This window comes from Mixophyes fleayi, chromosome 1 (assembly GCF_038048845.1).
Source record: "Mixophyes fleayi isolate aMixFle1 chromosome 1, aMixFle1.hap1, whole genome shotgun sequence".
Classification (NCBI taxonomy): domain Eukaryota; kingdom Metazoa; phylum Chordata; class Amphibia; order Anura; family Limnodynastidae; genus Mixophyes; species Mixophyes fleayi.
The window spans coordinates 30,059,954-30,204,132 of record NC_134402.1 but is presented as its reverse complement, the minus strand read 5'-3'; the positions used below and the strand labels follow the sequence as shown (position 1 = coordinate 30,204,132).

The window sequence follows — 144,179 nt, the reverse complement described above, 5'->3', positions numbered from 1 at the left end:
ATTTATCAGCTAGTAAGCTCAGAAACTTACTTTTATATGTTTGGATATGTGTGCTAATAGATGAAATACGGTATTAAAATAAAGTATTTATCTTGCAGAATTACATGTATTTCACGTTGCTGGCTGAGAAATGTTTTGGGATATTTTTCAAAAAGCGCATTTGCAGCAATACCGCGGCCACCAAAAAGGTGCTGTTATTTCGTTGCTGTATTATGCTGGACACACACGAGCCCATCATACTGCTCGGCTTCAGCGCCAAGTGACTGAATAACATAGGTCATGTAGGTGGCCAAATTATTATTATTATTACCATTTATTTATATAGCGCCACTTATTCTGCAGCGCTGTACAGAGAACTCACTCACATCAGTCCCTGTCTCATTGGGGCTTACAGCCTAAATTCCCGAACATACACACACACACTTGGGTCAATTTGTTAACAGCCAATTAACCTACTAGTATGTTTGTGGAGTGTGGGAGGAAATCGGAGCACCCAGAGGAAACCCAAGCAAACACAGGGAGAACATACAAACTCCACACAGATAAGGGCATGGTCGGGAATTGAACTCATGACCCCAGAGCTGTAAGGCAGAAGTGTTAACCACTTAACCACCGTGTTGCCCAGATCCTGTCAAGATCCTGCCGTTCTACGCAAAGAGTGAGCTCCTGGATCACGTCTGGTAGACAGAGGGGCCTGTTGGTGTGGTCGAAAGCTGACTGTAGGATTAGATGCCAATGCCATATTTTGCCAAAATGCCCGCTAATGATTCAATTATTTTCATCCATCGGGCTCTGTATTGTATGGGATACAGTTTGTTTTGCATTGGCCAAGTGTTTATAAGTTATTTTTACAGATTTAGATTATTACTGTCTGCTCAGGAACTTTAACAGGCCTATTTTTCCATAAGAACAAGACTCTGGATCTCAGAGAACTGTGAGTTGCAGAGTATTAAATATTAAATCAAAATACTATAATTGCTTGCATTCCTAAGGTGTATACAACAGAGAAATACTTTCCATTTAAGCTGAAATAATATTTGTGTAGGGATTTTATACAGAAAGTATGGAGCAATTGTACAACCTAATTACACATAAGATAACAATGTTATAAAACCCTATAAAAAGGGTAAGGAATTCTAAAGAAAAAATCCAGGAAGTGGAATCTCTTGCTCATGATTTCACAATAACATTAGACGTAGACACTTAAGGGAAATTGGAACAGATAATTCAAATTTATAATGGAAGGTTTAGAATTCCGGGAATAGGACTTGTTGTCATACAGCTCTGTAACATAATCACACATCTCTTTCACTGTGCCGCTTGGTTTTCTTAATCTGTTTGTGACGTCATGTATCTTGATGTCTGCACACCTGCTTGGTGTAAGCCAGTGGTTAGCATTTCTGACTCACAGCGCTAGAGTCATGGGTTCGAGTCCTGACCAGGACCTTATCTGTGTGGAGTTTGTATGTTCTGCCCATGTTTGCGTGGGTTTCCTCCCACAGTTCAAAAAAACCTTCCCCTCCCTGCAAACATCCTCTGCAATAAATTAATAGTATTTACATTTCTTAAATATACCTATTTCCCAAAACCATGACAGCCATTAAATAATTCATAGTCACATTTAATAAAGAGAGCTCATTCTCCCTAAACTCACCCCCACATTCAATAGTCCCCAAACCATTCCATCTTAAATTAATAGTCCCCACTATTAAATTGTCCCACCATTGCTCCACAAATAAAATAGCACCCATTAACTTACCTCACACTACAACATACTTGCCAACATTTAATAATTTTCTTTCAGGAGCTGCAAGGGAGAGGTGGGTGTGTAGGGGGCGGAGCTTCAGAAATCACGTCATTTTTCCCTGTGAATCGCGGCGTTTCAACCGAATTCCTAGTGAAGTGGGCAGATCAGGGCGATTGCCAGACTCTCCAGGGAGTCCGGGAGACTCTCGCGAAATGTGGGAGTCTCCCGGACATTCCGGGAGAGTTGGCAAGTATGCACTACAAGCCCCCTGTGCCATCACTCACACATTACTGTGCCCCTTCAACATCACCATGCTGTGCCCCCTTGTGATCACACTGCGCCCTCAATGCTGCTTTTCCCCCCTTCACCTGCCCCTCCCTTCATCACACTGTGCCATGCTGCCCCCCCCTTTTTTTCAAAAACACTGTGCCTTCCCCCCTTTTCAATCAAACTGTGCCTCTCCCCCCCTTTATAAATCACACTGTGCCTCTCCCCCCCCTTTATAAATCACACTGTGCCTCCCCCCTTTTTCCTTACACTGTACTTTTCTGCTCCCTTTCCTCCCCTTGCCTCCGTTCCTTTACTTACCTTTCTATTGTCTTCTTTCATCTCTCTACTTCTCTTCTGACTTGCTTGCAGGCTCCTCTCTGTGCCGCTCCTCAATGACGTGACCTCAGTGATGACGTCACGCCCCACATTCAGTGTGAACGAAGCAGAGAGGAAGGAGGAGGGACGCCGGCGACGCGATCACGTGAGTATGGTTTTTCGTTTTTTTATTCTTTAAGCCACCCTGCTCCCCCCACCAATGAATGGGATGGAACCCCCCCTGCGATTATAATAGTGGAGTGAAGGTGAGTTTGTGATTTAGTGTTAGATGAAAGGTAGCCACTGAATTGCCATTGGAGTGCGATGGTAATAATTGGGGATACATCATACTTACCAACTTTGGCAAGTTGCCCTCTGGGAGATCAGGGGGGGCATGTGGGGGCGGGGCTTGGCAAATTGCATCATTTGGTCATGCCCCCTAATGGTCACCACAATTTCTAGCCTATTACAGCAGGGGCGGAGGCCACGATGATGCGTGCATCACTTCCTAAGCCTCGCCCCCACCACTTAACTAATGAAGTGGCCAGGAACTGGGAGGTTGCCCTGCTCTTCCGGGAATCCGGGAGTGTCCCGGACATTCTGTGAGAGTAGGCAACTATGGGATACGTCCCATCTGACAGATCTGGCCAATGTATTGCGTATTGTGTATTTGGCTATTGACTAGTTGTCTACTGAGAACAAAACAATACAGAAGTATGTGTTGCGGGCCTGTGATTGTTGGTTGTACTGGTCCTTGGTAAGTGGGTCTGGAAATGTATTGGTTGCATTATTTAGTGCTAAATTGAAATATAATCAGTGCGCCTTTCTTTCGTTAGTTGGGACTAGCATGAAGAGTTTGCATAGATATTTATTTTGCACTGAGCTTGAGGCATAAAGATTTACTAATGTAACTGGTTTATCTTCTAAATCCCCTGACAGTTATCTACCATTACTGTTAGATATTTCTTTTTATTTCTTTTTCTTTTATTTCTTTTTATTTAATGTGAAAGTGGTTTTAGCTGCAAATAAAATGGCCTCCAAAATGCTTACTTGGACTGTTAGTGAAGTAACCCTGTGGGTAATATTTGCCAGAGAAGCAGGGTAGGTTTGGATTAGGCAAACGAGTCTCCTACAATCCAGTAATGTCTGTTCTTTGGTTCCAGCAGCTTTTGAGAGCTAGTTTCCTTATATTCGGAGAGTTGAGGCCTTTAGCGTTAATTTTACATATATTATAAGACCTAGTTATAATTCAAGGATTTGTGAAGATTTTGGCCCATTGCATGAATAAAGAAGTACTTGTACCGATTACAAAAGTATTGGAGAAATACGCCACATAAGGGAGTGGATGAGGACAGAATTAAATGGAAACACCATTGAAAAATAGATAACAAAGACAGGACCTAAATTCAGGTTCATGAAGGTCATTGTGAGGAACATTGTTGATATATAAGGGTATTGCAGTGCAAAGACTGAGTGGTGTACATCATATCTCGGCCCTAGCTCTGGGGGCACCCTAGGCAATGCCCCACCCCCCCTAAGAAATGGCAGATCTGTCCTCAGGCACTGCACCCCCACTCCAAACTGCGGCATTGCACAGCGGGGGTGGAGCCTGCCACAGCTCCACCCCCGCTGTGCAATGCCGCAGTTTGCATCATGACTGCCCCCACCCCTTCCATGTCACCAGGGAGGCCGGCAGGATTCAGGAGAGTGGCCGTCTCTCCTGGAAGAAAGCAACCACAATGGGACTGCTCCATATTTACTATGCAACCACTGCCTGTAGCAATCGCTGTCACAGAATGTGCTGCGAACCTTTCCATACACTTTCCATAAATATACAACTCATGTGGGGAAACTTTAACAGCAGCTGCACTGTGTCTTTCATGTCCTGTCATTATTTCCTGAGCCTGAAGCAGCATTATTGTATTACTCAACCCAACAACCACTAAACAAAAGAAAAGATTGAAAAAAAGATAAATGACAAAAAAACATAAAGCAAAAAAAAAAACTAGACTTTCTCCTTAACGTGCTATGATTTTTGTAAGTCTTACTCTTGTTTCAGCTCACGCTTTTCTTTAAAAGCAGATGGTCATTTCGAGAAGGGAAGCAGATGAGGGTGGTGCTCTTGTAATCAGATCTCTATAATGTTCCCCTCAGCCCTCCACGGGCTGGTCAGTCATCGGCTTTGCTTTGCACAATTACTGGTTCATCAACAAGCCAAATCCTGGAGTCTTGCCAGAATAATTATCTTCCCGACTCCCTGTTAAGGGACAGAGGTGACATGAGAAGAGGGGGATATCAGCTATGTCCAACTCTGACACATGATGTCACTGACTATATTTAATTTAGCCCGAGCCCCGAGTAAACAAATGAAGGATTAAGGGGGATGCAGCCAGATTCAGCCGTACAGCACAGTCAACTTTAACATATTTCCCATTACGCAGATTTAACAGGTTGAGCTCCATTCAACATTAATTCCTTATTACACATCTCAGTACAATGCTTTATTTTATCCTCTACAAAGGAAGCCCAGCTGTAGTTTTCAGCCTCTCCGCAATGGCCGTCTCTGCTTTGAGGGCTCAAGTTACTTTTCTCTAAGGATTAGGCTACTTATTTTGCTTGGTTTTTAACCACTCTCTTTATTCATAGGACGCTAGCATACTTCACACTAATCTGGAGGGAGGCAGAGATTAGAAGAGCACGCAATAATGAGACATTTAGGAAAACGGGTGCACATGTAACTGTATAAAAATGCACCAGGAAAATGACAATTACAATCGCAACCTGCTTGGTTGCTGTGGGTTACAAGACCTTTTCATAGCTCTCTGTCCGCTCGTTATCATAAATTTCCCCAAATATATTTTCGTGTGGGCTGCCTAGAGATCAGTGGAAAAATATAAAATACTTAGGCCCCTATTTATCAATTTTGGGCGGCATTGAAGGTCTTCTATCGCTGCTTAGCGCAATTTAACTAAAACAGGTCAATGGCCGGAGAAAGCTGTCACTGGCAGGGAGGGGTTCTAAAATATGGAGATATAGAGATAAATATAGAGCTTTTCTCTATTTGATAAATAGGCCTATTCATAGTATATGCAGTGTATTTGGGATAATGTAAATTATAAGGATGTTAAGTCACGGAGGAGCCGTATTGGTGCTACAGAAAACTGTTCTGAATGCCGAATTCCTCCCATTGAGAGCTTCCAATGGGCCGGGCTACTCAGCTTCACAACATAGGGAGCACTTTCTGCAGATATGTCCATTTTGGGCATTAGTGCGCCCCGATGACTACATATGTCAAACTCTCGACTCTCTTGTATACCAGAGCTATAGTGCAACACATTTTTATCAAAATATAACACTACGGCACAGATATGCCTGTAATGCCCCCCTGCGGCGTGAGTGAATGTCACCACCCTTGTGATGTTTTAGGAGTGCGCCGACTTCGGGGTCATAGCTCAGAACGTTTGTGGGACCCAAGTGTTTAATACATCCTGCTCTGACTGTACACTTGAGGGTAGATTTACTAAAGATTCTAAAAAGGGAACGTGGAGGTGTTGCCTGGAGCAACCAATCAGATTCTAGCTATCATTTAGCTAGTACATTCTAGAGAATGATAGCTAAAATCTGATTGGTTGCTATAGGCGACAGAGGTCAGAGCAGTATGCTGCTGACCTGTCCTACGACTGAGTCTACAGGTGTGAGTGTGGGTACTGACTCTGAGAGGCACTAGGGAAGATGGAGACTGCACTTGCTAGTTCCCCAAGTCTAGCCATGAACGCAGCGAAATGCGCTGGTAGCAGGAGGACTATGAGTGCTTCAATGTGCAGTATACAGACAGAGGACTGAGAGCAATAGAGTTCCATTACTCAAGAGTATCACTTCTTAGGACCCGGGATACTATTATGATTGTACTAAGTGAACTTTGTTCACTTACTACAACCAGTTTGATGGCCTGCTGCCTGTTCATTTCATCACTGGCAATCGTACACCACTATACCTGCTCTATCTGCACCTTAGACACGTTGTTATATTGCACCTGCATGTGCGGGGACCCCTGCTTGCTGTTCACCCCCAGGATCCGGAGGTCATACAGACTGAGCTCCAGCTACTGACTTTTTTTTTAATACACATAAAAGGCTGTTTTTAGACAAACCTCATATACAGGAATGGATCTTACATCCCACTGAACATGTCACCCCATCCAGACTGCTGTGCTAAATGCAGCTGAATTTACTTCTGCATCCAGGAAAAGCTGACATCATCTGCAGGCGGGAGAGCTTATTGGTCTTAAAACACCCAGATCAGCTCTCCCACGGTGCCTCTAATGTGAGAGCACGTGTTCGCGTGCTCTCACATAAGTCTACATTGCACCATATTTTTCATCCAAAACCACTTCCTCCTCCACTATTCAAATCTACTACATGTCACACTTCTACCACTAACCCATTTCCCCTTCCATTGGTCCACACCTACTTCCATGTGCCTTGTGCAGTCTCTGCCTAGTTCTAAATGTTCATCTGTCTTAGGATCATACTATTAACTAATAAAGCCTTGGATCTTGGGGGTCTGTTATCATTATAGATGAGTCCGTCTTTCTCCCAGGTAGTTACAGCTACAGGTGATGTGCGTATAGCCCTGCATATTGCCATGAAAGAGTTGGATGATATAGATCAGCGATGGTCAATGTAGACTAGCTGGAGGCAGGGGCGGATCTAGAAAACTACTGTACCCGGGGCGATTTAGGGGGGGGGGGCGATTTAGGCCCCGTCCCTTTCTAATTGACCTTAGTCTCTCGGTCTGTGTGTGTGTGTGTGTGTGTGTGTGTGTGTTGGGGAACATAGACTGTAAGCTCCAATGGGGCAGGGACTGATGTGAGTAAGTTCTCTGTACAGCGCTGCGGAACTAGTAGCGCTATATAAATAGATGATGATGATGAAGGTGCAGGTAAAAAGTAAGTATTGCCTGCACAGCATACAATAGACAGCTAGGAACCAGTACAGATTTAGAGATTGAGATAGAGATCCCGACAGTGATAAGACAGAGTATGAGGTCAGCGCAGGATGCCACTAGACGGGGTAATGTCCATACTGCATTTACCTGTACCAGTTGAGAACAAGTGAGAGTCAGGAACAATGACTGTGTTAGCACGCTTATGTCAAGGCTGCAGTAAAGAAGAATCAAGAAAGAGAGTGACTATCCAACAAAGAGTCAGCTCTTAAGTCCAAAAAAACATACTGGTAGGTTAATTGGCTGCTAACAAATTGACCCTAGTCTGTGTGTGTGTGTGTGTGTGTGTGTGTGTGTGTATGTTAGGGAATTTAGACTGTAAGCTCCAATGGGGCAGGGACTGATGTGAGTAAGTTCTCTGTACAGCGCTGCGGAATTAGTGGCGCTATATAAATAAATGATGATGATGAAGTCAAGTGATTGATTACTACTGCAATGTCTGGAAGAGACATGAAGAGACAACATGCATTGAGGTATAAAGTGATTCTAACTGCAAAATAAATTACTGCAATTAAATTATTTGTTCTAGAAAAGAGAAAAAGAAGAGACTATAAATAAATACATCTTTATAATTTATCTAGCCAATCGTAATATGACCTGGCGCCCACCTCTTATTACCTATCCATTTCGTTGCAGGAACACCACACTGCTGTAATTTGACTTGTATTTAGAGTCCAAAACAATGGTGTGACCCACAATTTTGGCTGTACTAGGCATTGAGCTAGCACCACGCATGATCATGCATGAACTTAGTGCGACAGTATTAGTAATGAAGTTCAATTTGACTACACTAAATGGCTTTTTAATAATAACTGTGTTATTTGGACATTGAAGACAGATGCAATGGATCTAACTGTGAGCCAAAACATTTATGTGCAACGTAGAGGAGATGTTGTGGATCCGATATACTCCAAGGATCAAACTCTCTTTGACAATATCTCATTCGTATGTCCTGGGTGGTCTGAAAGTTATCATGTTGAGTCTCATCAGTCAGTTCTACCACTGCTCCACCATGCTGGATCTCGTTAATAAGCCATCTCTTCTGTTCCACCATGCTGGATCTCGTTAATGAGCCATCTCTTCTGCTCCACCATGCTGGATCTCGTTAATAAGCCATCTCTTCTGCTTCAACATCCTGGATCTCGTTAATAAGCCATCTCTTCTACTCCACCATGCCGGATCTCGTTAATAAGCCATCTCTTCTGCTCCACCATGCTGGATCTTGTTAATAAGCCATCTCTTCTACTCCACCATGCCGGATCTCGATAGTAAGCCGTCTTTTCTGCTCCACCATGCTGGATCTCGTTAATAAGCCATCTCTTCTGCTTCAACATCCTGGATCTCGTTAATAAGCCATCTCTTCTACTCCACCATGCCGGATCTCGTTAATAAGCCATCTCTTCTGCTCCACCATGCTGGATCTTGTTAATAAGCCATCTCTTCTACTCCACCATGCCGGATCTCGATAGTAAGCCGTCTTTTCTGCTCCACCATGCTGAATCTCGTTAATAAGCCATCTCTTCTACTCCACCATGCTGGATCTCGATAGTAAGCCGTCTTTTCTGCTCCACCATGCTGGATCTCGTTAATAAGCTATCTCTTCTGCTCCACTATGCTGGATCTCATTAATAAGCCATCTCTTCTACTCCACCATGCTGGATCTCGATAGTAAGCCATCTCTTCTGCTCCACCATGCTGGATCTCGTTAATAAGACATCTCTTCTGCTCCACCATGCTGGATCTCGTTAATAAGACATCTCTTCTGCTCCACCATGCTGGATCTCGTTAATAAGCCATCTCTACTGCTCCACCATGCTGGATTTCGTTAGTAAGTCACTGATTTGTCTATACAGGTACCAGTCAGTCAATTTTAATAATTTAATTATATGTGCTTATTGTGATTCCTCCAAAAAAACAGGCATTTGTTAATGGTCTTTTCAGGAGATTTGAGAATGGGTGCTGGTCATCCTTACAGGACCCCCCACTGAAACACTCTACTGCTGTAATATGACTGGTGTGAATTTTGGCTGTACTAGGCATAGAGCTCTGAATAAAGGGAGACACAACGACAATAAACATCAATGGTGCAATTTATTTATGGCATCATTTGTCTCAATATGGTACAAAAGAAGAGATTACTAAAGAGCGGTCACTTTTTAGTAGAGATGCTCAGGCTTGGTTTCCACGAGAACCGAACACACCAAAACTTAGCATATCTCGGAATTGAAAACGAGGCAAAACATCATCGTACGTCGTCGGATCTCGAATCTCGCGAGTTTTGGATTCTATAAGTACTGCCCTCCACGGCGATCCAGAGACATTTCAAAGAGGGACACAGAAGGGGTAGCACAGTTCTTGGCAGTCTGTAGAGCAGTTGGGCAGCATCATAGGTAGAATAGAAAGAGGAGGGGTAACAGTGTTCCTCAAAGTCTACAGTGAAATTCAGGAGAGCTCCATTGCTCCATTGCTAATTGTCATTGCTGAAATAGAAAGAAATAATAGGTCTTGCAGGCTTGGTCTTCTAAGTCTGCAGTCCCATAATGTACAGTGTTATATAGGTAACACACAAAGAGGAGAGCTCCATTGCTCCATTGCTAATTGTCAATGCTGAAATACAAATTCTTGGGCTGGCAGGCTTGGTCTTCTGAATTTGCAGTCAAATTGAACGGTGTTATATAGGTTACACACAAAGAGGAGAGCTCTATTGCTCCATTGCTAATTGTCATTGCTGAAGTACAAATAATAGGGCTGGCAGGCTTTGTCTAAATCTGCAGCTACATTTTACTGCACCATAGCTCACTCAGAAACAGGAGAGGTGGCAGGATTCAGTGCTGAAACAGAAATTGTCAGTGTTCTTAAAAGTCTCCAGCGACATTCTACTGTGCTCATACAGAAACAGGAGGGCTGACATTGTTCTTGTCACTCTCCAGTCTCAGTCATGATGATACTAATCTCTATACCTTATGTGCTAAAGCCTGTGTTCAAGTGCAGAGTGGTTTTAAGCCAGGGAAACAAAAATGTAAATAAAAGCTTGTACCTTTGTAAAGAAAAAAACCTCTCTCCAATAAAGGTGAAAGTTTACTGTAGAAAAACATAAAATTACCAAGATGCCATTCTACCCAAAATATTACCAAGCATACCCAGGGCCGGGTTTAAAGTTTTCTCTTTTATTTTTTGAATCAAGTGTATTTTATTGAAAGATTTTTATAACACAAACAAAAAAACAAAACAAAAAAAACAACTAACGTATGTTATGCTAATAAGCATTTGCTAATCTAATCAATGAATTGACATATTAGTTATCCAGGATCAAAATATAGTAACAAGTTAGGTAAATGGTTAATTATAGGAAAACAATTATTAATAAAAGGGCTGACATAATAGCAGTTGTTCCAATACAGATATTTTAAACATATATAGATGTGTTAGTGGATAACAAAGCATATAAAACAGAATTTCTGTATATTTAATACCACAGCTGAGGATAACACATAAATAGGTCATACTTGCCCCCTTTTAAAACCTATCTACCAGGAGATCAGGGGGGAGAGGTCATGTGACAGCGGGTTTCGTCACTGTAGCCCCTCCCCTGCTAGGAAATGACAAAAGTCACTGCATTTCATAGAAGGGGCAGTGGCTTAATGACGGGAAATCACCTTATTAAGGACCAAGCAAGACCTTGTCATTTGGACTCCAAAAGAGGTGTCCAAATATTTTTACGTGTAAAAGCCGAGCTGGAAGAAAACAGTAAGGCATTAGAGGAAAATGTATGTTCTGATTTAGAAATGACACAAATCCCTGGATTGGTCTTGGTCTGATAAATGCACGCATCTCGGGGGGGTCAGCGCTCGTTGCCATATATTAGCTGTAGGAGCGATCAAATTAACCATAACTGATTTCATGATCCAAGGACAATTCCATCTTGCACCACTTTTCTGCCACTGCTGTGTGGCAATGTTTCCTAGATGTGCTAGGAACTGGCGTGTGTTTGAGTCATTGCTCTGTCGCTTACCATCCAGCCAGGTCGCTGCAGTATTTGTCCGAAAGTGTATGAAAATAATATTGTGACCTGTGAGGTGGTCAAAATTGACTGCAAATGACTTGGAATTAGTGTTATTGAGGTTAATAATAATGTAGGACCAAAAAAAGAGCAAAATTATGTGATTTTAGGATATTTTATGAATTTTTCTAAAAAATACAGATTCAAAACCAAAACACATGAGGGCGGTTTTGCCAAAACCAAAACACGTTGCTAATCTGGATCCAAAACCAAAACCAGTTCACGGGGGTCAGTGAGCATCTCTAATAATAACTATGATATAAATGAGTCATTAAGGAGAGCAAAGCATAAAAAAGGAGTAACATTGCAACTGGTCAAAACCATGTTGCATTGAAGGGGGGAGGTAAATATAAAATGTGGGGACAGATTTATAGTTGGGGCAGGGCATGTCCTAGATCAACTTTAAATTTCAGTGCAAAAATAAAGCTATCAAGTATTTGTGTGTTACATGAAAAAACTGCCAGTATTTAACTTATGTGCAAAATATTAAACTACTTTGCACCCCTTGCATTGTAACATGGGTTGTCCCGGAGAACATTTACTCCTTTTTTTGTTTTACTTTCGTTAATGACTCAGGCCCATGTTTAAATGAAGTACAAAGGAGTTCCCTAACTTTCATACTGGGACAACAAAGGAATGTTGTCTCCACCAGCTCCAAGGGCGGGCTGGGCTGGGGGGCAGGGGTGCATCGTCCCCCCGGGCCGCTCAGTCTAACCGATGTTTGGGCCGGCCGCAATCCCCCCCCCGCCCCCCCGTGGATGCAATATTACCTGATTACTACCAGCGGCGCACAGGCGGCCGCATCACATGACACGTCAGGTCTTCAATGACACGGCAGCATCGCGTGTCATGTGATGCGGCCCCCTGTGCGCCCCCCCGGGCGGAAGTTTGCCAGCCCGCGCCTGACCTGCTCTGAGGTACCGTTAACAAATGCCCAAAATGCACAAAAAGGATTTGTCTGGAAATTCTGTTCTTAAAACAGTTAATAATTATAGTCAATATTCCAAACACAGCAGTGCCAACAATGTTTTGTGTATTTAGATCTAGTGTATCATTCACATTAAAAGCCTGCAGACTGGTCTATAAGGTAAATCTGTTCTTAACAATAATCACTCCCTTATTTAAGATAAGTTAGTAATTTTGATGGGTGTGTATAAATATATATATATATATATATATATATATATATATATATATATATACATTTTTTTCTGTACACTAGTTAAAAATAGAAAAAAAAACTAACATAGTCTCATATATAGTTGAATGAGTATTATACAAACCTCAGGCACACTTCATTTTATATGTATTTATATGTATATGGAAGTATACATTGTAAATCAAGATCTAATATTTTTGCCTCCAAAGATCCAAATATATAGAAATATTTCCGAGTATGTAAGGATCATTTTACCGCAGGCTGCTATATTTTCCAATGTTTGTTGCTGTAGTTTAGGTTGTGTTGCTGTGGCGAACTGTGACTTTTTTTTTTTTATGCTGTCTAAATACTATTTAACATATTTTCAATCTCCCCTTTGTTTACATCACCATAAAATCACGGTGCCTTGCAAAGGGTTGGAGGTCCCATGTACACTAGCACCTCACTTGTCTCTTTTTCTCCTGACCTTGGGCCTTTGAAGTCTCACAGAGACCTGAGTGTTTCCTCAATTTCACTTCACAGCACCTCTATGAATGAAGCCTGTGAGAGAGGCCGTGTTTCCACGACACATTCCTCTGAGCCCATTAATTTCCTTGCTGGAGCGCATGCTGAGGATTCGGCAGTGTTCCTGAGAGTCAGAAGCTCCCTCCGAGAAAGCTGCAAGAATTCGGTTTATGGTCAATGCTATAATGGCTACATCCAGACAGAGTTTTTGTGGAACGTATTTGTAGCTCTTTACTGGTTCCAATATGCTCTTGTTTTAATACGCTCTTAAAGTGTCTCATCGTTCACTTGGGATTCTAAAAAGAATGCTCATTAACGCCTGTCATGAAAATGCCTCGTTTATCACGCTCTGAGGTAAAAAACAATGAAAAAAAAGTCTGTCTGGACGTAATTAAAAATTTATGTTTTTTTGCTTATGTAGAAGGAAAACATACCTTCTTTATTAGTAGAACATATTTTAAACTGTATTTGTTGACTAAATAAAGTGGAGACAGCTATTTTGTCGTCCTTATCACTACACAGCCTATTGATTCACTAGTCACAGGCATATCTCCCAACTGTCCGAATTAGGCGGGACAGCTCCTATTGGTGGGCTCTGTCCCCGATCAGGAGAGTTTTGTCAAGTTTGGACCAAGATGTTGGGAGGTAAATCCATTCACTCTCACCCTGCAAAGCAGAGCGACATTGGATGGGCGTGCAATTAAAGGGTATTTTGTGGATAGGAGAGGAGGTTAAAAGGGCGGTCTAGTGCTATCAGAGTGCTAGGCACTATCCTGGGGTGTAGCCACGCCCCTATTGTGACACAATAACGCCCCCTTTCGTTGACCGTCTCGCTTTGAAGTCCTCCAGACGTATGGACCAGTTGTCCTTTATGTTGTTGACTTTATTGAGATGTGAGGCACCTTGTGTGAGCAGTCAGTCAATTCATTAAGAACTGGTGACATTACTTTGTGCCTCATCGATTTGAAAATATAAGGAAAACAATAGACAATATAACATTCCGTGATTGGCAATAAACAGCAATATAAGTCTTAAAGAACTTTTATTCAACATGCTTTCATGGCAACTTGGCCACTATGTTATTTAGCTTGACGTTGCAAGGAATTGTGCAGCTTCAGCTCATTTATAAATACAGATATTTCTGAGCAATGAGTTGTTTGTGAAGAAAATCTTATGCTCATGTGTTTAATTGTACATTTTGTGGTACCTAAGATAGTTCTGTGGATTACTTTGACCAGTGATGTGCTTGAGTGTGGAGAACGGGAAGATATTTTAATTAAGTGCCTTACCTATTTCAAGGGGACCCATCAAGAAGTAAGTTGTCACTCATTGCACCAGCTCAACCTGCATTATGGTCACTGTTCTCACCTGTCTCCCTCTATCTGCATTCTGTTGCTGGTCTGAACTGAGCAGGCAAACCCCTGGGGGTAAATGTATGAAGCTCCGGGTTCTTCAACACCCGCGAGTTCGGCTGCCTTGTAAAGGGAAACTTCCCTTTACAAGGCAGCGCCGCTTTAAATTTAAGCGCTGAAGACGCCGAACTCGCGGGTGTTGAAGAACCCGGAGCTTCATACATTTGCCCCCTGGTCTACTCAATACTTCCTGCATCCTCTTGATTGGCTAATCGCCTGTCAGCTCTGTCTATTTAAAGCACCTGCTTCTCCACCAAGTTGCCAGATCTTCAGATCTACTCTCCTGTTCAGATGTCCTGTTCCCTGGCTTCTGTTTGCTACCTGTTCTCTGAAGTCTCCAGCACATCTATCCGCAGATCATCACAGCCTCTGTGCCTACTCCACTATCCTGTGGTAACGCTCTGCAGATTATTGCTATCTGTTCTCTGAAGTCTCCAGCACATCTATCCGCAGATCATCACAGCCTCTGTGCCTACTCCACTCTCCTGTGCTAACGCTCTGCAGATTATTGCTATCTGATCTCTGAGTCTCAGGCACATCTATCCACAGATCATCACAGCCTCTGTGTCTTCTCCACTATCCTGTGCTAAAGCTCTGCAGATTATTGCTATCTGTGTGGAGTTTGTATGTTCTCCCCGTGATTGCGTGGGTTTCCTCCGGGTGCTCCGGTTTCCTCCTACACTCCAAAAACATACTAGTAGGTTAATTGGCTGCTATCGAAATTGACCCTAGTCTCTCTCTGTCTGTCTGTCTGTCTGTGTGTATGTTAGGGGATTTAGACTGTTAGCTCCAATGGGGCAGGGAATGATGAATGTGAGTGAGTTCTCTGTACAGCGCTGCGGAATCAGTGGCGTTATATAATTAAATGGTGATGATGATGATGATTCACTGTACTAGTAGCAACGAGCAAGCAAACAATTTTGATGATGCATGTGTTGAATGAACACTCACGCACCCAGATGTCGCGTCAGCTTTGAATCGGTGGAGGTAATTATAGAGGTAGAGTTAGATTATTTTATTAAAAGATTAGGTAACATTTTTAAATAGAAATTACATTGAAGAGCAGAACAGAGTTGAGGGAAAAAAAGAATTTTTCACTGAATGGGGCAAAACATTATATGCTGGGCTCCATCAACAAGGTAAATTATACCCATACATTCAGTTATCTATAGAGTAGATCAAATCTCTTGCAGTTTACTTTATGGAATGATTTACGATATGGGAATCTTTTTCTACTGATTCAAACAAACAGATGTTCAAAAAGCCATAATAAGGGTATGAAATTTTGTTTATTATGTACATGTTCGATTTGTTGGTATTTCTGACCTTTTTTCAGCATTTATTGTTAAACAATTTTGCTAAAAAAAATAATTGGTTTTGTAAAGAAATTTTTAGTAACCTTTTGTTACTTGAAAGTTTGCTTTGTGCAGTCAGAGTGCAACAGTGCAGTTCCAGAGGATCGTCTTGTGGGTCCAAGCCTCCATGTTTACTCCTTCATAATGAGTGTGTAGGCACTGCTGGGCATAATGAGTGTGTGGGCACTGCTGGGCATAATGAGCGTGTAGGCACTGGTGGGCATAATGAGCGTGTGGGCACTGCTGAGCATAATGAGCATGTAGGCACTACTGGGCATAATGAGTGTGTAGGCACTGGTGGGCATAATGAGTGTGTAGGCACTGGTGGGCATAATGAGCGTGTGGGCACTGCTGGGCATAATGAGCGTGTGGGCACTACTGGGCATAATGAGCGTGTGGGCACTGCTGGGCATAATGAGCGTGTAGGCACTGGTGGGCATAATGAGTGTGTAGGCACTGCTGGGCATAATGAGTGTGTGGGCACTGGTAGGCATAATGAGCATGTGGGCACTGCTGGGCATAATGAGTGTGTGGGCACTGCTGGGCATAATGAGCGTGTAAGCACTACTGGGCATAATGAGTGTGTGGGCACTGCTGGGCATAATGAGAGTGTGGGCACTACGGGGCATAATGAGCATGTAGGCACTGGTGGGCATAATGAGTGTGTGGGCACTGCTGGGCATAATGAGTGTGTAGGCATTACTGGGCATAATGAGCGTGTGGGCACTGCTGGGCATAATGAGCGTGTAGGCACTACTGGGCATAATGAGCTTGTAGGCACTGCTGGGCATAATGAGTGTGTAGGCACTGCTGGGCTTAGTGAGTGTTTGAGTACTGCTGGGCATAGTGAGTGTTTGGGCACTGCTGGGGATAGTGATGTGTGGTCACTGCTGGGCATAGTGACGTGTGGTCACTGCTGGGCATAGTGAGTGTGTGGGCACTGCTGGGCATAGTGAGTGTTTGGGCACTGCTGGGTATAGTGAGTGTGTGGGCACTGCTGGGCATAGTGAGTTTGTGGGCACTGCTGGGGATAGGGAGCATGTGGTCACTGCTGGGCATAATGAGCGTGTGGGTAATGCTGGACATAATGAGTGTGTGGGTAGTGCTGGGCACAATGTGTGTAGGAATTGCATGAGCATAATATGTATGAGAACACTATATGCAAGGACACAGCCCGCATGCACACCAGTAAAAGTTGATGCTTTAGGGTGCAATATAAAAATTACATTGCATACACTGTGCAGAACACTGTACACAAAGGTGGGCCCAGTCTGACGCTGCATAGTTGTAAGATTTATGTACATTTTAATTAATCCGAAAGAAATTCTGCATAGAGTACTATAAATATATATATATATATTATATATATATATATATATATTGTAACAAAAGGAGGCATTTAGCTGGCAATATGCAGATAAAGCATGGAAGTAAAACATTTGTTCAGTAATGCACCTAGATTGAATGTAAAGACTTATGTATGAAAAGCAATAGTTTAAGTTTGGTTAACTTACATGATTTCCTCTCAGCAAACAGACAGGGTGTGTCTGTTAGTGCAAACAGAGCCAGTGATGGGCGTTGCCTCTTTAAGAGAAGGTGGGTGTGTCACCTGTCCATCAAGCTAAGGCTGGGGGAGGAGTATCAGGTATAAAAGCTTGTTTGTATCATTTGTTCAGAGAGACCAACGCTGGGGAAGCTGGCTGGTCTTGAGAGAGCTGGTTTATGTCTAGCTTGCGTTTAGGGTCTCCAAGAACCGCTGTGAAATCTGTACGGTGTCAAAACATTTACCATCCTGGCAATAAAACTACATAAAAAGGAAGAAGTTGTTCGCATGTGCTTCAGCAGTAGTGGGCTCTTGCCACAATATATATAATTTATAGAGAGGAAACAGATGTGTAGATATGTATATAAAAATAAGATAAAAAGAGCAACGCCATAAATTGAACCCTGATCCCTTGGTTCTCCAGGAAATTGCTTCTGTCCGTGGTGAACTAAATCTCTTACTATCTCACCAGGTCGCTAATAAACTGAAGTGGCTCAATCAGCGCTATTATGAAAAGGGCGACAAGGCCGATAGATTGCTGGCCACCAAACTTAGAGCTAAGATAGCGGCTTGGAACCACCGGGCTATCAGGGACTCAGATGGAGTTTTACACTATGACCCTCAGCAGATATGTGCTGCCTTCAAATCTACACTAACCTTAATAACTTTCCCCACCCGTCTGATCCTTTAGTCTCCCAACAACACTCGCAGTTGATTGAATCTTTTCTTTCTTCTGCTAAGCTTCCGAAACTCTCTCCACAAGCTAGTACTCTACTGGGGGATGAGATTACTAGAGATGAAATTGAACAGACCATAAGGTCTCAGAAATCAGGAAAGGCTCCGGGGCCGGATGGCTTTACTGCTATATATTATAAGAGGTTTGCTGGGCTTTTGGTTCCCCGTTTGCACACCCTATTCAACTCAATCCTGACTGGGGGTTCTTGGTCTAGGGATTCTTTGGAGGCTCAGATCTCCATCATTCATAAAGAGGGTAAAGATGTTCATGACTGCGCTAGATATCGCCCTATCTCCCTGCTTAATACAGATGTCAAATTATATGCTAAAATTTTGGCTAATTGATTAAATTCGGTCCTTCCCTCCTTTATACATTACGATCAGGTTGGCTTTATACCGGGACTTCAGGCCAGAGACAATACCAGGAGAATCGTTGATCTGATTCATTTCATTAATACAAGGAAGGCCCCGGCCATTATTCTCTCCCTTGACGCCGAGAAGGCTTTTGATAGGATCTCCTGGAGCTTTATGTCCCGAGCCTTGTCGGCATTTGGGATTTTGGGTAACCTCCTCACGGGTATTCTAGCCTTATACTCTCGACCCTCCGCAAGAGTCACGATCAACTGTTCTCCCTCTGACCTTATCACCATATCCAATGGTACCCACCAGGGGTGCCCTCTGTCTCCTCTCATCTTTGCCCTCGTCATAGAGCCTCTTGCTGCCTCTATCCGGGCCTGTCCAGACATACAGGATGTGCGAACGGGGAATCCTAAGCTTCTCTATTATTTTCAGACCCTTCCTGTTCGAGTCCCCCTTTCGGATCTATCTGTCATCTATCCAAAAATGTCTTTCTAGATTTATCTGGAACGGCCGGTCTCCCAGGATTAAGCTGGCTCTCCTAAAGAGACCCACCAGAGGTGGGGGTAGGGGTTTCCCGGATTTGAAAGTTTACTATTGGGTGGCTCATCTGAGCCAGATTGTAGCCTCCTTTGCCCCCCCCTGCGGCACTGTCGTGGGTGGACATCGAATCCGCCTATCTTAGATTTCCAATTCTGTCCTGTATATGGGGTCTCTCAAAACAAGCTAGATCTCCCCTCACCTCCTAATGTCCTACCTTACTATTCTCAGCTGCGATATGGGAGACCTGCCGGCCCCATCTCAATATACCGGTGTCCTCTCTTACTGTTTTACGTCTTTGGGGTAACCCTGCCTTTCCTCCTGGGCTCTCCTCTGCCTTCTATAGTCCCTGGGTCACTGCGGGAGTTCGATTTGTTGGTGACATATTATTTCAGGGGGGCTTTATCTCCTGGGATGATCTACGCTCTAAATATCCAAGTCTCCATCCTAAATTCTACGAGTATTTCCAGTTACAACACTTTGTGGGCTCTCTCCTCGGGGGGAGGGAGGGGGGGCTCCTCTCCCCTCTCTTAATTTTCCATTTGAATCCCTATGTCTCTCCTCATCTTTGGGTAGGGGCACGATCTCCTTTATCTACAGCTTAATTCTTAATGCACTTTTACCTCCAGGTGGCAGGCATGAGAGGGAATGGGAGAGAGATCTGGGCCACCCCCCAGAGGAGGATTATTGGGAAATCACAAGGGATCAAGTCGCCACCAGCTCTATTTCCACCTTGGTGAAGGAGAAAGCATATAAAGTATACTATAGGTGGTACTACACCCCTGACAAACTCACTTAAATGTTCCCCTCTAGTTCTCCATTATGTTGGCGGGGTTGTGGCCAAATGGGATCTTTCATACATATTTGGTGGTCCTGCCCTAAAATATCCTCCTTTTGGGATCGAGTTAAGACCCTCCTCTGCTTCCATGCCCTGTCCGGAAAGACCCATGGTCTTTTCTTCTCTGTTATCCTCTGATTGATGATGATAGACAGTCTGCAAAATTGGCTTCCCATGTCCTTGCTGCTGTGCGATGTCTAGTAGCTAAGTTTTGGAAACAAGTTGAACCCCCCACTATGGCGGCCCTGCGATCCTATATTTGGTTTATTGCCCGGATGGAACAGATTACATACCACTTACATGACAAGGATGATAAATTTCACCAGATTTGGGCTCCTTGGCTTTACTTATAACCCCATACCTCTTGTACCAACTCCTTCCTCATAAGAAGAACTCCCTATGCTCATACGTGGCCTGACTCTTGATGCTGTCTGCCTTCCCAGAGTATCTAGGTAGTAATCTCCTTCAAAACTTTTATTGCCCTTTTGTTACTTATTTGTTTCTCTTCTTAAAATGGGAAAGGGAAGGATAAGGGTACGGAAATGTTAGGATAAAGGGAGGTGTGTTCTATTTTTCTTTCTTTCTTGGTGACGACTAGTGCCCCCCCCCCCCCCCACACACCATATTGTTATAAAATTTTATAGTATCTTGACTATCTGGATAACAATTATATACTTAACTGTCTGTTTAATGACAACCTGTTGTTGTCTCTGATATGTGTTACTCAAATATTTTCAGCTCCGTTAACATATACCCATGATATGTATTGTTCTCTGTTTTTGTTTTTATTCCTCCAAATGTACTAATTGTTGATTCTTATCTGTACATCATTGTTATTTTTCAAATTAAATAGTTTAAAAAAAAATAAGATAAAAATAGTATTTATAGAGGTAATAATAATTATTAACCCAATAAATACAATTTGTATCTTATTTTGTACTGTGCTTGTGTAGTAAATGTTTCATATAATGAAATGACAGTGACCCTATGTGATATGACTTAATTAGAAACGAATAACCTTAGCCAATTAGAGATAAATATAGTGTTAATATTCTCTAAATATACTTATTTACGTCATGATGCACTTTGCCGTTCTGATGTCTTGCACACAAAGAAGGCAGGTCTGCCTCTCCGATTTGGCTGTCATATCTATCTCAAGTTAGCAAATGACTCTGGTAACTCTGCTATTTATGACTATACTTCCCCTTTTTACCGGTACGTCAACCTGTTGAGAATTTAGAGGGGCCATAAAACTGGTAGCCAAAAATGTATATATGTAATGAAAATATATTGACAACACCTGGCCTTAGAAATGAGCAAAATGAAAAGAAAACTGTTCAGCAGAATGTTCACCTCCTTTTGCTGGGAATCCGTTCGTTTCTCTTGTGGAATTTGGCCTTAATTGTTCCGCATGGAAATCCCCACTACCATTATTCTGTCCACCCGGAATTGAGATCACATCACAGACCAAAATAATATGACACTCATCGTCTCAGCTTAATCTACAGACGATAAATTCTGCAACACGCGGAATTTGCACCCACGCTTTTAAGGGTCATTCAGCAGGATGGCAAAAGAAGATTGCAAGGGTCGCTACAAAATTATATTTGTGCGAAACGCTGCTGCAACTTGCATAGGCAAACCGAGGGGGGGGGGGGGGGGTCCTAGTGCCTGGAAACCCCCCTCCAAGCCTGGGCCACTGTATAATTGAGGTGGCTGGACCCTGCCCCCACTTCACATGGCTCTGCTTGAAAAGGGAGAGCTGTGTGCACCTAACAGTTGTGCACGCAGCATTGCCCATGTATATTATATGGATAGGAAGAATTGGAGAGCAGCTGTCTAATATTATAGCCACACCCCCATGCATGCTGGCCACGCCCACTGGTGGCGTGGTGTGGAAACCCCCTTCTACAAATCCTGCATTTGCCCCTGACTTGTCTTAATCTGGTAGGGGTTACCACAGACCAGGTACAGCTCCAGGGTAGATAAAAAAAAATACTGCTTTCTTTTTGATGCTGTGTCAGTTGGATCTTTATATGGAGAGCCTGGATAATACAATGGCAGTGACAGGATCATAGCGTCTGGCTCCATTTCATTAAACCAAAAATAATTAGAGTGGTTAGAGCGGAATGTCTCGCCCACAACACATGTATTCAGGCAACACCATCTTCCAATGCTACACCATGCACATCTCTGTAAAAACAGGTGTAGTGCTAAAATACATGCACAGTGCCACAAAACAGGAAGTGACTACTTTACAGCTGTTCCTGTGACTTTTTTCTGTTCCCTCAGTGTAAAATAAGTTTTGTGCATAAATTTCACTGAATACTGATAGGCAAGATTAAACGGGTGTAAGCCCAGCTTGTAAAATTTTCTAATACACTTACCGGAAATTTTTGCATTTTCTGTCACAAAGTATGACACTGGTCACCAATGGGTTAATCCCAGCTGCCACACGTATGGACAGACCCAAACTGTCCCGAGCCACGCAGAAGAACAAACACCGATTTGGTGACCACTCCGATAGTTTGTGACATGAAAAGGAAATTCCTGGTAAGTATAATATTACATTTTCAATTTTCATGGTCAGAGATTCTTTCGGCTAATGTGATTGCCAAAAATAAGGTCATTTTTAGTCAGAACTGAATACATTGAGTCAAATGACTCCTTCAGAAAGGCAGGAATGTCCTAGGTTGAAATAGAGGGTCTGAGTGGTAGCACAGCCCTCATGAACCATTCTACAAAAGGATCTACTGAGCATCTGTCATCAGTGAGTGTCAACAGAGCTTACTTTAATTGTGTTTAGAATCAGGCTCTTATCCAAACTCTTGCAGATTTACTTTGATCTCCATAAAGTTTTTCTAGGAAACTTATTTCTATTTTAATTTATTATAGTAAGAATGAGCTGCAGAAGGACTAATTCAGTTTAAAGGCGGTTAGCTTGTTCTGAGAGTGCCTCCAATTTAATGTTCACAGTGGTATGATGCCCAGCCAATGGAGATTGTAGTCATGAAGGTTAGAAAGTCAGTGATTAAGGTCATACAATCCAAGGGATTAACACTCTGTGGGAATCATATCCCGTCACTCCTCCACCTCTAAGGCTGGGTACACACTTACGAAAATTTCTCCAGATGCGATATCGCTAACAATTTTACCAACGACTGAAAGTCCCGATCAGCAGACGATTCATGTGTACACACTATACACGTTTTACACAATTTACCTTCAGATCTGTGCTCTTCATCTGTCATAACCATTTGCTGAAAAGATCGTGACTCTGTTAACTCTATGGAGATCGGCCCACACTGACGGTCCTGAGTGCGTACCCACTGCGGAATTGGAATGACATCATTCCATTGTTGAATGATATTTTTCGTCCGGTTATAAACCCAAATCGAAGGATATAAGGTGCTTTGGAAAGATAATCGTTCATCATTGGCGTGTACACACTAATGCGACATCGGGCCGAATGGTCATTTATCGTGTGATTGGCCTGATAATCAGATGTAAAACCTGTAGTGTGTGTACCCAGTCTTAGAGTCTGTGGGTCCATTGGATGATATTTTGGATCTGTCTGATGGTGAGCTTGAATAACAGAATCAACCTGTTGTACAATCTTCAACTTCATTTGACCTTGATTCAATAGAACTTTTGAAGGACATACTTGACATTGATAAATTTCAACCTTGTCAGGAGGAATGTGATTAAATATTTCATGAAGTTCCGTATTCATCTACTTCCTTTCCAGTTCATTATAATATGTGAGAGAAATTAATAATGAATGGACACATACAAAAATAGACATGGCCGTCACCTGATTCCTGAGGAGGACCTCCTGGCTGGTGGATGATGACCCTATCAATAGAAGGCATGCCGGAGAGGGCACATATAATGATTGGTACAGCATGCCATCTGGAAGTGGTGACTAGATCAATGGTCAGAGCACTTGGCAGGGCTTCCTGGCTGCAGGCTTTAGAGACTTTGTACAATGGAACCTCCTAGTGCCTCATTACTGATGGTTGTGTAAAACTTGTCAGTAATTTGATAACTTAAGCAGCAATGGAGGCTCTTAGACTGGTGTCCACATCCATTGTAGGAAGGAGGTCTGACTTGCTAGAACAATGGCAAGTGAACTCCATGTCTAAGATCAGATCATCTTTTTCTTTGCAGCGAAATTGGATTTCCTCCTATGGAAGGCCCCTGCAGGTAGGAGCTACTTCTTTCCCCAAGAGAAAAGAGTAAGGCAGCTTAAGAATTCTAACAATTCAAACCTTCAAGAGGCAAGGCTGTACAGACCTGGTGGAGCAGATTACCTTCATGAAGCTAGGCTTCATGGAAGGCAGGACAAATTTATTATTTTTGGGCCTCAAAAAGGGACACTAAATGAGGTAGCAAAAAAAGACTAATGAGATCCTACAGCTCCCATTTGGGGGAACATTAAGAGACTTTGTGGCTTTATGGGTTCATCAAAACAAGTGGGTTATATTAACACTTTCCAGAAGATACAAAATACAATTTCTGATGAGAGCTCTGCAAACATATCGCCAGTGGGCCCAGAATGTTTGGAAGCCGAAGAATCTCTATTAATCATTATTCAACAGCTCACATCAAAGCAAATAATTCAAGAGGGGTTGTCTAAGATAAGTTTCTCCTTTGTATACTCCCTGTCCTTTCTCATCACTTTGGGGAAATTGAGGTGGCAATTTTAGATTTGAGAAACACAACCACATTCCAGCGTGTCAAGTTACTAAGGGCTAGATTTACTAAACTGTGGGTTTTGAAAAGTGGAGATGTTGCCTATGTCAACCAATCAGATCCTAGCTTTCATTTATTTAGTGCATTCTACAAAATGACAGCTAGAATCTGATTGCTTGCTATAGGCAACATGACCACTTTTCAAACCCGAGTTTAGTAAATATACCCCTTAGAGTGGAATTAGTAGATGGTTGTGTAGCTTTGAATGGTGAATGTCAATTTATTATCTCTATGTGTCCATCATCCCGAGTCACTAGGTATTTTACATTCTAGGCCAGCATGTTTAGTACAAAGCCCTACCATTTGATCAGGAAACATCCTCCAGAGAAGACACCCCTGATGGCACAGTGGTTACCATGGCTGCCTCACAGTGCTGGGGACATGTGTTTGAATCTCCCCAGGGCACTTTCTGTGCAGGGTTAGTATGTTTTCCCCACGTTTAGTTTTTAAAGACATAGGAGACAGCAAGGTTGAGGCAGTTCTATGGAAACTGGTCTCCACTCCAGTTCCCTTTTGACCTCTCCAATCCTTTATGGGTCTGGTGAAGATACACTGAACCAGCCCTTATCATCAAAACACTCCTAAAGGGAATGGTTAATACATCATCATGCTGGGAGTATTGATCGGGAGAGAGTCTGAGTCTCTAATCAGTACTGATGGGGGAGTCTGGCTGGATGCAATACCTGTAAGAGTAATAGAATGAGGCATAATGGGGAGGGAAATCTCTTTCTAACTTCAATACAGTTGGCAGTCTATACACACGGGACCTCACTTAGATCTGGACATACCGTAAGTCCATTAGTGGGGTAGCTAAGTGGTTAGCACTTCTGCCTCACAGCACTGGAGTCATGAGTTCAATTCCCGACCATGGCCTTATCTGTGTGGAGTTTGTATGTTCTCCCTGTGTTTGTGTGGGTTTCCTCAGGGTGCTCCAGATTCCACCCACATTCCAAGAACATACTAGTAGGTTAATTGGCTGCTATTAAAATTGACCCTAGTCTGTCTGAGAGAATTTAGATTGTAAGCTCCAATTGGGCAGGGACTGATGTGAGTGAGTTCTCTGTACAGCGTTAAGGAATTAGTGGCGCTATATAAATAGCTGATGATGACCCTTCATAAATAATGCTTTCCTGCTGTTTGAGCAATCTTATCTCTCACAACCACCTCTTTTGATTTGGCTGTTTTGCAGTTTCTCAAACCGCAGCTTAGTAAATCTGATGATTTGTATTCCTATCATGTTACGCTATGTAAAGTGGCGCTTTGTAAAACTTTGGTTTTCAGGCTGTTTACTGGCGGTTTGGCCTTTAGTAAATCCGGTTTTAAAACTGCCCTCAAAAAATGATTAACTAGTAGATGACCACTGACATGTATGGGACAGGGCATAGGGTTGTGAATGAAACAGACAGAAAAGACATATCCTTGTATATGGGATGAAAGTTTGAACACAAGGATCTATAACACTCACCATTATGATAGATTTGCTAAAACTGCAATTGATATTCCCCCATTCTAAAACACGGCATGTTTTCCTTTACTTTGATCTTCAGGAATGTCCTGGAAAAGTTACTCAATCATGGGAGCATTTTACTCACTGTAACACAATCCATCTCCCCTCTAATGATGTCTGTTAGACGCGCATCGGTCCAAGTTTGCCATGTGCCGTAAATGAGTTTGTGTGCATATATAAACCTCACGGCCCAGAGCAACTTAGAGTTTGCTTGACTTATTGACTTGATTCAAGTGTAAGTATTGAGCATCTACTTCTTCTAATCCTTACATTCATTTACATATACCATCTGCTCCTGCAATAGAAAAAAACATTCTTTTCTTCAGTGTAGTGAATAGATCTTTTCATGCGGAACTCAACTAAAAAAATAAATAAAATAAAATGCATATTGAAGCAGTGGTTCTCAAACTGCTGAAACAGATGCCACATATTATTTTATGGGGGGACGGACGGACGGGACAACAATGCTAAAATATTGTAGAAAACGAAAAAAAAATCAATATCTTTGGTAACTAACGGGATTTTCAGCTAATTTGCTTAATATCCATTAAAATTGACTGTGTTTCATGGACCATAAGATGCAATTTTGTCTAAAATAGGGCGAAACAGCACCTTGTGCCTGTTATCCAAATGTGATCTGAAATGCTATGTAAGAAGTGAAGAGACAATCTGCAGAATGCTACATTGGCCGTACATGGGGTAGTTGCTGGTAGGGCAGCTGGGAAGTGGGAGGGATTTAGCAGTACATGTGATAACTTCTGGATGACACCTCCCATGTTAAACTGGAGCTGCAGCTATGAATTTATTCTTTTTGTCCTTAAGGGATTTGGTTTGTCCTCTGCATCCCTATGCCATGTTTTCCAAAAAAATACAATATTGCACACAGAATCCTGCACTACTTCAACATACTCAAAAGAGTAACATAGACACGCCTTGACACACCGATTGGGAATTTCTAAATAAACGGGTAACTAAAAAAGTGTGCCTGATGACTATCTTCTTAGCAATCGGACGTAGGCGAAGCTTGGAGAGGTGGGGGCATTCCGTATCATGGAATAAGGCATATCACTTGCTAGCGGAGGCTTAATGGACTACAGCTGTGGTTGGCCAATGATACGCCGCATTCCATAACTCCATGTAAGACATATCTATTCATGCATGTAAAATAGATTGGCATTTTATACTGATTTCATTTCAGCTTCTGCAGACTGCTAGTTGCCATTATCTTCTCTAGGTATATTATTTTTTTTTATATTATGGCCTCTTTTAGAGTTAAGAGCAAAACAAAATAAAAGTGTTGTTTTCAATATTTGTCGCTTTGTCGGATTGTCACTATGTAGTCTAATTGGTTACTTTTTAGATACTAAATAACTATGTAAGATTTGGCAGCGTTACCTTGAGAGGTGTGGAAGATATTCACCAACAAACAAACAAACTTCTTTTACATATATATTTTTTTTGCATGCAGGAAAAATACTGGACAACTTTATAATTACACTGCAATTTAGAGTTGAGCTAGGACAGAGAGACAATGAGAATATGATTTTTAAATTCCTTCTCTAGAATAGGACTTTGGTGATAATCCCTCCCACATCTCCACCAATTGTATTTAGTACGGCTTCAACACCAAAATATTCCTGAGACCTCTGGAGCACACTTTCGAAAAATCATCATCATAATCACCATTTATTTATATAGCGCCACTAATTCCGCAGCGCTGTACAGAGAACTCACAACTCAGTCCCTGCCCCATTGGAGCTTACAGTCTAAATTCCCTAACATACACACACACACACACACACACACACACACACACACACACACACACACACACACACACAGACAGACTAGGGTCAATTTTATCAGCAGCCAATCAACCTAACAGCATGGTTTGTTTTTTTTTGGAGTGTGGGAGGAAACCGGAGCACTCGGAGGAAACCCACTCAAACACGGGGAGAACATACAAACTTCACACAGATAAGGCCATGGTCGGGAATTGAAGTCATGACCCCAGTGCTGTAAGGCAGAAGTGCTAACCACCAAGCCACCATGCTGCCCAAATCTTGGATATCCCCAGAGCAGAAGAGATACAACACAATGGCTGTAAATGAAATCCGGCTGCTGATTGGAGGAGTCACCACTCTTTAATACATTTGGTTTTTTATTCATTCTTTGATGTCAGAAGAGCTCCGCGTACCTTAAAGAAATCATTCAAAATGTTCTCACTGAACTAAACTGCCATATTGCTGTGAAAGTCTGCTACACATACCTTAACAATGAATTCAATACATATTAAATGTTGCATTACCAAAAATGTACAGTATGTATGCAAATTTTTTCACCTCTTTCTCCTATTTATATTAAACTGCAAAAAAATACAGCATTTTGATTAACATACCATCTGCCTGGGGATAATAGTGAAAAAAGTGAACTGATAGAACATAATGTAACCCATAGAAAACTGTGCAAAAATTAACACTTAGGGGTAAAGTTACTAAACTGCGGGTTTGAAAAAGTGGAGAGGTTGCCTATAGCAACCAATCAGATTTTAGTTATCATTTTGTACAATGTACCAAATAAGTGTATTAAATAGCTAGAATCTCATTGGTTGCTATAGGCAACATCTCCACTTTTTCAAACCCGCAGCTTGGTAAATTTACCCCTTAAAATCTGATTTGTTCTTATGGGTTACAGTGCCTCTTCCTTGTGCATCTGTTTTCATAAGTCTCCCCAATATATATTTTTATTTAATTTGTAAAATGTGGCCTTGATCTTCTGGTTTTGGTATATATCAGTCTGTCTCCTTACACATTCCCGAGTCTGTACATTGTTATTCTAATAAATGAGATATATACAATTGAATAAAACATGATGGGCAATTTTATTATTATTATTATTATTATTATCATAGATTTGTAAGGCGCCACAGTGCTCTGCAGCACCGTACAGTAGGGAAAACAGGACATACATAAAACAGACACATACAAGGCAGACAAAATAAATGCAGACTTGAAAACAAAGGGTATGGAGGACCCAGCTCATTAGAGAGATTACATTCTAAGTAGAGGAGGGCACAGCTGAAACAAGAGGAGCGAGTGTGGCTTAGAGTGGAGATTGGGACAGTTGTGAGGGTGTATTAGTGTGAATAGTATTATCGGGTATAAGGTAAGCTTTAAAAAAGAGATGGGTTTTTAGAGAATGGTTAAAGGGTTGAAGGCTGTGGGAAAGTCTGATTGGGTGTGGTAGGGAATTCCATAAGTGGGGAGCAGCACGGGAGAAGTCTTGTAGGCGGGTGTGAGAGGTGGTTATCAGAGACAAGACAATGCGCAGGTCAGAGGTAAATCTAAGAGGGTGGAAGGGAGAGTATATTGATATGAGATGTATGAAGGGGTGCTGTTGTTGTGGGTTTATTAGGTAAGGGTGAGTAATTTGAATTGGATTCTGGAGGACACAGGGACCCAGTGTAGGGATCTGCAAAGCGGTGTGAGCAGACGTGGAGTGAGAGAGGAAGTTCAGTCTTGCAGCAGCATTTAGGATGGATTGAAGTGTGGATATATGGGTGTCGGGAATGCCAGATAGCAAGAGGTTGTAGTAGTCAAGACAGGAGATGATGAGAGAATAGATAAGAGTTTTAAGGTAGCATGTCGAGTAAGGAAATGGGCATATTCTGGTAATGTTTTTAAGGTGGAGTTGACAGGACTGGGAGAGAGTCTGGATGTGAGGAATAAAGCAGAAGATGGAGTCAAGTGTGACACCACAGCAGCGGGCTTCGGAGACTGAGGAAACTGTGGTGTTATTGACAGTGATGGGAGATTTGAGGGCAGGTGGTGACTCTGGCAGGAGATAATAAGCTCTGTTTTGGACATGTTGAGCTTTAGGTAGCGTTGGGACATCCATGTGGAGATACCTGAAAGACGGTTGGTTACACAAGATAGTACAGAAGGGGAGCTGTCAGGGGAAGAGATATAGATTTGCATGTCATCAGTGTAGAGGTGGTACTGGAGGGTGAATAAATGAATTAGTGCCCAAGAGAAGAGGTGTACAATGAAAAAAAGTAAAGGGCCAACAACAGAGCCTTGTGGGACTCAAACAGATAGTGGAAGTGGAGGATGTACCAGAGATGGAAAAACTAAAGGAGCAGTTCAATAGGTTGGAAGTGAACCAGGAACGAACTGTGTCACAAATGCCAATGGAGTGAAGGGTGTGTAGGAGAAAAGGAGAATCAAAAGCAGCAGAGAGGTCCAGGAGATTGAGTATGGAGAAGTGACCCTTAGACTTTGCAGTAAGTAGATCATCAATCCCTTTTGTGAGAGCAGTTTCAGTAAAATGTTAGGGGCGGATACCTGATTGCAGAGAGATGGGAATGGAGTGAGAAGAGAGAAAGTGAGACAGAAGTTTGTACACTAATCGCTCAAATAGTTTGGAGACAAAGGAGAGGAGAGAAATAGTGCGGTAGGTGAAGAGAGAGGCTGGATCGTGAGATGGTTTCTTTAGAATTGGTGAGATGAGTGCATGTTGAAAGAAGGATGGAAATGTGCCAGTGGAGAGAGACAGGTTGAAGAGGTGAGTTAGAAGTGGGCATGCAGTGGAGGAGAGGGAGCGGAGAAGCTGGGAGAGAATATGGTCGAGGGGATAGGTAGCAGGATGAGATGATAAGATGAGAGCAGAGACTTCGTCTTCACTTACAAGAGAGAATGAATTAAGGGTGGATTGGGGAGTGTAGGTAAAGGTGGGTAGAATGGGTGGAGTGTGGGGAATTTGGCATGAGGAAATATGTTGTTGAATGGTGGTCATTTTTTCTTTGACGTAGATGGCAAAATCATGAGCTGTGAGGGAGGAAGAGGGAGGAGGTGCAGGTGAGCAGAGAATTGAGTTGAAGGTGGCAAAGAGGTGAGTTAGAAGACTGGGTGAATATTAGAGATTTGAAGAATGTTTGTTTGGCAAGTGAAAGGGCAGTGCTGTAAGATGAAAGGATGAATTTATAGTGGATGAAATGGGGATAGGAACGCGATTTTCCTCCAGTGGCGCTCTGCAGTGCAGGAGCAATTTTGCAGATAGCGGGTCTGTTTGGTGTGCCATGGGTGGGGTTTGGATGATCGGAGACTGTATGTGGTAGCTGGAGCTGCAGACATAGGAGAAATAGTTGTTTTAGTGAAGATTAGAAGTGGATTGGGTTAAGGGTACTTAGGTGGTGTTGTGTACATGTGGATTTAGGTGCATGAGGTAAGGTGAGGCTGAAGGAAAGGAGGTTGTAGTTGGAGATTGGGAATGCTGGTGAAGTTGGTGAAACTAGAGATGGACCAGAAGCAGGAGAAGACAAGGTCATGGCAGTGTCCATCACAGTGAGTGGGAGATGAGGTCCACTGGGAGAAACCAAAGGAGGAAGCAAGTGAAAGAAATTTAGTGGCAGAAGAGACAGTGGGATTATCAATGGGAATGTTGAAATCGCCTAGAATGACAGCAGGACAAAGTATAGGAAATAAGTGAGCCAGGCTGCAAAGTTGTTCTGACATCTTCTTACCAAGTCATTCCCTCCAAAAATATCCTGTTGTTGTCATTTATCAACCTAAACTGGTTGATAAACTGTACAGGTTAGTAAGCTGCTTTCATCTAGTCTTCAATACAAACACACAATTGTAAAATCCATGATGATGGGGATGAGAATGACCCCAGTGTGACCTTGGTGTCTACCTCACCAACCCCAGGTTTCAGCAGCTGTATTAGTACAACGTTCCTCAGTGCTTAGTGTGTGTGTGGCAGAGTTGTTCCTGTGTTTCTCAGCTGCAAAGATAAAACAAAGGTAAAGGAGGGGAGCGGAGGCCTCGGAGGGAGTAGTGGTGTGACACAATACTACCTGGCCCTCTTCTCCTCTAGGTCCCATAGCAGCTGCACCCCTGAGGTAGCTCCATCACCGATTCTAACCCAGGCTATATAGGGGAATTATGATGTTAAGGGGGTAGATTTATCAAACATTCTAAAAAGGAAAGCACATAGCAACCAATCAAATTCTAGCTATCATGTTCTAGATAAATGGTAGCTACAATCTGATTGGTTGCTACGGGCAACACCTACACTTTCCTTAAGTACAGCAATATGATGTCTTTATTTTTGGGAGTATTATAATGCTGTGTGGTGACATTACACCACAGTGGGCCACCGAGCCTACGCCTCAGGGCCCCCAGCTGGCTGTTTCTGTTCTTATCAGCCAACTTTTGCATCATGTGACCTCTTCTGCACAGTGCCGGGTAGGTCACACGGTATACTTGGAGGAGGAGGGAGTGCACCGCGCTCTCCCGCCTTCCCCTGTATGGCCCCTTTGAAGGCTGGAGGGGCGCGAATGCAGCCCTCCAGCTATTGTACGTTGCACCTCACTGCATTACACAAATATTGCACCAGGTTGAGAGGCCTGACAATAGGAGAAAATCTAACTTGAAATATTTAAAGGGACACGGCCCCAGCTATTCTCACGTTCTCTCGAAGGGAAGTCAGCACTTGTATGTCACCTTTAATAAAGTACAGTACTTGGCAAAAGCATTAATGCATTCTATGAGGGAGAGATCTTCCCTTGAAAGATGACTTGACAATCCGGTAACTCAATGTGACAGTAAGCTTCAGTGAGAAGGGATTAACCTTTAACTTTTCTTTTTATTTCCAGTGCTGGGTTTTAAGATTAAAGATCTACAGAATCACCTGTGACATTTTTCCCCACTTTTATCTTGTGTTATTCAGACTTGTTTATCTTGAAGTAAAGTCAATTTTGCCACCTTACTTATATGTGTATTATGTGATCATCAGCACATTTCTTCACTAGTTAAATAAAAGATCTAAATAAATGAATTTAAAAAATAAAATTATGTGGTCTCATTAAAAAAAAATAAAAAAAAATGGAGAACCCCGATAGAACGATGAGGACTAGTGATGGAAATTAATAAACTTAATTGGCTTTCAGGGATCAATACGTGAATAGCCAATCAGAGCAGTTTTCCCATCTTACGGTCAATCAGACGCACACTGCTCTGAATGGCTGTTTGTGTGTTAGGAACCCCAACAGCCAGGACCACAAAAACCCGGAGTCTGCTTTGAAGTCTGGTGTTCACTGGAGCCCCTAGTGGTGGGGACAGACTTGGCCGCAGACAACAGAGGGTCGTGAGTTGTGCACTGACTGGGGAGAACCCAGGGATGCGAAGTGAGGTCCAGGCAGGGCCATCTTAACAACATTATGGGCCCCCGGGCAAAGCAGTGCACCGGGGCCCCTAGATATAGATATAGATATATAGATGTATACAGATACAGATATAGATATATAGAGATAGAGATAGAGATAGATAGATGTACTTGCTCAGTGACCATTGTAGGTTTTTTTTGCAGGTTTTTTTCTTTTGCAGGATTATTTATTCTCATTAAGAGCCGTGCCTATGGGGCCCCCTTACCCGTGGGGCCCCCGGGCAGCTGCCCATCGTGCCCAATGGAAAAGATAGCCCTGGGTCCAGGCAAGGGTCGAGCAGATCACAGGCAAGACAGCAGCGTCAAAATCCAGGCAAAAGATCAAGGGTCACTAGCAAACAATCGTGGTCAATATCCAGGCAAGGGGTCAAGGGTCACAGGCAATAAATCGTAGTCAGAAATTCAGGCAATACGTCGGCAACAGTGATCAGGATCCAGAAGGTATACAAAGGACAGGACAAGCAGGGTAGTGTGCTGGGAAGTAGGGACTATAACCGGCAGGGAGGGCTTGCCCCTTCCTGCCTTATATACCAGTGTGGCCCAATAGAAACACTGCCCTAGGGCAGGGGGAGTGAAAGAAGCTCAGCTGGGCAATTACTAATTACTTTGCGCACGCGCCCGGCTGCTCTAGGTGTCGGGGCGCGGCTCTAGCAACCACAGAACGTCCCGACCAGAAGTGACGTGCCTGAAGCTGCCGCGGCTCGTTTATTGACTCCTTTACTTCATTTGCGCTGTGGCTCCGCTAGTATGAACTCCACGTTTCTCAGAGTGTTTGTTTTATTTTTATTTTCCATTTGGATTACTTCAGGACAGAAAAAAAGGATTCCTTATGGATCTAGGAGAATAATAAAGTGGTAAACAAGAGATTTGGGTATACAGTTCAAATAAACTAATACAACATACAGTGTGTGTGCTTCCTTTTACTACTAGACAGGTTTGCGCAATGCAGTGACGAAAAACCATTATTTTGCCACAGGGCTTGGGTCAAAGTGATGCATTTCACCGCGAGTCACACCATTACTTCACTAGGAAATGGGCAGGATGTGGGAATATAACCTGCTCTCCCGGGAAACCTACCCGGAATTCTGGAGTCTCCCGGACATTCCAGGAGATTCGGCAAATATGCTCTGAATCAGAGCCCTGACGGTGGTTCAAAGAAAGGGTTTGGTTTAATGTCACTTTATAAAAGACAATAGTTACCCTCCAATGTTGCAGTGTGTGGTGTTTCGCTGACTAATGGAGCCCGAACCATTGCATCTATCCAATTTGACCACCAACGTGTGCAGTTGTATACAGATTTGGTAGTTCCGCGATCGGGATCTTAATGTGTATTTACCTAGATACAAGCCATGTGTGTGGTGGCACAGTTACACTAATCCCCTCTCTGATATACAAAGCCATCTCCCTTACCTGAGTCTGGTAGTACAGTCTATTTAAGGTATTTACTTCAGACCACATCAAACCAACAAAAGTCACTAGTCAGGGGTATTACACCACGACACTATAACACAGAGTTGCTGACACCTAATCAGCCAACACCATTGCTGTATTCCACAAACTATACATTAAATGGCCCCTAAACAGGGGCAAACGCAGGATTTGAAGAGGGGGGGTTTCCACACCATGCCACCAGTGGGCGTGACCAGCATGGGGTGTGTGGCTATAATATTAGACAGTGTTGGCTGCTCTCCAACTCTTCCTATCCCCATAAAATACATGGGCAATGCTGCGTGCACTACTGTTAGGTGCAAACAGCTCTCCCTTTTCAAGCAGAGCCGTGTGAAGCGGGGGCTTGGAGGGGGGTTTCCAGGCACTAGTACCCCCCCCCCCCCTCGGTTTGCCTATGCTAAATATAATACAAATTAACACGGAATGTAAAAAGTAAGAAATCCAATACTATGACAGGAGCTCAGATATTTGACACTGTGTGTATACAGGCCTGATCCATCTAGCAACGCAGGTCCATTTGCATATTGTATCTTGTGTAAACTTGCTCTGCGAATACGTCAGACTGCATGCAGACACTGCCAACTGCCTACGATTTAAAGGGTGGAACTAGGGTGGGAAGGGGCAGACTAACATTGGCAATGTACTGTAAGGCTGTACCAACGGAGAGTACACGTACATTTGTCAAGTCCTGGCAGGGGCAAAAGCAGGATTTTTAAGGCCGGGTTTCCCCCCCCCCCAAAAAAAAAATATATAGAGAGAGAGAGAACTGCTGCGCGCATGCGGCCGCGCATGCGCAGCAGCTCCATTTTGGCAATGCTGTACTGTACAGCAGCCGCGGTGCTGTCAAAGAAGCGTCCGCGGCGGTGCTGTATTGTAGTACAATACAGCACCGCCGCGGACGCTTCTGTACAGTACAATGCTTCTGTGTAGGGGCAATCTTTATTGCCCATTCGTTCGCGGAGGGGAGGGGTTTCTGGAGAACCAGAAACCTCCCCTGCGTGCGCCCCTGCCTGGGTATCTCTTGGGTATGTGTTTTTTTAGCTGTATCACTTGTACCAGCTACAGGTGTAAGTGCCGACTGATAGTGATGACTGACATATATGGATGCCAGAACATGTGTTGGTCAGTAAGACAAATTGTAAAAATGTATTTTATGTACAGTACCCATTAAAAACGTACTGATTTATGTATTACATGTAAAAAAATGTTAGTTTTCAATTTCTATTGTAATTTTTTTTTGCCTGCGTTCTGATGTGACTTTATATTGCACATATGCATGTGTGTATCTGACATTGTGTTCTGTACGTCTGCATACAGCAAATAACACATAGCCAGAGTGTACTTATACCCAGATTCAAATGGAATTGTGTCTTCAGATTCGCATGTACTTGATAAGGGACTGACGTGCGTGCAAGTTATGTGCGATTCTATTCAAACGCAAGTTGCGTTCATATTGCATTGCTAGATGAATCAGGCCCATAGTGCATAACCCAAGGTGAGACTGGCCTTGTTATATATGAAGCACTGAGATAAACAGAAAAAGTCTAAATTGCTGTTGCTAAAGAAAGGCTGCAACTGTAACAGGGCCAAAGCCAGTGGCTACATACAGCATTTGCTACACGGTCTGCTGGCCTACGGGAGCATAGAATATAATGCCACTTTTCAAGATGGGCAGCACAGTGGCTTAGTGGTTCGCGCTTCTGCCTCACAGCGCTGGGGTCATGAGCTCGATTCCAGACCATGGCCTTATCTGTGTGGAGTTTGTACGTTCTCCCCGTGTTTGCGTGGGTTTCCTCCGGGTGCTCCGGTTTCCTCCCACACTCCAAAAACAGCCTAGTAGGTTAATTGGCTGCTATCAAATTGACCCTAGTCTCTCTCTGTCTGTGTGTGTGTGTGTTAGGGAATTTAGACTGTAAGCTCCAATGGGGCAGGGACTGATGTGAATGAGTTCTCTGTACAGCGTTGCGGAATTAGTGGTGCTATATAAATAAATGATGATGATGATGAAGATGGCGCCTATGTGCTACAGGATACTCATCCCAACCCTGCACCTGAGCTCCAATCATTCTCCAGGCTCATAGCTAATAAAAACTGGAAGCTCCAAGAGTAAAGTAAAGTTTATCTAAGGGGTAGCTTTAGTTACTATCTCATGAAAGGAAACTGTTTCTTTCTTTCCCAACGATTCACTATATCCGGGGCATTGTCCTCTCCACGCACGGTTCTACACCCACATGTGATCATATGTTTTTATACCTGCACTGTTCCTATTGTTGTATACTTTGGATGATGCCAGACAGTTCATGCAGAAGGAGAAGGCATGTTTAATTAACATTTAAATGGCTTCTTTAAACAAATCCAACTGTACCTACAGCAAACACCTGGTTTCTTTGTTCCTCTGAAACAAAACATAAACCTACTTTATAATGAAACTGACAATTAAACGTCTTCACGTTAGCTTATATCGCCACCAACCTATAAATCCTTAAATAATTGCTGCAGCGGGCTACATGAAAAAACAGTCAGTATTTAACTTATGTGCAAAACAGAGTACTAATTTGCACCCCTTGCATTGTAACATGGTTTTGTCCAGGAGACTGAAATAAGAAGTTTCTCAAGTTAAGATCCTTAATGAATCAGTCCCCTGGGGTTATCACAATTGAAAAATATATTTTTATTATAAATTATTCAAACATGCTACCAAAATGCTCCATAAGAAAACAACCTTTATGGACAGATTAAAGAATAATAATAATAATAAAAAATGATATCCATTTAGACTAGTGCATCCCAGACCTTGGGAATGTAACTGGTCCTGCAGAGGAGGAAAACCTACTGGCACTGGGGAGCACTGGGGGGCACTGGGGACTGAGGACTGGGCACCACTGGGGGGCACTGGGCACTGGGCACTGGGCACTGGGGAGCACTGGGGACTGGCACCAGTCAGCCAACGTCTCCCCGGTTCCCACGAGGTTCTTTGTTTATAATCTGTAAACCGGAGCGTACCATCCCGTGACCACATGCAGGGGGTGGTTCGCCCTCACAATTTTACTTGCCTGCGTAAGCTCAAAGGCAATTGAAACGATTACTTACAGCGGTACCGTTGTCTGGTGCGATGTACTCTCATCAACCTCTATGAAGAAAACGCGTTTGCGTGGTTTAGTCGTTTTCACCTCAACATGTGGTTTCCCGGCACCCCTATCAGTCGTTGGGTTATGGTATCGCCTGAAGCTTTAAAAGTTGATGTGCAGCGGCGCCGCAGCTCAGACGCTCTTAGTCTATAGACCGGGCGGAGTCCTGCACAGAGTGGGCGGGGACATTAAACAACTTTTCTGCCTTCTGATTTTTCTTCCTAAAGTTAACGGAGTTCCCCCCCCTATTACTTTACCCATATTGGATACAGGTAACTTGTGCTAGTCTGGCTGCTGTGACAGAGCTGGGGGGACCTCATGTAAGGGCTGGTTCTGCTGACTTCTGGATCTGTACATCTGAGTGCAGTCAGTGAGTGCACATTGTAAGCAGACATCTCTCCATGACGGCACCTAACTAATGTCCACTGAAAATAGTGCTGGTTTTGATTCTTTTTTCAGTTTGTAAAAGTTTATGGATTGTTTGAAGTTTGTCTATAAAATGTTCCAGTTTTACCTCAATACTACAGAACACTATTGATGTCCCATATACAGTTTAATAGACCCTCTATATGTAAATCTGTCTACTTGTATATATTTATAACTTAAATATGTATTTGTGTGTATGTATATAAATGTGATATATATGTGTGTGTGTATGTGTGTATATATATATATATATATATATATATATATATATATATATATATATATATAGCAGCTTGTATGCACTCATGAGCTGTGTTTATAGGTGAAGAATTAAGCTGCTAGCTGTATATATCAAAATATAACATGCACGTACATAGATTGGTCATATACTTGGTCATATACTAGAAGCATTTTTGTCTTTTAACTGCATTTATACTATGTAAACTTTTACTTGCTTTCCAGATCTCCGTACAAAAATCTGCTCAATCTGTTTTGTACTTTAATGCTTGTTTTTATTTCATTTATTTTAAAGAGTACCTGTGTACAAGTCCAAACAAACTTGCGGAAATATCTGCTTGTGATATAGATATATATATATATATTTACATATGTAGACATGTGTATATATATATATGTGTATATATATATATATATATATATATATATATATATATAGTGTTTACATTTATGTAACTTTTGAAAAGTCAGCACCTTTTGCTCTCTTGGTGTCCCATTCATACTACAGTCTTCTCTCTCCAGCAGTCAGTGGATGGGGAGGGTGGAACAAAGTTGCTTCCTGGGAATTAAGCACCCAGGGCTTGAATTTCCCTGTCTGTAATCCAACTCCTCAGCAGCTGCTTCCATAAAGTGTTCTCCTAGACCCATAGCAGTAATGTTTGGGTCCCCACACCTATCATTAACCAACAAGATGCTATGATGAGAAGGGCTTACAGGGGACTTTTCTTTCACCCACTTATTTTGAGGTTTAGTTTATTTCTATATGGCTTTGTACAGCGCTTTCTGAATAAATTATATGGCCAGAGCTGTAGACATGCAGGCAGGACAATGAACACACGTATGCTGCATGGCTGTTGCAATCTCGCCAAATATGTTCATTACTATCTTTTTTTTGTTCTTTTCTCAGTAGTTTTATTTCATGAGGGATGTTTGCAGGTTAGAGGTGAACATTTAAATACTTGAAAAAAGCTGGTGTATCAGCTAGTAATACATGAATTGTTATAAGGACTTCTGGTCTCTTTCACAGAAGGGGGATTAAAAATGTATTCCGGAGACACCCCCCCCCCCCCCTGATCTGCAGATTTTCTAATTAATGATTTGGTATGACAAAGTTTTGTGATATAATGTTTACAGTAGTTGGTGTGTGTGTGTATATATATATATATATATATATATATATATATATATTATACGTTCTATATATATATATATATATATATATATATATATCTCATTATATATACGTATATATATATATGTATACATTTTATATATGTTATATGATAGAGATAGATATATATATATATATATATATATATATATATATATATATATTCGTTGATATATGGTTAAAAGTGGCAATTGCATTTATGACTCATCTTCCCAGGAGATTATGTACAAATATAGTTGATGTATATACAATGCCTTTAATAGACAAAGTCTTGAATACTGAATGATAAGAATCGGGCTTTAGGTATCAAAAAAACAAGGTTTCTAAAAACATCTTTGGTCCCACACAGTCACCTCTTTTGCTTGGTTTCCTAAAAATCCTGTTTGTTTTATAGGCTTTGTGTAACTTTGGTGCAGTACTCACATGGCCTTATGAGAGAGCCTGGTAGAGTGCTACCCTCTCATCTTTCCACCGTGTGGCGCTTTAATACCATTATGATATATTTATAGACAGACATGCTATTTTCTTTATCCTCTCTCCAGGGGATATTTCCAACTGAGGCCGTGAGAAAGTTTAGTTAAACTCTCAAGTGTGGTGCTTGCAGAGAGGCCATGCAGACTGTAATTGTGCATTTTTGGGATACAGGGAGGACCGCTTGTTTATTTTTTTGGAAAGTAGATGGGGGGGGGGGGGTCCTTAATATGGTTCAATGTCACACTTTTATAATCAGATTTCACAATTCAGCTGTATCCTGTTGCAATCTAGTGGATGCAGATGTCTCTAGTTTGTGCCATTAGGGGGCTATAGCTCTTGATCTGTGCTTTGATCTATTAAAACAGGAAAAATGAAATGCCTGTGGATGTCTTAACATGAAGCAGTGTTTAATGGAAGCAAGTTAGTCTCCATTTTAAGGGTGCATAGTGTGCTTCCGTGACTTGGAGTAATATCATTTATATTAATGTTTATGTGCAGTAGTTAGACCAGGAGCTCTTCAGCTGTTATAGAACTATATTTCCTGCATGCTGGGTGTGGAAATGTACTATATATCATGGTATGTATTTAGGTGTATATATCAGTGATACATGCATTGTATTCCAACTGCTCGGGTCTGCCAGTCGCTCAAGTTTTTCACATGACCAAAATTGGGACATGAATGGGTTTGTGGTAAAGACGATATATAAATATATTTATTCATAATGGAGTGAGACTTTGGACGCAAAGGAGCTGACGAGGAACAATTTGGCTCTATGAGACAGTAATATAATTACGGTGACTACTTGATTATAACAAATGGCCCATACTTATTTGTGACCACTGTATGAGTGTTCACCAAGGGTATGGAGTACCTGAAAGACAAAGTTTGGTCCTAGTTTTATATTTAAATTCTTATACTTATAAACTTATTGGATAAATGTGTTCTATTCCAGTTCTCTCTGTTGTGAAATATGCGCGTTAATGTCTATCAATGCATTTTTTTGTTGTTTTACTATTCAGTATGTTTAAATGAGCTTCTTATTGTCTCTAGTAACGTATGCAACATTTTATAGTAGTCTAAGATATTTTATGCTTGGTAAACTTTAAGCGTGAGGTAAAATTTGGTTGCGCATTATGCTAAATTTATAGTGATGGTCAGGAAGCGATTGGCTTAAAAACAGAAGATAAGTGGTAGGGTCATCTCATGAAATAAGGGGAATAGCTAGAGTGATATTCAGGGCTCCTTCACAGCTATCCCCTCTTTGTACTTTTTCCATGTTAATAAATGCACTAACAATGGCTCAAGTGAGTCAAAAATTTGAATGACCTTTTTAAAAGATTAAGAACGACCAATTTGTCCCTCCTCAATGTGTTACCTGTACAGCAGTTGTTGTTGGTAAAACTGCAAATTATGGAAAATGTGCAAAACTAAAAACGCTTCTAGGGGCGCAGAAGTATTACATTCATTTTTACCCGTTTTCCCAGAGCATAAGTGTTTGAACGAGCACTAAAAGTTGCAACGGTTTGCAAAATTTGCATGCTCTAGACAAAAATGTCGAAGAATAAGAAAGTGGGTATTTGGCAGAGTAGTTTAAACCAGCACAGAAATGACCAGTATCTGTTCACATGATGAACATATTAAGGGCTGCAAACGGTTAACAAGCAATGCCATGAACAGGCAGCCAACCCTTCCTCCCTACTGCATCTCTTCAGAATAAATGGAACAGTTTTCCCTGGTTAGCTAAAAATTCTTAAGACAAACATAGTTCTGGAATCACTGCTGTAATGCAATCCTGAGTAATCTGCATGTCCCCTAAACGGCAGCTGTGCAGGAGGTGGTATTTATTTTACTGTATTGGTAATAAAGTAGTAATATGGGAGGGGGAAAAAAAAAAATTGCAGGAGTGGTGTTAGCCAATCAGATCAGAGTGGGCGGGGGAGTGGGCGTGTGAAAGTGAATATTTTTTTTTTTTTTATACATTTGTTTGGTGTTGAGCGGTTGTGTGGTCATATTGCATGGGAGCAGCCAAGGGAAGGCAGCAAGCAAAAGGAAACAGCGTGCTGCACAGGTACACATGTATTGCCAGGGAACAGGCTGCTTCTGACAGCCTATGCTACCTCTCCTACTGCCTGCTTGCAGCAGTCCATGCTAGTAGCAACCCCTGCTAGCAACCCTTAGGATTGTCTTTTTTTTTTTATTGCAATTTTCTCTTTATTCAACTTGGATATCTTTTACTGTCACATCAACTTGCAATGTTCACAAATAAGAGCTTAATTTATTTCCCCCCCCCATTATCTACAGTCCAATTTGGTAATAAAATGTTTCGCTTAGCCTCGCTGCGTTTTGGTTTTGATAAAAAAAGCAAAAGTCCCTGGATTTGTAGTTACAGCTGCGGTTTGACGTTAAAATGTACAAAAAAAGAAATAGAAATTGCCTCACGTACTTAAAACGGGTTAACTGTTCACATACTCTCCCTGCCTGTCCCACATGTGTGCAGCTGACGTATGGATCTCTTAATTCCAGCTGGATTGGTAGCAGATCATGTTTGGACAGGGAAGAATTGTATTTTCATGCTGCATTGTGTGAAGTAATGCTGAAGGCTGGCTGTAGAGGGAAACACAGCTAAAATGGAAAAATAAAATGTATTGGGAGACTGTTAAGTAGTTTATTGCCATAGACACAATTAAGTCAGTTTGCAAGAATTTTGTTTTATTGCATACAATTTAAAAACACAACAGACCTGTCTTAAGGTGTCATTTGCATATCCTGTGTTAACCCCTCAGAGTCTGACTGTTTACGATGCAGTTGGCAGTGCACTAGAGAGGGGCCTTTAGATAGTCTTGTCCCCAGGCCACCCTCCGTCACCAGGAGGGGAGATTTCCGTCAAGGCAAAGCGGGCCGCTGGCTTTTTTTTTTTTTTTTTTCTAGAAGGGTTACGCTGGGTGAGACGTGACATCATAAAAGTGACAGAACGCTGCCATGCTGTTTATTAATAGCAACGTCTTCCTGGAGCAGCGTGGGGTGGCGACCGTGGAAATCCTTTTCAGATGAGATTTAAAGGTACAGCGAGGGTTACTGAGGCGCTCGTAAGGGCCTCTAGGCCTCAGGATGGGAAGAAAGGCATAAGCTGGCTTGATCTGCTCGATGCAGAGATCTGATTACTGGGGCTGACACAAAGCACCCACTACAAACTCTGCTTTTCCTCCAGATGTTTTTTTTTATGAGTGTTTGGGATTGTTTTTTGCATATTGCAAATTTTCTTTTTTGTTACTGGTCCAATCAACGTCTGCTCGGATTCCAATAAGGAACATTTATTTTATATATAGATATATGACTCTTTAAATAGTAAATTAAACTGCTAGTGGCAGGTTTGGGGGGAGCTTTAACACAAACCAGATCCTAAGAGCTGACATTAAGGGGATGGAAACTGTTTACACTGGGAACAAACTAGACAGTCTGCACTAAAGTGCTTTAATTTAATTCATGCTCAGCTCCCATATCACATTTTGGGGTTGTTAGGTTTGAACATGTGTTCACGTTTATGGGAGGGGGGGGGGACTGGTAGATTGTTAAGCTTTAAGCTGGCTTTCCTCTAAACATTTAAATAACATTGAATAGGACGTCATTAATTTGTGCTAAAACAAAAAAAAGTTCTCAGTCCAAGAAGGATTGTAAAATAAATATTCTGAAGGGTAATTATTTTAGAAATGGTGTAACTGTGATTTTTTTTTTGGGGCACCCCTGTGCAGTGCAAAAAATAAAAAATGTGCATGTGGTTAAAACATCCCCTGGTTTGCATAGAAGTTAAAATCTCCCCTTTTAGAATGCTGTTTCTGTTTTAATGACATTTTATGAGTATGGCAGCTAGCCCCATGTCTCACCTTGTTAAAGAAGTGGGGCTAAATGGTTTGGGTGTTTGCCTCAAAGCACCTTCAAAAACCCCTTTCTACTAGAGGGCTTGCCATACAGTGTAAATCAGTCATTTAACTGTGCAATACGACAAACTACAAGCAAAAAGCCCATTTGGTTTGCATTTATACTGTTTTTTTTAATACCACTGGTCTTTTTTTAATTATTAGCGGTGCTGAAGTTTTAATTAACCTCATTTTGTTTTGAAACTAATACTGTTAGATTTGCTGCTGAGTTAATCTAGTGGAGTTTGTTCAATATGAAATGTTTAAAGCAGGTATGATATCTTGACATCCCAGTGGGCAAATAAGTGCATTGTTAACACAAGCATTTTAAAGGGTTAAATTAAGCTGGTTTAGTTTGTCTGATATTGCACATTGGTATTTTTTTATTCATTCTGCTATGCTACTTAAATAGTATTCGGTTTATATTGTTGTTTGTTGTGCTAGTGGTAAAGGGCCTAGATTTTGTCATCTTTCTCCAGTTGTGGTTTTTGTTTGCTTCCTGTAATCCTGTGTAATGGTGTTTTATATTCTGAGTTTATGGTTCCTCAAAAATTATTTTGAATCTAATTGAATATTACACCCACAATCTAATGACCCCCCCCCCCCACACCAAAGGGGTATAAATATGAGGTGGATGCTGTGAGAATATATTTTATTCTTTATAGAGGTGTTCCTGTCACCTACACACAGGTGGGACAGTGTTCATGAGTATAGCCTATAAATATACTACGTGCCAGTGACACACAAAATGGTGGCTGCCAGCATAGGAGACAGAAGCAAGTTTTCCCAGAATTCTACTCAATCATGCAATATGTGATAACTTTATAGGGGCTTACAGCAAACAATGTACAACTACTCAACTACCAGAATGTATTGCATACCTGACAATAGGGCATAAATAAACAGATTCAGGCATCCCACCTGGGGTCCATACCCCCCCCATATATATATATATATATATATATATATATATATATATATATATATATATATATAAAGCTTAAACTACACCCTTCATCATATAGTGTCCATTTGTGCAAGCAGAATGCATGTGTGCACCGATCCATGTGGAAACATAGCTATTAAAATGAGTCATCTGTGTACCAGGGATTTCAGAGATTGTGAATATATTTACAGAGGGCTCAGATCCAACATGTCCCCTGCTGTTAATTACACTTAAGTGTTGCAGAGGATTATTATTCGGGAGCTTTCAGTGTTTCAGGGGTTCTCCAGCAGCTGGGATAAATGTGAAGTATGCTTTGTAGAAGGTTTTGTGGCACGTATCCTAGAGCCATATGTTTGTAACCTATGGCATGAGATATATATATATATATTTTAGTATTTTATTTTTCAAAGTGCTTGCTCTCCCCCTCACCCATCTACTGGCCTTTACCCGAATGTCAGGGAAACATTGGAAATCCCCCAGTGTATCTATAGACCACTGTGTTTTCCCTAGACACATTCCTTTGTGTGAGTCGTGCTGAGGAAAACCTTGGCCAACCCCGGCTGCTTGACGTACTGCTGATATGTTTGTTGGAAAACTTCTCAGCCACGTGATTTATAATGAATGGGCCTAGGCAACCGTGAATCCATTCTATCTGCGCTAGAACTACAACTCCCAGCATGCTTTGCCTGCAGGCTGCGACCATTTCCTGTCCTGGCACTCAGTAATGTTTAATGGTCAAGCCTCTGCCTGTGTCATTTGTGGTAGTTTTGCCAAGTTAATAGGGATGACTTTATTTTCCTGGCGTTGCCCTTTTTAAGATGATTTTATTGGGAGTTGTATGAATTTGTATTGTGTTTCTAGAAGTCCCAAGCTTGTACATTACACTTTCAGTTTCACTTGTTTCCTGTGTTTTAGACAATAGTTTCACATCCCTATGAGATCAAATCCCTACAATATCAATACCACAGTGTTTTTGGTTGCAAAGTTTTAGCTTTGTCCATATTTCTGCTAAGGTTGAACCCATACTTGCCAACTCTCCCGGAATGTCCGGGAGACTCGCGCATTTTGCAAGAGTCTCACGGACTCCCGGGAGAGTGTGGCAATCTCCCGGATCTGCCCACTTCACTAGGAAGTGCCCCACTTCCTAGTGAAGTGGGCAGAATTTGGTCCCAAACGCAGCGATTCTCGGTGAATCGCGGCGTTTGGCCTGCCACATGTTGCAAATGACGCGTTTGAGTCATTACGCCACGGGGGCGGGTCCAAAATGACGCACATTTTGGAGTCCCGCCCCCCATCGCGCCCACCTCCCCCGTCAGGCTCCCGGAAACCAACTGTCTAAAGTTGGTAAGTATGGTTAAACCTTTACTGTGCAGTGCATCATTTAGGCTACATACGTACACCTGGGATGGTACAGACCTTACAATAGGGATTAATGAACCCTTTTTTTTATAGTTAACACTATCTGGGCTTTGACCACAGAAAACATGAAGCAAGTAGCTGTCATGTTCCCTCTAGTCCTTCTTTTTGTACTTATTCACTGGGATCAGCGATCCCTACATCAGATATTCATCAGTCTACTGCCTTCTCCATGTGACTTTGTGGGGAAAATATTACAAATGCCTCCTGTACACCCAGCCTTATAGTGGAACTTAACCTCAGTCAATGAAAGATCTTGTATTAAAACTGCACGTAGGTGATATGTTTTCTCCTATATGAGAAAGTGATAAGTGGGTGTGTTGTACTTCTGCAACCTTAGCCTTGAGCAAATAAATGCTGACATTAATATCTGAGTGGGATGATGTTTTGTATATGTCAAAGGCAAAGCTGTTGTATAATGTACAGGTTTGATTTTTTTTTTCCCCAGTTATAATCTATGTATGGTGTAATTGGTGAACTGACAATGTCAGCCACAGATTACTGCCAAATTACTTTATTGATTCAAGTCACTGACTAACTATGTGGGACAGAGGTCCTCCATATGACTATTTACAGTCACTAAGTTGGTTAAGCAGATTTGTTCTAATGGAAGTAAGGCATAAATGGGTGGGTTCACATGTAAATCATAAACCTTTTTTATTTATGTACCTTTATCTGCTTCGTGCTTTCATGCAAATATCTGTATTCAATTGGACTTTTTTTTTATTACATTCTGTCAAATTTAAATGCAAAATACTGTTATGATTATTGAAATGTGTTAGATTTTGGAACAGTAGGCTTTTTGCCCAATGCTCTTGTACACAGCTTTGCATGAATACCACATTTTGCATAGCTTGCTTGCTTTGCATTACTTGCGTAGTTAAAGAACAGATGTCTCGATTGATGTGGCAAGTGAAAAAGGGTAAAACTGTTTCTTTATCACCAATCCTGTTGAGATCATCTCAACTTTTGCAGTTCATTGGATTTTTTTTTTCTGATAACCGAGTGATCACGTACGTTTTTATTTTTATATGAATCATTTTGTTTTCCCAGGCTTATTTTTAGAATTCTTCCTGCTCTCAGGTCTCAGGCTTGAATGATGTACTAAAGACGTTTAAAGAAGAATTCAGGCCTCTAGCAAACTGAGAATTCTTTTCTCTGTAGTATGCAGACTATGATATATGCACGAAAACAGCCCTCATAGTTATGTTAGCTTCTATGTGGTTGTGACTTGCAAAGCTGGGAGCAACATGTCAGCTCGTTTCTGAAATATTCCATTGAATAGTAGACATGGCAGGTTATGAATCTCCAAAATACGTTCCAATAACATGACAAAGGTTAAACTTCTAGTCTGCTCCAAAACTGGAGAGAAATTGAAATTTGTAACTCAGGGCAGGAAGCCGAAAGGAAAAACAAACCATGTTCCTGGCCAGATCCGCTCCCAGTTTTTTCCACCTTTAAAGAAAAACTTGGCGACCTTTTGGAGAGGCAAGGATGTGACATTTTGGTATGATTGCACTCACTGATCCTCCTTGTTGTCAGGCTGTGTATGCTGTCTTGATTTGGAAGTCTTTAAGAAGAGATTTCATGTCAAAACCTGCCATACTTAACAAGGCAATTTGAAAGGTTTCCATATATTGAACTGCATTGGACGCAGTGACGCCATTATTGTGTAGAGACCGATTTTATGTCTACCTGCTGAATCCTCATCAGTGGGCCCGCCTCCTTCATACAAGCGAAGAAGCCACACTTCAGCCATATTGGGGTATACCAATATTCATGACAATACAGCCTATGTATTCACTAGGAACCATGTCATGTGACACAAATGCCTAAGTTTCCAGTCTAGTGATTGGCTTGAAATTAGCTCCGCTCACAAAATGGCCGCCTTCACGTCGTGTCTATGTCGGTCCCCTTTAAAGGGTCATTGGAGTTGGCACAAGAAATCAAATTAGAAAAATGAACTTAAGACAAGTTCACCTATAATGTCATTTTTAGTTTTCTGGTGGAGGTGACCGATCAGTGCCTCATTTAATGCTGTGTGCTCAAGATATTTTATATTAGACGTAGAGAACATTTTATGAATACTGTTGCACAGGTACTGAGGAAATTATTGTGTAACCTATTACAACCAGTTATTGGCTTTCACTTCTCTTTTTATTAGGTATAAGGAAAGAAATGACAGGACAAAGGTAATGTATGCAAAAGGAAATTCGAAAAAACATTGGTGCATTATAATGGGATTGCAGAATTGTAAGTAAATGGAAGAGGGTAAATGAGACAGGAGTGTGTGAAGAATGTTCTGTTCGTGTCAACATCACTTCTAGTCTGTAGGGTCAGGTCTGCTCAACAATGACAGGAAGGCCAGAGAGGCATAGCAAGGGTATGACATTGTCTGCAGACTGTTTGAAGTGGGACTTGCTTAAACCTAGTTCACTTACCGGTTGTGGACTGGGTTAGGGTCTCGTTCTTATTGCTTATACGTAGGAGGTATCTAAACACTCATCCGAGGAGATACAGTAAGGCTGGGTACACACTACAGTGTTTTCAGCCGATTATTGGATCAAACTAACAATAAACAACCATTCAGCTTGATACTGCATTAGTGTGTACACTTAGACGATGAGCGATAGTCGTTCCAAAGCACAGACCATGGTTTGATTTGATTGTTCAGCAGAGCTATAAATCTCGTTCAGCTATGGAACAACGTCCTTCCAATCCTGCAGTGTGTATGCACTGACGATCAGGGTCTGCATAGAGTTTAGAGTCCTGAGCTTTTCAGCAGACAGTTATGATAGATGAAGAGCACAGATCTGAGGGTAAATCTTTTAAAACTTGTACAGTGTGTACACATAAATCGGCATGCTGATCAGGACTCTCTTATTTGGCAGCTGTTGGTACAATTGTCGTAGAAAACACATTGGTCGGAAAATTCTGTAGTGTGTACACAGCCGAATAAAGTGTTAGAAAAGTGTCTTCGAATATAATGAATTATATCTTCCATCAGTACCACATTATCCTCTTCCTGTACCTGGTCGTGAACACTGGTGACGTAAATGTTTCTCCATTGTCTGGGAATACGGCTAATTGAACAATTCTGTAAGTGTCTGATGTTCGATGACTTGTATTTCATCATCATCATTTATTTATATAGCACCACTGATTCTGCAGCGCTGTACAGAGAACTCACTCACATTAGTCCCTGCCCCATTGGGGCTTAGTCTAAACTCCCTAACATACACACACACACTAGGGTCAATTTTGATAGCAGCCAATTAACCTACCAGTATGTTTTTGAAGTATGGGAGGAAACCGGAGCACCCGGAGGAAGTCACGCAAACACGGGGAGAACATACAAACTCCCCACAGATAAGGCCATGGTCGGGAATTGAACTTATGACCCCAGTGCTGTGAGGCAGAAGTGCAAACCACTACACCACCGTACTCAATGTAATATACTTTAAATTCAGAAGCATTGGGATGACACGTAGTTGGACCAGTAGTAGGGTGGGAATAATTTTATATCTTAGCATTTTTAGAGGAGAGGAGTGGAGTTTAGACAGGATCTTTCCCCTCGACACCCTTCCACTTGATGCAGTTGGACTCCCTGAGAACCCTTTAATTTCATGGTCAGCCAGGGTCAGTTTCAGTTCTTGGTTAAACATATGTATTCTCAGTAATGGGTGTACCCTGAAAGCTGCTTTCTTTTCTGCTCAACTCCCCTGGGTGTTGACTCCGTCCTACCATCCATGGTAGCCTACATTGTGTGCGCTACTGCCTGCGATTCTTCAGCCAGGACCACCTGTCTCTGCAGTTATTAAAGCCCTTAGTATAAACATACACAAGGCATGAAACAGACGCTGTGCTTCTTCTAAAATAATTTGATTGAACGGTCACTTAACTTAGTGTTTATTATTCTGTCAGTAGTTTTAGGTTCCGAGAACTAAATAAGGTTGTCAGGAGCATGAGAGTACCCACAGTTTGCTGCGCTCTGTTTTGGCTTTTGGTAACCCGTTGTTCTTTTCTTTCCACGCTGCCTGCAGTCCGGTGTGAAGGCTTTGGGGGACCTTAAAACTCTTGGGATGAGGGGTATAATTTCTGATATCCAAACCAAAACTGAATTTTTTCCGTTGTGTGGAGTTATTCTTTTAGTAGATAATTCTTAGATGAGAATGTAAAGATTGTTGTTGTTGGAAAATAACCAACGTTTTCATATGTTAGTAATAAAAAACTGCATAAATGTGCAATGTCGTAGAGATAAATGGAGAGAAAATCTTCCTAGGGAGGGATGACATTAGGTAACATTTCGTAATCATAATAAAGGTCAACAAGTTAATAGCCTGGTTAGAAAATACCCGTGTGGTTGTGTAAAATTCTATTCAGCTGCGTCTATGGGGGAGATTCACATGCTGGCAATGTGGTGCGCGGCCATCACTGCGATTTCTGCTGCGCACATTTGTGGCCTTTGCGGTAGGAACCTCCGCTCATTTTCTCTGCACAGCTATATGGAGTGTGAGGGAAAAGTAGCAGAGATTCCATTAAAATCTCACATGTGAGGTGTCAATGTGGACGTTTCGGAGGCACCTCTCGCCACGGCACGGAAACTGAATCTCCTCCTTAACATGAATGTACAATCGCTGTTTTTCGATAGCTCACAAGCCTTAATGTAAACTTGTTACGTACATGCCGCGGAGGCAGCCATTTTGTTCTTGAGAACAGAGCCATTATACTGGAGGAGCTTTGTACCGCTGAGGTGACTAAGTTATGAGTGAATGATACAGTGCTCTAATGATTATTGGTTTAGCCCAAGTTGTTAAGTTGTATAATAAAATGGTTCAGCCATTGCATTTTGACCTTCTATCCTTCAGCTCTTATCAGTGTCTGAGGTAATTTGCATATGTTTGCATGTTACCAGTACCTTCCTTTTTTTTTTTTAGTCAAAAGCTGTAATATCTTCTAGTGGCCGTGTTCCTGTGGCTTCATGCCATGCCTTGTGGAATAAAATGTCTGTACTTAAACACATCTGCCGGATGTTCACTATGAAATGAAACCATATTGAACTTGAGGGTGCCATAGACATCCTAATTCGTGCATGCAGAATGAATACTAACCTGCTATACAGCACATCTGCAGTTAGTAGTGAACTACTAGATTAAGGTTTAAACTTCTTTTTTAAAAAAATAAGAAGTTAACTATAGTCCTGAGCAGTGTTGACTAACCTGTGACACTCCAGGTGTTTGTGAAACTACAAGTCCCAGCATGCTTTGCCAAATATATAGCAGCTTATTGCTGGAAGGGTGTGCTGGGACTTGTAATTTCACAGCACCTGGCGTGTCACAGGTTAAGGAGAAAATCAGTATTTCCTTTAAATTGTCTGCTGTAAGCTGTTTATTGACCTCTATATTGTAATATCCAAATATTTCTAAGTGTTTCAGTAGGTTGTAAGCAACTTTGAAGGACATTAGAACACTAACGGGATCACCAGACATTGCGCAGGTCCGATTTGTAATGTGTAGCAGTTTTTATATATTAGCAAATTATTTGGTAAATAGACCAAAAATGCCATCTAGAAAATTAGCGTTGTTGCGTTGTCGTTATGTCGCGTTGTCACCAGGTTTCCTTCCAGCAGTTAAACAATTGTTTACAACTGAAAAATGATGTTGCTTTGTTGCATTATCACGTGGACGCTATGTGGTCTAGTTTGGCAGCTTTATATTGAGAGCTGTGGGAGATATCCGCCAAAAAACACATTTTTATATAGATTATATGAATGTGCAGGTATTTATGTGCTGTGTAATTTTTTTCCCAATAGAAAATATATAAAATTGTCAAATGTGACTCTTTAGTTTGCTAAAAAATATTTAGATGACCTTTTTTTTTTTATTTGTGAGCATAATTACAAATGACCCGTTAAACGTTAGTTGTCATCTTGAATAAACAGGCCGCACTGTCTTTAGCGTTCCCAGTCTGCCAGCATTCAGACCGGTTTCCATCCTGCAAGCTGCAGTCTACAATGTTCCATCTGTTTGATGTGTTTACCCAGTTAAACAGCTGGACAGGTAAACTGCTCCTGTCAGGGGTAAAATGTCAGAAATCATCTGCCTTCGTGTTAATGAGTAATCTTTACTGCAGGGTGTGAAATATCACTACCACAATTCAGCAGCTGAACTGTAAGGGGGGAGCGTCGTGGGGCCAGGAGAGCTTTCGTTTCTGTTTTTACAGATTTAAAGTCACCTTGTTTACTTGTGGCTTTCAGTCACTGTCATTACCACACTGATTAGCTGCTAATAGCTTTAATTGATGGTAATGGAACAGCGCCACCTAGTGACCAAATTATTGTGGAAAACTGAGAATAGTTTGAGTAATAGTATTACTTCAGACCACAAAATGGCTGCCTATTTGACAGGTCTACATTAAATGGCTAAGCCGGCGACTAGATTTTACTGACTAAAGTGCCCATTTTTGGCCTGAGCCCAAAGTTCAGTGTGAAAAGTTGTCTAATGCAGAAATCATGCCCATCAGTCTGTACTTTGGCAATTTAACCTATTGCATTGGCTCGGTGTGCAATGACTGCCATCAGCGTGTTAATGAAGACTTTATTCAATCTCTCATATATGCAGTAGATCTACCAAACCAAATATTCCTGCGGCGTTGCTTAGTAATAAGATATGAGTGGGAGAAAAGGAATTCATTGACCAGTATAGGTGTTTTTCCTCAGTCATACACCCACGGTATGTTCTGCTTGGCCTATGCAAGAGTTTTAAAGGACCTCTAAACCTAAAAGGAAGGAATGCTAAAGAAAAAGCTACTAGTGACAGATTAATTTGCAAAAGTCATTAGAACCTGACAGGAATGGGGATAATCGCACAAAGTTTGGGACGTTGATGAAGAGATTTTCTTACACACAATACTTCCCTTGTGAAACTGTCTAGTCCTGCTAGGGGAGCCTTTTTGAGTACAAGATATTTGCTAACAAATACACAGGAAAGGACATGCACAGCATGAAGTGGACTTTTCACCTACACTATGTGGAGGCAGCCATTTTGTAGCGTAAAAGAATGAGGCAGCCTGTTCACCATCAACAGGTCGAAGAGCCACAAAATGGCTGCTTGCGCCTTAGTTAACTCGTCTGCTTTAAGTATCATAACTGATATAAAAATTATTGCAATTTGACTTTTCACATATTGAATCAACCTACGTTTAAAGTTTAGCGCCCATTTAGAAGATTACATTTAGGAGTCTAGACTAATGTTAATATACCAAATAACTTTGGGGTGTTTTTTTCTAAATATTGTCATGAAACAGGAAGCAAAACATGAAATGCCTCAGGAAAGATGAGTTTTTAAAATACTGATGCGGTCATATTTCATAGCTTGCATACATGTACACATGTCCATCTGAAAGATTGATATTTCACTTGCTTATGATAGGTAAATTATGGGATGTAAATCATTCACAGAAATTTGCCTATGCTTTGCATGGCCATTCAGTATGAGCTGATGGAGATACTGGGTGATCTGGCCTTAGGAGTGTTACAGGGGGGTATCTACTGTAAGTCTTGAATGCTAGATAGGAAAAGCAATGTATTTGCAAGAAGTCTCAGATCCAATTATTTTATGTTTATTTATATCAGGCAGTCTTGGAGTTTTTGCTGCCCTACGATGTGACACAGCTTTGCTGAGCGACATGGCTGAAGAGCACAGGAAGGATGTTTAATTTGGGATTGCATGTGAAAAGGTCGCAGAACTTGATTAATTTATGTGACCACACACAGGAAGTCTTGCCTGCTTAAAGCATGTTTTTATTTTGGTTCTGGGTAGCTTTCGTTTTGTATATAGAATTATTATTTCTGTAGACACTTCAGAAGCGGAAACTGGCACAACCTAGGAACTAGTGACACCAGAAGCTGCGTTTTTCATGAATAGAACACAAAATGGCTGATTCCATTGTGGGTACACTTAAGAGTTGAAGTAAGCGGTCCCTAAGCAGCTTGTAGTATGTTATCTTATGTGAAATTGAATAAACAGCTTTTTAAAGCAGGCCTGGTCAACCCGTAGCTCTCCGGTTGGTGTGAAACTACAAGTACCAGAATGGTTTGCTAGCTATCAGCTGTCCATGCTGGGGCTTATAGTTTAAGAACACCTTTTGAGAGCCACAGGTTGGCCGGCCTGTTAAAGGGTCTGGTGCAGAAACAAGATGGCTGACAAGATGGCTGCCAAGTACCAAGGCTGACAGGATAAAGCCATGTTGTGGTGTTTTTTCGTCGTGGCAAGAGGTCAATTTTATGGGATGTATTGTCAGAAATAACAGGCAGACTAGTTTTTTATTCTGTTCTTTTCAGGCATTTAGTAATATACTACAGAAAAGGCAAGTGAGGCATTTTTCAGGTCCTTTGTAAATTTAAAGGATGATATAATTGTAAGCCTATAGATTGAAACATGTTTTTAACAACTTGTCCATTTTTATTTGTTCCACTGTGCGTTTCGGTGCGAATATAGATTTTAATTGTGCAGAGACAGCTACCTTGCTTGACCCTCCTGTTACCTCCCTTCCAGGAGATGTTCATGTAAGAGAGACGCAGTCATTATCCAGCCAGCTGTTGAGGGCAAATAACACAATTAGCAGTCTGATAATTACTGCTTCTATTTAAAAAAAAACATCATTTTTTTTCCCATGGAGCCAGAGAAAATGAGCTGGGTGAATTGTTTTTTTTTTCTAGCTATTGAATTGAGGCATGAAAGATACCCTTTGTTCAGTAAAATATCACTGCCTTTTCAACATTTTGGGGAACTGAGGGTAGAGCCCATAAGTGTGTTTTTTTTTTTTTTTATGCCAAACGGGATCATTTAAATGAATTTACTGAGCAGCGAGATGACTGGTGTATATTAATGGATCATAACGAATCCTTGATCATCAAGTCAATTGAGGTCTGGAATCTGATGGGCATTTAAAGAGTCCGAGTGGGGCATCTGTACAAATATACCAATAAATTTAGGCGTCGGCCATAAATATTGTATTCATTTAATCTTTCTGGCTCCTAGGACATATACGTTCCTGCAGTCTATCGTTTGGATTTAAGTAACCCTCTAAGTATGGGGATTTTTTTATCTGGAAACGAGGAAACAAGTAAATTGGTGATTGTCATATACGTAAACATGTTCCGCCACTTTGCAGTTACTACGAGGAGCACTGCTAAACAGGAGACAGGTCATTTTTAAAAGTCCCTTTTAGTCATGGTGTCAGATTATGGAATTAGTTTGTAACACACAAAGTCCTGAGCGTTCCAAATCATATTTCTGTAGTTACAAATCACTCTAAAATGTAATAACACAAATGTGGGCAACACTGATGTTTTTATGGTTAGATGTTTTCTAATTGATAACTTTTTGACATTTGTTGCAATAATTCAGGGTTTGGGGCCCCATATTTTGACATTGAGTTTAAAATCTGACCAAAGCAATTTTTCTTTATCTTTTTCTCTACTGTATATTTTTTTTTTTTACTTGTCATGGATTTATCTCTTGTCTTCTCATCTGTATTAATACTTTGCAGTAAGTGGGTTGCACCCATGATGTAGTATATTAAAGGTTGTTTTTTTTTTTTACAGTCGTTTGATATAGTTTTTGGAATTAACTATTTTTATAAAGTGTAAATTGTTTTGCATGCCTAACACTTGTGCAAACATTTCATGTTTGTGAGGGTTTAACACAAAAGGGCGGGTGTAGGCGTCACCATAGTTCCAAACCAGTCAAAGAATGAAGCTTTATATATCGTAAGAATCTGGTGTTGTACGTTAGAGGTCACGTCACCAGGAATGTCACGGCTTCCTGGTATCATTGTCTTAGCTGTGCAGCCAGCTCGCTTGCATGACAAAAAGCTGTTTGTAACTGAGCATAATAACCAAATTAGAAAAGTGATGTCCACACAGGCTGCATGGGCGATTAAGTAACCGCGTTCTGCTTGCCGTTTCAGAGGAGAACCATGAATTGCAACACTGAAATGAACTAGACTGCTGGCTTCAACCGATGTCCTTCCTTACTCCGCAAAGAACTGAAATGACTGGACAGTATTAATCGAAGAGGATCAATGCTCGTCGGGCTGCGGAGCGGGGACATAGGGTTAACCATGGTGACACTAATTACAGAGAAACTGCAGAACCAAAGCTTGGACGATCTGTCATGCAAAACGTATAATATTAACCTGGTACGTAATAGCTTAATGGAGACCTTGCAGCCGCTCTGCCATAGATAAGTTAGAGAGCTAGTTGCTTTTATGCAAGTATTAAACTTTAATTCCGATATGTGCAGGATTTGGGCACAATATTAGTCTTTTGAGCCCAGTATTTAAAATATTTGGTACAGCACTAGATTAATATAAAACCTTATGTTTTACTCGGTGGCAAACAGACAATTGAGGCTTGTTTAATAAAATATCACTGGTAGAACATGTGTAAGCTATAGCAACCAGATTGGAATGCAGAGCGCTGATTGGCTGCTATCTACACCGTGCTATTAGATTGGCCACGTTATGTAGTTTTGTGCGTGTCCTATGATTTGTGAATTACTTGGCTTGTTGTAAATGGCAGGGAGTTAAGCTGTGTATCTACAGCCCCAGCATGCTGGAGAGGCCTATTGGCCAACAACCACCACTTAGAGTTGAGTGTTCTAGAATCTTTCCGTTTTTCCTGTTTAACAAACTCGTAGAAATAGCGTTTAATGTTGTAAAAGAAGCTACAGGTCTATACAGTCTGCCCTCTTTCTGTGCGCGTGCCTTTAATAATGGAAGGCACTACTGGAGCTTCTGCAAAATGTACTTCTGCAATGAAACCGTTCATGTAAAGGGTTGCTAGAGAAATGAGCTCTGTGTTGTGGCTTGACAGAGGAAGGGCCATATCAGTGCACAGCAATGTCACGTTGGCCTTATTGTGCTTTTGAGGCATAAACAGTCGTCAACAAGCAGATTAATAAAGGAGATAAAAGGCCAGAAAGTGACAGCAGTACAAAATAGCCGGACTTATCAGCTGTTTGCAGCCTCTGTCCTTGTACATGAGTTTGAATACGTTGCTCGGTTGCAGCCAGAGTGCTGTATAAAAGAACGGGTCACACTTCAAAGTGCATCTGTCACGTGGAGGCAGCCATTTTGTGGACCAAACCAATTTCCAGAGGAATGTTGTCTACGTATTCGCAAGGAGCCAGTGGCATCCATAGTCATGGATCACTGTAATGTCACAAGTACCTAGTGCATGATGGGCTGTATTGTGAATACGTTTCGTGGGCTGAACCAATGTGTATAAACAAGGGATGACGACACTTTATCAGTGTAAACAATTGGTGCATTTATGTGCTCTGTCAATGAGGCAATTGATGGATTCATAGTGTTCATGGTTTATCAGATCAACCATTTATATATAATATGGACAAATTACTAAATTGACGTCATCCTGGTAATGTGCAGATGGCAGGCCCTCCATAGCCAAAATCCTCATAAATTTATATTATACCCTTGTCTTTACTCTCCTCAAATGAATAAATCATAAAATGGCATTTATCCAGTCGTGTAGCCCTGCCTAGGTCATGTCACTAGTTCCTAGTGGTCTGGTCCACAAAATGGCCGCCTCTTATGTATGTGACAGAAATTTTAATAAACTTCATGATGGTTCCTTCCCACTGGATATATGCCAGTATTACATGATACATTAGGACTTATCTGGCCTGAGGAAGCAGCTTTAACCAGGCATAAAACCGTCTGTAAGATCTTGGTTCAGGCTAGTTAGTGTCTGACACAAATCTGTTCATTATAAGTAAATTACCATGTAATCATTGGCCACGCCAATAGTTGTTCCTGAAAGTTGCATAATTTTTAGGATTTATAGTTGCGCATATTACCTGCAGGGATCTAATTAGCAAATAACTGAAGTTTTACTTGGTTTGCTTCTAGAATACAATATTACTGAATGGGTTCTTGTCTGTGCTCTTGATTGGCTTTTGAGGTAATTACAATTATATACCAGGGAAATTGGTGTCTGATCCTGAGATTCTGGGATTTCAGACACTCTTCAGTCTCCAAGTTTACGGACAACCCTATACTAGTTCCTACTGGATTTACTAGGCCGCATATTGGGTGAGTCCACATAATGGACGACTGTCGTGTACAGGTGAAAGGAAGCTGTTGTAGTCCTTTGTACTCACATAAAATTGGGAAATGGAGCAGACAAGGCTGTTTATTCTAAACCAAACACAGAAGCACTTTTAAAACCTTCCAAATGCCCCCGAATTGCTGCACATTTAACTGTTAACTGCAGCCATTGTAGGGGCAAACGCAGGATTTGTAGACGGGGGTTTCTACAACACGTCACCAGTGGGCGTGACCATCATGCATGGGGGCGTGGCTATAATATTAGACAGTGGTTGGCTACTCTCCAACTCTTCCTATCCCCATAATATACATGGGCAATGCTGCATGCACTACTGTTAGCTGCACGCAGCTCTCTTTTTAAGCAGAGCCGTGTGAAGTGGGGGCAGGGTGCAGCCACCTCAAGTAAACAGTGCCCCAGGTTTGGAGGGGGGTTTCCAGGCACTAGGGAACCCCCCTTAGTTTGCCTATGCATTGAAAGGACCTTGTCCTTAAAGTTTGCTGGCCAAGTCTGCAGGGTCCATTGTTCAGATGTTGGGGGCGGGGGGCAACTAGTGTGCTCCGAATTCTCATGTAATTCAAGTAATTTGCATTTAGCTATAATTTGCGCTTTACATATGGACAGACACATCTCAAATTCTGGAGCTGTATCTTTTATGCACAGTCTCCTGCAGTCGCAAATGTTTTTGCTCTTGTGTTTGGGGCTGAAAAAGTGGCCCTGCAGCCAACCACGGTTGTTCACACCTAAAGTGAGTCATCTTGCCAAAATCTTAGATTAGGAAGCAGAGGGGAACAGACTGTTCATCTTAGTGGCGTTTAACAGTTTTTTGTAAATTTGTACAGCGAAAGTGCAGTTGGATTGCAGCATTGTGGGTCAGGCATGCTTCAATTATCTATATGATGTAAACGTAAAACTATTATCCACTATGCAAATGTTGCACATTGTGTTTATACTGATGCCAATACTTTTGTTTTTCGTTTTTTTTACTGTAAATACTTCTGTGACCTTCTGTAAGGACTGTGAAACACTAAGTTGTGCAATAGCAAACAATATTGGTAATCTGAATAGTCAAGCGGTTTTTCGGTTGCGTTGAAACGTTGCAGCCATGTTAAAATGCCATAGAAAGCTTTAGCTGGCATTCTTTTACATTAAAAAGTCATGTACATTTTTTTTTAGGACAATTCTACAATTCACTAACAAATTTAGAAACTTTGACCTGAATGTTCTTGAATTTTAATACTGCATTTTAGACCGTTTGTGATGTTTTCTCGCCCTATCAAAGAGCATTTTATAAATGTCCGCCATAGTCTCTCCTCTCTCGGAATTAAGTGATCATTTGATTACTAAAGAATCACGGATGTAATCTAGTCTCGGGTTTTCTGTAAAATACGCATCATAATGTAGTAGTGTGGACACATTAAAACTTCAACAGTTCTGAAATAATTCTCGTTATTTTACAACGAAAAATGGTATCTGGTATGTTCTGGTAGATCGATAACCAATTAATGGCTAACGGTGTTGCCTAAGATACTGATTTGGTTGCACAAGGGTAGAGTGTGAGGTGGACGCTTGTCCGAGTGACGAGAGAGGCGTGTATTTAAGGATGTTTATGTTCCTCTGCGGGGGGGAGAAAATAACTTATCATCGAAAAGGAAGTCTCTTAACAATAGTATCTTTTTTGGCGTAGAAAAGAGTAAATCAATCTAGAAGGCATTTAGGCAAGGAAGTTTGTTAATCAAATAGGTTTTACATGGCTTTGTTTTGTCATGAGCAGTGATGTACTTATTATGGCCCTAGTTAAACAAATTTTCATAATGTAACATACGTGGATGCTGTTTGCTGCATTGTGAACTGACGCGTTTTATGATAACTGTATAGAGCAGGATTAGATGACCTTTGGTTCTTGCACTGTTTTGCAGCTACGTATCCCAGCATGACTATGTATGTCAGGGCATGTTCAGACATGTAGTTCCATAGTGAGACCTGAAGGTTGCCTTATTTTCTAGTGCAAAATTTCCAATATTTCAGAAGGCAAATGCAGAATCCTTAATCATGTGACATGGCAGACAATTGCCTTACAGCTGGACATCCCTTTATGGCACACCACCAGTATTTCATTTACAGAAATAGAATTCTTATAGAACCTGAACTAATAGAATAGTTTGAATACTCTATATATGTATTTGGTGCATAAAAAGTGTGTTGGTGTTTTTGTTCGGTTTGGGGCGTAAGCTCCAAGTTTGTGTGTTAGCTGTAGACTTGGATTAGGGGGGAGGTCTTGGAAGGTCATTTATCATACTGTAAGGTCAGTTTGCTTTCATTTTTAAAAATAGCGGTAGAAAAATGAGAAACTACAATTAGTTGCTAAGAGTTACAACCCACTTGCTCACCACGTATAGTAAGCTCTAAGTTGTCAATCATTAGGTGCTGACTCCTTTTCATTCATTGTGTATTCCCTTATGTTTATAATATTTGGAAACAAATATTCAGGGCTGGTTTTAATGATGTACACACTCTGCCTTATTCCCAGTGTCTACTAATATTTTCAGATGTTCTTCCACAATTAAAAGTAAATGACAACATTCTATTAGCAACATTCCCAGACTAGTGTCGCTTGCTGCCCATCTTCAGGTATATGCGAGCACGAGAAAGTTTTAACTGACGGCTCTGTGGTAATACCTAAAAAGCTCCAGCTAATACCTAGCTATGTCTAATGTGTTGAAATAGAGCGAATGGGGACATTCCTGGTTTTCTGTTAAACAATGCAGAAATTTGGCACAACCCCCCCAAGTGCATTAATTACACCTATATACCTCCCCTGTACAGTGACATATATACGTCTGAATTCCTGCTCACAAGGTTTGTGATCTGTACTTTTTATTTCACACCATGTGCTGTTGTATGGTGTTGAAACTTTTTTTTCTTCATTCTGGTTAATTTCAGCGCTCATCCGAGAAGCTGAACAGTGAAGGCAGCTTGTTCCCTTACGAAATCCATGGTAAGTTTTCGAGAAACCATAGCAGATCTTTTTTTGTTTCTTTTTTTTTTTTCTTTTTTTCTTTATTTAATTCCACGGAAACTAAGGTGTCTGAAGGAGAAATTAAAACCCCCCTTTCTGTTGCAAATTAGATGCAGCGGGATCCGGGGCTTGAAAATGCGGGTTCAGAGCTCGCTGGCTTAAACTGGTCTTAGAACAATGCTCAATGGCGGATGGTGATTTTATGCTTGTAAAGGGCTTTGCATATTAAAGCTGGCCTGCTTCGCTGGCAGTGCTGCTAGTGGATGGAAGGCCTACTTCATCCCCGTGATCTTTAAGTTATTTAAATGGACATGATTATAGCGAACAAGGGCAGCTCTTGGACTCAAAGCCAAATCCACCCTTATAAGTCAGACTTTATTCAGAATCCAAAACTCATTATATTTGTACTTCCTTGAAAGTGTTGCAATCCCAGTGTATTCAGGGGGGAGTCCGTTAATCTGTCAGATTTTTGGTAATGCTAATGGCAGCCAGAGATCAATACATTCATTGCAATAAATTCAGAGGTTGCATTGATTCTTAATTTTAAAGCAAAGATAGTGCAATGATGAACTAAGGATCCCCATTGGTCTGTACATCTATATGTTTACATCAGTCACATATACAGCTTGCCATGGACAAGCCCACATATAATCCAACAGAACACTGCCCCCCCTAGTGGCCAAATTATCACGGGAAAAGACAAAATATTTGCTTGGCATTACATAGCAGTAATGATTGGACAGATCGTATATCAGACGTAGTATTACAGCTGTGTACTATTCAGCAAGATGAGTTCTATAGCACATGTGGCTCTTAAAATAATACATGTGGGTCCCTTGAATGCAGTGTTAGGCTCACACACTCGTGGGAAACTACAAGCTCCAGCATGCCCCATAAGCTTTTAGCTAGTAGAGCGACTCAGGTTCCTCTCCTCCTCTATATGTAGGCTTTGCACCCCCAGATAACTTTAATGAACTTGCTGAATTACTGAATACATTACTTTCACTTTCTGGGTTCCTGTTGTGCTTTTCAGCCATGTCCGTATATCTGCGGGTACACTTGTTTCCATTATCCCTGGACACGCATAATTGCTGCTCTGCCTATACGATGATATCCATGTGCACAGCTTTGTCATATACCAGGGCAATGGAAACACCTACTGATATAAATACATGGCTGTGAGGCATAGAAAGCAGCAAGGAGGGTAAAGCAATGTGTTAAGTGAAAGTTGCTGGAAGCCACTGACTTAATGTCACTGGAGGGTGAGGCTCCTTTAATGGCTCAGCCACCACAGAAATAATCTGCATTTTTCAGTCGAGTAGGTACTTTTGTGCCTATTACATGATTATTTAATACTACCAAGATAGTGAGCAGGAAAATGTAATTCACATACTTCTGAGAAATCCCCTTTCTAAACCTCCTCGTGCTGTTTTTGTAGTTGAACTGGGCTGAGTGTTATCTGCCTGCTCTGCAGTTTCTCATCTCTAAATATAAACCTGAGGCTACTGATATGACTGTGCCATCACCTGTGTATTGTCTTGTGCACCACATAACTAGACCTCTAACGTCCTCTCCTCTCTCTCCCCACCCACAGAGGACAGCCACTGGAGAATGATTGACCGGTCGTGTCCCATCAGGGCTGAGCTGAACAAGAATTCAATCTTCTCCTTCCCCATGTGCCCCTTCAGCACTGGCACTACCGGCAACATCAATCTGCAATGGCAGAACGAGTCCGCCAACCAGGCGTTGGTATCCGGGTGGATAAGCAAACTTAACCTCAACGACGGCTTTGGGCAGCCGCTGGCACCCCCTACGAAAAGACACTGCAGGTCATTGTCTGAGCCAGATGAACTCTCCCGCTGTCGGTCCCCCTGGAAGCCCGGCAGCTCCAAGGTTTGGACTCCCGTATCCAAGAGACGCTGCAACAGCGGTGGCAGTGCCACCTTGCAGCGCTGTAACAGCCACGGTGGCTCCACCCTGCAGAGAAGCACAAGTGTCAGCCTGCCGCAAAACGGCACATCTCCAAATAACAATATATTCACAGTTCCCGCCTGCAACACCTCACCTGTCCCAAGGCCATCTTCTGCCAGCAGCGGCTTTGTGGACAGTAGCGAAGGAAGCACAAGTTCGAGCATACGTTGGAACTGTGGGGGGGAGCCTTGCGAATTCAACCCCAGGAGGCGCCTCTCCCTCTCTCAGGAGCACATCACCGAAACCAGAGATCTTTTGCCTTCAGCCAACAGCACTCCCACCTCTACCCCGGAGCTGAGACGGCGCCAGGGTCTGCTGAGGTGCCGTTCCCAGCCGTGTGTGTTAAACGAGAGGAAAACGCGGCTAAAACGCAGGCGCGACGAAGATGTCCGGTGGAATCGGCCATCTATAGATTTTTTTAAAATGACACGGGTAAGTCCCTCACCAGGCATACGTGCCTGGACATGTCCTTGCTTCATGCTACATACAATGTACAGATAGTGGAAAGTACAGTAATTTACAGGACCAATAAACCCAACATGCACTTTGCCTTCCATAAGTGAGCTAATAACATTCAGCCTTACACCTTGACAGACCGTGAGATGCTGGTATTATATGTCCTTGCTGTGTAGCTGAAAGCAAGGTTTTGTTATGTTACCAGCCATTCAGGCAACGTTCCCTGTATGCAAATAGCGGCGTTATGAGGCACGGCAGGTGAATGAGACTCTTCTGTGTGATCCCAGCTCAGGATACAGTATCTAGACTGGGTAGAGCATGGGAAAACTGCAATTTTTGATGTGAGAATTTCTCCACGTTGTGATTGTGCAGAGATCTCCTCTAACATGACAAAATCAACTAGACAGCAAATATAAATATATTGCCAGACATCTCAAGGTCATGCATTTATTGGGATCTTCCCATGTCGTTAGAATATTATCTTGTTTGTGCAAAGAGATCCCTCTTCATAGGACAACTTATATACTTGGTGCATTAGGTAGTATGTAAAACAAAGCTAAATTATAGTAGAAAATACCAGAATCTGGGCACTGTAGGTTTACATTGGAAAGGAATGAGCATGCCCGTGGAAATAGTCTCATCTCTCAAAATACTTTTATTTTAATTTACCGACAGTAGAACAGTGTGGCAGCGTCCACTTCTGTGCAGGTAAGTAAAGACTGTCAGTATATGTGCCTGAGAATAAACTGATTACGTAAGTAGTTAATATTTTCCCTTTCACACATCTGAAATGGATTTTTCCAGCACCTAAGTACACTTAGATCTAGCAGTGACTGGTGGTTACTAATGATGTACAACGCCCGTCTTTATCATATCCAGCAGTATGTATGTCCTGGCTGGAAATGACGTGTGGTAGGATACTTGGTCGTCTGTGGCAAGATGTAACTGTGGATTATAAACCTGTTTTTTCCTTACCATTTTATATCACAACAAGGAGGCGTTGTGTGACGAAGGAGATTCTTGCCATCCATAACACACTTAGGAATCCCAGGATATTATAACCATTCATGTCCAGTTATACGTCCACGTTCTAGAACACTGGGGAATAAGCGATGATTCTGGTTTTCATTGGGGACAGAATCCAGCCCAACGTGGTTAGGGATCAGTGGCTGCACTGAAAATGGGTATTGGCCTGTTCTCTTGTATTCTGCAGGTATTAGAAACTTTTTAAAAACACACGTATAAAGATCCCATGCCGAACTTGATGTATGTAACCATGTATAGGTGGGTGCAAGCTATTATCCTGTAGGCAGTCGTTTCAGGCTCAGAAAAGCTCCCCAGTGTCCCCCCCCATCCTCACATACAGGCTGTTTTACGTTAAGGAAATGCTTTGTACACATGTTTAAATTTCAGTTGTTTATAAAAGTCTAATAAGTTCTGGAAAGTTTTCTATAGAAGTGCGAGAGTTATTTGCATATTATGGTTTGTATACTTTAGTTTTTTGACTGTCATCTGCTGGAAGCAAGTTCCAAGCAGATCCTCAGGTCTGGTATGGGAGAGGAAACTTCTGTCATGGGTCTGTAAGTTTTCCTGCGTCCTGTTCTCAAGATGGAAAATAAATCCAGTTCCCCCCTTGCCAGCTGCATGTACAGTTACAGCCTCAAAATAGTTTTTTTTTTGTAAAGATGAAAGACCCTTTCTAACGTAGCACAGCTTGCCCGACCTTACATAACCCACAAGACAACGCTTTATCTTGTCGGGTCCGACGGGAGAGAGGTTTCCTGTTTCTCACATATGTTCCTTATATACTGAGTGCACAAGCTCCGCCCACTCGGGGGTGAAATCATGGTTTAAATGTATGTGTCATAATGGCGAGACGAGATGCCATTTACATCATTTTAACTTGTCATTTTTATATATTTATGGTACCTAAGTGTTAGCATTCATTTGCTTTACATTGAAAACAGCAGAGTCTTAAAGGGACAACAGCAGAGTCTTAAAGGGACTCTAGTCCTAGGAACCCTCCTGGTGTGTATAATATAGATATTAATAGGTGAATTTATAAAAAAAAAATCGTTATATAGGACTTTGGCTAGTTTCCATGATGGCTTTACCTGAAGAGCTTAGTATTTAGTACAGTGACATTGTTTGCTTTACATATATCTTTACCTCTTTCCAGAACAGTTCTTAGGGTGGAAATTCAGTTGCTGGTGATGTGCCGGACATCACCACATCGTCCGGCTGCGCCCGTTGCCGACCGGTACAGGACAGAATCCCTATGGGGCACGAGAGAAAATGAGCGGAGGTTTGAACGAAATCTCCGCCGCGATGTGTTGTCCGCGAACTGATCTGGAGACACATCATGGTACCTTGCGCCTAATTGAATACCCATTAATCTAATTGAGGTGGTACAATCCTTTCAATAAATTAGCTTGAAGGTCTAACAAGGAGGAAGATTAGTGGCATAATGGTCAGGTTTGGAAAGATCCTAAAATATTAGACATGGCTCCCAAAATTTACTCATAACCTTAGTGGGATAACATAAAGCAATGTCTGTTGTGTACATTGCCCTGTGTCTTGGTACGATCACCCTCAGAACATTAGAGCAGTTCAGCAGGACAGAGTGTGTTTCACACGCAGCTTGCTGTGATCTGCAGATGTACTCGCAGCATGGACGGCTCTTGTCAGTAATCAGCCAGTGGAGGGATATGCTTTCCAGGTCAGGAAACTGGCCGCTCTCCTTACTCTTCAGCTTTCTCATGACTGCTCCAGTATTTGTAAAGGTCAACGTCTGAGAGAAATCAAGTTGCAGTTTGCCAGGGAAACTGCTTCCAGCTGTTAAAGTGGACTCGCCTACACAGCAGTGGAGGCGGCCATTTTAGTTACTGGTGAATTGATGGGCTTGAAGTTTGGTTCATCCCACAAAATGGCTGACCGTGCTATGCGTAGGTGATGTCTGCCATATTATATAAATAGTTTGTGGGGGGAAACTACTATCCTCTAAAATTTACTATTTAATATGAGTGACTTTCCATGTGTAAGCGGCACCTTCTGACAGGGCTAGCAGAGGGGTTGGGGGGAAGGAATCGGCCATTTATATTGCAGCTGTTTATTCCATAGCCATGCTAGAAAAACAGGATGTTCAACATGCCTTTTACTCTGAAGGGAAAACATTGTCTACACACATTTTTCTTTAGTTTTTTGTTAATTGTACGTAATCTACTTGAACCATTAAATCCGCCCAACTCTCCGGTTGTACATAGCAAGCGGCGAATTGATATCTTCCTACGCCATACTCACATTGGCTTCCCATGCTACAAAGGGCGTGTCCCCACTATCCTCCTACTGACCAATTCCCTCACCTATTCCCCAAAATTGCAAATTTCATCAAACTTGGGTGAAAACAATGTAATTTTGCTGTATCTTTATAAAGCATCTGCAATAAACATAAATATCACACACTCTACATACATGCATTGGATTTTGGACTGCAGTTGGTGTTTTTGACACACACGCCACAGGATTCGTTTTTAATGCAAAAATCCAAAGTCATAAATATACAAGTTTGAAAACCAGAGTGTAGATTAGCTAAATGTCATTTACAGTTCATTGCTGTGCATTCATGTTACCCCTAAATAGCTGCAAAGCATCCAGTCTGGTGCCCACTTTTCTGATGCCCAAGATATAGATATATATTTATTACTCTGCAGGATAGAACCTTCCACAGATGCTAAGAGTGGGTTAACAGGCACTATTATGTCCTACACCGATTTGCCTACTCGACATGGGTAAAATTATACTTTGTGTAGGAAAATGTGAGGGTTTTGCAGTTGGTCCTCGCACCTGTATCTCTAGTGGAAATGTCAGCCAAGGTAGTGATCGGGTTTCAGCTCCAACAAACATGGCCCTGTCATTCCAAGAGCTTCATACTTTCCAGCTAATAGTTAAGCTAAAGACTGCAGTTAATTTTTTAGGCAGCTGTTTGACCTTGCTGAAAAATGTCGTCCCTCTGGAATTTGCCCCATTTATATAACCGATCTGGAAAAGTCCCTGAGTTCTGAGAAGCTTTACCCAGTAATAGGCAATTTTTGCTAAAAAAAAACATAGATGTTCAGCCAACCCTGTAGTTCTTGTATTAATCTGGCTACTTTCAGATGTTAGCATCTATTTTGTAGAAGTTGAGAACCTGTCTCTGTACATTATAAAATCACGACTGTTCATTATAAAGTACCAGCTAATTTAAAGTCTTAAGACATTTTAATTTTAACAATGTGCACAGTTGTATTCCTTATTGTGCCAGGAACTTGTATGTGCCGTTACTGTACTTTAATGTTACATTTTTCAAAGCCGGCTAAGAGGTAATTTAATGTAAAAGACTGCTCTTAAAATACCACAAGTTACTTTGTGTGTCCACATCAGCCTTTATGTGCTGCTTTAGGTCCGGTAACCACTGTCGTTTTATTTGAATCTATAAATGCAAGTTCAAGTGGAACCAGCTTGTGAAACGCGTTGGATATCGCAATTTTTTTTTCTAGTTTGAAACTATTGATCTGCGTTTGGTAAATTTTATTATCTCAAGTGACAATTTACAATGTTTCAGCTGTCGTTACTTTAATGTTTGATTCATTTTATATTAGATATAGTTTTTTAAAAAGGGTAAATCAAATTTAGTAAACTTCTTAGAGATAAACACCTTTAAAGCTGTGGAGCCTGGACAGCTGGGAAGACTTAAATGGATCGGTGTCTTTGTAGTATTGCTGTATATATTATCTGATGTAGCTGCGTTGCACTGAGGGAGTAAGGGAGGTGAACGGTTGGGCAATATTATTTTGCACATCTATTTATCTCTTAAAAAAAGAAACAAACTCTCCAGCTTAAAGCACTTTACTTTGCTCCATCTTGTGTTTATTTGTACGTCCAGAAAATAAAATGTCTGGACCCCTTTCTATACATCTCACTGTTCAACACCATATGGTTGTACTTAATTGCCCACAGATCAATCATTTAAACCATTTTCAAAATGAAATGTTTTTTCCTCTGCCTGGGTTCTAGGAGTGATTGAAACTCTTTAAATGGCTCATGTGCAATAGAAAACCCATATAGGAAGACCTAGATAAAGGTCTTCTGCTTTCGACCGGCTATGAGTCACTTCCCCAGTCACCAAACTTGGCTTTCAAGATGACAAAACCGTTGTGGTATCATACATATGACAGGGACTGGTAATCGCTATGTCTCAATTAGAATTGTAAGTGTGACTGGGCTGTCAGCTGTGCAGCAGATAATCTGTTGCTGTTAAACGGCTGCAAAAGTGGCATTCTGGTATAATTGGCATTCTTCACCAGATATGCAGGGCTTCAATGGAAAGCCCTGCTGGAGATAGCAGCCTCCTGGTTTTTATAACAGAAGGGAGGGGAGGTGACAAGGAGTCGAGTTTTGTAAGATGTCTGTACTGTGTGATGGCAGCCGCAGTCTCTAAGCTGACCTAATTTTTTTCTGTTTGATTTTGTTTTTAAGTGTATGCTTATATATTAGGTATTTGCTTTACCAAAGTTTCTTATTAATGGCTAATGATTTTGCTGAGTCTAGTAATGTAAAATGTGTCGTGTTCAGGCCCACTCGGACCAATCCACCTATATCTCGAGCCCAGAAAAATGCAGATTTCATTTTTCCTGAAAGAATCTTACTTAGGTTTGAAATGATTGTACATTTTTCACATCTGCTATGTAGCTCTGGTTAATATAGCACCAACATTGTGCAGATAATGTCCCAACAGAGGGGGCTAGAAAGGCAATTTTTTTTTAGCTCCACAGGTCCTTGAAAACTTTCAGCCAGCCAGAGATCCTGTCGCACTATTTTCATGCACAATATTGCATTAATGTATGATTATTCTGTAGCCCAGCTGCCCCTATATGCCTGCAGTCACAGAATTATCTTGGCAAGCCAGCAGTGTCGATCATTATGGTACTGCTGGCTAGTGCTTTAGACAATCTTGCTGGGATGTCACATGAGAGGACAGTGGGTGGAGCTTTCAAGTAAAAGCTTTTCCCTTCAGAATGCAAACACGTTTGCTAAAAAAAAAAAAAAGTGCAGACTTGGGGTATAGTATGTGACACGTCCTGTTATAACTTTACTTGATGCAAGCAGAGAGTTGCTAAACAGTTGCATTGACCTCATCCTTTTCACAGGATGTCTTGCACAACTGGCCCTCAGACATTCACTGCTTAGAAGTTCATGTCTAGTTGCAATTTAATACATTGAATACATTTTTATTGGTAACTCTCGAGCCAGTGACCGTGCAATGAGTATCTGAAAAAGGCTTTTTTTTATTATTTTTTTTATTCCCAGTCCCCTGTTGCAAAACCGTAGATGTCCAGGGCCTGTTAATACACTATCTCTACGTAGTCCTTTCACCGTGACACATGCATACAGTGTTGGAAAGGGATTTATGGACATGAAAAGACATTTTTGTGGCTTATCGTAAAAACCTGAAATAACCGTAGTTCCAGCTTGAAGTTGTATAACCCTCCAGACTCCTGTTCCAGAAAGGTTGTGCACTGGGGGCGTATCGCCTTTCATTTGGGGAATGTTTAAATCCATCCACTTGTTTGTTTGGTACAAAATCACTATGACTTGAATTTTAACCACTAAACCTTTACTTCCTCCTTTTTTTTTTTTTTGATTTGCAAAACACAAGTGCAGAACAAACAGTCATTATAAGAGGTTACTATAGCAGCCAGTTTGATGTTTCTTTACTCTGTGCGAAGGAGAAAACACACACACACACACACACACACACACACACACACACTTGGAGATTAACCATTCATAGGGGGGAATTAAATTCCCTGCGGCGATGTCCGGCTGCACTCGTTACAGGGTGCTGCGGTGCTCAAACACTGAGTTTCCTGCGCAACTCTATGGGGTGTGAAAACAAATCAGTGATACATCGCTGCAGAGGGCCTTCTCCACCGTTCCGGAGGCAACCTGCGGCACGTGGTGAGGACTTAAATCACCCTCCCCACATAGGTTTTGGAAGACCGTCTTATAGGAACATTCCACTACAAAGTCCATGCATTTCAACACACACAATGCTCTGCTGTCTTGGCCTTCATCACCATCATCCCCTGATTCCTGCATTTAATTACAATGTCCTTTATTTATTTTTTTAAACGGGTGGAATAAAGAACCATTGGCGATTATACACGGGGAGGAGGTATATAGGATTTGCAAAGTATTTCCCATGCTGCATAAACATTCACCAGATGTAGATGGGGATATTACAGAAAGTCATGGGAGCCAGCTAAATGTACAAAGTCATTAAATTCCTTTATACGCAGCAAGGCCCAGCTATACATAGCCTAAAATACTATGTAGCACTGGAAGGTAGCATGTATAGTGAACACCGCTGCAGCCACTGATCCTGCATGTTGGCTACAGGCCATGTTTTTGAAACATGCATGTTTTTGAAACATGCATGTTTTGGCATACTGTATGCACAGACGTTTTGGTCCTAATCATACGTGGTTTGGGATGGAGAGGAGAATGCAGGCTCCGCATGTTCCTGTGCTCGTCAGTTTGGTAGTTTGAATTTTGGGTCACCCCACAGTATGGAGCGGGATCTGCTCCCTGGACCCCCCTCATGGGCTGTTCCTGTGTAGACGGTGCAATGATTTATTGAAGACGTTTCAGCCACCATCATTTATTTATATAGCGCCACTAATTATGCGGCGCTGTACAGAGAACTCATTCACATCAGTCCCTGCCCCATTGGAGCTTACAGTCTAAATTACCTAATATACACACAGACAAAGACACAGACAGGGAGAGACTAGGGTCAATGTAGATAGCAGCCAATTAACTTACTAGTATGTTTTTGGAGTGTGGGAGGAAACCGGAGCACCTGGAGGAAACACACACAAACACGGGGAGAACATACAAACTCCACACAGATAAGGCCATGGTCGGAAATCGATCTCATGACCCCAGTGCTGTGAGGCAGAAGTGCTAACCACTAGGCCACTGTGCTGCCCAATAGCATAATAGACAAGTGCTGTATTTTGAAGAGTCGTTTTGGTTGCAGATTTGTAGCTTTTACCTAATTGTTCTCTGCACGCATCAGCTAAATGTTTAAATTCCATAGAGGAAATGCTGCAAGGCCTGTGACCCATGACATGTCAGGCTTCCTTTTAATCCAAATGTCTGTGTTTATTGTGCAGAGACTGGCTGTGATAGAGGTATTTCTGTAACCACCAGGACAGTTTAAACAGTCTTTACCGGTAAACAGAAAATGCAGCTACTCTGTCGATTAACTAGTTACCTCACTGAGGCACGAGGTACTTAGTACAGCCATTTTGTGGAACAATAAGTCCCTCATACCTCAACGATGTGATTAGTTCTCGGTGTATTCTCATTGCTATTGCTGTTACCAGAAAATTCCTTCCATCCATTTTTTTTTTTCAAACCAGTAGGGTACGTAATACTGAGACCTCTGGTTTGGCTGAGGCATGCTGGGATTTGCAGTTCAACTACGAGTGACTCAGGTTTCCCAGAACAGGGCTAAGAGCTCTGCATGAACACACCCTAGCTATCTGTTTATTGAAGCAGCTGCTCTCGGGTTTTAATCTTTGGCTTCTCCTTTGATCAGTATATAACACACCTTTCTAAGTCATAAGGACAGATGTAGGACACTAGATTGCAAGCTTTTAGAAATAGATTCCTTTGACCTCTCAGAATGCACCTACTGTCCTGTTACAATGCAGCATTAATTCCTCCTCCAGGAAGACCTTTTTAATGTAGAAAGGATGGTAGATAAGTAAATCTAATATGATACTGTTGATCCCAAACACAGCTGCGGAAATCTACAACCTTGTGACTCCAAGTGATCGCTGCTTGTGACCGATCTGAGCCCACCGTACGCTGCAGCCGCTGGCTCACGAACACCTTAATCTCGCATGAAGGCGCAGAGAGGCGGGCGAGAGTAGGGAAGCCATTTGCGCACTGGATCTGATTAGTTATAAGACTTTTTATAGATAACTACCCACTCTACTCCTGACTATTTGGCTTGAGGCACTTGGTGTATTTGGTGTGCTCAACAAAGGGTAAGGGGGTAAGTACAAAATTAACATGTTGGCTATTTCATTGCCTATAGTACGATTAAAAAGGCCACATTTTGCCACCAGTCTTCGATCTACCTGTAAATTATTTTTCATCTCAAAAGTGAAGCTGTCTTCCTGCGGTGATCCATTGGTCCTACCTAGAGGCTGTAGCAACGCAGCTGAGGGAGCTCCAGAATCCTGACTTGCTCTCGGGAGGTGCTGACAGGCAGCAACTGTGTTGGCTTCTCTCTCGCCGTCCTCGGCACGCACGCTGCCTAGGGGGTTAATGTGTTTGTAATCCAAACATAACTGTTTATGTTCTCTGTGAAATATCAGACCGCTTCCAGAGAGGTTTCTGGCTGGCTCTCACCCGTCCACGCCTTTGACCTCCGAGACATGCAGATACACTTTCATACTGAGAACTTGCCATAACCAGAACTCTTTCTGCCCTTATAGCTCTGCAGTACGCAGACTGGTATCGCCTGACCCTGGCGGTGCCCGGACTTGTCGCGGTGATGCCGGGTGAGGTGCGTTCAGGCCCAAGTTGTGGTGAAGCAGAATCTGTTTTGGAAACTGCGTCAGATGTACTTGAAGCCAACTACCATATTATATAATCTGTAATATAACCTGTCCTCTAATACAGATTTCCTTTGCTTTTATAGAGATCTAAATAAATTTCCTTTGCTAAAATAGAGATCTAGATGAAACCCATAAATCGATGGGTCTTCTGGTCTCCCACACACACATTGTATCAATCACCCATTTCTCTATTAATCAGTACGTAGCGTCACTCATTCTGCTTTTGGGACACCGGTTAGGTAATATCTCAGATTGCTTTGCAGTCCCTTTCACAGCAGTGCGACTATATTACTCCACCCCTAGAAATTTACAGCCTATGGTGCTTTATCTGTGCAGGCACTACAAGTTCCAGCATGCCCTGACAGTGGTTTATGTAAGATGTAAAGGAGAACTTATGTGCTCCAGGTTAATTGAATAGCAGCTGTTTCACCCAGTATGGCACAGTTACCAAAAAGGCATCAAAACATACTAAAAAATTAGGAGCCAGTTACTGAGTGGACAGGAATAGCGCACAGCCGTCTAAATTCAGCTCTACTCTTCTGTCCCAAAGCCTTCCCCCTCGCACGGTTTAGTAAAACATCCCAGATTTAATGATTTCTAAATATAACAATCGTCTCCATGCCGACGTTGTTTGCCAAATAGCGCTTTTAATGCTGCATTTCAAATTTTAGAACTCTGCATTCCCCGGTTTCTCATGCATTGGTTACAGCCCAGCGTGTCTCCCCGTTTTCCCAGTGCCGATGTGCGAGCGGCCCCCTCCTTGTCTTGTTCCTCCCTTCTGCTCCAGTCTTGCTCGTATCTCTGACACTTTCCGACTTTGATAAACAGACGAGGCGGCTGGCTCGGGCAATCTTGTGATTTTCCATAGTTCTGTTCTGCATGCTCCAGCCTGTCGAGCACAAACAATGAGTCTATTCTAGAAGTCCATAAAGTCCAACATGTCATCCATTGTTGATAAAATGCCGGTCACGGCCGGCGCTGGCTGGAATCAAAAATATTATGCTAAGGAGCTGTTTTATTCTGTGTCATTTAGAATGTACGACCACTGTACATCTACACCATACCTCAGTACATACATTGCTTTATCTTTCTGGTTTCCCTCTGCCTCAGTGCGTGCTTTTCTGACATTTATATTGTAGATCATTTCCATTTCTTTCAGATATGACATAGCTGCTGTTCTCTGCATTGGATAGTTATACATAGAGCAGCTTTGTGACATATCCAAGGGCAGCTCTGCCTCATATAAAGGCATTTCTGAAAGAACAAAAGATAGCCACAGAAAAAGCAATGTATATATTACAATACCAGCTGGTATGTACAAATGCCAATTTATTGAAGTTAAATGTTTACATGTCTTAGACCAGGCATATTAAGCCTCATCCAGACAACATTTTTTTTTATATATTTTTGAGCCCGGGATCGGTGCTTTCGTGCCAAATCACTTTTTCCTTTAAGCTACTTGGACACTTTGTAAATTGCTGCACAAGTGACGGAGCGCGGTAACCCCTAGCAACCAGTCACATTCTGCCTGGTTGTGGAATGGTTTAACGCATTAAAGCGAAAGCTTGGATGCGATTGGCTGAAACTGTGTAACCCGCACGCTGGTTCTTTATAAACCTCACCAAGCCGCTCGGTTTGTTCTCACAATGCAGAATGCATGAGATTTGTAGAGACTTTGCATAATGAAATCATTAATCATATGGGTAAGTTTCAGTCTAGACTGCTTTCAGTAAAGTGCTGGCTGAGTAGTGCCAAGCACCCCACATAATCGCCAGCGCTATTCCAATCTACTAGATAAATCTTTTGGAATTTTCTGTAACACCTGGATAGCAGTGCCCCTACATTCCCCAAATAGTCTGCACCTTGAAGCCTGTCCTTCCACTCATTACAGCATGAATTAAAGGGGAACTGCGTTATGCCACTTAATGTCCAAATGATCTCTAAGCGGCATGACTTATGGCAGGGTACATAGTACAAGGGGGTTTAGTCAATAAAGATCCGACATGTGTCTATACAACCATTCTCTACTGCAACCATTGCCAAGCCCGTTTCACGTGGTACTTGACCCGTCTGACTCTGCCTGGTGGTGGTGTGTAGGTTACTTGGGGCAAAAACCTTATACTTTGTACCCCTTTTTAGCAGTGTTTACCCCATTTGCACACAGCCTAAGTACTCAATAAATACCCCCCCCCCCCCCCCACCAATATATTAAAGGGGGCTTCCACCCATAAACCTGTATTCCATTATGGAAAAAAGCAAACTGAACTTTCAGATGTAAATGTATCTTTTTATTTTTGTTTAGCAGAGATTCCCACCACACAAAATATAGACGTTGGGCGGAGAACGCCTTTAAATCTTGTCAGTACAGATTCCTGTGCTTGACTAGTGTAGCCATTTGTTGACAAAACAGGAATTGTTAGTGCGCATGAAAGGGTTAAGACCATCTCTCCCAAGAAATGAATACTGCTGACACTTTGTTGGCAGCCGATGTCTGCCTCACCCCTGGTTTCCTGATCTCTGACATGCACAGTCTGCTGTCTGTAATTGTATTGAATCTAAGCTGGAAACATGGACTTCCAGGCTTGTTTAAAAAAAAAAATAAAAAAAATATTCTAAGTTTAGTTTGCCTGCGTATGAATAGCCACACAATGGGAGGCATGAGATAAGAGTATATTAAGACAAGAAAAAAAGAAATGACCCCTTGCCTACCACCAGGCCGAAACCTATCTAACATTACCACCAGGCCAAGCAAGTCTGACTTGCGAGCGACTGGAAATAACAGAGCGAAGGGTTAAATGTTCCTGGGAGTTGATTACAGCAACATGGGTGCTCAGCTGCATGGTGAATTCACTAGAAAGATGGTCTCCCTTTCTTCTGTGACAGATACATGACGTGTGTGACACCGCATAGGAGTTGTAGTGTAGATGGTGGTCAGCCACATATTGCCATATGCAGTCCATACCTCAGTTCCAGGAGACCTGTAGACAGAATTTCCCCTTGCAGAGGTTCTGTCTGCACTCGCATGCATATCATATTCTAGGTGACCTCTGAATTGCCACAGGGCACTGTGTCCTGCAGCGCTAAAGCCAGAAGGGAGTCCCAGCTGTATACAATATATCGGCTGTACAGAAACGTAATATTATTGCACATGGAAGTGTTCTGTTGCATGCTGCAAAATACGTCTCTGCACATAGTGATGACTGCAATCCTGGCCTGATTTTAATTTTTGGTTTTATTTTGTATCTTACGATTACATGTTACTATAGTCTGCTCTCCAATACATTTGTGAGCAAAAATAAAGCAAGTTTTTAACCCTGAACAATCCTGCAAGACTCCTACGGGACTTCTAAGCATACTGGCAGCTGAATGCATTGAATATATTGTAGCTTAAATAAATATTTTAGCAGGAAAGTATAGTGATGTTGTAGAATTAGCCATAATTAATTTTAAACCTTCATGCATTCTATTTTTGTTTATCGTCTGCTAAATGGACCCTGGGTGGTAGATGTGTGTTTTTAGTGCGGCAGGGAATTTAGACTGCAAGCTCCAAAGGGCAGGAACTTATGTGAATGATTCACTGTGCTTTGGCAATATGGTGGGTATACAAATAAACCATAATAATGGTCAGGCTTAAAATGCTACAGTGCTGTTTATTTCCAAATTACCCCTATTCACGCTTTCCCTGAAGCGGTTTATGTGGCGTAAGTGGAGGTGATCTGGTCTTGTTACAACAGCTGATTGGTGTGTGTCTGTGGAGATTTGTATCAGGGCTGCAGGACACATGGAAGATGAGACTGTGTGGCTGCCTTAGCAGATGGAGGCCGCCCAGCTATATCTCCTGGAACTTTGGCCGCTCTGGTTTCACAGCCTTGACAGCCCTCTTTTCATTTGTCATGACTAAACAGAAACGGCATAGTAAAAACACGCATTAACAGCCAGATGAAGCAAGATGTCAGTCACAGTATCTCTCACTGGAGACCTTGGAAGGAAAGCCCGTTGCCATAACAGAGACCAAAACAAGTCCCCCTGACAGGAATACCTCAGAGCCCAGTATTTTTATTGACAGGGGCGGCCTGCGGTTTTATTATCGGTGCTCCGTTTAGAGCGATGGTGGCAGAATGAGGGTGACTTTTAACAGGGTAAATAAAAATATTTTAGCATTGGTTCCCAGAAGCGTTGCCGGCAGCTGCGCTGAGCGTTTACACTGTGGCCGGTCACATGTTAACTACACAGCGTTTTTATGAGGCTTCTGCAAGTTAAATGGTAGGAAATGAGCCTGTTTACAACCTTAATGTATTTCCATTACGCGACAAATTACAAGCAACCCAAACTTTGTTGTGCTATAAATTATCCCTCCTTTTTCGGCTGAGATCTCCATGCAGAGGTAGGATATATATACACGTGGCTCTCCAGCTGTTTTATAACTAAGTGTACACTGTATGCAGGCAGCTTGTAGGTGCTAAGATTACTTTCTTAAACTGAAATACCATCCACAAGTTTTCATGGAACAGTGCCCCCTAGGGGTCAGAATGGTGGAATTACTTTTACACAGCCAAACTTTGGCAAACAGTCATGATTTTTCTTCCTTAAATAATAAATCTTTTTAATATAATATCAGAAAAGCAAAGTTTTTGGGTAGGGCGTTTACAAACAAATGGGAATAGTTTATTGATAATTCTGCTCCTCTCCAGCTTAATTAGTACCCAAAGTGATACTTAGGAATGAGGAGGAGGCTGCAAGATTTAAATTCTATTCTAACCCTCTTTTCATGCTAAGGCCACCAATGCTGGGTCCCCCGCTATGTGCAGAATATAAATGTAAGTTTGAAGAGTTAATTTGGACAAGTTGGTGGGGGGGGGTTGTCCCTAGACGGCAGCTGTCCTTTCATCTCCAAGCTTGTGCAGCTGCCAGTGCTTGTCACATCTCCGTATAGGAGAGTGGTGTGCCCGGTCTGACAGAATGTGCTTGTTACAAAATATCTATGGGTTTAATGAGGGGGAAACTTGGCGAATTCTTTTTAGGGGGCGTGCCAACCCCCCCCTTCCCCCCTTACTATATTGAAATTGCTGGTTGTCATTTGGGAGGGAGGCTGATGACAACTACAAGACAGATTGTTGTCAAAGGATGACCGAAAGGATGACCGAACCAGGAGCTTGTAGAGAGAGACTGGTCTAATCATTGGCAGTGGATTATAATACAGTAATAGGTTTTCTACAGGAAGGTTTTTTTTCCCCTCAGCTTTTTGTTTGGGGACTGTGCAAAATAGACCCCAAGATTTTGTCATTAGCCATGTACACTCTGGAGTCCGGCAGCTCCTGTTATCTTAAAGGGGGGGCAGCTGTATCGTCTATCTATGGCCGGCATCATCTGACTTAGATTTGAACAGAGTAGCTCAAATTTGGGCTACTCTGTTCAAACTCCTCTAAAATGTCATGTGTAAGACACAGGTTGGGACTCCGACCATAGAGAGGACAATAGTTACCCCCCCCCCCCCCCCCCCCCCCAAAGATAGCGAACATTGCAGGACTGGTAGGCACTCTACAAGTATATATAGCAAATGCTTAGATTATAATCGTTTGTTTGGCTGGCTTTAAAGTCAGTCAATAGTACATTTTAATCTCCATATTAGATAAACTAATTAAACATAAATTATTCTTTTTCCAAATCTAAAATCCCATTGTCCATTAACATATTTAGTTGAAGGCAAAGCAGTGGAACACACGTGGTTCTCCTAAACAGCAATTTAACGTGCCTACTGCTAGAGTGACCAGGTAATCCACATTTTTCTACAAGCTAATATTCACACCAATGTCATTTGTCTGATGCCCCGGTGTAAATAAAGCTAGGCTGCGTTTTGTTTAAATTTCAGACAATTTATTAGTTCTCATTTATGACCAGGCGATCGGTCTGTCTTAGAAGTATCGAGGTGTAAATTATATGGACCGCAGCCTTTATAAGTGAACTCTATGGATATCTGCCTCATTGCCCCCCGGTGAACAGGGATGCGACAGTTGAGGGGAATAATAGGGCGTTACGGACCCTCGGACAAAGGCCCGTCAAGCCGCAACACAGATGGCATGTGCCAATAGTACGGAGACGTAGGCCTTGACACACTGATGTTTATTTTGCATTCTCTGCGCAGAGAATGCAGCCGTAAATCCTGTTCACTGTTCAAAGACGTGTGGGCCCCGGTGCCACTTAGCAGTTTAGCAAGCTTAACGTCGGCCTTCCATTCACAGGATCAGCGTTTGGTCTATGAACAGGCAAATTGAGGAATTCATGGCCTTTTGAAAGGGCAAGTAGACGCTGTCCGCGTTGAATGAGAGTCTACGGGCGAGCGGGGCATGCTGGAATGAGGAGGGTGCTGTGCTCGAGAAGGCTCTGCTAGGTCGAAGCCAGGATTGGTTCGGGCAGTGCACGAACAAAGGCCTCCTTTTTATCTATTGTTGCCTAGGAGGATACCCATTTAAAAGTTCAAATTCCAGCAGGCTTGGGAAGAAGGAAAGACGATAGCAGTAGGCCGTGCTTAGGGATGATAATCAAGTATCAAAAGTGATCTGTAGACAAGCTAACACTTTGTGCTCTGACAGCACTGAACACACTAGGGTACTTAGTTCTGAATGAGAGCTCCAAGGCTTTTGGGGACTGTTGAATGAAAATGCTGCTGAAGGTGGCAATCACGCCCAGCATCTGCTGCTCTGCAGCCTTTAGAAACGGCAGCGATCACAATGCGAAATTAGGCCCAAAATGGCATTTAATGAAGTGAGCCCTCTATGCTTTCTGTGTATCCGCGGCCAATGAAAGGCTCCGGGGCCAGAGCTTCGGGGGTTTGTACGAGAAAAGACTTCTCATTAGATGCCTCTGCTTTTATTTTCCATACGAAAGAAGTTTTTTTTTTTTTTTATTATGCAGAGAAGATTGGAATTTATCCATCTGGATGTTTTGTGTGTGTGGGCTACAGATTTTCCGTGAAGACAATGTCTTCAATCCCGATGCACCCAGAATGAACCGGTTTTTTTTCTTCTTTTCAGATAGTTAACATAAAATTCTGTCAGCCGCTTGCTGATAAACGAGCTATGCCATAAATACAGTCATTATTTTATTGCTGAAAAGGTTGACATTTGATAAGGCAAAACCATACTGAAAAGGAACTGAACACTTTTGGCTAGATTTACTAAGCTGCGGGTCTGAAAAAGTGGGGATGTTGCCTATAGCAACCAATCAGATTCTAGCTGTCATTTATTTAGTACTTTCTACAAAATGACAGCTAGAATATGATTGGTTGCTATAGGCAACATCCCCACTTTTTCAGACCCGCAGCTTAGTAAATCTAGCTCTTTGTGTTTTTTAAATCTGTAAAATTAGCTGATTGAACTTGTATGGGGGTGTCTGATATAGGAGGTTGGTTAAAAATATACATTTTTCAGTGTAATACGCTCAATTTCCTTTTTGCATAACTGTTATCCTGAAGTTTCCCCAGCTAGTTCCTATAGTGGACACCATTGAAAATAATGGAGAGTTCTCTATTCCATTCTAGCTCTGTTTCTCCCCTTCAGAATATTGAATATTTTTTTGTTTGGTTAAGGTTTATGGATAAAATGGTTAAATGTGCTTGGCGATTGTTTCTACAATACTTCCCAGTTCACGTTTTGCTTCCTGTCTTTGCAGCAGGCCAGTTACTGACTGATGGACTATATTTCATACAATGTCTTAGTGATTCCATAGAACACAGCTCTGTAATGGTCCAGCAGCTGGCATTGCAAAATTATCGCCTCAAATTTATCTTCTCTGACTTGCCCTATCACCCAGACACCCCACCAATAGCCATCAATGGACCAACTTGTGATTTTTCTGTCAGGATGACGAATGCCATCCCAGCCTATTGATAGGGTGAGGAGTAATGGCCCAATTACATGCCTGTGGCGGCTGTATGCAGACACCTTAGACTGCCGTTCCCCTGCAGTCTGTGTTTATTTTGCATACAGTCTTCCTGGCCTGTAGAGAGGAGTTATGTTTGTTGACTGTAAATAATGGTATTCTTATGCTGCAGGGAATTCTATTTAACAAAGGGCCCAAGTTGAGTTTCCTGGGATCTGCAGAGGGGTAACACTTGGACACAGTACCACAAGATCTCTGGTGGCGACTGCCAGTGATGTTTACATGAAATATAACTTGTCTGGCCAGATTAGTCCACCCGAATATGTCTTAGTCAAGGCAGCTTTTATTATATTTAAAGCAATGTATCCTATTATTGTGGGTGTTTGGTTTTCATTATTTTTACATAAATGTTCCATCACGCACACAGGCGGAAGTCATTCTGGTCACAGAATATTATTTCCTGACAAATGTTAGGATGTCGTATTAGAGGGGATCCGAGTGTCGGAGGCAGACTACCTACACTGCCCCATCGTCTGTTTCCCAGTACAATTCCCTGTGTGACTTTCCTTTCTGGCTTGCTATACGTTAGCAATGCTCGTTTCTTGTTTGTGCTTGCCTGGTTTGTTTAGTTTTCAGAAGAGCATGTTTAGACGGACATGTCTCCATATTTTCCCACTGTCAGGCTGTTTGCTACCAGGCTCAACATGCAACAGGTACCGTGTGGGAAGCTTTGTCCTAGAATACACGATGCGATGGCTCAGACTAACTTCTGCATTGGCGGCTGTATACCAAACCCAAGGTACAAGCAGTTGCGCGACTGTGGACTAGCGCACCTCTGCCAGGTTACCCTAGTTTTTTTTCATAAATGTGTTCATTTTTTCTCAAACTTTTTTCCAGCACTTAGTGCTCTGGTATAGAGGCCAGATGTGGTATGAAGTGATTTATCGTCAGGGATAGTCAGATTTAATGTAGGTGCATTTATTGCAGATGCTTTTAATTGTTCTCATGTTTGCTGTTACTTTAAATGAGTTATTGTCGTAGCAGCCACAAGAGGTCTGTGGGCACCGCTTAATAGTCGTTATTAAAACTTAGTCGCCTATCACCCCCCCTTATTTTCTTATTTCATAAACACTTGTGCAAATACTAAATTAGGATTTATTCCTGCATTTGTGCTGCAAGTGATTTTTCTTCCACCGTGCATAATCCTCTCCCATTGCAGCATATTTGGTAAGATATGAAATTAGTCTGCCTTTCCTGTACACCATGCTGATCTTTGTCTCCCCTGGTGCTGGAAAGGACAAACAGGATTGGTGTTGTACATGTCTCCTTCAGAGACTAAGGGCTAGATTTACTAAGCTGCGGGTTTGGAAAAGTGGGGATGTTGCCTATAGCAACCAATCAGATTCTAGCTGTCTTTTTGTAGAAAGCACTAAATAAATGAAAGCTAGAATCTGATTGGTTGCTATAGGCAACATCCCCACTTTTTCAAACCCGCAGCTTAGTAAATCTAACCCTAAATGTTCTGTGATGTATCGCTGAGGTAGCCCAGCGCTGGCTCTACAGCTGTCCTGGGATTCAGGAACATGTAGTTAGGCAAGAGCTGGAAACCACAGCTTGTCACTATAGCTGAGCATGGGGGGCTGTACAAAAAAAGAGGAAATGATACAATCTTAATCCATGGTAGTGTTTACCATCGACCATTTCAAACAAAAGATTTAATGTGCCATCTTAAATTAGACACACATGGATTAAGGCTCCCGTAGAGAGATGACCTCCTGACTTTCCGAGTGTGATTTCCCTTTGTACGCTTACCTTTGTCAGGCAGTTTCTTCACAAGCCTTATAATAGAACTTCCTCTTCTACTGCTCATAGCTAATGATTGGTTGCTTTTCAATGTGTATTTGTAGACTTGCTATTTTGCTTTGACCCTATTTGACCACGTTTGTTATATACTTGCCAACTTGTGTTTAATAGGGTTGCCTACGTTCATTGCAATTGCTTCTATTTGGTTTTTGTTTATTGATGGTCCTGTTTTTGCACATCTAGGTAAACTTTATTTTACATAATTAGAGGAGTATTTGGGCACTTTTCGTGGACCCCAAACATTGCACTTGGTGTTGCTCAACATCCGTTGTCTCTCTGCTCTAATTTTTGATTAGTTCTATATATACGACAAATGTATGTATACGTCAAATGTTCATAGTAAATTTGGATCTTGTATTAATGCAGTTATTTTATGTCTTTGCAGACTTCTAAAAGCCTCTGCTCATTGGACTATGAAGACGAGGATGACCCCCACCTTAAGACCATCGTCTCCTCCCCCTGCGATTCCAACGACCACATGAACATCATCACCCCCGGGTCCAGCCCAGTGAAGGAGATGGCGGGCGAGAGGACCTACCACGCCACCCGTTCAAGGGATTTTAAGAGGGAAACCACTGTGAGCGAAAGCGAGGAAGACCTTAGTGACTGTGAGAGCGCCATCTATATTTCAGACTGTGCCGACTTGGATCTGGAACAAATAGAAAACAACTGAGTTCCGAGGCCTCCTTAGGATACCACGTCCACCCATTGTATGGCGGCAGCGAGCAGGCCGCCGCCATCGCTTTCCTTTTAAGCGGAAGGAGTTGCAGCGTAGTTGCCTGTTTAGTTAATGAAATGGACAATATAAAGACTTGAGCATTTAAAAAAAACAACAAAAAAAACCTGTTTCCACCTGGCAGTATTCGCCGGCAGCCTAGTATGTGGGGCTGGATTGCAAAGTTAAATGTACGTGTACAAAATAGGTTTCCTATGGGGCACTAAACCCTATATAGAAATGTTGACCCAGTGCCTAAAATATATATATTTTTTTGCTCAATAAAAATTCATAGGGTTGAGAGAGGACTACTATATAAAGCTATTTCTTTTTTTTTTTTTGGTCACTTTAATTTTTGTTTTTGCAGGGTGCGTTTGTCTCAGCGAGTACAATTTGTTTACTTTCGCGACTGTCGCACATACTAGGCTGCTAAACGTTAAACAAAAGAAGTCAGGATTTTCAAGGAGACATTTATATATAAAAAAAAAAAAAAATTAAAAAATTAAAAATAAAAAAGAATTTATTTTTGGCATTTCTACAGCTTTTACAGTTCTGGAAAAAATAAAAATAAAGCATCTCTATTTTGAAATGAACTTTCAGAAGGGCATTGTATAAACTTACAATCTGCCATGATTTTTTTGGTGCAGATATAGGTTCTATTTTTGTTGACAGAGCTTAAAAGTTCTAAAAGAGAATATTTGACTTCAATATGCGACTTGAATGCTGTAGTGTTGGCAACCGGTCCAAAATACCAAATCAAACCCCTCTGCTTTTTATCAATGAGTGGTTACAAAACTACATTGACAAATGCGTAAGACATTTTATAGTGACCTTTAAGGTTAAAGGAGGGGAAGGGAGCCCATAAATTTGCTACTTGAATTGTTTTTTTTTTTTTTGTTTTCTATCTTGAACAAAGCAATCATAATTTACGTTATGTGCATCTAAAAGTGCGAGTAGTTGCCTTGTTGCGTTTTGGTTTTTTTTCTACTGTTCAAAAAGAATGTATCGCAGCACTTGAACTATAGACAGGGAATTTGTAAAGTTACGATCAATTCCACAGGAAGGAGGAGTCGATCCCCTCAGCAATAGAAGGAGACTTGTCCTTAAATAAAATATAAAAAAAAAATCAATTTGCTTTGCATCTGTGTCTTGTTTTCTATCATTTGGGGCTTTCCGTTCTCTCATTGAACTCCTACCTAGGCCTCCAGACAAATTAGTGATTAGTCAATTTAAGGAAGAAATATGTACAAAAGTAGGAGTAATGTTTTGATCGTATGATTTACAGCAGGGTGAAGTGAGGTCCCACATCCACTAAATTTACGGAGGTTGCATATGTATCCGGCTATGGAAATAAAATGTGTCGGATACGTGGTTTCACATTTTACTTGGTCATACACACTGACTAAAAAGTATGGAGAGGTAGAGAAGGAGCAGATGCAAAGGAATTAAGGGCAAACTACTTTTGGACGTTAAAGGAGGTTTCATATCACTTTCATCCACCCCCAGGTAGAGGTGCTTGTGTCCAATGCCACAGATAAGAAGCAGCTTTCTTTTGCTCCCTGCATTGGATTCAGTGGTTTCCAGAGCAGCTGTTTGTTGTATCCAAGGTCTAAAATAAACACTGCCTGCACGGAACGGGCATTGTAAGTTAAAACAAAGTATTTAATAAAAGCTTTTTATGGTGGGGGGGGACATGTGTCAGCCAATCAGTCGTCTGAAAGTTGTAAAATCCTTTTGGATATTAAACAGAGCTGGAAAATGTGCGTGAAATTACCAGGGTTTATATTGAGTGCCGCCACCAAAAATGCAACCTGTTATTTTGGATGGAACTCAAGGAGTCGACATAAAGAGAATGAATGTTATCCTATCTTTTCTTTTTAGACTATAGGGGATGTCAATCAGTGGGGAGGTCCATTCTTAATTCCCTACATCAGTTCTATGTGATGTTCTCCTCTTCTGCATTTTATTCATCAGATACAGGGACTTTGGGTATGAGACTGCATTTAACTAGTATGTGGCAGAGTGCAGTGAGCAACTTGTTTAAAAATGCTTTTGTCTAATGAAAATTCTATATTCTCTCTAGCTAGATACCTTCATCTAAAAACTGATGCAGATCTATATGGTCTCCGAGCATTACTCTGTTTTCTGAAGATTGTGAAATAGAATTGCTGCTATGATGGGAAGCCCTGTTATATTGTTATTACAGCCTCCATCATGCAGCACATTTACAAGAAGTGCTGTAGGGATGAGGGATATAGCTGTTCCCTGTTCATGGAGCTTTTGCCTGTGTTTCTCAGCTGCTTAATAAGTTTACACTGGGCGTAATGAGCGTGGTGTGTAGGGATGGAATGCTGAGCCGACGGTTTACTTGTGGAAGGAAATGGGGACATGTGTTTACCTAGTTGTGGGAATGAGAGGGTGGAAATGGAATTTATTGAAAGAGAAATAGTGAAGCACAGACCGGCTTGGGGGAGAGTGTACAGTGTACTAAGCAGTCAGTGGTATCAGGATTCCGGAACTCCTGCTAAGCACCATCTTGTCAGCGGCCAATTAACCTGCTCTACTAGTTTGTTTTTGGACACTGAGGAGAACCAGTGTGCCCAGCGGAAAAGCATTGGAACATGTGAAGAACATACAAACTCCACACAGATAGGACCCTTGTTGGAATCAAACACATGACTCCAGTGCTGTGAGACAGCAATGCTAACCACTGTGCTTGGGTAATACTGATATACAATGACCTTTATTCATAATCCTGAACCAGGGAGAAAGGTTACTAGAGACCGAGCTCCTCTATGTGAGTGAACTGAAAGCAGTCTGCACTGTCATATTTTTGACACCCAACCTACATCACAGTACAGCATCTAACACTTCATACAATAGCTGGTGCTTTTACATTTGTACCAAATTCCAATTGGCAAGGACATAATAATTCCACTCTGGTCATGAGGGTGACCCTGCCAACCTGGGGAGCCAAGCCTGGGTCAGATAGCGTCATATACTTGAAGCATGCACACAATCAGGGGTACTGTGTGTAAAAACCCTTCTAACAGTTCTACACCAGCTTACAATGTACATCTAAATCTTGGGGCTACCATCTGTTTTAGCTTAATCAAGTGTATGCAAATTTCCTAAACAGGAAACCAGCAGGTTTGATGGGACTAATTTAACATACATTTAAGACTCACAGCCTCATTTACGATGCACATAACATGAGGCACGCAGCACAAGATGCTTTGGACAGTTCTAGATTCCCACCAAAACGCCTAGGTTTGCAGATGGCAACGTTTGTGGAGGAGTAAAGTTTGCACTGATTGGCGGGCGGCCTGATGGCATTCTTTGCCAAGTACGGCGTAGTCACACCACGTGCCTAGTTTTGAGACACATTTTGCACAACCAGACGCGTTTTGCTGTATGGAAATAAAAAAGAAAAAAAGGAACAAAAATACTTCAACTACATATAAGTGACACACGTAATAAAGGCAGACTCTGTCCCTCATTCTCATGAATATTATAGGCCGATTCTAAACAAAGCAGTATTTTAGAGAAATGGGGAAGTTCAAGCTTATGAAAGGGGTGTTTCTATAGTGGTAGGAAATTGAACTTTGTGACATTTACACTTTTGCACAGCGTGCCTCTATAGATGATTCTGGCATCTCGCAAATCCAGGTGCACATATAATATAAAAGAGACTAGATTTGAGTGAAACGGTTTTGCAAAATGCTTTCTTCGCGTGTGGCCACAAACGTGTGCGTTTAGTCAGTGGAGTTGGTATCCCAGAGTCCTACTTCGACCACACACCGCAGGAGTAGCTGGACCGTCTTTGACCCATTATTTCAAAGACTATAAATTCAATGAAATGTGAATTTACCATTACAGTACAATACATAAGATTTCTGTTACACAGGGATCTTGATAAAGCAATACTTCCCCATTAGTTTCCAGGGGCAAGCTGGTTAGGGGGGCATTGGCCCCCCTGCACCGGTCCCATAGTGGCTTCCTTGGGCTGGGTCACTGGGCCACTTGCATTTTTTTCCACTTTAAAATGTTCCTAATAGTCTACTGAGTCGTCTTCTCCCCCGACTGCGCTAAAATTTGCCAGCCCTCCCCTGAAAGTTACGCTAACTAAAATGTACTGCAAGCTCTTGTGAATAAACTTTAGAACTTTCACAAACCTTTGTATGGTAATAAAGGTTAACCGTTAAGTCTTGAACAAAACATTAAGAAAAGTTTAAAAAATGTCTTCAGTCAAAAGATAGTAGAATTTGTAACATAGAACTGCAAAGAACCATTAATATACATACATTATTATCCAGCAGTACCGTGACAAAAGGCCTAAAGTAATGTTTTTAAAAAATAGCCGGGTTAAATTGAGTTCAACTCACAGAATGCCTGTTGGATAGGTGGTTCACCTGTGAACATAAGAACTTCGTACCATTTAGAATGTTAGAACTTATTGTCTGGTGTTTTGGGTCATTTGGCAATATATCAATAAAACCTTCCAATAGCCCAACAATTTAAAAAGATTTTTAACGTGGGAGGTGAAATATGTACCCACATATGCAAAAAGCTTTTTGTAGCTGCTGCGGAAATGATTAATATTTTTTCCCCCACCCTTTGTAAATTCAACACGTGTAAAAACTATATCTAAAACTGCCCATTCCAGAAACAGGTGTACAAAGTAAATCAAGAACTATGACGGGTGTTGTTGCACTTGTGTCCAGAGTCACGGAACACAGGGACGTTCCCAAAACTGATGATAAAGATCAGCTTAATTTGCATGATTGGGGAATGAGTGTGAATATGGTGCTTCTGTTAGATATCCCATAAGCAAACATTCATTGTCTTGATAGTTAAGAAATTTTGCAATGATTGTGCTTGATCTATCGTTCTATCTGGACCCAATATCAGGACCCAATCTATGACCTCCATGAATTACTATAGCTTCAGACTCAATGCACATTCTTTGAATAAATAATTTTTTCAATCAATAAAGAATTTCCAAAACTGAAATTAGCATGAAAGCATGAGGATGGTTTTGGAAAACAAACCCAAGACATGGGAAGGCCTCACAGGGAGGGGGGGACAGTAAGTACATACCATTTTTTTCTTCTTGCCATCTCAGTTTTCTATATTTGGCACCAGATGGTTCTCAAAATATTATTCTTGGCATTGATTGCTACCAGATATGGCTCAGCAGCTTATACTTGTGCACCAGATGTGGCTTAACAGATTATGCTTGTGTCAGGCGCGGTACCCGCACTCGCCACCGGTGCCAGGGAAGGATGTCTTCTGTCGGCAGCTGCTCCTGTTGCTAGGCAACGGGGCCCTTCTTCCCTCCGCCCAGGCCTCGTCGGCTGCGCGCATGTGCAGTTAGTTTGCGGCCCCATTGCTAAGCAATGGAATGCTATACAATACTTCCTGTCAGTGGTCCGCTGCTCTGACCGGCGATCCCACTGCCACCAATCAGGGTTCTGGCTCCTCTATTTAAGGCTGCCTATGACCCCAGGTAGGTGCCAGAGTATCTAGGTCTCCTATGCTCCAGCGTTCCTGGTTTGCATTTAGCATCTTGCCTGATTATTTGGACCCTGACCCGAATTCCTCTGACTCTGCTTTTGGTTTACCCCTCGGCTTGACTGCTAATTCTGGTTTGACCACTGGCTTCCTGACACCGCTTCTGTTTGCTCCTCTGGTACCTGATATGTCCACCTGGTTTGACCCTGCTTCACACGACTGCGCTTGTTCACCATCATCTTCGCTGGTGACTAACTTGGAGGTCCGTGACCTGTAAGTCTCTAGCAGCGAAACCCAAACTCCCTTGCTGGGATCCCTGGTGAAGACCGAAGGTGTGTTAGACTGTGCGCTTCCTAGCTTAGCAACGTCAATACCAATAAGTAGCCTTCAGTTCTGATAAGAATTTGTAACAGCTTGGCTCAAATACTGCGTTTCTCCAAACCCCTGTTTCCTCCATAAACTTACTCCCAGGGTTGCTAAATTACGGCTGACATGCCAATGTGGAAAAGGTTCTGATGTAGTCTCAGTAGACGGTAGGAACGGAGCTTCCTTGCACCAGGTAAATGGCAGCATCATCTTGGTGAAACTGACCTCCGCTGCTGCTGCAAACCTGCACCCCAAGGTGCTGTCTAACCTGTTATCCCATTTGAAGGACTTTGAGAGAGTATGGGGAAGGTCAACAGAACAACCACATACCAGTAAGCGGCAATTTTGGGTGGCAAGCTGTCAGTCATGACAATGGTTGTCTACAGGCAGATACTACAAGAGCGCCAACATTTTTAACAATGAGAAGTTTGAACCACCTGTTGAGCCACTATTCAGATGAAGCCACTTACAAGATCAGTCTCGGCATCATGCAGCACCTGTACGGAGAAACTGTCACTAGATTATACCAGAGGCTGCTCCCCCAACTAACCAGGTGGTTGGAGAGGTTTGGCCTCATACTCCTTGAACAATTGTTGTAATGTTTTTCCCCCCCCCAGAGGCCTGTGCTGGATTTCAAACTAACCAAAGCCTGAGAGGCAACTTGCACAATGATACCTGGCCCATTGGCCGTACTGTCACAGGCAATGCACGATAACGATTTCAAAGACGTATTTATCAAACAGTCCTCAGTGAATTCACGTTCGCTTCCTCACAAGTTGCAGAGTAGAGCCCTCTGGAAAAATCAGGATAAATTTAGATATGAACTTGTGTTAGAAGGGTAACTATTTGATAAAGCAGCAATAGACAGTAGTTTGTTCAAATTTAAGAATGATTGGATACAACTGAGAAATGGCATAGCAAACAGAATTGTACAGTATTATACAGTAAGAGCAATGAACATGGACTTAAAATGAAGATCAAGACAGAGCAATGTCAGGGGAGGGGAATCTAAGGAAGCAATACACAGTACTGAGGACCAAAGCAGGAGAGAATATAGAGGCATTAGGGGCTGGGCCGAAAGTGGAACAGCAACTGTCAAAAAGATGTAGAGCAGGATCATATATTCAAGATAATAAACCAGAAATAATATAAGAGGGTTTTACTCATCACACCTGTTAGGTTAGTAGCAGAAATTACTAGGTGTGTGACTTAAAATGACGGTCTTTATTTTATAACACAATCATTAAGAAACATTATATGCAGACTATCAGGTTCAAAATCCTATGCAGGTACCTCTGCTATCAACAGGCAAAAATGCAGGATACAAAAAGCATCAATATCAAAGCAGAAGATTAACCCAAATCAGCAGACGTGGTATAGTGGAATGTAACAGTGTACTTATTAGCAGTGTATAACAAAGTCCCGAGTATCCAAAGTATTCTGAGACAGACCCAGAGTCCCTCAGAACAGCCGGCCACAATAGCACTTGAACAGTACAAAATGCAAATTCTTACCACTCCAATTGGGTGGAGTGGAGCTGCACAACTGATGGTCAGGATGTAGACTGGAATGGATGTGGGGTAGATGAACACCAGAGAGATGTACCACTAGATATCAGAAAACATAAGCCGTTGTATAAATGGTAATGCTCCGCTGTCGCTGCTTTCTCGGGACATCATCAGGAATGGTGCGCTGAGTATTAGACAGCCAGGCAGTTAACAGGAACATGAACGGTCAGACAGAGTCTGGAATTAGAACCAGAATCGTAGTCAGACGTAGCCCAGGATAAGAACCAGAAAGCAGACACAGGATAATACAGGACACTACCTCTAGAAGCAAAACACTATCACTGGCAAAGATGGATTATCAGGACAGGCCTTAAATAGTGCAGGCAACCAATGAAGATAATGCAGGGAACACACTTGCAATGCAGCTCAGCCTAATTGAAAATAGGAAGATACAGCAGAACCTGACATCTAACAATAAAATCCTAATACATGCGGATGGCACACCAGCATTGCAGCTCAAACTAATTGAAAGCCAATAGCCTTCACATACAGGGAAACAACAACAGAAGCTGAATCCTATCAACATCAAGTCCAAGACGTGTCCAAGATGGGAGACAGTAGTCCAGGAAGGGAAGGCCAGCAGCAAAGATATAGGCAACAGTACAGCCAGGGAACACCAGCATTTGTTTGGTAATCATATGCCTCATGGAGAGGCATATGGTAGATCTATAATTTCAGGCATGGGAGGCAGCAGTGTTCTACGTTTATACCAGAAGATGTATCAAGCTGGAAGTGATCAGGGCATGGACCCTATTGGCCAAAGGTGGAAAGGCCAAAGGGCATGTTTGGAGGGCCCACAGACAAGGTACGGGTGAAGGAAGTAGAGGCCAGGTGTAGGCCTAGCCATAATCCAGTGACCAGGCCCCAGTTAATGAGGATCCAGACATAGGCCTAATGGACGATGTTTATGCTCACCAGAGGTCAGTTAGGTTAAGTGTCTGGACATAAGGCACATCATCAGCCCCTGTTTCTAGAATAACTAACAATATCAAGTGGAGCTGGGAGTAATCTGGATGAATCAACCAGGTCCTAAAAAGTGGTAGCACATGTCAGGCAGAAGATAAGGCAGACGGTGGCCCAGTGAGACCAAGTTCGAAAAGGTATCTGAGTAAAGAAATACAACGAGGATTAAGATGTAAGCATAAAACTAGCCTACAGTGGTCACCAGGAGTAAGCTCTATGGTAAAAGAAAAAAGGAAAGGGGCCAAATGTTTAAGGATTATAGAGCTTTTATGAGAACTCTGAGAATGATCCACCATCCTTGGTGTCCATCTTCTTCTCAAGAAGAAAAAACAAGTTCTGGGATTTTTAGTTTGTACCCAGTTATAACACTTTAGCCAAGCCTCTCACTGACTTGACAAACGGGCGACTCCTGACCATTGCATCCGGGTCACCAGCCTCTGAGCTTTCCAGGCTTTAAAGAGAGCTCTTTCTAATGGGATTGGGGCTGTGCTCAGCAAACTAAATGATAATAAGGATGAACACCCTGGGCATGCTTTTTTAATGAACGTAAATGTCCATAGGTGCTGTGTTTTGCGCAAAATCGCTCTGCGCATGCCCAGAACCAGTCTATTTGCCAGTGAACTCATCAGAAACATTTAATCCTTGAGCGCAAATCAGAGTCGGATTTAGACCTCATGGGGCCCTAGGCAAGATATTGGTTTGCTCCCCCCTTTATACACAAAGTGGCCCCTCACACACACACATAATACACACACACAAGTGGCCCCTCACATACACATAATACACACACACAGTGGCCCCTCACACACACAATACACACACACACACAGTGGCCCCTCATACACACATAATACACACACACAGTGGCCCCTCACACACACAATATATACACACACACACACACACACACACACACACACACACACACACACACAGAATACACACATACACACAGTCGGGGGAGGGACCACATTTATTTATTTTTTTTATATTTTCTGTTTCCCCTCCTACTGGGCCCCCTGAGAGCCACTAGGCCCTAGGCAGGTGCCTAGGTTGCCTAGCGGTAAATCCGGCCCTGGCGCAAATTGACCTTTATGACAGCCTACAATTTCATGTGCAGAACAGGGAGGAGACTGAGTGTATGCATGTAGTCACTGTACAGTAAGGGTGTGCCGAGCTAAACGCAAACAGCAGCGTCTGATTCAAGCTTTGTGCTCTCAAAGGTACGGTGATGATGGCTGTTTAGAGTTTATGGATGCCACAGCATGTGTTTGCGATCAGAAGCAACTGTAAAATACATTTTATATACAGTAGACATTAATAACATCATAATAAATGTGTTAGAGATTTTCTCTTTTTAACAATTTTCACATTAATGACTATATTATTAACAGTCGACAATCATTGAATACTTTTTTTGGGGGGGGCTATACATTCCACACATGTGTTGGACGTATCCTGTAGTGTCTTGTCTGTTAGAGCAGAGAGAACCTAGACATGTATTCAGCCAGTTTCTTTAGATCTGCTCCTAGTTCAAGACGGACGGGTGTATGCCCGATGTACTATAGTAAATAAGGCATTTTAAAATAGTTGTAGTGGAGTGATGAGTACGTTTATATGTCTTTCTTTTTTGCCCACACCTATGCTGGTTTACTCCCTGAAAACGCTCAGTCCTGCTAATGTGCGTGGTTTATGTCAGTCTGAGTAGATGTTGAGAAGATGTCTGTGACAGAGCTTTAGGCTACTGACCCCCTGATGACTTTATGGCCTTCGCATTCTTTCTGTGAGTCTGGAAAATGGATGGAACACTCTGAGATCGTGAAACTCTCGTGTTCCGTTTGCTTTCTGGCGACCAAGTGCCTGCTTTGCTCTGGCGAATTAGCGGATTGGTTGGAGGGCAGGAGGTGTAGGATGGTAGGAAAAACTAATGTGGGGGAAAAACTAATGTGCAAAAGTATTAAACATCAGGAAGTGGTCATGTGACTGGCAAGACTGTGCGGAGCCTGATATGATGTCTCAGATCATAGCTTCCTTGGTGACAAGAGTCTGTTTAAGAAGTTCTCAAACGCAATGCTCCATTGGCAACTGGACTAATTTAAAACCTATCTAAGGCACCTCTGTAAAATGTTGCTATGTGGCCCCCAAAGTCCTAGTTACACCCTTCGCCACTCTACTATGACCCTCCTGCTCTCTAATAATGTACCTTTGTCATTTTATATTAAATCCCTTTTGAGTTTTATGACAATACTTTATTGTCCAGTTTGTAACTATAATTTGCATACTCTGCTGCTTTGTGCTATTAGGCTTTCATTTTAATAGCTGCTGTTTTGCTGATGAGTATACAATGTTTGTTTTACTTTTGTGCATTGTATTTGATGTATAGCTCGTAAAAGAACAACTCATTTTCTTACGTTTCAATGGCCGGATAAAACTCCACAAAAATATGCAGCTGTGTTCAATAAAACAATAATAACATATATTTTAATAACAGCAGTAAGTTTCCTACGGGAATGAGCTAACTCCCCTCATCTAAGTATGTAATGGAGAAGAGAGGAACCCCTGTACACATTTAGGGGCATATTTAAGAAAAAACGGTATTGCACTATCGTGCACTTACCGTGTAATTTGGTCCAGAAAGTGTCCAACGCAAATTTATTAAAGTCCCATCGCACTGATGACTGATGAAAATGACTGCTTTTCACTTCAGATCGTTTTTGCGAGCAGTCACCATACAACAGTATGGTGACTGCTCCTGGCCGCAATCTAACAAGTCCCAAAAAAACATTTTTTTCGGGAACTTGTCATGTTAATGTACACGTACATCATCGGAATTGAAGAAATCTAATGCTGTCAGCTCTGCTCCGAAGAGCAGAGCTGGACAGCGCATGTGTGGAGGGATCACATGATCCCTCCCTGTCACTCAGCGCGCTCTCTCTGCAACTATCGTTGCAGAGACAGAGATGGGATCTGTGTGCGCATGTCCAGTTCTTGGAACTGGACATGCGCAATTGAAGAGTGAAGAGAAGACCCGGAGACAGCGCTTCCGAAGAGGGGGTAAGTATGATTTTTTTTATCACTGAAACAGCAGTTTTTCGGAACTGCTGTTTCTGTGCAGGGCTGTACATAAATGTGAGAAATAGTTCAATCCTTATCATTGCGATAAGGATTGAAAACTACTTTTCACTTTATGTGAATATTGATAAATGTGCCCCTTAAGTCCTCTACGCATATAACATGTATGTGTGCCCGCTTGAAAATGTGGTATTCTTGGTCCCACAAAAATATGATTTCTACAACTACTTATGTTTTATATTTTTTACATTACTATTTGTTTGAATTCTACTTGTGGCTAAACACTCATCAATAGGGAGACTCCTGTGGTACATACAGTATATTGTTAGATAAAAGACGGTCACATTACATTCACACTGCAAAAAAAAAAGCTGTTCAAAATCCAAGTGGCCAGTATTAGCACATGGTCCACTTGATTCTCATCGGAATTATAACGATTAAGAAGAATTATTCAATGTTCGATGAGAAGACATTCTAAATAGCTTAGGAAGACTAGACAGAGTCGTTGAATAAAAGACGCACCAACTGTGCAAGCAGTAATCTATTGTCTTGAACAATTGCTCACACTCGGGGCTAATGAACGTAACGATTTTTGCTGTAGACAGATTAAACAAAACGTGTCTTGTGATCTGGCAGCTAACAATTAAAATATAGGCACATGGCGAGCGACTGAGGCATCCTCAAATTGCCTAATCCCAGAGCCTCTCCCAGTCTAATCGTACATATGGAGTCTAGTGGATTAGGAGGAAAATGTTCAGCTTGCTTATTCTTTTTGAAATTATGTTCAATTAATGCTCTTAGCACTTTGGCTGCAGTTTGCACAGCAGTACAGCTGGGCGGAACTCAATCGGGTGTCTGAGGCTCTGCTGTAACAATTTGGATGTTATAGTAATTTAGCATTAATTGAAATTACCCTGTAATGCACCTCCTTGTCATTTTTTCTTTTTCAAAATGGAAGTATGAACTTTAGTTCATATATTTATTATTCATTACTTCTTCTACTCTTACACAGTATATAACAATGATTGTTTACAGATCATCATCACCAACATGTATTTATATAGCTTCAGCAGATTCCGTATTGCTTTACAATTGGGAATAAACAGTAATAAAACAATACTGGGTAATACATACAGACAGAGAGGTAAGGGGGCCCCGCTCGCAAGCTTACAATCTATGGGACAATGGTTTGATACACAAGGGTAAGTGCTACATCATATTGCACATTTGTCCAGCTAGAATGCAAAGGTTACAAAGTATTTAGTGGGCTGTATGCTCAGTCACACAACTATGTTGGTCAGAGGGTTGTTGTGTTGGGTTAGATGTGTAGAGGCGGCAGAAAGACAATCAGTAACGCGAGACAACACAGATGGTGAAAGATCAGGAGGGGATAGATAGATTTGTGTATCAACCGCATAGAGATGATACTGAAATCCAAAGGCGCTTATTAGTTTTCCAAGAGAAGTGGTGAAGATAGAGAATAGCAGAGGACCTAGGACTGAGCCTTGTGGTACTCCAACTGATAAAGGAAGCGGAGTGGAGGTTGTTCCAGAGTAACTAACACTGAAAGAGCGATTAGATAGGTAGGATGAGAACCAGGATAGAACAGTGTCTTGAAGAACTAGGGATTGCAGCGTTTGTATGAGAAGATAGTGGTTAACAGTGTTGAATGCAGCAGAGAGATCCAGGAGAATTAGAAGAGAGTAATGGCCTTTAGTTTTTGCTGTGATCAGATCATTGACAACCTTGGTCAGTGCAGTCTCTGTGGAGTGTTGAGAGCGAAAGCCAGACTGAAGAGAATCCAGTAGGTTGTTTGCAGAATGGAAACGTGTGAGGCAAGTGTAGGCAGTTCTCTGAGATGCTTGGAGGGGCACGGGAGCTGAGAGATGGGGCGGTAATTTGAGAGAGAGTTAGGGTCAGAATTTTTTTTCTTTTAGAATAAGAGTAATCACTGCATGCTTGTATAGTGATGGAAAGATACCAGTAGAGAGAGAGAGATTACAGATTTTAGTTAGAGGTGGAATGAGCACAGGAGACAAGGACCTACCAATGTGTGAGGGAATGGGATCAAGAGGACAGGAGGTAGAGCAGGAAGATAAGAGAGTAGAAACTTCCTCTTCATTTGTGGGATCAAATGAGAGAGAGTCAGAGGGTGCTACAAAGGAATTGAGCTGATTGCTTGTCGAGGGAGATACCATTTCAAGTCTGATCTTATCAATCTTGTCCTTAAAATAGGAAGCAAGATCCTGGGCACTGATGGTAGTTGGAGGATTTGGGGTGGGAGGATTGAGATGAGATTTAAATGTGTTAAAAAGGTGTTTGGGGGTCAGAAGCCTGAGCATAGATGAGAGATTGGAAGTATGTTTGTGTAGCAGTGTCCAGAGCACTTCGATTGGAGTGGTAGATAGCAGTATATATGCTGAAATCATTAGAGGTGCAAAATTTATGCCAGTTACGTTCAGATTTATGAGAGAGTTTTTGTAGATCTCGTGTTACTTTAGTGTGCCACGGTTGACGATGTAGTCTATGCGAAGTATGAAGAGTCGCTGGAGCCACTTGTTTATAGATAAAGCATAGTGACCATTTATAGAAACCGTCTACACTTCATCCTGTTCTTTGAGACATCTGGACTTTGGCGATTCACTGAAGATTCTAATGCTATAATTGGCTACATATTGGGGTAGTGCGGTAATGGTCTCTTACATGCTCCATAGACTGTAGGTGAGATTTCATGTGAGTTTTCTCCAACAATGGTTTTCTTTTAGCCCCCCCGTCTTGTTCAGGTGTGTTTTGGTAAACTCTAGTCTCAGTGGGACTCTCCTGGACCTCCTACCGTATAAGCCCCTTTCATTGAATTAGCGACTGATAATGAGAGTCAGTACTGTCATATTTTTGTCTGAAGGTCAACTTGAATCTGTTTTGTCAGTCGATCAAGGTCCTTTATCCACAGTTACAACAATCCTGCTTTGTAATCTTCAATCAAGTTTTCTCTTTTTTTGCAGGTTGGCTACAACGCCATCTGCCTTAAACTTCCTATTAACAATACGTACAGCATAAGGAAACCAAGGGGTTTTCCTAGTGCCTGGAAACCCCCCTCCAAGCCTGGGGCACTGTATACTTGAGGTGGCTGGACCCTGCCCCCCGCTTCACACGGCTCTGCTTGAAAAGGGAGAGCTGCGTGCACCTAACAGTAGTGCACGCAGCATTGCCTATGTATATTATGGGGAAAGGAAGAGTTGGAGAGCAGCCAAGCATGGTCTAAAATTATAGCCACGCCCCCATGCATGCTGGTCACGCCCACTGGTGGTGTGGTGTGTAAACCCCCATCTACAAATCCTGCATTTGCCCCTGTACAGTGTAAACATCATGGTCTCTGGGGAGTGATTTGTAGCCTTGCTTGGCAATAGTCTTCTGTCTGACCTCTCCAGACAATTCTTCGTCTTTATTTTCTCCATGCTCATTGCAGTACACACAGTGAAACAAAACAGGAGAATGAGTCATTTTCTCTATTCAAGCTAGTTTGATGAGTGATTTTGTATTACAGGCACCTGCTACCTATCACAGGTGAGTTCAGTTCCAAAGTGAAGGAGAATCACCTGCTTGAAAACTGATCATGTCTAAGTTCTTGTTAAAGGTGCCAATCATTTTGTTGGATCCATTTAACGATTTCTGTACAGAAAAAGCTGGGACTTTTTTCCAAATACAATATGAAATATTTATCATATTTTATGAAGAATTGGTCATGTACGGAAGTTACTTCATTGCAAATCTAAATCACTGGTGTGAAAAAAAGATATATATATAATTATTTAAAGGAACAGATGTACTAAACCACGATTGTGTTGCAATTATTTGCATAGAACTTCTTTTTTATTAACTATCTGTTTTGTCTTCTTGAGAAGAATAATCTCTACTGTGCTACAGGCAGTTATGCAAATTATTTTTAAGTTTAACACTCTCTCCTCTCCTGGGCTCTAAACCATACATGCTCATACATACATCTCCCGGAATGTCCGGGAGACTCCCGAATTCCAGATAGGTCTCCCGGAATCCTGGGAGAACTGGCGATTCACCCACATCTGCCCACTTCACTAAATTAGAACTGGCATGTACGGGCGGAGGGGGCAGAGCTTTGCGAATTGTCATTTTGGCCCCACCCTCAGTGATGTAATGCTTGCTTGTTTTTTTTTTTACCACTGTAAAAAGACCCAAAACAGGCATTATGTCTTTAGGGGTGGGGCCGAAATGGCGTGGTTCATGAAGCCCCACCCCCTCCACCCCACGTGCCCTCCAGGAACTCCCGGACCCGGCCAACATAAGGTTGGCAAGTATGCTCTAAATACATCTTCATTTTTGGCATCCTGATAGATTAGTAAACCTATAGGACCTGATGCTAATTTGGACGTCCGTCCCTATACAGAATACACACCTATGCACGTATGCAGAGTTTCATGCATCTATACTGGTATCTCCTTACGACTGGAGAAGTGTGATGGGAGAGAGAAGGGGAGGTCCACCATAGGCCGTGTTCAGAAAGGGGCGTGTTCATGCAAATGCAGCTGAGACAGTCCGGAGACAGACGCATACAGGCCTGGCAGGAGCCGTATCATTAGTACCTGCTATAATGCAGGTCCAAATACACACTGATGGGGATCAGCTTGCTGCTTCTGATTGGCTGATTGCAAATTCACCTCTGAAGCTGATTGGTGCTTTCATTGATCGTACATATATTATAGAATCTTGTGGACCCTATTTACTACTTTCAATAGTACATGAGAAGGCATATTATATCTGCTGTAATATATCAAGATTAATAGCAAATGTGTTTTTACTGTCAAAACAAATGTTAACAGATTTCTCTTGGGCTCATGACGTAAGTGTGCGTGCGTGCGTGTGTGTGTGTGTGTGTGTGTGTGTGTGTGTGTGTGTGTGTATGTCTGACGTAAACCTGGCACATATATTGACTGGAAGATGCTTTTCTAGCACAAAACACTTGTATAACTCAGCATCAGGTCCATCGTAATCACTTGGTGAAACTAAATGGTCCATGGCAGGGAAGTGTTAGATTAGTTATGATAAAAAGCCTTCGTTATGTGTAGCACAATGCATGGTATGGGGGGGGGGGGGGGGAAAGCAAATACTTGGCCTTTGTGTTTTGGTGATAAAAGATACATTACAAACAAGGATTCCTGTTTAAATTTGTGGTAATGAAATACTGACATATTGATATTTTTCTCCTTAGATCAAAATTCTCTGCCTCGGGTATATATCTAGTGGTGGCCGGGAATGGCTCACACAATCATTTACATCAGGGCTGGGCTGTAACAGCATCACTGATGGCATTTGTCTTTGGTCCCGTTCTCTTCCTTATATATACCGTAGGAATGCATCAGAACGGGCCCTGCACTGTTTAGTCAATGGGCTCTGCGTTGTTTAGTGGTCAACAGGAAGGGCTCTGCGTTGCTTAGTGGTCATCGGAATGGGCTCTGCGTTGTTTAGTGGTCATCAGAATGGGCTCTGCGTTGTTTAGTGGTCATCAGAATGGGCTCTGCGTTGTTTAGTGGTCATCAGGAAGGGCTCTGCGTTGCTTAGTGGTCATCAGGAAGGGCTCTGCGTTGTTTAGTGGTCATCAGGAAGGGCTCTGCGTTGCTTAGTGGTCATCAGGATGGGCTCTGCGTTGTTAAGTGGTCATCAGAACGGGCTCTGCGTTGTTTAGTGGTCATCAGAATGGGCTCTGCGTTGTTAAGTGTTCATCAGGATGGGCTCTGCGTTGTTTAGTGGTCATCAGGATGGGCTCTGCGTTGCTTAGTGGTCATCAGGATGGGCTCTGCGTTGTTTAGTGGTCATCAGGATGGGCTCTGCGTTGTTTAGTGGTCATCAGGATGGGCTCTGCGTTGCTTAGTGGTCATCAGGATGGGCTCTGCGTTGTTTAGTGGTCATCAGAACGGGCTCTGCGTTGTTTAGTGGTCATCAGGAAGGGCTCTGCATTGCTTAGTGGTCATCAGGATGGGCTCTGCGTTGTTTAGTGGTCATCAGAACGGGCTCTGCGTTGTTTAGTGGTCATCAGAACGGGCTCTGCGTTGTTTAGTGTTCATCAGGATGGGCTCTGCGTTGTTTAGTGGTCATCAGGATGGGCTCTGCGTTGTTTAGTGGTCATCAGGAAGGGCTCTGCGTTGTTTAGTGGTCATCAGGAAGGGCTCTGCGTTGCTTAGTGGTCATCAGGATGGGCTCTGCGTTGTTTAGTGGTCATCAGAACGGGCTCTGCGTTGTTTAGTGGTCATCAGAATGGGCTCTGCGTTGTTTAGTGTTCATCAGGATGGGCTCTGCGTTGTTTAGTGGTCATCAGGATGGGCTCTGCGTTGTTTAGTGGTCATCAGGATGGGCTCTGCGTTGCTTAGTGGTCATCAGGATGGGCTCTGCGTTGTTTAGTGGTCATCAGGATGGGCTCTGCGTTGCTTAGTGGTCATTAGGATGGGCTCTGCGTTGTTTAGTGGTCATCAGAACGGGCTCTGCATTGCTTAGTGGTCATCAGGAAGGGCTCTGCATTGCTTAGTGGTCATCAGAACGGGCTCTGCGTTGTTTAGTGGTCATCAGAACGGGCTCTGCGTTGTTTAGTGGTCATCAGAACGGGCTCTGCGTTGTTTAGTGTTCATCAGGATGGGCTCTGCGTTGTTTAGTGGTCATCAGGAAGGGCTCTGCGTTGTTTAGTGGTCATCAGAATGGGCTCTGCGTTGTTTAGTGTTCATCAGGATGGGCTCTGCGTTGTTTAGTGGTCATCAGAATGGGCGCTGCGTTGCTTAGTGGTCATCAGGATGGGCTCTGCGTTGTTTAGTGGTCATCAGGATGGGCTCTGCGTTGCTTAGTGGTCATCAGGATGGGCTCTGCGTTGTTTAGTGGTCATCAGGAAGGGCTCTGCGTTGTTTAGTGGTCATCAGGAAGGGCTCTGCGTTGCTTAGTGGTCATCAGGATGGGCTCTGCGTTGTTTAGTGGTCATCAGAACGGGCTCTGCGTTGTTTAGTGGTCATCAGAATGGGCTCTGCGTTGCTTAGTGGTCATCAGAATGGGCTCTGCGTTGTTTAGTGGTCATCAGGAAGGGCTCTGCGTTGCTTAGTGGTCATCAGGAAGGGCTCTGCGTTGTTTAGTGGTCATCAGGATGGGCTCTGCGTTGCTTAGTGGTCATCAGGATGGGCTCTGCGTTGTTTAGTGGTCATCAGAACGGGCTCTGCGTTGTTTAGTGGTCATCAGAACGGGCTCTGCGTTGTTTAGTGTTCATCAGGATGGGCTCTGCGTTGTTTAGTGGTCATCAGGATGGGCTCTGCGTTGTTTAGTGGTCATCAGGAAGGGCTCTGCGTTGTTTAGTGGTCATCAGAATGGGCTCTGCGTTGTTTAGTGTTCATCAGGATGGGCTCTGCGTTGTTTAGTGGTCATCAGGAAGGGCTCTGCGTTGCTTAGTGGTCATCAGAATGGGCTCTGCGTTGCTTAGTGGTCATCAGAATGGGCTCTGCGTTGTTTAGTGGCCATCAGGATGGGCTCTGCGTTGTTTAGTGGTCATCAGAATGGGCTCTGCGTTGCTTAGTGGTCATCAGGATGGGCTCTGAGTTGCTTAGTGGTCATCAGGATGGGCTCTGCGTTGTTTAGTGGTCATCAGGATGGGCTCTGCGTTGTTTAGTGGTCATCAGGATGGACTCTGCGTTGCTTAGTGGTAATCAGGATGGGCTCTGCGTTGTTTAGTGGTCATCAGAATGGGCTCTGCGTTGCTTAGTGGTCATCAGGATGGACTCTGCGTTGCTTAGTGGTCATCAGGATGGGCTCTGCGTTGTTTAGTGGTCATCAGGATGGGCTCTGCATTGTTTAGTGGTCATCAGGATGGACTCTGCGTTGCTTAGTGGTCATCAGGATGGGCTCTGCGTTGTTTAGTGGTCATCATAATGGACTCTGCGTTGTTTAGTGGTCATCAGGAAGGGCTCTGCGTTGCTTAGTGGTCATCAGAATGGGCTCTGCGTTGTTTAGTGGTCATCAGGATGGGCTCTGCGTTGTTTAGTGGCCATCAGGATGGACTCTGCGTTGTTTAGTGGTCATCAGAACGGGCCCTGCATTGTTTAGTGGTCATCAGAAGGAGGTCTGCGTTGTTTAGTGGTCATCAGAACGGGCTCTGCGTTGTTTAGTGGTCATCCCAACAGGCTCTGTGTTGTCTAGTGGTCATCAGAACGGGCTCTGGCATACTGCTGGGTACAATGTGTGATTGGTAATGTCTTGCCACTGATAGCAACAAGCCATTTTGCGCCATGCGCTACAGATATGAAGGGGTTAACTCGCTCCTGATGCTATCTAGCTGGGTAGTATCTTTAGTTATATGATGACAACTAACTTCCCTGTTGAAGATACACAGCATTGTCTGAGCACTGTTTGGTTTTCAGCGTCTGTGCTGGGAAATAAGCCAATTTGTAAAAAGCCAAATTAATAAGGGGAGCAGCAGCGGAGATCCTTGTTTTGTTTCATGACCCCTCTGTTTCCTCTCCATAGCTTTAAGCCCTCCAGCTCTAGCAACCGTCGTCAGCGAGCTGATAATGAACTGTGACCCTGGCTTGCTATTCCATTATGTTAGCGGTGTTTGCTTCTCTGCCAGATTATTTTTATTGAAATGTCCAGCCCAAGATCTAATTAACAGGAAAAAGAGGTTAAATAATTGTCCCTCTGTTAAATACGCAGAAGGGGACACGTGGCGTGAGGATTCAGGCTGCCTACATAAGCAGGTGGCATTGCTTCATGGTGGCAGTTAGCAGCTTGCCCTGTATAATTTTGACTATGGCATATTTTGTGCATATGTTGTGTCTAAGCCTGATTTGGCATAAGCTGGCCGAGATAAGAATGAATGCTTTGTTTGATAACTTCATTAATAAACAAAAAAAAGTAATTTATCAAATTGGTCTCCTTGGCTAAATTACTTTAGTGCTAGATACAGTTTAAGACAGATCCCTCATTGGTGGAGATTTCCTTTTCTCTGTATTAAACTGCGGATTTTGCAAGTCGCCGATATTTGGGGACTTTGCAGGGGAAATTTAAAAACAGGCAATGGGCCTGATTCATTAAGGAAAGTTAAGCAAAAGTAAGTAAGTAAGGCAAAACCATGTTGCATTGGAGGGGGAGGTAAATTGAAAATGTGATGGCCGATTTGTATTTAGGGTAGGGCATGTCCTAGATCAACTATAAATTTCAGTGTACATATAAGCTATGAAGTATGTGTGTGCTACATGAAAGAACAGCCAGTATTTTCCTCCTGTGCAAAATAATAAACTAATTTGCACCCCTTGCATTGCATCATGGTTTTGTCCAGAAAGCTTGAGTAAGAAAACTTACTCAATTTTTTGCTTAACTTTCCTTAATGTATGAGGCCCCTTGTGGTTATAAGGATTTGTGATGACAGTCTAGAGGGTAAATGTACTAAGAATCATGTTTGGTGGCGGTTTTAATCCACCACACATTGCCGGCAGTTTAGTGCTCCAAGCTGCCGCGTTTACTATTGGGCGGCTTGAGGCCCCAATGTAAAATGGCTGGCGATGTGTGGCAGATTGAAAACAGTTATACCGTCGGCGGTTTAGCCAAAACGGCCATCAAAACGGCCAGTTTTTTCTATACCTGCTTCTGATTGGCTCACTGGTGGTCCTGGGGGGGGGGGGGGGGGGGATGATTGGGGCAATCTCCTCCCTAGCAAGAGCATGTTGTCTGCGGCTGCACACTGTGTGCAGGTCCGTTTCGGCAGAGACAGGCAGACAGAGAGTCCTGTTCGGCTGCTCTGCTCGTGTTTTAAATACAGATTGGCCGGGCAGCACACTCTACCTGCCTGTTTCTGCCGAACGGACCTGAACACAGTGTGCCGCCGCAGGCATGCTTAGCTATCAAAAAGGGGGTGTGGACTAAATACCCCCCCCCCCCAAAATCGCCCCCTGTAAATCAGAATTTTGACCTGTCTTAAGCCCACACCTCAGTGCACTTCTTTTCTATCTTTGTCCATACGGACGTTGGCTTTGCACAGACTTTGCAGTGATCCTGCTTGTAACTAGACTATAACATGCCTTCCAGTAGGAGTCAATCCACAGTGCGATGATATTATGCTCCTGCTTTTCCCTTTTTATTTTCCTACTGAAATAAGTTGGGCAGCTGCATATCTTAACTAGGAATAAAAACACATTTAGTATCAAATAGCTTATTCAGTTTGTGTTGTTTTAATTGAAAGACAAGGGGATAAAGCAAAGCGAGAATGCCATCACATTGAGAAATGGCTCAGCTTGGCAGGATTAAAATTAAACAAGGGGGAACACAAAAAGATAGAGAAAATACAGCGGGAGAAAGTGGAGGATCTTACCTGCACCCCACTAGCATGTCCTGATTTTCGTGGTCTGATATTGGTGGAGTTTAGCTGTGTGGGGCGTGGTATAGAAAATATGGGTGTGGTTTGGTTTGATCTGGGACTGGGATGATAAGGGGTGTGGCCAATTTTGTACCCAAATCTTGTATATAGAATGTGTGGGGGTATGCATTAGACTAGAGCTTGTCGATTGCTCTAATTGCAAGATAGAAAAAAACCCTTGTTACTATAAAGACATGTTTATTGGAGCAATGCTATTTTTCTTTAATTGCTAGTTGCTTCATGGTGGTCACCCATTTATCCACCAAAAACAAGGCGCACCTAGTAATGGTCCTTGCTTGGTGTCTTACCATTTTATGTGAATGCGTTCATCCCACCTAGACAGGGCAGATTTCTTGAATACGGGTTTGGTAGGAGGGATAAAATGAGAGAAGCGGTTTTGTAGAATTGTGAGGTTTTAGCGATACAATCTTTGTGGCTCTGATTTGCCTTGTGATTCCACGGCATCTCAGAACTGTATTTGTAAATAATGCATTTTTCGAAAATTGAAGCAACTGTTATTACAGTTGCATGATGTCAGTCTGCTTAGTGGTTGGGGTGGTTGACCAGGGGGAGCAGAAATGATAGGGGAATCGCGGGTGTAAGAAACGTGGTCAGGGGAATTCCATGAAGAACACTAAGGTTCCGCTGGAGGAACATGTGACATTCTGCAACCAAATGCAGAATGAGGGAAATATTCCACAGAAGAGTTATTAGAATTCTACTAATCTCTACTATATAAGCAATTGTTCCGTATCTTGTACCGATGAGAGCTCTGAACTATTGTATGCCAGTTGGATACATTATATTAATGCTCTTGCCCTAGAAATTAAATTTGAATGTGCCTGTGTTATTGGTAAAGCTTTGCAGCTGTGTGTGTGTGTGCACTGTTTTGCTGCAGTGCTCCTAACAGTGACTGGAACAGTGTTCCTGTCCACATTTATGACATTCCACTCCTCATCACCTTGTGTAGCAGTGCTCCTCACAGTCAATGCTCAGTAATTATGTCTGTGTTTATAACATTCCTTTCCTCATCACTTTGTGATGCAGTGCTCCTCACAGTGACTGGAAGAGGAGGTGCTTAGTGATCCTGTCCACGTGTATGAGATGAGTGCCCCCTCTTCATTACCTACTGCTGCAGTGCTCCTAACAGTGACTGTAGGTCGTGATACTCATTGATGTCTGTGTACGATCTTCCCCTCCTCATTATTTTGTGTAGCTCCAAATAGTGGCTGCAGGAGGAGACGTTGGGTGATAACGCCTCTGTGTATGACACCAACACACCACAAACATGACACTCCCTACCATTTACTTAACTTCTGCAGATTTGATATGGGCTGTAATACCCTGTAGAAATTGATAGCGCTGAAATCATCTCCACTAGTGCAGCATAAACAATGCTTATAAAGTGTAGAATGAATTCGGGGTACCATAGGATTATTAGCAAGCAGGCCAGGCCTGGTCGTGGACGGTGGCTGTCACTGAGTAGTGGACAGTGCTTTCTATAATACACAGCAGGACGCAGTATCTACCTCCATATATGTGATTCTGTTTATGGGATGTCACTGGCACATACCAATTATCACACAGTAGATTTTGCTCCAAGACTTCAGGATGAGGTGACCTTCATTATATTATAGGAGAATACAACTGTACACAGGGGCGGACCTAGACGTAATTTTTAGTGGGGGCGATTTTGCATAATCATGCCCCTCCTTCATTCTGATTGGCTAGCCCCGGAAAACCCTGCCCGCCACCCGTGATTGGCCCCACCCCTCCACCCGTTTTGATCGGCGTCTTGGATCGAAATTTAAAAGACTTGTGCTGCTAGGGGGCGATCGCCCCCCCTGGATCCGCCACTGACTGCACAAGCATTATGGAGAGACTACATCTCCAATCCTTTTCAAAACAGCCATGGGACACTACGGCTGGGTACACACTGCAGCAAATTTCTCCCGAAGCGACATCGTTAACGATTTTACCAATTATCGAAAAAAAAAAAAAAGTCCCGATCAGCATGACGATTCATGTGCACACACTATACACGTTTTACAAGATTTACCATCAGATCTGTGCTCTTCATCAGTCATAACCATTGACTGAAATGATGGTGACTCTGCACACTCCATAGAGATCTATGGACACTGCCGGTCCTGATTGCATACACACTGCAGAATTGGAACGACATTGTACCATCGTTGAACCAGATTTTTAGTTTGGTTTAAAAATAAAATAAAATGATAGGATGTGCTTTGGAGCGATAATCGGTCATCGTGGCAGCGTACACAGTAATGCGATATCGGGCCCAACGGTCATTTATGTGTGATTGGCCCGATAATCGGCTAAAAACCCTTTAGTGTGTACCCAGCCTTACTCCTACAGGGGCAAATGCAGGATTTGAGGAGGGGGGTTTCCACAGCGCACCACCAGTGCTAGGTAGCTCTCCAACTCTTCCAATTCCCCTTTAAATACATGAGCAATGCTGCGTGCACTATTGTTAGGTGCATGCAGCTCCCCCTTCATGAGTAGAACAGTGTGAAGTGGGACATACCTCCCAACTGTCCCTGTAGTCGGGACAAAGTCCTGACTGAGTGGGTCAGTCCCCAAACTCAGGACTCCCCCACTAGAATCAGGACAGTTGGCAGAATATCCTGCTCTCTCCTACCTGTTCTTCCCGCTTTCCATACTTGTTACTGCCACTTGGGTCCTAAGCTCAGTTGTGCTTGTCTGGATCCTGGAATGTTGGTTCCCTGTTTGGAAATAGAATAGGTACATGACATATAGAAATATCAGCAATGAGTGAACACAGTAGGCCTCCAGTCTGACATTAAATCAAAACAATTCATGTTTTATTATTAGTGTCCCCTTCTTGTAACCAGCCCGACTGTAAAATAATTTTATTCACATTCCCAAAAAGACCCATTTCCCCCAAACAACCCCAACATTAAATTAATAGTAATCACATTTATCAAATAAACCCCGCGTGGGGAGGAGTGGGGGGTGGAAAAAGAAAGTTAATAAAAACATAAGGCACACCAGTCAGGGCAGGGGTTTCCAGAGACTAGGAACCCACCCCCCTGCGTGCGCCCCTGCCCTACTAGCCCCTCTACTTGCACTCATATGCTGCGCAGACTCAGAGTTGCTCAGTTTGCAGCAAGAGAAAAACAACCATTGATCAGTTATGGGAGGCTTACTGTACTATACGCCTGCGAGAATTCAGAAAGTTTAACTATGTCACTGGATTGCCTTCTATAACAATCAGCTATAGGAGAAAGTTGTGCAGTGAAAATAACCTTTGCTCTCCTGTCTCCATCCGTCCTAAAACAAACTCAAACACTCCCTGTGCGGCAAACATTTGCTTGTTCTCCTGCACACTGGGTTCTGCCAAACTTCATTCATCTAGAAATGCAATTCATTACGTGGGTTTTATATAGGTTCATTCTAAACACAACCGTCCTGTGAAAATAATCACTTTGAAATTCCATATTTACTCAAGACAAGAAAATGTTAATCTCTGCTCCCATAAATTAAATTGTATCCAGGAACTGCTCTAGATCGTGACAATTAGGATCACATTCATCAGTAGCTAGGTTTTCCCTTCCGACCTTCTAAGACAGGGCTTTCAGTACATTTCAGAGCTATGAATGAGTTAAATCTGTCTCCTAATCCCTACTTGAATAACTCTCGATGGCTAAGAATGCCTATGGGTTTGCAGAGCAAAGACGTTGAAAGGATGATTGACTAGTTGGCGAAAGGACAGAGCCATAAAAGACATATCATAGAGTTACAGAAACTGGTTTCCATTCACAGTACGGGTTTGTAATATAATCTGCAGTTGTAAAATTACAATTTGCATGTTTCTCCTGCAAGCAGAGCTCAGCTGTGCTTAGGACAGAAAGTTTCTTGTCAATTGGATAAAAAGTCAATGGGCAGCTGCTATAATTTCATGCACCTTTCAGGAGGTGTTTAATGTGCAGTTTGTATGCAGAGTAAACAGCTGTGTTCCTCTCTGAAAAAAATAAGTCAAACATTTATCTTAAGACATTTTTTTTGCATAAATATTTGCATTTGGTTTCAAACTCTGAATTGCATGAACATGGTTCTGTGCCATTATGATAAGTGTTTGGTGTATTAAACAGACAATGTTAGGCCTTATTAGATATATTTCAATATGATGGGAGTTTCAGATGAAGAGCTCATATATAGGGCTGCTTTTTATGTTTCTGTTCCCTGCTTAGTGAATGTGGCGTAACCGACGCTGCTATTAGTGATCATTGTACACTCTGCTGAACATCCCAATCGTGCACACAAGTATCTCCAGGTGTTGTGAAACTACAAGCCCCAGCATCCTTTGCCAGTAGACAACCTGTTGATAGCTGGAAGGGCATGCTGGGACTTGTAGTTTCACAACATCTGGAGGGCCGCAGGTTGGACAGGCATGATTTAGAGTGTAGGATGGGCACACTATGGGCACACGGGTTGGGTACGTAACTGCGATGATGAGTACCGCGACAACACTTACCCCGACATCTTGAGTGCGAATCTCAGGACCTCGACATGCTCTTATTATCCCCGAATATCGATTCTTTAAAAAAATGACTTTCAATCACTGCGACTGTTTAAGAAGCCGGGTGCACAGAATCACGTGACTTTGAACGCTGGCACTATTATTCTTGCTCTTAAGGGTGAAACGGAAGGAGACGGCACCTGTACAATGTAGTTAATAAAACTTCTATAATATACAGGCGCCACCTCCTTCCACCGCACCCTTAAGAGCAAGAATAATAGTACCGGCATTCATAGCCACGTGCTTCTGTGCACCCGGTTTCTTAAACAGTCGCAGTGATTGAAAGTCATTTTTTTAAAGAATCGATATTCGGGGTCCCGAGATTCGCACTGAAGATGTTGGGGTAGTCATCTTATGGAATATGACTACCACCGGGGCACACAACAATAAGACTTGCAGAATTCACTGGGAATGTTCTTGTGTACTTTTGGTGAGAACATAGGGTTTAATGATCCTCATTTGATTGCCGGTTAAATTCCATTCATAATTGGGAATAGCTGCTCAAACAAAACACATCAGAGCTATCCCCAGAGAACTCATCCTCATGTTGTACATCCATTCATAATACATCTCCCTGTGCTACTTACATCAGATAATAAACAGTCCACAAGATAGAGCTATATTGATCACTATGAGAAACGCGTTGTCCATTGCACTATATCCAAATGCAGGACGGACCAATAATAGAATAAGCCGTGTTCAGGGTTCTGGTGTTTAGATAAAGTGTAGTGAGCACAGACAGAACATTCCTCGTAGTGTTCAATAGATCTCTATTTTGAGGTCCGCTTATGTTGCATTCACCATCTGGCAAATGCAGCACAGGGCAGCACACCGCTGGTGGCTTTACAATCACCTACAAGTGCACAAAGTAAAATGCGTTGTGATTCCTGAATGGGCCACCCATGCTAGACTTTTGGTGCATTGTCTCTCCCCCAAGGAAGAGAGAATAGGTGACTATTTTTTACGATAGGAGAATGCATCATTATCATCATCACCATTTATTTACATAGCTCCACTAATTCCGCAGCACTGTACAGAGAACTCACTCACATTAGTCCCTGCCCCATTGGGGCTTACAGTCTAAATTCCCTAACACACAGACACACACACACGTCAATTTTTGAAAGCAGCCAATTAACCTACCAGTATGTTTTTGGAGTGAGGGAGGAAACCGGAGCACCCGGAGGAAACACACGCAAACACGGGGAGAACATACAAACTCCTCACAGATAAGGCCATGGTCGGGAATTGAATTTATGACCCTAGTGCTGTAAGGCAGAAGTGCTAACCACTATGCCACCTTGCTGCCCAGATTACAAAGCAGATTACAAACATCATTTTCTGTTCCCCCCAATGTAAGCTGTATATAGACTACGCATTTACCTGCATAGTCTAATGGAGAAAACTCTAAGGCCAAAGCCATATCTATGATCTCTCTGAATGGCGCTGCGAACCCCTTGCGGCGCATTGCTCTACATGAATAAAAAGCCATAATTGCAAATAGAAAACAGCCCTACAACAAAACCGCTTCTGTGGAACTGTCTGTAGCTCAGCATTCCAGCCATATCAGTTTGCTCCATTCAGCACAGGCATAAGTATAGGTTTTCATATATTGTTGCATTTCTGTCATCCACTGTAAATGAAAATGAGTTGAACATATAATACGTGACTGTTGAGTGAGATAACTATGCCCTTCCCCAGCAACGTTACCATGCATTTGATAAGGGAAGTGATTATTTTTCCATTCAGACAAGGCCTGTCGTATCTCCAGCCAACGGCAGCCTGACAGTGCACTTTTCCGCCAGCAATTTTACAAGATGAAAACATGTTTCGGTTAATATTACTTAACTCTTTATGCATTTGTTATTCAAGCAACTCTTGACCCTTATTCTGCTTAAACTTATTTAGTAAATGTATCCACAATTGCTGCCACTGAAGCCACACCCCACTTCCTGCCACAGGTTAGAGTGCTGGAACAATGGAAGATGTTTATTAAAAGATTTCTCCCCTGCCCCCAGTTTAATGAGCAATACTTGTACTGTATTTTACAGCTACCAGGAAATTTTAAAATCGGAATGATCCAGTTTGGGAGAAACGCAACAGCTGATTGAATAACCAACAGTTCAGAAAATTGATGTTGTGCCAAAAAAAGGCATCTACCCCCTTTAATTGCATGATAGCTGTTTTTAAAGTTTGAAAAGCTTGAGCAGTACAACTTTGGGGAAGGTATCCTGTGATTGGATAGGAACAATGGTTAAATGACTGTAATGTTCCTTTTTAATTCTCTCTGGCCACATAGGTGTCAGATTAAACCACTGAGCCTGATTTCGGATGGGGGGATTCTAGGATGTACAATGTCTGTACTCGGGTTCATTTTGTAATCACAAATCTGTTAAGAAGGGGGCACATTATATTTGCAGAGAAGCAGTGGATAGTAAAGGATGCTCTGCGCCCCTTACAGCTGGGCTGACTATCCCCACCTAAAAGGTTAAATAACTCCCACAAAGAAGGCAACTGCCAATCTGATGACTGTCACATGCAGTCCCTGCTGCCCTCTGCTTTTATACACACACATATAAATTGTATAGTAGCATTACCCGTGAGTTCTAATTAGGGCCCTGCAATCAGCACCCAATCTGTTTTACAAAGTCCTGCACTGTAACGTAGGTCACAGGATCAATTTACAAGTGTCCTTTGACTTTTATTGATTTATAAAACAACCGGTGATAGGACAAAGCAGGAGTGCAAATAATCTGTATAAAGAATTTGAGTGTCACATTGTTACACGTATAAAGTTATGTCTCCAAGTCAGTGCCGTAACTAGACATTTCGGTGCCCTGGGCGAGACAGGGCACCGGCGCCCCCCTTCGAAGTGGGAGGGACATTTGCCAAGTGGGTGTGGCCAACCTAATGTGGGGGTGTGGCTAGAACTTTACTGAAAGAATTCTGTTACACATATTTGCAAATGCATGATATATATATCTATCAGAGCCAGATTTACACCTCATGGGGCCCTAGGGAAGATATTGGTTTGGGCCTCCCCCTTCACACACACAGTGGCCCCTCACATACACATAATACACACACAGTGGCCCCTCACATACAGAGCTGGATTAAGGCTTTGGGGGGCCCGGAGCACTTAAGGCAGGGGGGCTCCTATGATGTAACATGGTTATCATTTTACACAAATAAACAGGCAATACAGTGTGCACTACTGTTAGTTGCACACAGCTCTGCCTGCACAAGCAGTACGTGGTGAAGCGGGACATACCTCCCAACTGTCCTTTTAGTCGGACCAAATCCTGAATAAGCGAGACAGCCACCCAAATTCAGGGCTGTCCCATCAGATTCAGGACAGTTGTCAGACTGTCCTGCTCTCTCCTACCTGTCTTGGTCACTTTCATCACATGTAGCAGCTGGTTTCTTTAGCTCCGTTCCTTCTTGTCTTGATCCTGTGGATCCCTATTTTGAAAAAAATGGGTACATGAGATTTAGAAAACTCCAACCAGCCCCGTTGTTAAATCAATAGCACTCACGCTTTATAATTAGGCCTCCCCCCATTCCCAACAATAATATTCAGATTTAATAAGTAGACCTATTTCCCTCCAACCAGCCCCAACATTAAATTGACAGTATACCCATTTAATCAAAACTTATTTCCCTCCCTCCAAACAGTCCCAGCAATAAATAGCATTTACATTTAATAAATATAACCATTTTCCACAACCATCCCCGGCAATGAATAATTCATATTCACATTTAATAAATAGCCCTCCTCTCCAAAATCAGCCCCATGTTCAAATAATAGCCCCAAACCACCCCAGCATTAAATTAAATATTCTGTCACCTCACCTTAAATAATTAGCCCCCACCTTCACTCCACCATTAAATAGCCCACCTTCCACACTATATTAAGATCCTCCTTTCCCTCACACGCCTAATTAAAATACTGCAGCCACACACACTATATTAACAAACTTTCACTCCCCCCCCCCCCCCTGCAGCCATGGTCACTCACTCAGCCCCCCCCCAGCCGCCATGTTCACTCACTCAGCTCCCCCTCACAGCAGCCATGTTCACTCACTCAGCCCCCCCCAGCAGCCATGTTCACTCACTCAGCCCCCCCCCCCCAGCAGCCATGTTCACTCACCCCCCTCCCCCCCAGCAGCCATCTTCACTCACTCAGCCCCCCCCAGCAGCCATGTTCACTCACTCAGCCCCCCCCCCACAGCAATGTTCACTCACTCAGCCCCCCCCCACAGCCATGTTCACTCACTCAGCCCCCCCCCATGTTCACTCACTCAGCCCCTCCCCCCACAGCAGCCATGTTAACTCACAAATGTCTTGCTATTGCCTTGAAGTAAGATAACTCTGCATCCATTTTATTTGAAATGTAGAGCACAAATTTTTACGATAGCTGATGTTTCAGTAAATTGTTTGATGGAAAGTGGATTTAAATGTTAACTCATTGGACTGTATATCTAAGCAACATTTGCTAAATATCTTGTTTGATACTTCTGTCTTCTCTTGCGTGTTTTTAGTTATTTATTTTTTTGCCATGCAATACAATACAAAGTTGATCTCTGGATAGGTTTGTGCCCATTGCAGAGAGCCCAGAGGTTGGAGATAACTAAAAGAAGCTACACCCCCCCCTGTACACATGTTCACTTATTCCCCGCTGTGAAGTCTTCTTTACTTATTCCTCCCCCTCCAGTACCTGTCCCTATCCCCCGAACAGAATAAAGACTCTAAAAATAAAGACAATCAAAAACACTCACCTCATCAGCCTGCAGGAATTCACTCTGCGCCGCACTCAACACATTGCGAGTGCACGTCAGCCAGCCACCACACTAGCCCCTCCCCCCTCTCGCGGCATCCGACCCCCCACTCCCCCGACTCGCGGCACCCCCCCCCCCCCGCACGAGTCGCGGGGGGAGGGGGGGTGCCGCGAGTCGGGGGAGGGGACACAATTTTTTTTATTTTTTTTTAAAAATGTTTTCTTTTTTTTTTTACTCTGTGCCAGAGGGGAAGGTAGCGGGCGGCTGCTGCGCCCCCCTCGGGCTTGCGCCCTGGGCGACAGCACCGCCCGCACCACCCTAGTTACGGCTCTGCTCCAAGTAGGTAATTGTACTGTCGCTAACACCAGGTGATGACAGTGCAGATGTCACCCATTCCTGTAGGGACATATATATATACAAGTTAACCCGTGCATGATACTCATGCATTCTAGTCAATTCAAGCTACTTAAGGTCTTAAAAAGGTTCTTGTCATGCATTTGGACCTAGCTCAGGCTTCCTCAGGGGAAGAATGTTAGTTCCCGACGCAAACGGCCTTTTTAATGTGTGTTCATGAGGTAAAATTACCTCACGAAAATGAGTTTGACCCCTCAACTCGTAAATTTAGCCTTTACTATCCCTCCCACGGGGGGAAGGGGGGATGATGGAAGTTAACTGACTTGACTATTCTAATTTTTTTGTCAAATAATGTCAGTATACCAAATTTCAGGTCAATTGGATGAGCCCTTTCTGAGATAATAGTTTTTTCCACACACACACACACACACACACACACTAACGCATGCCTCTACACATGTGTGTTCATGAGGTAAAATTACCTCACGAAAATGAGTTTGAGCCCTACCAAATTTCAGCCCTTTTTGAATTTTTTTTCCCCACACACACTAAGAATTTAGTAGGTCAGTGTATAACTCTGCCCAGCAGGTGGCGCTGCAACTTGTTTGTTTTTTTTCCCACACACAGACGCCACTAAGCATTTATATATTAGATAACTGGCCAGAGCGTTTGTAACTGTAAGGCTACCATCTGCTCTGTTGTGGCACTTTATAATGCTCTGAATGCAAATATGAATAGAAACAACCAAAGCCAGTATATAAACAATACAAATACTATTAATGTTAATAATGTAATGTTATAATATTAATACTATATTGGTGTTAGTGGGGGGTATTAATGTAATGTGTAGTTGGGGTGAGGGTAAAATGCAATGTGGGGTCTCTATTAAGTAGTCATTAATACATTAATGTTAGGGCTCATCAGGGGAAATTGAAATGCTATTAACTTGATATTGGGGCTGGTTGAGGGAAACCAGCGTATTTATTAAATGGGAATGTTATTCATTTAATGTCTTGCTTTAGGGGGGCGATAGGTCTGTTTATTAAATTGAGATGCTATTGATTTAATGTCTGCTAGTTGGTGGTATGGTGGCCTAAAGTGTTTACTCATTGCTCGTCTTAAAACAGGGATCCAAATGGCAACTGGGCTTAAGACACCAACAACAGCACCAGGTAATCAAAGCTGCAAGAACAGGTAGGAAAAAGCAGCACAGGGATGGAGCATGGTCTACCACTTGAAAAGGGCTAGGTATGTCACCATAGTAAGATGGCCCTACCTCCTACTTCGACGCAGCCTGCGTATAGGCATTATCGCACCAAGATAGGGGGAGCCAGTGTTGTCTCTCGCCCAGGACAGTAAAATAGCTATTTACTACTCCCGTACACCACTTTTTATGCCCTACATGAAATGACTATGGCTGGGATTAAATGGGACTCACTTTACTGGTTGGACAATAGCCAGCAGTCAACATGGCTGACAAAGGTGTGTCCCATTTTATCCCAACTACAATCATTTCATGCAGGTCAGCTATTGTGTGCTGATAGCTGTCATACGTATATGGATTTATTCAGGTTTTAAGTGTCTAGAAGGAAAACATTTTTTTATTATATTTAATAAATTGGTGAATGATGGGTTTTTGCGGGTAGTGTTTTATTCAATTAGAGGTTACTTTAAATTGTGTGTGTGTCTTTTTTATTTTTTACTCCAACCAACGTAATAAAAAGTACAATGTTATAAAAAGCTTCACCCATGCAGAAGTGATAAATCTAATAACAATTGTCCCAATGTCACTCTTATAATTCATTTAGACCCATAAATGGGGCTAAACTAAACAGTATTTTGAGATAAAAATGCACCTTGATGTGCACTTAATTTACCTGTATGGTTCACATCAAGTTATTTGGGGTGCATCTTAGGTGCGCTTGATAAATTACCTTCACTGTTATATCCAGGGTACAGAGGAGTTATCAATTAGCACTTGATATGTTTAGTAGTGGTTTAGAGGTGCCTAGGAAAAATTGTTCAAAATATGCTAATAATAAAATAAATAAACAAATAAAATAAATAAATTCTAGCCTGCAGTACCAAGTATGACCACCAGAGCCAATCAATTTAAAGTTTAAAGTTTGTATATTTATTGAACCAGCTGCAGAACACTACATGTCAGGCCCTCCTGTAAGGGACCATCACAATTTAGGTAAGGGTTATCCAGGGTTGTAGGGAATACATGTTAAATTTTCCACTGACAATATTGAATTATCTTTTAACACTCTTCTGGGGATATATTTACTAAACTGCGGGTTTGAAAAAGTGGAGATGTTGCCTATAGCAACCATTCAGATTCTAGCTATCATTTTGTAGAATGTACTAAATAAATTATAACTAGAATCTGGTTGCTATAGGCAACATCTCCACTTTTTCAAACCTGCAGTGTAGTAAATATACCCCCTGGTGTTAGTTTACTGCACTTGGTCTATTGATGCTTACTCTCCTGGAATGTGCAGGAGACTCCTGTAAGATTGGGAGACCACTGGGACTCCCGGGAAGGTAGGATTATCTCCTTGATCCTTGCTGTGCCTCCTGTGCTACAAGAAAATGGCCACCAATCTTATCAACGGGGACAGATGTTGTTATGCATTTATTGTAATATTTGTTTCTCTAGTGTTTCCTCTATATAAAGGACCTCTCAGATCGTACTATATAGGTAACAATGAGATTCAGCGACGCAATTAGTACTTGCCAACATTTTGTAGCTCTCCTTCGGGGATCTCGATGGGGAGGTCCAGGTTACACGTTCTAGGGGTCGGGATGCAGAGAATCAAGTCGTTATAACCTTGCCCCATGTGCATAATCACTCAGCAGGGGATGTGATTTATAAAAAATTATGTCCCGCCTCCTCTCACTTTAGTAGGGAAGAGTAGGCAAGTATGATTTAGCAGGATGAAGATCTGTACTACAAGAAAATGGCTGTCGCTCTCTAGCATATAATTGTAGTCATTACTTATTTTCCTCCCCAGTGTTTCCTCAGGATAAGTGAGATTGTCCTGCACCCAGAATATAATGGATATAAGATATATATATATATATATATATATATACAAGTTAACTCGTGCATGATACTCATGCATTCTAGTCAAATCAAGCTACTTAAGGTCTTAAAAAGGTTCTTGTCATGCATTTGGGCCTAGCCCAGGCCTCCTCAGAGGAAGATCGTTACTTCCCGACGCAAGCGGCCTTTTTAATGTGTGTTCATGAGGTAAAATTACCTCACGAAAATGAGTTTGACCCCTCAACTCGTAAATTTAGCCTTTACTACCCCTCCCACGGGGGGAAGTGGGGATGATGGAAGTTAACTGACTTGACTATTCTAATTTTTTTGTCAAATAATGTCAGTATACCAAATTTCAGGTCAATTGGATGAGTCCTTTCTAAGAAAATAGTTTTTTCCACACACACACACACACACACACACACTAACGCACACACTAACGCACGCCTCTACACATGTGTGTTCATGAGGTAAAATTACCTCATGAAAATGAGTTTGAGCCCTACCAAATTTCAGCCCTTTTTGAATTTTTTTCCCCACACACACTAAGAATTTAGTAGGTCAGTGTATAACTCTGCCCAGCAGGTGGCGCTGCAGCTTGGTTTTTTTTTTCCACACACACACACACACACACACACACACACACACACACACACACACACACACACACACACACACACACACACAGACTAACACACGCCACTAAGCATTTATATATTAGATATATATATATATATATATATATATATATATGATTCAGCTCTAAATGTATACAGGATTTACTGAATTTTGGGTAGCTCTCGCAGACACCTGGGAGAGTAGCCCTTTCTCCCAGATCCTGACCACTTCCTAGTGAAATGGGGGGTCGGGGGGCCTCAATAACATGATTTGTGTCAAATTGCGCCATTTTGGCAACATCCCCATGGCGCAATACCGCAACTGCATCATTGCATTGTGAGGGAGGGGTCGAAATGACAGGATTTTCTGTGTTACAACCCCCCAGCTCCTGCCAGTTGACCTTTGCCCTGGGATCACCAGAGGAGAGAATACAAAATTTGACAAGTATGATTCACACTGTGGTACGTACCAGGAAGAGGTGCTCTACAAGAAAATGGCCACCATTCCACTAAGTGTGTTTTTTAAGAGTAGGCAACTGACTTGTTCTATGCAGCCTGAATAAAAATAGATTATTAAAATGACTGAACATAGCACATACTAATACACCATGAACTACAGGAATATGTTATGTTGACTATTAGGGGAGTGGGCTATTTAGCTATAAAGAGCGCTTGAATAGCCTGGGGGGCACGACTTGACTCAGCAACCTGTTAGGAACATTTTAAAGGTAAAAAATGCAAGTGACCCAGCCCAAGGTAGCCCACTATGGGACCGGACCAGGGGGCTGATGCCCCCCATCCCAGCCTGCCCCTGATGAGAACATGTCCCCAGACTTAATTCTGTGAGAGTCCCATGTCACGGTTATATCTCTGATTGGGTGAGAAACGGTGAACTTGAATACCAAAGAACAGAGATTCAGGAGTTAATAGATTATGGTAGTTCAGTGTCCCAAGGCTGCAGCTTCAAGTGAAGACTGAAACCCACTGTAAGTGCAAAGACTGTTGGACAGTTATCAATGCAGAGCATTAAATAAGATTTGGAAGAGCAAACACATTCAGCCAAAATATGAAAATGTCACTCTTTTTTAGTAGCCCATTAAAATGTTGTTGCCTCCCTCACACAAACTACATTTATGTTTTTAAAACATCAAATAAAGATTTATTTACATTACTGTAGAAGTCATTTACTATACAAAAAATTCAAAATATATATATATTTTTTTTAACCTTTGCAACCCCACAAGTCACGGCTCATAAGTCGGAGTGGGTGTGCAAAACCGTCTGTGCAAGTGGGCAAAAGCATTGGCACACAATCAAGCAAAACCGCTGGTACGCTGGTAGTAATCAGCAGCACACCGACCAACTGTCTTAGATTCAGGCCAAAGTCTTGATCCACAGGACAACCCCCTCAAAATTGGGACTGTCCCGTCTAAATCGGGACAGGATGATAAGATACAGAAAGAAACAGTTGAAATTGCCTTTATTATCTCTAACCTACGCACAATAAGCAAAGGGACATCTTACTCATACTTGCCCAGTCTCCTGGAGTGTCCAGGAGACTTCAGAATTCTGTGTAGGTCTCCTGGACAACTGGGAGACCAGGCCATTCTCCCGTATCCTGTCCAAACTGTCCACTTCCTATCGAAGTGGACAAGATGTGAGCCCCCCATGGCCAAAATGACGCAATTTTCCACACCCCATCCATTCCATAGGGGAGGTGTAAACAGTTGCCAAATATGACCTTACATCTTACGCTGCTAGAGCTGACCCTCATCTCATTTGCAAATTGGAGTCATTGGAATACGGCCGGAACTACTGTCTTTAAAGAGGGGACAGTGTACAAAGTGAGAATAAACTAACGTAAACATGTTTTATAATTGCTTTTACATATTATCATAATTGGTAATATTATAAAACGGACTTTCAGGGACACGTTGCTGCTGAGCTTGTGCATCTACGCAGGTTACGCAGGACATTGTCTTGGCAGACCTTTGAGTCTCACAATTCCTTTTGTGTTTACTGAATTTGATTAAAACACTTTGTATCCATTTTAGATACACCAACTCGAAAAATATTAACTTTTAAAAATAAGAGAATAAAAATACAAGAATTGCATCTAATAGCAATTTCACCTGTGCAGTAAACCCGCATGTTAAACCTAAATTCTGGGTGTATAAATGCACTGAGGGGGGAATAGACTCAAATGCTGCAGCCTTTTGTTTGATGCCTACTGTTCTCATGTAAATAATGGTCTCCACCCAGTAATCTCAGAGGTTGAACATAATTTAATTATTAGCAATAAAATAGCAAAAACAACAAACACCCAACCCATATTCAGTAAACTACCTCACTTCTTCAACATCCCTAACCAGGGGACCCGCTAGGCCGCTTGCCACTTTATCCTAGTGGCAGAGCACATGAATCTTGTATTTCTGAGGTTCCCTCGTAGTGCCTCTTCAGCCAGTAACTATGGTTCCACCCTTTAGGGAGAGGACTTCCTCTTGTCTTCAATGTAACCTCCTTCTCACTGGGCTTCCTCGCTCTCACACTTGTGACCTTTAATCCATACAGAATGCTGTGGATAGGCTCATCTTCCTCTCCGACCGCACCTCTTCCCCTTCTCCTCTGTGTAAATCCCTTCATTGGCTCTCTATCCATTTCAGAATTCAGTTCAAGCTCCTTACTCTCACTTACAGAGCCCTTACTGACACTTCTCTCCCTTACATCGCTGACCTTGTCGCGAGGTACATACCTACCTGGCCACTCCACTCTGCCTCTGACCTCTGCTTCAATTCATCTCTCATTACCTCCAAGACTCCTGCCGTGCTGCCCCTAATCTTTGGAACTCCCTACCCCGTCTCACTCGACCCTACCCCAACCTTCAGTCCTTCAAATGATGACTTAAAACTCATCTTTTCAAGCTCACCTATCCTACCACTTCCTAACCATTGTTTCCATCACCTTCTCTTCCTCGTCTGCCATCTAATTTTTTTCTTACAGTTGGTCCTACTATCTCTCACCACTCCTCCCTTTAGAATGTAAGCTCTTGCAGGCAGAGTCCTCTCTACCTATTGTCCCACCTCTGTCTCCTGTCCCTCGTAAGTCCTGTCACCTCTTTTGCTGCAGTCCGTGTGAGTCCCCATAGCATACTTGCTTCTGTATCTGGCGCTACGGAATTTGTGGTTCCTTATAAATAAATAAATAAATAATAATAATAATAATAATAATAATAATAATAACTCTGTATCTTTCTTGATGATTCCACCATCACGTTGTGAAGTCTTGTTTCATTCTCTTTTGCAGATTTCCTTAGGTATCGCTCACTTTCTTTCTGCTTCTCTCTTAGCAGTCTCTTTCTTTAGGGTAATTGCAACCTGTATACAGTGCCTCTTGTCACCAAGTAGCAACCTCGGTTAGTCTTCTTACTGTCCATCTTACACACTGTCACACATGTACACACAGGAATCCTCCCACACATTCTTCAGCTCCTCACTGAGCCAACTCTTCAGCTTCTTCAGCTCCTCGCTGAGCCTTCTCTTTAGCTCTTCACTGAGCCAACTCTTCAGCTTCTTCAGCTCCTCCTGAGCCTTCTCCTCAGCTCCTCGCTGAGCCTTCTCTTCAGCTCCTCGCTGAGCCTTCTCTTCAGCTCCTCATTGAGCCTTCTCTTCAGCTCTTCACTGAGCCAACTCTTCAGCTTCTTCAGCTCCTCCTGAGCCTTCTCTTCAGTTCCTCACTGAGCCAACTCTTCAGCTTCTTCAGCTCCTCCTGAGCCTTCTCTTCAGCTCCTCGCTGAGCCTTCTCTTCAGCTCTTTGCTGAGCCTGCTCTTCAGCTCCTCGCTGAGCCTTCTCTTCAGCTCCTCACTGAGCCTGCTCTTCAGCTTCTTCAGCTCCTCCTGAGCCTTCTCTTCAGCTCCTCGCTGAGCCTTCTCTTCAGCTCCTCGCTGAGCCTGCTCTTCAGCTTCTTCAGCTCCTCGCTGAGCCTTCTCTTCAGCTCCTCGCTGAGTCTTCTCTTCAGCTTCCCGGTGGACTTCTCCTCCGACCCTTCTTCTCTACCACTGTCTGGGCCTTCTCCTCAGCACTTTACTGGACGGTCTCCTCATCCCATCACTGGGCCTTCTCTTCAGCTCCTCGCTGGGTTTCTCCTAAGCGGTACTTGCTGTCTATAGACACACACACAACAGACTGCAGTATACGCACAAGCGTATATGCAATACAAGGTCACATCAAAAGACATACCCAAAAAATTATATTAGAAAACAAATGAACAACTCTAAATAGTAAAAATATGGTTTTTTTTACATTTTTTTTGTACATTGCCTACGTCTGTCCGTCCCTTCCTACAACCGTTTCGCTCCTCAAGTCTTAGGTTAGTCCGTTTCCGAGCATGAGCAGAGGAATTATACACCAGATACTGCACAGAAAAGAACTTTCGTCAGAACATGAATGAGGGCCAGATGGTTTATACGTCCCCCAAAAACATACATCCCAATTTTACAAAGAATTATATACTGCAGATGATTGACCTGACAGAACTAGATTTACTAAACTGCGGGTGTGAGAAAGTGAAGATGTTGCCTATAACAACCAATCAGATTGTAGTTATCATTTATTTATGACATTTTACAAAATGACAGCTAAAATCTGATTGGTTGCTATAGGCAATATCTCCACTTTTTCAAACCCGCAGATTTGTAAATATACCCCAAGGTCTTATGTAACCACACATACAGGGAGTGTTAGGACATTTCGTGTCACGCCATGAGGATAAATGGAAAGCTTGTCCTTTAAAGGTTAGTAATTAACAAGCTTTATCAATCCTGGTAACCTCAAACACCACATGTTTCCAACAACAATTAAGCCCTTTGAAAGCAAGTATAATTTGGAAACTGAGAATAGGACCACACCTATATTCTACACAGACAATGTGGAAACGGATATTAATTATAAGTAGTTACAGCATGAAAACCACACACAAGAGCCTCCCACCTGCAGAGTTCAAAGACTGGTTTGTAATATATTAAATACATGTTTATAATGTATCGTCACATAGTACAGTCTAAAAGTTGGACAGTGGCATTAAGGTTTTTTTTTCACTTTTAATAAATAAGCGTATTACAAAAGCTTGCCACATGCAGGCCTGGTACATTCTTTTAATAGTTGGATAAAGATAACAAATCACTAGTGTTTGCTGACAGCAATATAAGATAAGAAACACAAGATTAGATTTAACAATGCATTTTTACTGACTGGATCAGCTCCCCCTGCAGGATTCCAGAACACAGTACACCCTAAACTCTCATACAAATACACATTTGTTATGTCCAATAAGAGAAGCTATACTAATGTTAACTACCTATATAAAGTGTTTAGTCTGTTACCACTTTTGGTATACAAGAATAAAATGCACTACAGATTTGGAGGTCATCTTTTGGAATTATCTTATAAGTGTTGTGTACACTGTTTCCATACTTGCCATTACCCATAGAGGTGTAGGCATTCATTGGCAGCCCAACTTGATTAATTTATATTTCAATGTACCCTTTCAGCAAATGGGGGCTGCTATGTTTTGGGCTGGGACAGTAGTCATGATAATATACCCCATGAATTCACTAGTGATGAGTGCATTGTGACTAATGTCTCAGGAGTTCTACTAGTTCTTAATGACTGATAGGATACATTCTTGTGAATATTTGATCAGCTCCCAGGGGACACTGTGCAACATTGTGATTGGCCACAACATACAGGGGATGGGCCGTGATGATGCGATTCACTCATATTCAGCATAGCGTAATATGGGGGGTTGGTCTACTCTACCAGGAGAGTACTTAGTCATTTGTTAAACAAGTCTATGAACAACACTTAAAATAGTTAAGAGAAATGGCATAAAGGAACCAGTAAATAAAGTGAAACATACAGTATGTAAAAGTAGATACAGTCAGCCAACGACTGTAGTCTCACCTCCCATCTGGTTACCAGGTCTCACTTAAGATTTCTCCTGTGCTGCCCCCCTTCTCTGGGACGATCTCCCTTGTTCTATCAGGCTATCCCCTAGCCTGTAAAACTTCAAACGATCCCTTGAAACCCACCTGTTCAGGAAAGACTACCCTTCCTCTGTCTAACCTCTCCCCTGTCCTCTTCAGCCCACCTCTTCATGATCATTCTTCACTAATCGTAGTACACCTTGCCCTCATTCTCCCTCCACTCCTCATATTACCGGCTCTTGTTTGTCTCTCCCTTCAGATTCTAGTCCCCTCAGCCTGACTCCCATCTTTGTCTCCTGTTAGTCTTCACCTTTCCTTTAGATTGTAAGCTCCCGTGAGCAGGGCCCTCCAATCTTCGTGTCCTCCTCCTCCTCCTGTTACCCCCCAGCCTCATTTTTGCACCTCAACCAAGGCCGGATTAACCCGAGGTCTAACTGGGCTACAGCCCAGGGGCCTCGGGCATCCAGGGGGCCCTTCAAAGTCCTCAGCAGCATTATTGATTGGTCCGGGGGCAGGAGCACCCCCAGCCCGATCAATGTTACTAAGGACTTTCACTGCAGTCATCTGTCCCCGGCGCTCAGTAATCTGCTTACTGAGGAGATCTCGCAAGACTACGAGTCTCACTCGCACGAGATCTCCTCAGTAAGGATCTTACAGGGCGGAGGGGGGCCTGCAGTGACAGTTAAGCGCTTAGGGGGCCTCACGGGGGGCTGCGGGCGGCTCACATTGGGGGCTTCACGAGGGAATGGAGGCCCCCTTAGTCCAGGGGCCTCCATTCCCTTAATCCGGCCCTGACCTTGACACTAGGTCACTATTCTTGGATCTCCTCTTCTCCATTACCTTTCGCACATCTCCATCACCTCTCTGATTCTGTTAGTCCACCCACACTGCTGAGTCCAGATTCAGCTGGCTCTAGTACATTCCCCTCCTATCCTCCTTCTCTTTCCTAGTTTCTAGTATTCTGGTATCAGTGATACCTCTTTGGTTACCTGCTCTCAGCTGAGTTGTTTTTAATTGCACTTTGTTATTGTACTGTCCTGTGTGCTGTGTTCTGTTTTATACTATGCTCTATGTACAGCGCTGCGGACCCTTTGTGGCGCCATATATATATATATATATATATATATAAAATATAATAATAATAATAATAATACCTAGAGAAGGATGTATACTGTGTTACTGCTTGATAAGCATAAACAAAAAAAAACATTTATTAGCTGAGTAGTTTTATATGACAAACCTTCATGTTCCTCACCTTCATAAACAACCTTCACAATTTGCCTGGCAAAAAGACAATTAAAATAATTAAGCCGTGTTAAAAGCTGGCCGTCAAAATGTATCCATTTTCTTCAAGACAGTTTTACTAACAAAACACCACAATTGATGCATTGAAGCAATCGTATGATCTTAATCTCATTTCCCTCAATGTGGCCAAAAATATTACAGGTTTGAGTTCTTTACATTCTTGCCGCATAGGACATCTCATTTTAGCACATAGTGTTATGTCTATATATGTGAGAAGGTTTTTACGAGTGGGAGCAGAGAATTAGAAACCATTATTACGATACTTGTGGGCAGCTCCCTCTGCAAACATTTCATCTTAGTTTGCAAATATGTTTCTGTCACATTGGCCACAAATACCCATCAGTGATGAATCTGAAACACCATATCTGTCACCAAGATATGGAGGGTGTAAACTAGGATGTGACTCATTATAAATGTTACTCTTTATGCTGAAATTACACAACATATTGTTTTTCAGGCTAATTCTACTTTCAAGTGGTTTCCATTAAATATATTGTGCCCCAAAATGCATGTTTGTTAATACAATATGGTACCTGTGAGATTTCATTTAGAACGTTCAGCAGTGGCTGGCCTCCCATGAGGTAATATCCTTGAGTTTGATTGCTCTCGGTAACAGACATTGCTATGCAGCTTCGAGACTGTCTTGCCCACCTCATCCCACTTCAAACGCCATTTGATGTTACCTTCTCTGCAGGTGTTTGCTCTCAGCATATAAACACTGGCTGGTGTCCCTATGCAGGTAACTTGGGGATGATGTCACAGGGGAGAGTCAGACAGTGTTCAGTGTTGCTGTCGGTAGCAGACACTGCTATGCTACTTTGGGACTGTGACCCACCTCATCCCACTTCAAACTCCATTTGTTGTTACCTTCTCTGCAGGTGTTTGCTCTCAGCATATAAACGCTAGCTGATGCAACCAAGCAGGTAGTTTGGTGATGATGTCACAGGGGAGAGTCATACAGTGTTCAGTGTGCTGCGATTGGATCAATTTTTGCAATGATTTATGCGCCATCGCCGTTGTATATAGGGGTGTGGTATTATTGAACCTTACCCTTCTCTCACAATAACTGCATTTTAAAAGGGAACTAAGGCAGAAATTTGCTCCTTGTGTTCACAGAAAAAAATAAATCACAAGAATTAAACAAAAATGACGATGCATTTAATGCGCAAATATTATCTATATTATTTCAAGATTTTCCTTTAAATGTGGTAAAATCCTCTGGATTCCTCTTAACTGCACCTATTTTTGCTTTCATGGATATTTTGTTTTTAACTTGTTAAGGAAATCATAGGGTGAGGGACATGTTGGAAAGTGCAAGGGACGGGTGGAGATACTGAGAAAATATCTAATTACATTTAGCTTTCGTTGTGTTCCAAATAGTGATCCTCTTGTTAACTACATGCTAAGTTTTGTATCAAACACACTTTCCGGGGCCCGGTATAACCAGTTCCTTGTTTTGTGCCCTTGGGACAACAGTTGACGGCACCTTCACATAGAATTTACGCTGACTGACATCACCATTGGAAACAAAAACCAGGAATATCTTTCTCAAAACTGGGCTTTATATAGTGGGTCAAGTAGGTGATTTACCTTAGACGAACTGCAGCTTACCATTGGGCCTATTTATCATTCTGCAGGTGTTAAGGCTGATTTTCTATTGCTGGTTATTGCAAAGATAGAAGATGAAATAAATAGTAAAGAAAAAATGTATAAAAATATGAAAAAACATAAAAATAAATATTTTAAACATATTGATAATTGAAACAAATGTTTATTGAAATTAGAAGGAATTTTTCCATTAATTTATTTCTGTTATCGCCATGCTGAGATAAATAGCTGCTGCTGATGATGATGATGAAGATGATGATGATGATGATGAAGGATTGCTGTGGTGTTTCAATAGATAGAGCCCAACCTAAGCTTATTACTAACAGATTTCCGACTACTCCTTGGAAGGTATGCAAAAAAGCATCGTTTAATCAGATGCTTCTAGGAATGTATTTTGCAAGACAGCCATTTGAATCAACACTTTTACAGCCTTTGTGTGTATGTGTTTTCCTTCACCCCCCTTATCACATCTATCCCACCACCATCTTCTAGCCCTCCCACCACCTGCTTTTCCCCTCACAACCCACTTTGTCTCTTACCCTTCACCTTCTCTCCCCTGCGGATCCCACTTCTTACCCCCATAACCTCACCTTCCTCCTCCTCCTCTTCTGCTAACGTTGATGGATTCCTGCTGGCTGCTGATCAGAAGTGATGTGAATAAGCCTGAGGATGGCAGGTAAGCACAATCTTCCAATTTTCATAGGCACACTTACACAAATAAAGGTGCACAGTGGGCTCAAAGCTGCTTTTGCACTGCGGACGATTTGCACTTTTTATATTACTTCTAGTGTGTGAAACTCAGCTCTAGCGTACTAAACAATGGGGTAGAAAATGTGTCATAGCTTCACAGATAACAAGTGCCTCAACTAGGGAAATTTCACTTGACTCCTTACCCTTATATTCATTTAATAGTCATAGTAAAGAATGTTTTCTCTAATACTGTGTAAATTGCAATCAGGGTATTTTATGATTTGGTTTGGGTGGAAGCCTGAAGGTGTGGGAAGACTAAATTGGCCTGGACTATGATGATAGGTGTGCTGGAGTGTTAATGCATTCACATCCCGCTATGGATTTGTTTCCAATTATTCATTCAGCAGGTTTGAAAAGTGGAGATATTGCCTATAGCGACCAATCAGATTCTAGTTATCATTTATTCAGTGCATACTGTCAAATGAAAGCTGCAATCTGATTGGTCGCTATAGGCAATATCTCCACTTTTCAAACCTGCCAAAAGCTCGCAGCTTGAAACATTTACCCCCAAGAGTTAAATATTTGATGTTCTCATTTTTGACCCATATAGAATGTGTTTGATTATGTATAATTGTGACAGACATTGGGCATGATTCAGTGTCTGCTACTACACCACCAGAATCCCTGGCCACTGCTTCTCCCTAATTACATCAGTATCCTGTCCCCAGTACCCTTAGCAGGAAAAGCGCGACTCCCAAAAACTGGGTGCTTCAATCTCCTGTATGGAGGTGGCATCTTAAGGTTTCTTTGTGTGCGTTACAAATAACATCTTTGATAACAATTATTGTGATGACAGATCATGTTGAACCTGTAATTATTATAAGATAAAGGTAGGATAAACCCCAGACACCTTCTGCAGCTCTTGCAGAAACTTCAGCGCATTTTCATTGTCTGCTGCATTAGAGTCACCGCATGAGCTGCCCACTCATTCGCACCTTACAAACTTGTCAATTCTCAGTACTCTTTGTTTGTTGCTCCATACCCAGTAAACATTATATAAAGTGCAATGTTTTGGGCCTTACATAACATTTACCACAAACATTTTACCACACTCTAGTAATCAGTCATACCTTACATTGAGCAGCCGGATCTTTGCCAAGTTGCCAACAAATGTATTTATTATATATTTATACCCAGTGGTCCTCAATGAGCATTTTCCTGTGGTTGTAGCCAAGCTTCACACGTAGTATAGGAAATTTGATGGTAGAGTGCACATATTCTTATAAAAAAACAAATGTTTTAAGCCACCCATGGACCTTTGACTTGGACTTTTTTTTAACTATTTCTCACTTCTTGCAATAACTGTAATAATAACATACAGTGTAATACAACAACTACTTGCCAGTAACCAGCACCCAGTTAACCAGAATGTGCCTATTGAGCCAGCCAGTGGCCTTGGAACAGCATGGGGTGAAAAGCACCCACCACCTTTTGGCCAACATCATTTGACCAGAAGTCAGACCACTTTGAACAACAGTCGGAACTCTTTGACCAACACCCAACACCTTTTCACCAGAACTCAGGATTTTTGGGCAGACAACCTTTCAACAGTATCTTTTGACCTACGCTCTTTAATCAGCAACTTAGAGAACTCTGAATAAAACAGACTATGCATTCAGTATTTACAACAATGCCAACATCAAAATAAAATACAATGAATTGTTGCTCCCTTTTCTCTAATTCAAAGCTCCAGCAGACACAAAGAGATGTGTACTCAACACTACATGATGTAAACTTTTAATAAACAAAAAGTGAACAGGATGGGAGGTATAGAAGCTAAGCTGTTACTGTAATCATAATTGTAGCATGGGGTAGTCTATTTTCCCTTTAAACTTACTTTGCACCCTCTTTCTCTCCTGCAGAGGACATTTGCTCTGGTGACTGTACCAAACTTCAGTAAAAAAAATTGTCTGCCTCTCTCTGAACGCAGCCAAGTGGTTGCCAGGGATCAAATGAATAGATAGCCAATGAATAGATAGCAAACCTACTAATATGAAGCAGCCAACACTCTGATTGGTAGAAATAGTAGCTGCCGCCAATCTTTGAATCCCCAATAGCCAATCAGCTGTTAGTGACTTCAGAGAGTCCATTAGCATTCTACCAATTGTTGCACTAGCTACTCTCTGATCCCCCTGCAGCAGAGAATTATATGCTCATTAATATGTAAATTATACATTTTATTGCAGTTTTTTTAACATATATTTAAGTAGGATTTAGATATATATTATAACTTAGAGTTTTCCTTTAAAGGGAAAATGCACTACCCCATGCTACAATTATGACTACAATAACAGTTTAGCTTCTATACCTCCGTTCCTGTTCACTTTTGTTTATTAAAAGTTTACATTATGTAGTGTTGAGTACACAGCTGTTGGTGTCTGCTGGAGCCTTGATTTAGAGAAAAGAGAGCAACAATTCACTGTATTTTATACTGACGTTGGCATTGTTGTAAATACTGCGTGTGTTTTATACCGATGGTGAATAGTGTAAATGTTGTACCATTCGGAAGTATGTATGAACTAACGGCAACATTAAGGATTCCACATCTGACCTGTTACCACTGTGTGACACAGGAGATAATGCAGATGGAGTGTTAAGAAACCAAATGGAATGTCGAGAGACCAAACACTGTAGACTCTATGGCTACATAATATGGGAATGTCTTTTCCTTGAGACAAACCTGATGCTTCCGTGAATCTCTACTCTTCCTTCTTAAGGAGAATCAAGTCTTGTAAATACACGACTATGTGAATATATCAAGTGCAGAACATCCAAATACGGAAGAGGAGAAGACAAAGCCTCTCATCATGAAAGACCCAGTACACAGCTTCTAAAACAACTGTGACCTCTACAGGAACAGAGTTCATCATCCTATAGCTTAGTAACCATCTTGGAAATGCTGTATCCTGTGCTGTGATGGAGATGTCTAGGACAAAGGGTGACCCCCCACAATATATGGGATTCTTCTGCACACAGGATGTGCACACTGTGTATATGACTATGTCAAATATTAACATTTTACTTTTTCGTTTTCTTGTTATCGGATATGGACTAGCTAAATATATACTATACATGTATTCCTAATAGTACATATCTCCTAAGTTTATTTCAGATTGCTTATATACTGTACTCAGCCAGTAGAGATTTAAATGTTCAAGTCATGGGCCTCTATTCAACTTACTATTTCATGCTTAGTCACCCACTGAAACACTCAGAATTTATTAGTATTTTTATTATTATTATTATCATTATTACTATTATTATTATTTTATTTTTTTCAGTATTAACACTGTAGGTGCTTTCACCTTGCCATGTATATATGCTCCAGCATTTCAAAACACACAACAGGAACCTAGGGACTCACAGCCACTTTTCAATTTGTAGGCCCCAGAGAGGTGAAATGTCATCAGATGGTACTGCCTATTATCACATGACCAGGGCTGCCAAGAGGAATTTTGGGCCCGATACATCAACTTCTTGGGGCTCTTTCCATAGCCGTGAATGGGGTGTGACTCCACCAAGTCGATGGCTCCTCCCACTACACAGGCAGGCCAGAGCCCCCAGACAGGCCCAAGCCATTTGTACATGCTCCTCCCCCTCTCTGCATGTGACACCCACTCCCAGCTGCATAACTACCATTGTTGCAGCTCATGCAGCTGATAAGGGGCTCGGTGGTGGGGGGGCCCAGTAATACATGGACCTTCCGTTTTGAATACAGGTCAGAGCATGCGCAGTGGATGTAGAGCATGCGCAGTGGATGTAGAGCAGGCGCAGTTAATGCAGAGCATGCGCAGTGGACGCAGAGCATGCGCAGTGGAACTGAACGCCCACTATATGGGCGTTCAGTTCCACTGTGATAGAAAGCACTGCACATGCACTGGCTCAAAGGGCCCGAGTGTGACCCTTGAATGGTGAGTAAAAGGGGCAGGCTGAGCTGGGGTCAGGGTGGCATCAGCCCTCGGGCCTGTTCCATATTGGGCCCCCTTGGGCTGGCTCATTGGGCCACCTGCATGTTTTTTTCCTTTAAATGTTCCAGCCCTCCCCTGATGAGTAGACACACATTGCCGCCTCCTCCCACATTTTTTTTTTTGCCTGTTTCACTCGTATTTTGGAAAAATAAAATTCAAGTAATTGAGGGGACTTTAGGGCTGTTTTTATTTCATATGACAAATATATGTACCGTATATGTATTTTGCTGCATCTGTGTATTTGCAGATACTTGTAAAGATTGAACGTTACTTATGCCTTGATGTACATTTGGGCTTAACAGAGCCGGTGCTGGAATGTCCGGTGCCCCCCTGCAAAAAATAAATTTGCACCCTCCTTTTTTATAAATTATTTGTTCATTCAATACTGCAAATGTCCTCTGCAGGAAAGAAACTACTCTGGCGGCGCCGGGTCTTTTTTCTATTTTTTGATTGTGCCAGCGGACAAGCGGGGATGGAGGGGGGGAGCGCCCCTCAGTTTTGCCCCCCCTCCGCCTTGCTTACCCAGCTTACCACGTTCCGCCTACCATTTTTTTTTAAAGGTTGAACTTAGTTCTTATACAACATCTGTAAAGGTCTAGACATTTCCAAAATATATAGCATCTACACTCTCATTTAAACATCTTGTTCCATAAAACACAGGGGGCAATTTATGAAAGGGGGAAAAGTCACTTTTATATAGGAGCTAGAACTCGTTGTTGTAATGTCCTATACATCAGAGGGGTTACCAACAGTGATAACGCTTTGTGAGTGACCGTTACAGCTTCTAAAATAAGGAGTGTTATAATAGTGCATCAAATGTAATGAATACAAAGTAATTCGGGAGTCTCCTGGACATTCCGGGAGAGTAGGCAGCTATGATCTTACTGAATAACACTCTGAATAGTATTTGTAAATGTGCATGTCGTGGAATGAATAGATGGTCAGTTCATTCTGTGTAGTGCGTTTGGGTGGTCGGGTTAGGACCGAGAACACACAAAGCTAAATTCCGAAGCTGCAACAAATGTGGAATAAAAAAAATAAAAATAAACAAAAATAGGTAAATATTTTATGGAACAGTTTTGAAAATGTTAGTAATGTCATCTTTTACTTGCAAAACTCTATAATGAATATATCAATAAACACAAAAGTGTTGTGGGCCACAAGAAAAGTTAGTTATTTTCTTTAACTTGGTGCCCTTTTAAGATCCCTGCAGTAATTGTTGGGTAAGGGATGTAATTAATCTGCTTATTGCTCTCCCTTCATCACTTGAGTACACATGACACATACAGTATATGCCTGACATTGTGACTACACTTTATATTACAAATGAGTTTACAAGTCAAGACTGATCCATGAATACATTATGTATAGGATCGTGCCCCAGGCTGTTTTTATCCTGACCTTAATACAGTGGATGGTGTGCAGCAAAATGAGCTTCTCTTCTAAAAGGAAATAGCCCATTGTGCAATGATTATATTAATAGTAATAACAAAGTTGTATCTAGATTGTAATGAACGCTCTTCTTAAAGGAACATTTCACGGAAAACATCAGGGTTGTATGTTAAGTACATTAGGTCAATCACTATCACTGAATGCTGAATAACATCATCCTATAGATTGTGACCTTAGTAAACAGGGCCTTCTCTGTCTGTCTGGGTGTGGTATGTTCGTCTGATGACAATAAAACTGACACACAATACCTACAAAAAAAAACCAAACACTATCAGAGCGACATAAACAAAATATAGATTCACCAACCGGTAGACAATAAAGATTTCTGACACGGCTTTTAGTCAGCTTCTATAGATTGCAAATACCTGCACTTTGATACTGAGGTGATTAGCCCACCTAAACCTTTTATTATAGAGGGTTTGAAAGTTCTGAATAAATCTCCCGAATAATATACTGAAAAGTTGGCAAGCCTATGGGGCCCCAATGCTCATGGGGCCCCCGGCCAACTGCCCAGCATGCCCATGCGTTAAGACAGACCTAGACATTAATCTTCTAGAGGGGAGAGGGAAACAACCTGGATATCACATGATTTTCTAGAGACTGGAATAACGAAGGGCAATTCACGCTGTCAGTAGTATAGCGCACTGGGACATCCACTTTGTAGGAAAACACTGTTTCCCCAGATGGGCTCCTTGGTGTAGCCCAGCACTGCTGAGGAAACAGTGGAAGTGGTAAATATTTTTCCAGAGGAGGTGAAGGTGGGGGGTGTTAAAGTTGGGTACAAAATATTTCGGATTTTGTCTTACTTGTCCTGTAATAGCATATGTTTTCCTTTTAACTTCTTTTTCCTTTCCACAATTATGTTTTATACATGTTTGCCATAAAATATTATACTAGTTCCAATTTTATAATATAAGCAGTTTAAAAAAACGTATTCTAATACTTTAAGCCCTTTTCTAAACCACTATCTTCAAATTAAAATACAGGTGTTTCCTGTTCCTTAATAACAAATCATTTAGTTACAGATGTAATTTAATGAGTGCACCACATGCTGCAATAATCCTATAATGAGAGGTTTTCTTCAACTTAATGGATCCTAAGTAATGTTTTCTGGGGCATTCATAAATACCAATGTCTTTGCCCTGGTGCATAGTGCATAGACATTGGCCGAAGTGCATCGGATTACAGTGCAAGATAGTGATTATTAGGGGCAATCATCATCATTATCATCATCATAGCGCCACTAATTCCGCAGCACTGTACAGAGAAGATTTTGTTTTTTAATTTGGACCATTATGGATCAAGAAAGAAAACATTTGATTTGTTTGCATATTAAATAAAATGATGATTGGTGGTTTTTGGTGAGTATAAGGGGTATATTTACTAAGCTGCGGGTTTGAAAAAGTGGGGATGTTGCCTATAGCAACCAATCAGATTCTAGCTTTCATTTCTTTAGTACCTTTTACAAAATGACAGCTGGAATCTGATTGGTTGCTATAGGCAACATCCCCACTTTTTCAAACCCGCAGCTTAGTAAATCTAGCCCTAAGTTTACTTTAAAGATGTGTTTCTAATTCTAATTAATGATATTCTTGTTGAAGAAATGTCTAATTAACCTTTCATGAATCAACGCATAAAACCAGGTCACCCTCTTCAGTAATTCTTCAGTAATCAAGCAATGAAAAGTGAAAATACCAGGATTAAAGTGCCCCATGTACAGATTATGAGCACATATCACCAGTTCATCCATGATGTGTTGATGGTGAATCTAACTTGATCTGACCTAAAAAAAGTTTTGAAAGATCGAGGTGTATTTTATGAATTTAGTGGGCCTGTGGGCAAGAGTAGTCCTAGAGCCCAACCCCCTCCCCCTCCCCATCATATGTGACAAGGGGAGAATGGTGGAGGACATATCAGCCTCTGCTACTCCATTTAGGAAGGAACTCTGAGCAGAGCATAAGTAACTACCATGGTTGATGTCACTGGTGCACTGCACAGACTGCCTACATCATGGAACACCAGCAGTGCAACACTCTGATGCATTCCCCAAAACTGGAACTATGCCAACAGGGCCACGACAGGTGACTCTACTGCTCACTCCTACCTGTTTTTGCAACTTTGAATACCTGCTGCTCCTCCTGGTGTCTTAAGCTCGGTTACTGTTTGTTCAGATCCTGGAATTTTGGGGCTCTGTTTAGAAAAGGGATAGGTACTATTCACCTTCGGGAAAGCCAAGCAAATAATGAATTCTCTAAGTCTCCCTCCCCAAACCAACCCTGACATTAAATCAATAACATCCACACTTAAAAAATACCCACCAACTAGCCCCCTCATTAAATTATAATCCCCCACATTTAATAGAGACTCCCACATTTCATTATTAGCCCCTACAATATTTTAATTGCTCCATCAACCCCATATTACACTAATAGTCCCACATTTAATACATAACATATATAGCTCCAATTCATATCCTTAATACCCCTAAAATTACATTTAAACCTCCCCATTACATTAATACCCCATCTCCTCCCATGTCACATTAATATCCCAACACCACGCTTACCTGCTAGGCTGATCTGCAGATGACGACTCCTCTGTCTGCATACTGTGTGGTCCCTACACACATGGGACGTCGGTACCAGTTCAACATGCATTGAGGCATGGAAAGGAAGCTGGTTCACAAGGAGGGAAGAGTAGCAACAGAAGGGAAGGGCATAGGGCAGTGGTTCCCAAACTGTGTGCCTAGGCTCCCTGGGGTGCCTTGGAGATCTCACAGGGGTGCCTCCGTCAGGGCCAGTGGTAAGCAAGGCGGGGGACTACTTGGTAATTATTTTGGCTTAGGGGTGCCTTGAAAATTTTTTGGAGACCCTAAGGGTGCCTTGTACTGAAAAAGTTTGGAATCCACTGGCATAGGGAAAGTTAGTGGAGGAACAGTAGTGGAGCCGGCCAGATCATCAGGGAGGAGGAGTGGATCAGTCTCATGCCCTCACTGGCTGTGCCCTCTTTTGGGATCTGAAGTATGAAGTGTCCTGTCAATTTTTCAGCATGTATCTGTCTATGCCTACTAATCATAGTATATAGTTACATAGTTATTATTATTATTATTATTATTATTATTATGGATATGTGTAGTAGAAAAAAATGGGTTAACCCCTTTAAATTAGTCAAAATAAAAATAAGGTCATATTTTCCATCTCAGGCACAAGTAAAGCAGGTAAGGAGTAATGGAATATCACCTGACAGTTCTCAGCAAGAAACAATTTATAGATCAAACACATACCTGGGTGTGTGCCATTAGTGGAATGTGACTTATGGTTTAAAACAACCGGTATAAGTTCATAAAAGGTTGACTAACTTTTGAGGAGGCGGGCAATGGAGGATATGGATCAATGATGCTCTAGTTGGAAGCCCAATTCCTCAATAAAATAAATGTTTTCATAAACGGCTTTGAGTCTGCTACTTACCGGATAAGATAAACGTTTTGTTTAATATATCTATGGTGTAATTATATACATAAAGATAGGCACCTATCTAGGCAGTTGACACTCTGACTAACGTTGACCCTAACGTTTATCTGTAATGCCAAAAAGTAAATGAATTGTACTATAGAACAATATATACAATTTCCAAGTTTGGGCTCAAAACATGTGGCATTCATTTTCCAGCATTCTCTAACACAACAGAAAAATTCAAATATCTCAGTATTATCAAGCACTCCATAGGAGCCAGCCCGCGGATCGTGACCAGCTGTCGCTCTGCGAGCTGGGAAAGTCTTGTTGGTTCAGGAGGAGGAATGACAAGTATTCCCCTGTAGGGGGAGCAGTTGGTATATTTGGGTTTTATAAGCACAACATATGTGGGATAAGGGATATATAATGAGATATATCTATGGTGACATTTTTAAAAACACAAATAACTAAGGAAGAGAGATGGAAATAAGAAAAAAAATGAAGATCATTGGTTGTCTCTAGGAAAAGGCAAGACTGTATGATTATGTTTGGTGGGAGCTTCGACCTGGCTGGGCCGTGGTCCCCAAGGGTTCCCATCTTACAGAATGGGTTATTGCACCTTGGTACGGGTTGTCACCAAAGTGGGCCAGCCTGAGAGAGGGTGACGTGGCTGGTTGGATGGGCATTGGTGACCCTTGGTTTTGCTTAGGGCACAGTTCCTTGTGGTCTTTGTAGGTACTTAGGTGCTCATTACATCCCTCCCCTTAAAATCATGTTCACAAATAAAGTGCTGTGAAATATGAGGCGACAACAACATATACTCTGGCAACGCGCAGTGATACCCAATTAATAATATAATTAACAATGAAGTGCTTACAATACTGCATACAAGTAATTTCTATTGAAAATAATGTTAAAAGAAAATCATAGGTTGAAAGAGAAGTATAAAACCAGGATAAAAATTAATTTAAAAATTAGGTAAAAACAAGGAATTTAAACCTAATAAATACATAAAAACTCCTAGATGAATGGGACAATTTCAAAGCTGTCACTAAAGTCATGGGGGAGCAAAAAATGCAGAACATTTCTCTTTGGGAATGTTTTGCCGGTTACCCATCCCGATCCCCTTATCTCCGATCATTATGTGTTTCGTTGCCTTAAAGGATAAGAATCTAGGATCAGAATTACGGTATTGTAGAAAGTGCTTTACCATAGACTGAGATTCAACTTTATTCTTTCTCTTATAAGTTCCTGCGTTTTGAGCTTCAAGGGACCTTTAGCTTTTCCAATATATTTTAATCCACATGTTCTATCTAATAGATATATTATTGATGCAGTCATACAGCTCATTAAAGGTTTAACATGATAAATATTGGAGTAAACATTCTTTTCTTAGGAATAACGAGCTTGCATACATTGTGATGATTACAGCAGAAGAAACCACTTACTTTCCCATGAAGATTCTCCTGTATGTTTGTTTCTTAACAGGCTTTCAGGATTTTCTGCCTTTAGTAAACCCCCTCCGCAATATGAGATCCATTAATAGTATATCCCAGTGTTTTTTTTTAAACATACTGCTAATTAGGTTATCATTATAGTTGTATTTTGCAATAAATGGAATTAATTCATCGGCTGTCGGTTTATTTTTATATTCCTGCAAATCTTCCATTTTTTTCCGCTTTGTTATGTTAATAGACTCCTCAAATACGCGGTAGGTAAAAACGGACTTAATCTAGAATTCGGCTTCCTCACCCCTCCCACCACCCCCACCAATGTTTATGGTCCTGTGTTTTTGAAACTCAGCCCCGCTTTGGCTTTTTAAAAGGCATAGGCAAACCGAGGTGGGGATTCCTAGAGCCTGTAAATCCCCCTCTAAGCCAGGGGCACTGTATAATTGAGGTGGCTGGACCCTGCCCCCGCTTCACACGGCTCTGCTTGAAAAGGGAGATCTGTGTGCACCTAACAGTAGTGCACGCAGCATTGCCCATGTATATTATGGGGATAGGAGAGTTGGAGAGCAGCCAAGCACTCTCTAAAATTATAGCCACGGCCCCATGCATGCTTGTCACGCCCACTTGCGGCGTGACGTGGAAACCCCTCTCTTTAAATTCTGCATTTGCCCCTGAAAGGGTCACGGGAACCTTTATCACTCATTTTGTTTTCATCAAAATCAGAGCTTGTTGCAGATCGGAGGCATGAACGAGCGTTACTGAGGTTGAAGATGTCACTGTCCTTGTCTATCCAACTCATTTATCCCCAACGCCCACCCAAGGATGGCCCATTGTCTCCAGCCGTTACCATGGGAATATGTCAAGAGTAAAACCTTGCTACTTTTTTTCTTTAATGTTTTCTTTTTTACTTTGGAGAACAACTCTTCTCTTCTATTTTACAATGAATTTCAGTTTATTCCTTTATTTATTCCAGCCTTGCACCATAGCACCAGCCTAGTTAACTGATTGGATAATCAGGCCTTAACTACTCGCTGGCACCCCTTCATGTCAGACCCCCACACTTCTTTTAGATTGTCCCAATCCCTCAAGCACTGTACACCCCACGCAAACTTTTTAGCTTGTGCATTTGTCATGGGGAAGCAATACTGTTTGTTACACCTGAGGGGACTAGGTGGGAGGTTTCCTGCTCAGTTGCTGGCAGACTTCTAGTAATATTATTTAACACTATTACTAAATCATTTCAGTGGAACTGGTTCTGAAAAGAAAAAATAGCTTCTAACCGATAGGTGCTTTCCTTGTCACATCATGCAAAGACAAGTTTGTTTTGTGATCTTGGGGTTGGCAGGGCCCAGGAACCTGTTGCTGCTTTATGCAGCTATCTCAGGTGATATGCCTCACGTAGATAACAGGCTTACTGACAGCTGGGCTGGGACTTGTGTTAGTTAATGTAGTCCAATCTGGAGCCTGAATTTCTTGTTTGTTCTGCTAGAGGAAAGTCTCAGTGATATATGTTGCCCATTGAGTGGTTGAGATCAAAATCAAATGGTCTCAGATTACTCTCACATAGCCCCAGATTGCAGGTATACCTAGTTCCCAGTAGATGGGGTGTGTGAGCGCACTGTTCATAATAGTCACGAATCCCGTGGATATTTAGTGGATCCCTTGTAACTGCCAGGTGATATTGCTCATTCAGGGGCACGGAATCTAACAGGTAGGTGGTGTTCACCAGGGACCCCCGCAAGGGGGTATGGACTTCACTGCCCCTATCCCGCAGGTCGCGGTCCCATGGATGAGTGTTGGGCAGAGTAGCAGGCGGAGCCAGACACGAAGGAACGATGACGGCACCTTGGAGGAGTACTGGAGAAGTAGCAGTAACGCTGACCTGATAGTAGTGCAGGGCAGCAGCACAAGAGTCTCTGGGGCAGTTTAATAATGAAATGATGGCTGAAGGGGAGATGGAGACTTCAGAGCAACTGCAGGAGAGTTATTGGTACAGCGGTAGTCCAGAGGGCAGTAGCGGAATATAACTATAGCTGATCTGTAGGTGGTAACTCAGAGCACAGCAGGTGAGTCACTGGTACAGCGGAAGTTCAACAGAGGCAGCAGAGGAGTAGAACTAGCTGATCCGTAGATGGTAACTCAGAGCACGGCAGGTGAATCACTGGTACAGCGGTAGTTTCAATATAGACAGTAGCGGAGTAGAACTAGCTGATCCGTAGATGGTAACTCAGAGCACGGCAGGTGAATCACTGGTACAGCAGTAGTTTCAATATAGACAGTAGCAGAGTAGAACTAGCTGATCCGTAGATGGTAACTCAGAGCACTGCAGGTGAGTCACTGGTACAGCGATAGTTCCAACAGAGACAGTAGCGGAGTAGAACTAGCTGATCCGTAGATGGTAACTCAGAGCACGGCAGGTGAGTCACTGGTACAGCGATAGTTCCAACAGAGGCAGCAGTGGAGTAGAACTAGCTGATCCGTAGATGGTAACTCAGAGCACTGCAGGAGAGTCAGACCGAAGGGAGCCAGGTCCTTACAGAGAGTTAATGAACTCGAAGAACATGCATTGGACAGGAGGAAGTGGGAGGTTTAAATAGTGCCCAAAAATGCCCGGACCAATGAGGAACAAGCAGAAGTTTATGAGAGAGGGGAGTAGGCTTGCACCTGTGCAGAGCAGATGGTAGATGTATCAAAGGTGTCATCAGGAAACCGGGATCACCGCTTACAGGAGGAAGGTAACAACGCCGGTGCCCGTCCGCGGGGCCGGCGTGTGACAATAATAGATATGTATATTAGGGATTCCAATACAATTTATGATATCAATTATCCTAAACGACCACTGTGGGGTAATGGAAAATCTATATTACTATTTGTACAATGGAACATGAGAGATGCAAATGTTTTGCTGAATATTAGTGAAAGGGAATTACATCTGCAGACAGCCCTTGGTCAAGTCTTGTCAAACTGAACTAATGATACAGAACCACATCCTGTGCCAAAATACATCATTATTTATAATCTTGCACACGTAACAATGTTACAATGATTTGCCCTCACACATTACTAAATGTACTTAAATAGAGAACATGTTAACAACCAAATAAACACACAGGGCCTAATTAATCGAGGCACATATGTACCTGCCCATGCCCTCAACCAGGGCCATCTTAACAACATTATGGGCCCTTGGGCAAAGCAGTGCACCGGGGCCCCTATATATATATATATATACATACATATACGTAAAAAAAAAGTGACTATATATATATATATATATATATTTTTTTTAAATCCCCCTAAACTCACCTTTCAATCGCCTTGTTCTCCGAGTCCGATCCCCTTTTCTTCTTCGTCGCTGTCCTGTGCTCCTTCGTGTTGTGCTCGCAGTGAATGTTGGGAGTGAGGACGTCAGCACGCCAGACATTCATAGCGAGCGATTTCAACAGCACAAGTATCTAGAAATGTGCACTGCCCCCGTGTTTTGGTGTTTTGGTTCTGGTTTTGGATCTGGATTAACTTTGTGTTTTGGTTTTGGCAAAAACGCACTTGCGTGTTTTGTTTTTCTAAAATCCCTATTTTTTTTGCTAAAATTACATCATTTGGCTCTTTTATTATCCCTACATTATTATTAACCTCAATAACATTAATTTCCAATCATTTCCAGTCAATTTTTGCCAAGTGACAAGAACACTGCTACCCCTGTTTCTGTATGAGCAATGTCACTGAGCAATGTCACTGGAGAATGGAGAGTGACAAGAACACTGCTACCACTGTTTCTGTGTGAGCAATGGCACTGAGCAATGTCACTGGAGAATGGAGAGTGACAAGAACACTGCTACCACTGTTTCTGTGTGAGCAATGGCACTGAACAATGTCACTAGAGACTGGAGAGTGATAAGAACACTACTACCCCTGTTTCTGTGTGAGCTGGATCTCCTGGGGTGGGAGGTACTTATGGAATCCAAAACCCATGAGGTCCGACAACGCACCGATGACGTTTTGCCACGATTCAGATCTGAGGAAGATCAAAAGTAACAAACCGGCTCGCGAACCTGCTTGAATCCCTTAAATTCAGGTGGGCTCGGTTTTCAGAGAACCGAGCCTGAGCATCTCTAAATCAGAGTACAAGCAGTTTCATGTTTTTTTAAATGTAAACAACATTTGATGTGTACATTAGACATTATTACATATACAAACAAAACATACAAAAATATGATGAATGCACATAAATGCCTTTTTTCTTTTTAGTCTGTAGGGTTTTTAATTAAGCGAATCAGCATTGACATTAAAGGCATCTTCATGGAAAAATGGCTGGACAGGACAGGAGGGTGTAGATAATTGTGTCCACATTTTTTTTTATATTGTGAAATATTAGGACATTTACTTATATGCAGACACACATATAGGTCAGACATAGACACACCCAACCAATCATCATGATCATCGTTTATTTGTAAGGGTCACAAAACTTTGCAGCGCCGGACAGAGTCACAAATCATACAACAATACAATTGCACATAAAAACAGAATAAGAAGAGACGATGAAGGAGGTTCAGATGTAAGACAAAGGACATGGCAGATCCTGCTCATGAGGGCTTGCAGTCTAGAGGTAAGAATTATATGATTGAATACAATACACAAAGCTAAAAAAAAAGTAATAAATCAACAACATTTTCTGAATTAAACACAAATAAAAAAACAGATTATAATAGAAATGCATTTTTAAAATGTTACACTGCAGGAAATTTGCTACTGGGATACAC

The 144,179-nt window shown here is 42.1% G+C and overlaps 1 protein-coding gene across 4 annotated transcripts; it reads left to right on the top strand.

Moving 5' to 3' along the window:
• The first annotated feature begins 38,049 nt into the window (after positions 1–38,049).
• Positions 38,050–84,504, top strand: FAM53A (family with sequence similarity 53 member A). 4 transcript variants are annotated; one of them, XM_075194151.1, is made up of 5 exons: positions 38,050–38,174; positions 56,460–56,690; positions 61,564–61,618; positions 63,234–64,042; positions 83,867–84,504. In XM_075194151.1, the coding sequence occupies exons 2-5, from the start codon at positions 56,574–56,576 to the stop codon at positions 84,152–84,154; spliced, it is 1,269 nt and encodes a 422-aa protein (XP_075050252.1). In that variant the 5' UTR covers positions 38,050–38,174; positions 56,460–56,573; the 3' UTR covers positions 84,155–84,504. The 4 variants fall into 4 exon arrangements, with proteins under 4 accessions (XP_075050252.1, XP_075050250.1, XP_075050253.1 ...); XM_075194149.1 differs by lacking the exon at positions 38,050–38,174 and adding an exon at positions 42,201–42,279; XM_075194152.1 differs by lacking the exon at positions 38,050–38,174 and adding an exon at positions 43,180–43,271.
• The last annotated feature ends 59,675 nt before the right edge of the window (positions 84,505–144,179 follow it).

What these genes read in the sequence shown, in the direction of transcription:
- FAM53A (XM_075194151.1), top strand. Translation starts at nt 56,574, where the DNA reads ATGCTCGTCGGGCTGCGGAGCGGGGACATAGGGTTAACCATGGTGACA. An exon ending in GTTCCCTTACGAAATCCATG is followed by an intron (nt 61,619 to 63,233) that starts GTAAGTTTTCGA and finishes CCCCACCCACAG; the next exon opens with AGGACAGCCACTGGAGAATG. An exon ending in ATTTTTTTAAAATGACACGG is followed by an intron (nt 64,043 to 83,866) that starts GTAAGTCCCTCA and finishes ATGTCTTTGCAG; the next exon opens with ACTTCTAAAAGCCTCTGCTC.